Source organism: Oncorhynchus kisutch, linkage group LG12 (assembly GCF_002021735.2).
Source record: "Oncorhynchus kisutch isolate 150728-3 linkage group LG12, Okis_V2, whole genome shotgun sequence".
NCBI lineage: Eukaryota > Metazoa > Chordata > Actinopteri > Salmoniformes > Salmonidae > Oncorhynchus > Oncorhynchus kisutch.
The window spans coordinates 26700433-26844611 of record NC_034185.2 but is presented as its reverse complement, the minus strand read 5'-3'; the positions used below and the strand labels follow the sequence as shown (position 1 = coordinate 26844611).

General features: G+C 42.2%; 2 protein-coding genes and 1 long non-coding RNA gene across 6 annotated transcripts; 2 read left to right on the top strand and 1 right to left on the bottom strand.

The window, feature by feature from the left end:
• The first annotated feature begins 38832 nt into the window (after positions 1-38832).
• LOC116376452 (uncharacterized) lies at positions 38833-40406 on the top strand. The gene is made up of 4 exons (XR_004211811.1): positions 38833-39414; positions 39503-39541; positions 39636-39755; positions 39864-40406. It is a non-coding gene; the product is annotated as an uncharacterized LOC116376452 (long non-coding RNA).
• A 44902-nt stretch (positions 40407-85308) lies between these two features.
• On the bottom strand, positions 85309-91379 carry spats1 (spermatogenesis associated serine rich 1). Of its 3 annotated transcripts, none has more exons than XR_004211921.1 (7): positions 91037-91379; positions 90512-90847; positions 90145-90269; positions 87242-87409; positions 86355-86460; positions 85811-85870; positions 85309-85612 (listed from the first exon to the last, which is right to left on the bottom strand). XR_004211921.1 is itself a non-coding variant. In XM_020495962.2 (6 exons), exons 1-6 carry the CDS (start codon positions 91147-91149, stop codon positions 85495-85497), a joined length of 690 nt encoding a protein of 229 aa, XP_020351551.1. In that variant the 5' UTR covers positions 91150-91374; the 3' UTR covers positions 85309-85494. The 3 variants fall into 3 exon arrangements, 1 of the variants encoding a protein (XP_020351551.1); XR_002256568.2 differs by having other exon boundaries at positions 90762-90847; positions 91037-91375; XM_020495962.2 differs by lacking the exon at positions 90512-90847 and having other exon boundaries at positions 91037-91374.
• Positions 91380-94047: 2668 nt separating this feature from the next.
• Positions 94048-142325, top strand: LOC109900792 (protein cornichon homolog 3). Of its 2 annotated transcripts, XM_031837247.1 has the most exons (7): positions 94085-94648; positions 101564-101632; positions 109106-109153; positions 130961-131073; positions 137531-137674; positions 138246-138274; positions 140821-142325. In XM_031837247.1, the coding sequence occupies exons 1-7, from the start codon at positions 94571-94573 to the stop codon at positions 140838-140840; spliced, it is 501 nt and encodes a 166-aa protein (XP_031693107.1). In that variant the 5' UTR covers positions 94085-94570; the 3' UTR covers positions 140841-142325. The 2 variants fall into 2 exon arrangements, with proteins under 2 accessions (XP_020352203.1, XP_031693107.1); XM_020496614.2 differs by lacking the exon at positions 138246-138274 and having other exon boundaries at positions 94048-94648.
• The last annotated feature ends 1854 nt before the right edge of the window (positions 142326-144179 follow it).

Genomic DNA, 144179 nt, shown 5'->3' with positions numbered 1-144179 from the left:
ACCTTTATTTAAATAGGAAAGTCAGTTAAGAACAAATTCTTATTTTCAATGATTGCCTAGGACCAGTGGGTTAACTGCCTTGTTCTGGGGCAGAGCAACAGATTTTTACCTTGTCAGCTTGGGGATTTGATCTTGCAACCTTCCGGTTACTAGACAAATACTCTAACCGCTAGGCTACCTGCCACCCTGTTTGTGGGAGGTGGGGAAAAAGCTTTTTTTGGTCAACACTTTCTATTGCATAAGCATTATTTCAGGGATTATTTTTCAAGCATTAATTTAAGAAAAGGAAAGCATTGATTGACAGTTACATACACATAAAAAAAGACAAATTATTATGACAGGTTTATTAGTTAACTAAACCACAAAGTGAATGAATGTTCCTGTACAGTAGATCTGGCCAGTTTTCACCGAGGGACAGAGTGTGCAGACCTCTAAACCATCAGGGAACACTGACAGTAATGAGAGCACTGTTTCCATACATCTCCTGCCTGCACGCTGCACATGACCTTGACGTCACCAGAGGATTTAGTATGCCTTCATCAGCACAAACACACAGCCAAAAATGATGTCACGCATACTGATGAGGATGACTCAACATCTCTAGCCTTGCACTTGGGCCCCCATTTAAGATGCCCTGCCGTGACTGGTCCTCCCGGTGACCTCTCTCAGCTGTCAGCCCCTCCCACCCTGTGGTGCAGTGTGGCAGAGAATCAAATGCAACAAGGTAATGTCTAGATGGGATACAGCTTTAGTCAAATGTATGTCGAAAGTAGATCCTGTCCCTAACCCCTTTCCTAACCTGCTACGTTAATTATTCTAACCTGCTGCATAGGTTCTCCTAAATCTGCTATGAAAAGTCCATTTTAACAAAAGCTGTATCCCTTCTAGACAATACCAAAGAACATCTAATCACTGTCAATAGGGATCAGGCTCATTGGTAGGCAGAGTGGGATGCTGCTGGGTACTAGCCAATAAGGACAATTACTCAGGGTTCTGCTGTCTGAAATGACAATTGTCCAATACCCGTATATCTGAATGAACAAAGCCACCGATCACATGACACCATTCATTCTTATTTGAAGACTCAATAGTTCATTGAAGCCAAATGAAGTCGGTTAAGATGGCATCTCATGGAGACATAACATGTGCGGTTTGAGCTACTCCAGGAAGTGACACTGCAGTCTAGCTCAGTGCTAGCCTAACTCAAGTTGAAGGCTGACCGGGGTGCTGCAGGCTGTCATACATCTGGTGTATTAGAAGCAGTTATTGGTACCATGATTGTCTTACTTTTTTTTTTACACTTACATGAAGATTGCGAGCAGAAAAAAAATCCATTCCAGTCACTATAATGTGAAATAATGGCGGATCCTGTTTTCTGCGGCCTTGAACGTCCATGGCTTCAACAAGAGGGGGCAGTCATTCTTGTTTAAATGGCTAAATGATTTAACAGTTCACCAGGGGTACTTACTAATGTGATTCCTGAAATGCAGAGTTTGTTGGAGTATTCTTTAAATCCAAAATGATACTTGTCATGTCTTTGGCATCATTATGTATTTGGCAATTCTCTGGATAAACTTTATATGATAAACCATTTTATAATTTAGAAGGCTAAGATCACCTTTCATCTTCTCACAAATAGTTTCATATTTCATCATATAAGTTCCACAACAATTAGATGTAACTCTGATAACTGGGAAATAGACACATTCAGAGATACAGTTATGTTGTTCAACTGAAATATTGTTGCATTCTACACTTTTGGATGATGGAGTTTTGGCGGGAAGAAAGTATTTGTTCCCCAGAGGTTCTCTCCCACAATACTCCATGGCAGTGAAGAGAAAGTTTCTGCAAGGAATTGACAACCATCATAAAACGGCCAACTTCACCCCTTTTCCCCCTCCTCTCTGGTGGGAAAGAGGGGAGGCCTCTCTCTGATCCTCACCCAGGAGGGAAGTCATGACAACAGACAATTCATTTCTGTGGTATGAAAATTGCAATGTGAAAAAACACTAAACAAAAAAATCTAAAAAAGAATCAATACATACCCCCCTCTATCATAGTTGAATACTACATTTACACACTGTGGACTATAAATCTCACAGCTTTTCCAGGGATGGAATAGCATGCAGAGACAGTAATGAGAAATTATGATCATTTCATAAAACATAGCCACAGCCCATTTGCCCTGAAATTGTAAAAGTTTCAAAATAACAGCATGGTAAAAGAGATGACTCTATTTTCAAGGATAATTATATTTGTGACTGTATTTAGACACAGCTTATTTCACACCAAGATACACCGTATTTCAAGAAATCACATTCTCTCTTGCCCTTGAGATAGCAAATATATTTCATTAGTCTGGATATTATGTGACTGAGTGGATTCAGAGGAAGTGGATATCAAGGGCAAGTCAAGGTAATCACATATTTCTGTCTAACGCTTACCAGACATTAAATCAGCTGTACCTACTTAAATACTTTTGTATCCCTTCCACCAGCTAATGTATGGTCATTTGAGCCAGATTCCGCTCCTCTCAAAGTCATCTCAAGTGGCAGTGGCCCCCCTATTGATCAACTCTTACTTGTCTTTAGATTTGGATAAGCTGCTCATCAAATTCACTCTGCTTTTCAATGGATTTAATTAATGCCCCTGGACTAAAATGGTATCCTTAAGTAAAAGGTATGAACTGGATAAAAGTGTGGTGCTCTGTGAGCTAGCTCTCCTAGAGTTCACTTTGAAGTTAAACACTAGACCTTGAGGCAGAGTAGAAGTAGGGAACTAACCTATTTCTCCGTGAAGCACCGTTGGAAATTAAACTCTCCTTGATCTTTCAGTTTGACATGGTTCACAAAAAATTTGAAAATCAAAAAATGAATCTGATCTTATCAGTCTAACCCTATCATGACTTCAAAATGTCAACCAATAAGTGTCGTGTCTTTGGCATCATTAATTTGAAGACTGTTATTTTATAAAATCAATTCTCTGTAATTATTATTACGTGATTCAACTAATTATGTAAATGTAATTAACTAGGAAGTTGGGCACCAATTAATATCTGATCAATTAGTCTTCTAATTAATGAATTATTCTTTACCTCACGTTAGTCTCATTCCAAACGTCGTAAATTGTTGGTTATCTGCACGAATCCAGCCTTTACTCTGAATCATCCATACACCAATTGTCTTAATCATTTATTTACTAACTAACTAAATAATCACAGAGATGCGTAAACAAACAAACAGTAGATATTGTTACAAGGAAATGATAGGGGAGGTTCCCTAGCAGGCGTGGACTGATATGACGGCTTGGTGGACAAAGGGAAGTAGGTGTGGACTGAGAATTACAAGAGTCACTACACAGTTGATAATTATATTAATGGAAATGCTAATCCTTTGCACATGAACACTCACTCGTTCAGGAATAATTACAATCAATATATATTTCCCCTCAGTGTGTCGTCATGATCTCTGTTGGAATCGTCAGTCCTTCTGTTGGAAAGTTCATCCAAGCGTCTCTCTGCTTCCATGGAGTCTTTCGTGGTTAGAATGGATACTTCAGATGACCATTCAGAAATGTTCTTATAGAATAGATGTTTAGGCAGATGTCGGTCTTCACATTCCAGGTTGACATAATTTCTAGCTGCAGCCTAGTAATTAGTATTGAACATTTGCTCTTATTCTGTTGGGATCAATAGTCTCAGAGTTGAACCATTTCCACCCGTGTAGCCAATGCTCGACGTGGTATGGTTAGGAATTCAACAACCATTACAACTTTAGCTTATACTGAGGTTTTTATGGTCTCTACTCCAACCTTTGCCCCCTCTGTGATCGAGGTACGCACGTTCTGGGGAGGATTTCTTCAGGTGGGTTTTTTATTTGGAACAGTAGAAAAGGGCTGTCCCACGAGCCAGATCATGTCTGTGCTCATGGAGGCGGGCCAATGACTTAGTTAAACTTTAAAGGGAATACAATTCTCTCACATTAATATCATTACATAATTTCACAAATAGTTTCATCTTTACTCATTCATTTTATACAATAATTAGACGCAAACCTACAGGATGCTCCTGTATAAACAGAGTTATGGTAATGTGGCTGTATTGTCTTTCATGAGGTCACAAATATGAAATAGACCGGGTCGTAGCTGGCTTCTCCACCGACGGTTTACACATTCTCCAAAACATGGATATTGTTCAGTTCTCTAGTTCTGTGATGTAGAAGAAGTTCCTTTGTTTTACTGTGAAACTATCTCTATACTGCGTGGCCAGGAGGAGAGAGTCTCCTCCATGAATTTACTACCGGAGACAACAGAACCTGGGTGCAGGAGAGGAGAGAGGGGGATGCCACGCTCTATACCCAGAAAGGGCCACGTCATGACATAAGGAACCATCAATATGTCTGTCTCGCTTTGATTCTTCGAACCGTAGTCCCATCACATCAATGTGGGTGGAAATATGGAGCATTGGATACATTTTTGATGAGAGAGAGGATAGAATATTTTATTAATGTTGGGGCAGGTGGTGCAGTATACAGAATTAGAAAGGGCTAGTGGAAACATTGAGGGGGTGGAAGAGCCTCCTCATGCTTCCCCCAATCCCACAACTTTTACATTTAGAACACAAGTTCTCTAGTGTAAAAGGGCACTTTGAGGATGAGATGAAAGGGGATGCAGGGATCCCTATCTAACTTCAAAAACTTTTACATCAACTACCCTATGGTAAGAACAGTCCCAATGAAGTGGAAAACTGCATGTGTGGGGGACATAATCAATAGCGTAAGAATTCTTGTTAGTTGTTATGGACAAGTATATGAAAAAGGGAGACCATTTTACACAAACAGTTTCCAATGAGGAAACCATGAGGAGACAAAAAAGTGTATTAGTACTGAGAACACTAGTGAATACCATGTAATCTCTTTTTGATCCCTTTCCCCTCCAACGCATAAAATATGGACCACATTGAAGTGAGCCCTTTAGAAAGGTCAGAGAGTCTGGAAGTGAGGCAGTCAAAGGCCATCCTTGATATTATCCATGCTCACATCGATAAATGTTAATGTCCCCCAGTTACATAAAAAGGAGCTGATGTACCAACACAGAGGCATTACTCCAACCTAGTCTCAAAGCATTTCGTATTGTATTGTAGGTAAACTGTAGATCCATTTCTTATGGTAAGTATTCATTTGTGGTTGTCCATCACCCATTTCGAATGATATGTTACAAATTACAAATTATATTACATGTTACGATTGATCAAAACATTTGATATGTTATGAATTCTAGCTAGGTGGCTAGGTGGCTAACGTTAACTAGCTCGCTAATGTTAGCTAGGCTAAGGGTTAGTGGTTAGTCTTAAGGTTAGGGTTAAGTTAGATTAAAGGGTTAAGGCTAGGGTTAGGGGAAGGGTTAGCTAACATGCTAAGTAGTTGCAAAGTAGCTAAAAAGTAGTAGGTAGTTGAAAAGTAGCTCATATTCAAAAGTTGTACATCATGAGATTCAAACTCGCAACCTTTGGGTTCCTAGACATTTGTGTTGTACGCCTCCCCATCCACCTTGACCAACCACCCTCCTTTTGTTTTTACCCTAAGTAACGATCAGTGGAGATTGCTGGGGGGAGGACAGCTCATAATAATGGCTGGAACAACGTGAATGGAATGGCATCAAACACATGGAAACCATGTGTTTGATGTATTTGATAGCATTCCACTGATTCCACTCCAGCCATTACCACGAGCCCATTCTCTCCAATTAAGGTGCCACCAACCTCCTGTTGTAACCATCTGTCTTATGTAACCATACCAAACGCAACATATCATACAAAATGGAGTGTCTAGGATTTGCGTACAAGAATAATATGAAATACTCTGAGACCAGGTGCATTATTCAGACCTTAACACAAAGCACATAATGTAGTTTCCCCCTAAGATGTGTTTCTCTGTCTTGTATTGAATGCCTGGGTGTTCTCTTTATCTTTCTAAGCAGTGGGGATCTGTGGGATGCTGCTGAGAGGGAGATTTTAGGACTACCCCTCAGACTACTATCACAGCTTTGAGGCGCGAGCATCTGCTAGCACCCGATGGTGCATGGAAGCCTGGCTAAGCATAAACACTGTCATTGTCAGTGTGACTGCAGAACAATGTGTCTGTTGTTGCATGAAGAGAGAGCTCATCATGTTCAAAGCTGAAAAAACCGTTGACTAAAGTGAAACACATTACACTCTCAGAAAAAGGGGTTCCAAAAAGCTTACTTGACTGTTCCCATAGGAGAACAATTTTGGGTTCTATGTGGAAAACAAAAGGGTTCTACCTGGAACCAAATCATTCTACCAGGAAGCAAAGAGGGTTCCACAAAGGGTTCTCCTATGGGGACAGATGAATAACCCTTTTAGGTCCTAGATAGCACTTTTTCTTCTACGAATGTAAACTAGAATGTGGAGTATAAGGACAATAGCAACACAACAACATATGGTAAGAGATCCACAAAATAACACATTCTTTACATACAACTGTATACACCAAATACCATCCTAATATAGATTTTAAACTTATCTGATTTCCAAAGTTTTCCTGCTGATGAACATGTTCTCTGCTTGTGTTCTCATTTAGTGCTGATGAGATAAGAGGCTCTTTCCTGCAGTCTGCCACCGAGCACCATGGGAGTGTGTGACTGGGAAGGCAGGCAGGCCTCTGTCTGGGACAGATGATGCATACAGGTGGCAGCAGGTTAGAATGGCTAATGTACCTTGCAATATGCCAAATACATAGATGGGGTTTCTGCCGCTCCAGCAAGGCTGTACTGTCCAATGAGCTGTGCAAACGGTTCTTTAAGCCCTCTTGCCCTGTCTGATCTAAAAATAGACGGGCAGCGGGAACCGTTTATGCCAGGAACCCACTGGCTCAGTAGGTCAAGGGTGAACATCACGCCAGATTTCATGGTTTGTAAGCAAAAATAATTTCATGCTTTGTGAGCCAGGGAATGAATCAACCCTCATTCATGGGTTAGTGTAGAGCAGGGCGAGTCAAACTTGATTAGTATCAGGCCAGCAGTGAAAGGTCATTTGTAACCAATTCTGCTGACACAGGAGGTCAAACTCAGGAGGTCAAACTTAAGTCAGAGCTCAATTAAATCCATTGGTGCAGTGGACTGTAGACAGTGTTAAGGAATGACCCTCTAGCCAGACTGGAAAAAAGGGCATTGTTTAGCTGGTTGATTTGGCATGATTCTCAGTTGAATTCAATGGACAGAGTAAGGATCAAAGGTCAAGGAACTAGTGATCTCCTCTTGACCTCCATCTAGTGGGGTACCCTCTACCTGGCATTCACACTGATAGTCAGGAGTTTTCATCACTCATCTCTCCACATATCAAAGCATCGCAGGGTGTTGCAAGATGGCGCCGACAGAGATAGTCACCTCGCTTCAGGTCCTCAGGAAACTATGCAGTTATTTGTTTTTTTTTATGTATTATTTTATGTATTATTTCTTACATTGTTAGCCCAGGAAATCTCAAGTTTTATTACATACAGGCGGGAAGAACTATTGGATATAAAAGCGATGACAACTTTACGACCAGGAATACGTCTTTCCGAAGAAGATCCTTTGTTCAGACCTCCACCCTGGACATGGGATCTTATCCCAGAGGCCGACCCAAAACAACGTGGTCGCCGCAGGAGAGGCAGATGGAGCGGATTACTGGTCAGACTCAGAAGGCGAGCACACCATCCACCTTTTCCCGAGCATATTACTCACCAATGTTCAATCTCTAGATAACAAGGTGGACGAAATTAGGGCATGAGTTGCCTTCCAGAGAGACATCAGAGATTGCAACATTCTCTGTTTCACGGAAACATGGCTCACTCGGGATATGTTGTCAGAGTCGGTACAGCCACCCGGTTTCTTCATGCATTGCGCCGACAGAAACAAACATCTCTCTGGTAAGAAGAAGGGCAGGGGTGTATGCCTTATGATTAACGACTCATGGTGTAATCACAACAACATACAGGAATTGAAATCCTTATGTTCACCTGACCTATAATTCCTTACAATCAAATGCCGACATAATTGTCTTCCAAGATAATTCTCTTTGATTATAGTCATAGCCATGTACATCCCCACCAAGCAGATACCTCGTCGGCCCTGAAAGAACATCCCTGGACTCTATTTAAACTGGAAATCATACATCCTGAGGCTGCATTTATTGTAGCCGGGGATTTTAACAGAGCTAACCTGAGAACGAGGCTTCCTAAATTCTATCAGCATATCGAATGCGCGACACGGGCTGCAATCATTCTGGATCATTCTTACATGCATACAAAGCTCTCCCCCGCCCTGTCTTCGGCAATTTGACCATGACTCCATTTTGTTGCTCCAAGCCTACAGACAGAAACTATAACAGGAAACGCTTATACTCAGGTCTGCCCAACGCTGGTCTGACCAATCAGATTCCACGCTTCAGGACTGATTCGATCACGTGGACTGTGAAATGTTCCAGATAGCCTCAGACAACAACAGATGTCGTATCCACTGTGACTATTAAAACCTTTCTTAACCAGAAACCGTGGATTGATGGCAGCATTCGCGTAAAACTGAAAGCACGAACCACCGCTTTTAATCATGGCAAGGCGACTGGAAGCATGACCGAATACAAACAGTGCAGCTATTCACGCCACAAGACAATAAAGTGTGAGTATAGAGACAAAGTAGAGTTGCAATTCAACAGCTCAAACACGAGACGTATGTGGCAAGTCTACAGCCAATCACAGATTACAAAAAGAAAACCAGCCCCGTTGCGGACATCGACGTCTTGCTCCCAGACAAATTGTCATCGCTTTGAGGACAATACAGTGCCACTGACACGGCCCGCTACCAAAGCCTGCGGGCTTGCCTTCTTCGTGGCCAATGTGAGTAAAACATTTAAACGTGTCAACCCTCAGAAGGCTGGCGGCCCAGACAACATCCATAGCCGCGTTCTCTGAGCATGCGCAGACAATCTGGCTGGTGTGTTTACAAACATATTCAATCAATACCTATCCCAGTCTGTTGTCCCCACATGCTTCAAGACAGCTACCATTGTTCCTGTTCCCAAGAAAGCTAAGGTAACTGAACTAGATGACTATCGCTCTGTTGCACTCACTTCTGTCATCATGAAGTGCTTTGAGAGACTAGTCAAGGAGCATTTCACCTTCACCCTACCTGATACCCTAGACCCACTCCAATTTGCTTATCGCCCCAATAGGTCCACTGACGATGCAATCACCATCACACTGCACACTGCCCTATCCCATCTGGATAAGAGGAATACCTATGTAAGAATGCTGTTCATTGACTACAGATTAGCTTTTAATACCATAGTACCCTCAAAACTCGTCATTAAGCTCGAGACCCTGGGTCTCGACCCCGCCCTGTGCAACTGGGTCCTGGATTTTCTTAAGGGCCGCCACCAGGTGGTGAAGGTAGGAAACCACATCTCCACCCCGCTGGTCCTCAACACTGGGGCGTGTGCGTTCTCAGCCCTCTCCTATACTCCCTGTTCACCCATGACTGCGTGGCCATGCATGCTTCCAACTCAATCATCAAGTTTGCAGATGATACTACAGTGGTAGGCTTGATTACCAACAACAACGAGACGGCATACGGGGAGGAGGTGAGGTGCCTCAGAGTGTGGTGTAAGGAAAATAACCTCTCATTCCATGTCAACAAATCAAGGAGATGATAGTGGACTTCAGGAAGCAACAGAGGGAGCACCCCCCGCCCCTCCTTCCATCTGCATCGACGGGACAGTAGTGGAGAAGGTTGGAAGTTTTAAGTTCCTCTGCGTACACATCCCAGACAATCTGAAATGGTCCACCCACACAGACAGTGTGGTGAAGAGGCGCTGTCCTCAGGAGGCTGAAGAAATTTGGCTTGTCACCTAAAACGCTCACAAACTTTTGCAGATGCACAATCAATAGCATCCTATCGGGCTGTATCACCGCCTTGTATGGCAACTGCACCGCCCTCAACCGCAAGGCTCTCCAGAGGGTGGTGCGGTCTGCACAACGCATCACCGGGGGCAAACTACCTGCCCTCCAGGTCACCTACAACACCCAATGTCACAGTAAGGCCAAAAAGTTCACCAAGGACAACAACCACCCAAGCCACTGCCTGTTCACCCCGCTATCATCCAGAAGGCGAGGCCAGTACAGGTGCATCAAAGCTGGGACCGAGAGACTGAAAAACAGCTTCTATCTCAAGGTCATCAGACTGTTAAACAGCCATCACTAACATAGCAAGGCTGCTGTCATCATACAGACTCAATTCTCTGGCCGCTTTAATAAATTCACTTAATAAAGGTATCACTGGTCACCTTAAATAACACTACTTTAATAATGGTTACATATCCTACATCACTCATATCATATGTATTTACTGCTCTACACCATCTACTGCATCTTGTCTATGCCGCACGGCCATCGCTCATCCATATATTTACATGTACATATTCTTATGCATCCCTTACATTTGTGTGTAAAAGGTAGTTGTTGTGAATGTGTTAGATTACTTGTTAGATATTACTGCGTTGTTGGAACTAGAAGCACAAGTATTTCGCTCCACTCACATTAACATCTTCTAACCATGTGTATGTGACCAATGCCATTTGATTTGATTTGACATACTCATGCTGTCATCACCCATGAACCTTTGTTACATGAGAATAGGCTATAACATGGATAAAATAGGATTTGGGCTACACTATATTCAAAGGCTTTGTGATCCTTGAGTTTTGCTATGGTACAGTTGTCTAGACTGTGTCCTATATAGATGTCTGCTGGGGCAGTTTGGTGAGTGTTTTTCTATTTTAGATATCTAGGTTATACATTAATAGACACTCCCCTCTTTTTGAATTCTCAACAGGCTGCATGATTCCTAATCACAACCTTAAAAAGGCGCTAAATGTACTCTCTGACCCAAAATAGTAGTCATCCAAGGTGACTCCTCACACCTAAAAAGAGGGCTACCGAAGATTATCTATTATATTGACAAGATAGTCTAATGACCGCTCTAACAGTGGAAATACATGACCTCAAAGAAGGAAGGCAGGCGGGAAGAGGCGAGATCAGGTGTGACCATTCTAGCCAATGAGAGGGCAGATACGTGTGTGAACAACAGGCAAAACCAAGTTGTTTTTCTCAAAGTTGCAGTAACAGCCTAAACATTATGAAACATCTATTAGATTAAATAAACCTCACGTAATTCGACATGCTTTCATAGACCCCCCCCCCCCAAAAAAAATCCCCACTTGGTCTGCTTATCTCACACGGACATATATTGTGCGGAGTAAATCCTCTCGCTTAGCCTTTTCCTCTCTGCGGCCACTCAGAGGGTCAAAATAGTTCAACTTTGGTGTGTCACCTATTTGTCTAACGTGTTATCTGCTAATAGGAAGTCCAATTGGTCCCACCTGTTTGTCCTCTGCCTGGTCTCCTCCTCAGAACACTGCAAATCCATGGATAGATAATTCTCTCACCAAACAACCATTAGCCCAGCCCCATTAGTTAGCCTGATTAGCTAACCAACTTCTCAAAGCAGCATGTAAAACAATCTCAAACTGATTAGCCAGATGGTTTAATGCCAGATGTGGTCCTCTGTAACTCAGTTGGAAGTGAATGGCACTTGCAATGCCAAGATAGTAGATTCGATTAACAGGACCACCCGCATGTAAAATGTATTCACGCATGACTGTAAGTTGCTTTGGATAAAAGCATCTGCTAAATTATATACATTCTATTCATATACAATATGGCTATGATCAGATTACCTGCACCATTAGGTAAAAAAACTAATGTCATTTCCACCTTTCTAACTGGGCTGCTCCCTACAATGTACGTGTTATTTGTGTCTATTGATAGTTTAGCGTCCATTGGAGCAGCACGTGTGACAGTTAGCTGACTTTAGATGCAGATAGGATGTGAAAGAGTGAAGTAAAAACATTATATTAGCTCTCTGTATAAATAGGCGATTGGCTCTTTGTTATAGGAAGCGTTAAGTGTCGTTAGAGGCCCAAGTCATGCACCCATCCAGCCAGCACTCTCTCCCTCCGCCGGAATCAATTTGCACACTTGACATTTAAACTGTGGCTAAATACCGTCTAAAATATAATAGCCGTGCTTTCTGAAACAGCAGTGATCAATTCATGCCTTTTTTTAAATATTAAAATATAAAAAGCATTGTAACTTTTTCCCTCTGTTTTAGGACTATTTAAGAAGTTTAAAAAATGTATCTCCTCAATCTCAGCGCTACTTGAAAGCAGCACTATAAAACATCCCGCTGTTCTTTCAGAGACGCCTCCTCCCCCCTCTCTCCCTTCCTCTCTCTCCTTCCACTCCCCTCCTCTCTCCCTTCCCCTCCTTTTCTCACACCTCTCTCCCCTCCACCCCACTCAGGTTCTCATGTGAAACGACCGGCGTGGTCATTCCCACCCCAAATCTGTCATTAGTTGATCCAAAATAAAGGAAGCAATCACAATTATTAGATTAATCAAAAATTTTAATGAATCATTTTAATCCATCCCAACATAATCTACTCTCCTTGTCTCAAAGCACCAACACAATTAAAAAAGAAAACAGAAATAGTAGGATTATCAGACAACAAAGCCACATGAGTTGTTCCTACGTGGGGGAGTTCACATTGATTCCACAAGGCCTCCATGTCAATTATTCATAAGAAAGAAACAAGCAAAGCAATTCACTCTGCTGTTTACTGTGGTCTCCCAGGAAAGATACTCTATCTGGGAAAATAATATTGTAAAAATCTGCACACAATCTGCATATTCATTCAATCAGCATGATTGGTTATGATTGAATTATTCCCAACAACTTCTGGTGTAAACAAACATGTATGTAAATTATGTTAAGGCTTTGTATTAGTGTTTCTCCTGTGAGGGATGTAACCTTATTGTGACACTGTTGTCACGTCTACTCCCGCTCCTCTGCTCCGGCGCTTGACGTCACCCGTCTACTAACCACCAGTCCTGGCAACCCTCATTACGCACACCTGCGTCTCATCATCAGTCACACCTGGACTTCATTACTCCCTTGATTACTCACCCTTTATATAGTTCTGTTAGTATTTGTCAGGTAGTATTGTTTGTGTTTCCATGTCAGATGCGGCACTTGTTTTGTATCGTCCCATGTTCATTATTATTAAACTCACTAACTCCACTTGTTCCCTGACACCTTGTGCCTACGTTACAACTGTGTCTGTTTGGGACCACAGTTGTATCTGTTCAAAGGTGGTGGGTGTATGAGTTAGGCCGACTCAGCTTTCCTGAACTATTTTGGAAAATTATGGTTTGTGAAATTGCCCAAAAGCCCCTCACATCCTGTGTTTCAATTAACATGCCATTTGACAGTCAGCATGACCATGACTATGCGGCTGGGGGGCAAGTTGGGAGCAACCATTATGCTCCTGAGGAGAGTGGATCAACCAAGGCACCGTTCAGGTGTTCGCTAAGCTGTTTAGAATCTGTAGAGGTGCTACCTGCTGAGAAGCTCTGGGGCACTGTTTTTCCTCTCTTTCAATGTCTCTCCTCTCTTTTTTTTCTATGTTCTTCTACGAGGATTTCATAATACCCGACGGAAGGATAAAAACAATGCAGGAGGAGGAGAGAATCCCTCCTGTTGCGATGGAGGAAATTGAAGAGGAAAAAGAGAAGGGGGAAAGCTGCCCTTAGGAAGACCAGATAAAGGCTTGCCAATAGGAGTCCTTGAAGTCATTCACGGTAGCTGTCCATGGTGCTGAAACCACAGAATAAACCTACTGTACCTCACCAAAAATGTTTCCTTTACTCTCAAGAAACCACACTGTCCATTTCTTTCTAAAACCATTACAGAAGTATAGCCTGAAAATACCAGTATATTTTAACATTATCCAATGAAAAAGGGAAGCTTGTCCATCAGCATTTTGAGTGTAGTTAATCATGCATGTTTTAGAGATTTTTTTAATCATGTAGTGGAAATGAAAGATAACTTGAACGATGGAGTTCATGCATCCATTGACAAGTTACAGATCCATATGTTGACAGATAGTGAGGAGATGTTTTAGGTTGCAATAAAATCTGTCATGGTGGAGTTTATTTTCTTTTGCATATATGTTCCACCCCTTTGGATCTTCTCAAGTCGTGAAAATCTCAAGTGGAATGTGCTGCTTGAATTATGCAGCCCCAGCAGTCAGATTATTTGCATTTAGGCAGCATCTTAGCTGATACTCAAATTAGCCATAGCAAATAGGCCTGGATAGATAGCAGCTAATTGCATCACTGCAAGGGTGAGAGAAGCGAGAGAGAGAGAGAGGGAAAGAGAGAGAGGCTGGGAGAGAGAAAGGGGGAAACGGAGGGGGGAGAGAGAGAGAGACAGAGAGAGAGAGAGAGAGAGAGAGAGAGAGAGAGAGAGAGAGAGAGAGAGAGAGAGAGAGAGAGAAAGATAGAAAGAGAAAGAGAGAGAGAGAGAGAGAGAGAGAGAGAGGGAGAGAGAGAGAGAAAGATAGAGAGAGAGAAAGATAGAGAGAGGGAAAGAGAGAGAGAGAGAGAGAGAGAGAAAGAGAGAGAGAGAGAGAGAGAGAGAGAAAGAGAGAGAGAGAGAGAGAGAGAGAGAGAGAGAGAGAGAGAGAGAGAGAGAGAGGGGGGGGGGAGAGAGAGAGGGAGAGAGAGAGAGAGAGAGAGAGAGAGAGAGAGGGGGGGAGAGAGAGAGAGAGAGAGAGAGAGAGAGAGAGAGAGAGAGAGAGAGAGAGAGAGAGAGATTTTTTCACAGTAAACCTTCTCCTCCTTCAAAAGTCAGTCAGGCAATCAGTTAGCTTCAAGTCTCTCAACTGTGACATGGTTCAAAGGATCAGCTAACTTCCCTTATTATTGCTAGTTATGAATGTAATGTGTCAAGTCATGGGAGAGATGTAGGGAATATAAAGCCCAATTGAAAAGGCCCTATTATAGTATTTTAATGGACAAATCAATAGAATGAAACAGGAATTTCAGTGGAAGGTAAAGAGGCCTCATCAGGCCCCATCATACATAGAAATGACCTTTCCCTGTCTATCATCTGTGTGTATGTGTATGTGTGTGTGTGTGTGTCTTCCCTCCATCAGTGTGTATATGTGAGTGTGTGGCACCCGCTCTCTGCCTCCTCCCCGTAAAAGAAAACTGGGAGTTATTTTCCCCTCTTATTTTTTATAACTGCCCACATGTCAATGTGTCATGAGTCAGCAACCTTGGGGAAAGTAGGCAATCTTAACAGGTCTTGCTCCCTGCAGGGGCTTTCCACATCTGCCTGGTGCCCTTAGGGTCAGAGATTAAGGCTCACTCTAACACAATCTATGAGTGAAAAGCCTAACCATTTAAAGTTAAATCAAGTTGGATTGTTTTCCACATATAACATGTTGTCACGGCTGGCTGAAGGACTGGACCAAGGTGCAGCATGGTAAGTGTACATTTGAACTTTATTTAAAAATGACTCTGACAAAACGAAGAACAAAACACCAACCGTGAAGCTTTGGGCTATGTGCCCTGAACAACTACAAAGTTAACTTCCCACAAAACAGGTGGGGGAAAAGGGTACCTAAGTATGGTTCTCAATCAGAGACAACGATAGACAGGTGTCCCTGATTGAGAACCATACCAGGCCAAGACATAGAAATACAAAACATAGAAAAAAGGACATAGAATGCCCACCCTAGTCACACCCTGGCCTAACCAAAACATATATACAGTGTTGTAAATTGAGCAAGTTACGGGGTTTGGAAATGGAAGAAAGTATAAGGGCTTCATAACTATTAATGCTTCCCATAACTTAAGTGGTCTATTGTGATATTTGATGCTACTGTATATTGAGTTCCACAAGAATCTTCTACAATACAACACTGAAATAACCCATTTGTAGCAGTTGAATGCATATAACAAGACCAACATAATCCCCATGTTTTGATTGGCTTATCATTGTGGTGTCTACTTTTTGATGGCTTGTCATGAATGTTCTCATCCATCACTTTTTTAATGAGATTCGTGTTTAGAATGAAACCAACCAACAGAGTATCATTGGCACCCCAATCAGTGTACTTGTGCTGCATCTTCTTGAATACAAACAGGCACTTTGTTTGTCTAAATATAGACTCAGATCCTTTGGGGCAGAGACTATGTGAAGATGACTATCTTCAGAAAGAACTGATTCTGTTTTGTATATGATGTGTAACTGAAGACAAGTAAGAATGTACCTACAGTATAGGCCCTGGGACCAGTACAGTAGCTTGTCATTTTACATTTGAACTGTGTCCATCTCATCAGAGGCTAAGCATTTCTCAGAATATTCTAAAAAGACAAACTTTCAAAGCTCTCCTCTTATTCATAATCTACAATAGTGTCACTCTCCTGTGTTAGATGTCCACCAGCCTCGGAGACCTTGCGTTAAGCCATTCTCCCCGCAGGCCAAGACATCAAAAACATCCTGTTTTTTAAATGTGAGGAGCACCCACTGTCTCTCCCTCCATCTGATACGCAACATTGAAGAGATGGATTTGGGTAATGGCCCAGCAATAGTCTGGGTGTCAAGCTGCTTCACACTGCTGAGAGCTGAGAGCAGGGACAACACCCACCAGGCACCAAGCCTGGACCAAGACCAAGACCACATGTCCTCCCCTCCACTGCCCGAGAAGGCCCGCATCTCCCTGGGGATGGACCAGCACCACATCACGCCTCACTGGTGGAGGACCAGGGGTCAAAGTTGAAGGCAGAGAGGAACATGTAGAACTGATGATTAAAGATTTGATGGCCTCATTATCGAGCTGAAGACAAGTAAGAATGTACCTACAGTATAGGCCCTGGGACCAGTACAGTAGCTTGTCAGGGAGCATTCCCTGTATAGAATATACGTGTGTGTGTGTATTTGTGTATTTGTGTGCATTTGTAATTGTATTTGTCTATGAGTACTCCGTGTCTGCATCCCTGTGTAGAATATACAGGGAACTGCCCCAAAAAAATGAACCACCAACATAAAGTGTCTTAAATGGGCATTGGGCCACCACGATCCAGAACTGCTTCAATGCACCTTGGCATAGGTTCTACAAATGTCTGGGATACCATCCTTCCACGAGAAATTCCATCATTAGGTGTTTTGTTGATGGTGATGGAAAACGCTGGCTCAGGCGCCGATCCAGAATCTCCCATAAGTGTTCAATTGGGTTGAGATCTGGTGACTGAGACTGTCATGGCATATGGTTTATATCATTTTCATGGTTATCAAACCTTTCAGTGACCACTCGTGCCCTGTGGATGGGAGCATTGTTATCCTATATAGCCATGGTAGCCAAAATAATGTCCTGCCCAGCGTTTTTATAGATGACCCTAAACATGATAGGATGTTAAGTCAGGAACCACACCTGTGTGGAATTACTTAATTTCAATATACTTGGTATCCCCTCATTTACTCAAGTGTTTCCATTACTTCGGAAGTTTCTTATCTTGTTTGTTTTATCTGAAAAGGGTAGTTAGACTTTTTAGTTCAATATGGTACCACAAGTTAAGAGAATGAACGTTTGCCACATTCACAAAGACATTGTCCTGATGGATGAAAAATATCTGGGATTAGTCTGCCAAGCAAGGTTAAATTAATTCCTTCATGTCTGAGGGCTATCTCCTGAGATGTGTTCCACCACCTCATTGCAGATAGCCCATTCTGCTGTGTGTGTGTGTGTGTGTGTGTGTGTGTGTGTGTGTGTGTGTGTGTGTGTGTGTGTGTGTGTGTGTGTGTGTGTGTGTGTGTGTGTGTGTGTGTGTGTGTGTGTGTGTGTGTGTGAGTGTGTGAGTGTGTGTATTTGTGTATTTGTGTGCATTTGTAATTGTGTTTGTCTATGAGTACTCCATGTCTGCATGCTTGTCTGTATTATTGAGCTCTCTTTCTAAGCTCTCTATGAACTGACTAAAAGTGGCAGTAATAAAGCCTCTCCTGAAAAAGCTAAACCTTGACCCAGAAAAATATAAAAATACTATCGGCCAATATCGAATCTCCCATTCCTCTCAAAATATTTTGAAAAAGCTGTTGCTCAGTAACTCACTGCCTTCCTGAAGACAAACAATGTATATGAAATGCTTCAGTCTGGTTTTGGACCACATCATAGCACTGAAACTGCACTTGTGAAGGTGGTAAATGACCTTTAAATGGCGTCAGACCGAGGCTCTACATCTGTTCTCGTGCTCCTAGACCTTAGTGCTGCTTTTGATGCCATCGATCACCACATTCTTTTGGAGAGATTGGAAACACAAATTGGTCTACACGGACAAATTCTGACCTGGTTTAGATCTTATCTGTCGGAAAGATATCAGTTTGTCTCTGTGGATGGTTTGTCCTCTGACGAATGAACTGTAAATGTTGGTGTTCCTCAAGGCTCCGTTTTAGGACCACTATTGCTTTCACTATATATTTTACCTCTTGGTGATGTCATTCGGAAACATAATGTTAACTTTCACTGCTATGCGGATGACACACAGCTGTACATTTCGATGAAACACGGTGAAGTTTTACTGCTAACCTACAAAGCATTGGATGGGCTTGTTCCTACCTATCTTTCCGATTTGGTCCTGCCATACATACCTACACGTACGCTACGGTCACAAGACGCAGGCCTCCTTATTGTCCCTAGAATGTCGAAGCAAACAGCTGGAGGCAGGGGTTTCCCCTATAGAGCTCCATTTTTATGGAATGGTCTGCCTATCCATGTGAGAGACGCAGACTCGGTCTCAACCTTTAAGTCTTTATTGAAGACTCATCTCTTCAATAGGTCCTATGATTGAGTGTAGTCTGGCCCAGGAGTGTGTAGATGAACGGAAAGGCACTGGAGCAAAGAATCACCCTTGCTGTCTCTGCCTGGCCGGTTCCCCTTTCTCCACTAGGATTCTCTGCCTCAAACCCTATTACAGGGGCTGAGTCACTAGCTTACTGGTGCTCTTCCCTGCCATCCCTATGAGGGGTGCGTCACTTGAGTGGGTTCAGTCACTGACGTGATCTTTCTATCCGGGTTGGCACCCCCCCTTGGGTTGTGCTGTGGGGGAGATCTTTGTGGGCTATACTCGGCCTTGTCTCAGAATGGTAAGTTGGTGATTGAAGATATCCCTCTAGTGGTGTGGGGGCTGTGCTTTGGCAAAGTGGTGAGATTATATCCTGCCTGTTTGGCCCTGTCCGGGGGTATCATCGGGCGGGGCCACAGTGTCTCCTGACCCCTCCTTTCTCAGCCTCCAGTATTTATGCTGCAATAGTTTATGTTTCGGGGGCTAGGGTCAGTCTGTTACATCTGGAGTATTTCTCCTGTCTAATCCAGTGTCCTGTGTGAATTTAAATATGCTCTCTCTAATTCTCTCTCTCTTTTTCTCTCTTTCTCTCTTCCTGGGCCCTAGGGCCATGCCTCAGGACTACCTGGCCTGATGACTCCTTGCTGTCCCCAGTCCACCTGGTCGTGCTGCTGCTCCAGTTTCAACTGTTCTGCCTGTGGCTATGGAACCCTGACCTGTTCACCGGACGTGCTACCTGTCCCAGAGCCGCTGTTTTCAACTCTCTAGAGACAGCAGGAGCGGTAGAGATACTCTGAATGATCGGCTATGAAAAGCCAACTGACATTTACTCCTGAGGTGCTGACCTGTTGCACCCTCGACAACCACTGTGATTATTATTATTTGACCCTGCTCGTCATCTATGAACATGGCACAGCCAGAAGAGGACTGGCCACCCCTCATAGCCGGGTTCCTCTCTAGGTTTCTTCCTAGGTTCTGGCCTTTCTAGGGAGTTTTTCCAAGCCACCGTGCTTCTACACCTGCATCTTGCTGTTTGGGGTTTTAGGCTGGGTTTCTGTACAGCACTTTGTGACATCAGCTGATGTAAGAAGGGCTTTATAAATACATTTGATTGATCGATTGAACTCTGTAGGATATTTTTTTGAAGCCAATCCTCATTTTGGGAGAGAGTAAGCTCAATTACAGGATCTGTCCATCAGTTGGCCTTCCTGTTTTCTGGGGCCTGTGTTGTTGCAGCCAATCACAGTGACAGCCAGAATGGATTTGTCCATCCCAGTTGAGCGTGATTTATCAACCGGCTCGTGACCAGAGCATCTTCTGGCCACTGTGTGTGTGTGTGTGTGTGTGTGTGTGTGTGTGTGTGTGTGTGTGTGTGTGTGTGTGTGTGTGTGTGTGTGTGTGTGTGTGTGTGTGTGTGTGTGTGTGTGTGTGTGTGTGTGTGTGTGTGTGTGTGTGTGTGTGTGTATTGACAGCGAGAGTCACAACAAAAGCCGCAAGAAGTTTCCCTCGCACCAAAGGGCTGTTTCTCTCCATTGAACTGTGAAGTGCAGCAATTTATTTTCATTGTGTATTTATGGCTTGTGAATGGGAATTAGATAGGGTTATGTTATGATACATGGGGCAATCCCTGCTCACCTTGGGGTCTCCTTCTCCACTCTGCTCTAGCATTATGTGGGCTTTTTAAAATAATTACTTTTGTAAATGGAAAGTGCACTGTCATAATGTGGCTGGGGAATTCACAGACAGCTATTTGCCAAACCACTAAATATAATTTCAATATACTGTACTGTGATATAAGTAATTTATCACTGTGACCTTGTCTTTGAGGACTAGCTACCATGATTTGTTTAGTTTCCTTTTTATTTAGTTTTCCTCAGAGTTGAAAGCTTGAGTTTGTGATGTGGTTTTACTGCCGTGCTGAGACCCTGCATTGACAAATCAATAGCCTTTAAGAAAAACCATATCACCAGAGTCAACTGCATTCATCAAGTAGAGGCAGTCTTCTTCAGTGGCTCACACTGACCATTACTCTGCAAAGCTGCCAATGTGATCTGGTAATAAACGGGCCCAGAGAGAAAGAGGGAGGGGGGGGTGGAGATTTACAAAATCCCTCCCTTTCACAGAACTGAAAGCACTATCACCACTATCTGTGATATTTCAATATCAGACGATTTTCCATGTATCATTGTTATCAAGTATGCTCTTCTTCAGCATACTGCTTAAATTAACATGGTATACAGCAGTAATGCTGGCTTGCTGAGAGGAATCTCTCTCAGACATACATCAAAGACCCCCCACCCACCTCATTTCCATGACAGTTAGACATTTTGGACTGTCTGCTGAAGTTTCAGGGCTAGTCTGTGCATACGGCAGTAAGGATTGTGTTTTCTCAAGGCTTTGAGACTCTGTGATATGGGAGCAGTGAGCGCTCCTCGTGGGTAATCTTTTGTGTGCTGACCTTGCAGGAGTTCTGCTGGAGCTAGATCCAGCAGATTTGCAGTACCTGGTCCACCATGTATTGTTACTAGCTGTCCAGAGGAACAGAGAGGAATGTCATCATCCGGGAGACCCAGGAACTCATAGAGGCAGTAATTGTAGATGTAATCACATTATATCATTATATTTATGTCTATCTTAAAAGTTTGTGAATAAACAAATGATCCTGACACTGAACAAAATGCAATTGCTGATAGAAAATGTTATTCTTAAAGTTCATAACACATGGATATTGTATTCTTGAGTGTATTGTGTAAGAGTTGTCACATAGAATATTATTTCATCGTGGAGTCTGACTTAGTCCATGTTATTCATAAACAATGACATTTGATTGATACATTCCTCGCCGGAGGAAATGTTGAAATATTGGTGTGTTTAATTTATCAGAACAAAACTGCAGTTTAGATAATTCAGCCATCGTCCCAGGTTTAGATTGCCCCGGCTCAGAGAAAGTCTAATGAAATGTAATCTTTAAAAATAAAAATGTAAATACTGCAATTGGGTTGCTTTTATGTGATCACTCATTGCACACAAGTCACTGTAAATGAATTAGAAGTACATCAGGGGAGAAGGCAATATGCGGCTGTGTTCACTCTGATTGGGCCTGCAGCATAAAACCCATTGTGCCTGGGTGTCATTTGTAATGTGTTGTGTTGTTGAATGTGGAGCTGTACTGGTTGTCAAGGACAATCATAATAAGTGTTATGGTTGTAGTTCTGTAGTATGACACTGTAAAAATGGCAAAGCATTGTACAGTACAGTTCCTATTTGATTTAGCTACCGTATAACCTTCAGCCAAGGATTTCCAATGATTTATAAGTACTTGAGCCTTCAGGCCCCTCAAGTTGTCCTCCAAACCTTTTTTAAGTGTCCATTTGTGATGTGATTCAAGTGCTGGAAATGCTGAACGCTCTGGATTTAGTCCACTGATGAGTCCTAGTAAATAGGATGCTTATTGTGGAGATGGATAGTGTAAAAGCTCTTCACTCTGCCTTCATGGCTTTTCTATTTGTAACCATATAGCACTGACTAAACTAAACAATACACACTAAGTCACATCTATAAATGCCAAATGTTGCTATTGTTTTGTTGTTGCCCTTGTAATACAGTTGAATTGTTACAACATTTATAAACCATCAACAGTAGTTTATTGAGCAATGCCATTTTTGGCCATGGTCCTTATTCTACTGAGACTAGTACTAAGCTATCAACCAAAATGTTGGTTATTTTTCAGCTTTTAAACAACCAATTGACCAATGTCGGTTCAATTATTCAGCCTGGTCTCATAGACTACACATAACATAGTAAATGTAAATCCGGGACACTGAAATTAGTATGATATGTTACGTTTGGTAAGGTTACATAAAACGTAAGGTTATGTAACGCAAAAACAAAAGTAGGTTGGTTGGACGGGGTGGATGGGTGGACGTATAAGACGAACGTATAGCAACCCAAAGGTTGCTTGTTTGAATCTCATCACGGACAATTTTAGCATTTTAGCTAATTTGCTAATTTGCAATGACTTTTTATGTATTAGCAACTTTGCAACTACTTAGCATGTTAGCTAGTCCCTAACCCTATCCCTTTAACCTAACACCTAACCTTAATCCCTAACCACTAACCCCTAGTTTAGCTAACATTAGCCACCTAGCTAATGTTAGCGGTAGCCACTTAGCTACCTAGCTAACATTAGCCACTGGAATTCGTAACATATCATAAGTTTAGCAAATTTGCAAATTCATAACATATTGTACGAATTGCAATTCGTAACATATGATACAAATTGTAATTCGTAACATATCATACGAAATGGATGATGGCCAACCACAAATTAATACATATACAAAACTTAACATATCATACTAATTGGAATAGCCCAGATTTACGTTTACTATGTTACATCTACCACTGAGTCGAGGTTGAGTAATTTGAATTCCATTAAGTTTGTTCTTTTTTGTGACCTCAATGTGCACATTGCACAGTTTCTCAGGAGCTAAATCAGATCAAGCCTGAACTGTGCGATGTAGTAGGGAGTTGTATTTTCCAACTACAGAAAATGTGGTAATTAACTACAATGACCATAATCCACTGCGGGACCACTTGTCCGGTCTGTATGTGTTTTTTTAACGCACGCATTAGGTTACTGTGGAGCAGACAAGAAAAGAAGAGACTGAAGAATGAGCGATAGAGAGGGATAGAGAGAAGTTGCTTCAAGGATTCTACAAGTGATCTAAGTGATTGATAGTTGGTATTCAGCAGTCATAAAAGTATGCCTTATTTATAAAGAAGAACTACTAAAATAGTGATTGGTCATACAGCATAGGCAACGGCTCTATAGAGAGATGACTTGGAGGGAAAAAAGTCATAAAATACAACGTGTAATATTCCCAACAAATGAAATATTTTATTGAAGTAAAGTAATGTGAGTAAATTATTGTTAATATGCGGCAGGTACCCTAGCAGTTAAGAGCGTTGGGCCAGTAACCGGAAGGTCTCTGGTTCAAATCCCTGAGCCGACTAGAGGAAAAATCTGTCGATATGCCGACCTCAAAAATAAGTAATTTCTCAGCACTAATTAAGACTTGTTTTCAGATACTTCATAACATAGTTTGAAAAACAAAAATTCAGCACACCAAGTTTAGACCGCACACCTAAAGTAATGCACCCCCAATGCAGTGCATAATAGAATTTGATGCATAGCTAATTACCACTACCTCACCAATATGCATTAGTATCATCAACCACTCTATTACCCCCATTTATCCCCTCCAGAATTCCAAAATGTTCCCGCTCCACATCCTTGCTTCCCTGTGACATAGCATGTTGTATTGAATACACAGATGTGGGATCTTCATTTGATCACCCTTTTGCAGGAGAACTTTCCTGCATTCCAGGACATTTAAAACGTGCAGTGTATTTGAGGTTTAAAAAGGCTTCTGAAGTTTGTAGTTTACACTGTGAAATTTCAGACTTGATTTTTCCTTACGAACAAGAAAATGGCCATTAATTATAATCCACAGAATAATTCCCATTTCCTGATGCTGCAGGATTATTTTCCTGCTGAAGCAAACTGTCTCAAAGTAAGATCCTATGTCTGTGGTAGGTTTGTTGACTGCTAATGTTCTACCAAAAAGTACTAAGATTTATTGCCTGTGAATCAGTTGTGGCCTAATAATATTCAGTGAAGTGCAATAAAGGTTTTAACCAGATATATATTTGTTTGTGAAGTGGTTGTTTTGCATTTGGACTGTTTCCAGCAGTATGTTTGTTGTACATTGTAGGTCATTTGTTTTCTGTGTCTGAAACACTTATTTCCCTCTGTCAACAAAAAGGGGAAGAAGCAATTATGTTCCAGAGACAGTCCACCTGTGTGCAATGCGTGAATGATAAATCTTTCATAATGTTGAGATAAATTATTCCTACGGAGCAAATTGTCCAGTGTTAAGTCAACACTGACACTGTTCAATTTAACACTGCTCTGGTGGCTATGAGTCCACACTTTTCAGTGTTAACACACTTCTAAGTGTGAAGCCTTATTTACGTGTACCCCAGAGTGCCTTTGTCTTTTGAGTGAATTGTAGAGTTGTCATAAATTACTGTATTTGTTAGTGGCAGAGACAGTTGTAGCATTCATCCATTTTCAGTCCTGTGACATTCACAGTGGCGATTTTAGTATTCAATGCCCTTGACTTTTTCCACATTTTGTTACGTTACAGACTTATTAAAACATGTATTAAATTGCTGTTTTTCCTCATCAATCTACTCACAATAACACATAATGACAAAGGACAATATCACATTTACAAAAGTATTCAGACCATTTACTCAGTACTTTGTTGAAGCACCTTTGGCAGCGATTACAGCCTTGAGTCTTCATGGGTATGATGCTACAAGTTCGGTACACCAGTAATTGGGAAGTTTCTCCCATTCTTCTTTACAGACCCTCTCAAGCTCTGTCAGTTTGGATGGGCAGCATCGCTGGACAGCTATTTTCAGGTGTTTCGAGAGATGTTCGACCGTGTTCTAGTCCGGGCTCTAGCTGGGCCACTCCAGGACATTCAGAGACTTGTCACTCCGAGCATTGTCTTGGCTGTGTACTTAGATCATTGTCCTGTTGGAAGGTGAACCTTCACCGCAGTCTGAGGTCCTGAGCGCTCTGGAGCAGGTTTTCATCAAGGATCCTGACTAGTCCCTCGATCCTAACTAGTCTCCCAGTACCTGCCACTGAAAAACATCCCCACAGCATGATGCTGCCACCACCATGCTTCACCCTAGGGATGGTGCCAGGTTTCCTCCAGACGTGACACTTGGCATTCAGGCCAAAGAGTTCAATCTTGGTTTCACTAGACCAAAGAATGATGTTTCCCATGGTCTGAGAGTCCTTTAGATTCCTTTTGGCAAACTCCAAACGGGCTGTCTTGTGCCTTTTACTGAGTAGTGGCTTCTGTCTGTCCACCCTACCATAAAGGCCTGATTGGTGTAGTGCTGCAGAGATGTCCTTCTGGAAAATTCTCCCATCTCCAAAGAGGAACTCTGGAGCTCTGTCAGTGACCATTGGGTTCTTGGTCACTTCCTGACCAAGGCCCTTCTCCCCCATTTGCTCAGTTTGGCCGGGCAAACAGCTCTAGCTAGAGTCTTGACGGTTCCTAACTTCTTCCATTTAAGAATGATGGAGGTCACTGTGTTCTTGGGGACCTTCAATGCTGCAGACAATTTTTGGTACCCTTCCCCAGGTCTGTGCCTCGACACAATCCTGCCTCATAGTTCTATGGATAATTGCTTCAAACTCATATCTTGGTTTTTGCTCTGACATGCACTGTCAACTGTGGGACCTAGACAGGCTTTTGCATTTTAAAATAATTTCCAATCAATTGAATTTACCACAGGTGGACTTCAATCAAGTTGTAGAAACGTCTCTAGGATGAAAACAGGATGCCCCTGAGCTCAATTTCGAGTCTCATAGTAAAGGGTCTGAATAATTATGTAAATAAGGTATTTCTGTTTTTTTTATTTTTAATAAATGTGCAAAAATGCGGTGTATTGTGTGTAGATTGATGAGGAGCATTTTGTATTTAATCCATTTAAGAATAAGGCTGTAATGTAACAACATGTGTAAAAAGGGAAGGGGTCTGAATGCAATGTACATCTTGGTGGGGCAAACTCAACCAATTTTTAGTTGCATGCCAGCAAAGCCACTACACAACATTTGCTGGATTGACAGCAGGCCCAATCTATTCAACCTTATCTGGCCCATTGTGTTGCATGTGAATGTGCATCCATTTAAGCTTGGAATAGAAACCCTTTCAGACAGATGTTTTATATCCTTAAACCCAAACTTGGACCACACACCCAAACCACCGAATGGCAGGCAAAATAGTGATTGCTTTGCCAGGCTTGCTGTTAGCCATTGATTCCTTTCAAACCACCTATTGTTGAATGTGCGATTGTCAACTTGTTGTGTAAAGTTTATGTCCAATGATAGATGAGCACCGATATATTTCATCTATAATTTCTCTTCGTATGACAAGGATTGAAAACGATTTGCCAGCAGATTGTTGATGTGATTCATGATGATGACTGCTTGTCTAGCTGGCTAGCTAAGATTGTGAAAGTATGATGTTGACACGATCAGTCCAATCAAAGCAACAGTGGATATGTGATTTGAAGTCATATTATCTGTGGCCAATGACCTTGAGCATTCTTGGACGAGTAGTTTTAATGCGAATCTATGGCAGCACCCAAGGGGGCTTAAACTGCCTAGCTCTCTCAATAGATTGAACAGTGATGTAGTGTCTCCATGAGTGACAGAACACTGAGACAATCATGGCTCAACTAGAGAAGATTACTAACGCCTATGCTCTGTATTTTCACTGGCTGCCCCACCACCACAGAAAGCATTGAGCTAGGCTGAAACACCTGCATTTTGGAGCCGACTTACTCAAGAAAGAGACCCTGTTTGTACACAGCCTTATTAACTCAAGGACATTTTTTTGTGACATTGTTGGCAAACTGATATGCGACACAAATTAATGCTATAACATGCCAAACAGGGACCATTTTTTTGTTTTTTGCTAAACAGGTGGGGCTCAAAATCACCTTCCTTGAATGATGTTACAATGTTACACAATGTTACACTGAAACATCTACAGTAGGTAACACTAGCCAATTTGCTGTCTTGCCATCAACTTTCATTTTGTCTAGGTCTACCTTCCTCTCAGGCCAAATGTCCCCCTCAAAAAGCCTCAAGTCTTTTTGTTGTCAAAGCAGTCCCCTAAAGTATTTACTACTGCAGAATTCCAAATCAATCCGTGGCTACTAACCCCCAGGCACTTGTGGGCAATTCCATGGTAACGGAATTACGCTCGCTCGCTGGCTGGCTGGCTGTCTGTGTGTGTTTGTGTGTGTGTGTGTGTGTGTGTGTGTGCCTGCCCGCATGTGGGTGTATGCGTTTATGTCTGTGCCCACATGTGTGTATGTATAGTATGTGCCTGTGAGTTTACGAAGTTACTTCCACCCCCTGTGTTTGCCATATAAATAGATAAATGTAGATGTTTGCATCTCTCAGGGCTCAGTTGCCAGGTAGTGAATAGTGATGCCTTTGAGGATGGTTATCCTGTTGAAACTCCTCACATAAATATCAGGAAACTTTGACTTTGGCCAGATATTACCACTTATTCAGGAGTCCAGGATTTTAATTAACAGTGGCACAACCCATTCCAGGGTGACCCTGACGTGTGAAGTTGTCAATAAAACCTGGCTGTTTTTCCCTTCATTTCTCTAGTGTCTAACGGGGAGTAGCATCCTTACATGATAAAGTGCCTATCATAGCACCTTTTCAGCACTAGGCTTTAGTGTTTGGCAGCCGATGGTCCGGAGTTAGCGATCCGCCTCGTGGGTTGTCTCTCTTCAAGGATAGCCTAATTAATGGTGAACTCCCAGCTCAAAGACGAGTGCTTCGTTTCAAATGGATGGATTTCTTTTGCCCTCTACAAACAATACCCAAGTGGGGTACTGTGGGCCAGAGCTGTTATGCTACACAAACTTCTTTAATCTAAGGCCACTGCAGACACAGAAACCAGACTGCTACAGATGCTGCCAAGGTTAACAAAACTAAACATCTCTTATTATGTTGTTTCAACCAAGTTTTATGTGACATAGGCACTTTCCTCCATAACGTAATGCTAATGTGAAGATTGTAAAAAAAAAGCTAAGGATGTTTTGACCTTTTAATAGAGCAATAAGCAGCTAAGATTCACACATCTTTATTTTGCATGATTTTCAGAAGATATTCATGGGCGATACTCCGAGAAAAGGTGAGGATAAATCTGATGGTCTCATGCTCAGTTTGCGTGGGCCAATTCATTTTCTGCATTATAGCATGCATGACACCATAAGCAGTCCATTATACACGTAACTCACACACACACATTGCCCTCCCTGTTTGGGTATAAATCACGCAATTACTATATGCATGAAATATAACACCTAATGGTTTCCGCATCACACAACTCATTTGCAGGAGAAGTAATGGTAGGACATGGGAGAAATTTCAAAAAGCAATTTACTAATATCCCAATGATACCGCTAATGGTCTCTGTGAAATCGCCATGGAAACTATGTGTAGTTGTAGTATTTTGACTCTCCCTCCTCCACTCCAGACAGACACATCTGCTAGATGTAGATACTACATAAAGTGGAGTGTCGAGGCTGCAGCAGAACCAATCCAGTTAGCTCCACTACCAGTGGATGTGTGACTGTGCGCAGATCAAAAGGTTTGAGGAAGCTAGATAAATGAATTCCTCATGGCCAGACTCACTCTGGTATTCAGCTCTTGAATGTTTATGTGTCCTCAGAGAGGGCATGCCTATAACGCAGCAGCACAAGTATGTCTTTGCAAAAGTGTCCTTTCTCAAGCATCACTTCTTGTAAACAATTGGACGCAGGTTTAAAAGTGGTGCTTTCATTGGGCTGTGCCTATGGTAGCAGCCTGAAAATGAGAAAATGGTCACATCACTACCAATGACACTGAAACATGTCTTTCCCACAAAAACAAAAGAGCCAAGAGGTGTAATCTGCATGCGGACTAATGAAGGCCATTTAAATGCATGCCTTGAGCATTAACCACATGATACAGTGCCTTGCAAAGGTATTCATCCCCCTGGGCATTTTTCCTATTTTGTTGCATTACAACCTGTCATTTAAATAGAGTTTTATTTGGATTTCATGTAATGGACATACACAAAATAGCCACATTGGTGAAGTGAAATAAAAAATTAAAAAAACTGTTTCAAATAATGTGGTGTGTGCATATGTATTCACCCCCTTTGCTATGAAGCCCCTAAATAAGATCTGGTGCAACCAATTACCTTCAGAAGTCACATAATAAGTTAAATAAATTCCACCTGTGTGCAATCTAAGTGACACATGATCTCAGTATATATACACCTGTTCCGAAAGGCCCCAGAGTCTGCAACACTACTAAGTAAGGGGCACAACCAAGCAAGCGGCACCATGAAGACCAAGGAGCTCTCCAAACAGGTCAGGGACAATTGTGGAGAAGTACAGATCATGTTTGGGTTACAAAAAAGTATCCTAAACTTTTAACATCCCTCGGAGCACCATTAAATCTATTATTTAAAAATGGAAAGAATATGGCACTACATCAAACCAGCCGAGAGGGCTGCCCACCAAAACTCACGGACCAGGCAAGAAGGGCATTAATCAGAGAGGCAACAAAGAGACCAAAGATAACCCTGAAGGAGCTGCAAAGCTCCACAGCGGAGATTGGAGTATCTGTCCATAGGACTACTTTAAGTCGTACACTCCACAGATCTGGGCTTTACAGGAGACTGGCCAGAAAAAAACATTGCTTAAAGAAAAAAATAAGCTGTAACGGTTCTCTTTAGTTGAAGGAGAGGGAGACCAAAATGCGGCGTGATGATAATTCATGTTTGTTTAATGAAGAAAAAACTATACATGAATAAACTAACGAAAACAATAAACGTGAGAACTCAAAACAGCCCTATCTGGTGCAAACACAAAGACAGGAATAAGGACAATCACCCACCAACACACAGTGAAACCCAGGCTACCTAAATATGGTTCCCAATCAGTGACAATGACTAACACCTGCCTCTGATTGAGAACCATATCAGGCCAGACATAGAAATAGACAAACAAGACATCCAACATAGAATGCCCAACCAGATCACACCCTGACCAACCAAAACATAGAAACATACAAAGCAAACTATGGTCAGGGTGTGACATAAGCAAACACATTTGGTGTTCGCCAAAAGGCATGTGGGAGACTCCCCAAACATATAGAAGAAGGTATTCTGGTCGGATGAGACAAAAATATAGCTTTTTGGCCATCAAGGAAAACGCTATGTCTGGCGCAAACCCAACACCTCTCATCAGCCCGAGAACACCATCCCATCCCAACATCATGGCCTAGTCAAAGCCCAGGCCTCAATCCAATTGAGAATCTGTGGTATGACTTAAAGATTGCTGTATACCATCCAACTTGAAGGAGCTGGAGCAGTTTTGCCTTGAAGAATGGGCAAACATCCCAGTGGCTAGATGTGCCAAGCTTATAGAGACATACGAGACATACGCCAAGAGACTGCAAAAGGTGGCTCTACATTACATTAATCGTTTTTTTTTGTCTTATTTCTTGTTTGTTTCACAATAAAAAATATTTTGCATCTTCGAAGTGGTAGGCATGTTGTGTAAATCAAATGGTACAAACCCCCCAAAATCTATTTTAATTCCAAGTTGTAAGGCAACAAAATAGTAAAAATGCCAAGGAGGGTGAATACTTTCGCAAGCCACGGTATATGTTGTCATCATTAATGTGTTACCAAACACTTTGTCTACTTCCAGCAAAATCTACTGAAACTGTAATGAAACTGAGGCCTGATATATACTTTTTCATCACCACGCCATGCATCATTTAGCCTTAAAAAATGTAATCGATTAGGCTACACTCTGTATTGTTCCAGCTATGGTAAATCAAATCCAAATAAATTGTCTTGTTTGTCCGCTTTAACCCCGGAGTGTGTAGAACGTTTGATATTCATATTCTTGTGATAATCACAAGTATGAGCCTTCAACCACCACTGTAAAAGTGCAATAATAAGTATGCAATAACATGTTACAAGATACTAGATTTTATGTCAACTATTTATTTTACATATCAAGGTAGACCTACCGTGTAATGTTCAGTATTAGTCAAATGTCTTTGGGATCTTGAAAGTGTCTTTACCATGGTAATGAATCATTTTCATTGCTATCATTATGAAAATGGGAAGTGTAGTCTAAGAAAAGTAGTTGAAGAGGCTGGAGTCTGGTGGCACTCACTTATAGACTGAGACAGAGCTCTGAGTTGTGAGTCTCTCAGCCAGCCTGGCTCTGAGTACTACTTCATCCATTAGCTCTGTCATCAAACTCCTCTCAAGTGCCCCCCCCCCCTCCAGCCTCCCCTCGCCTCTACCCTCCCCATGCCTGCTTCCAGCTGTTAGCCCGGGGCCACATCCCTCACGCGTGCACACACCTCCTTTAGGACCTTTCCACTGATTTATCGACATGTCCAGGCAATGCTTCAAAAAGACTGAAATGTCCTTTGGAAAAATCTGTGCGCATCACTCTTCCCATCCTGGTGTTCCGAGTAGGAGGAGGAGTTAATGCCTCTCTGATGCATATTCCTTGTCTGCCAAATTACATTCAACCTTATGGGGAGACAGACAGACAGTTAGAGCATCACAACTTTCTCACAGACAGAGAATGACAGACAGGCTTCCGCTTAAGTGACCTATTTCCTGATGTAGACTCAAAGCACGATGCATTTGGTTTCTTTGTTGGATCAATGCAGAGACTCCCTGGATGGTACTTGTCATTTATCTTGTAGACTCAAAGCTGGACATGCTTCTGAACTTCCCTAATTCCACAGGGAAATATCATAACGAAACTATTGGAGCATTTATTTCCAGTTTGTTCAACCTAATTTGTCACACTTTGAATTCCTCTCATAGAGTGTTATCATTGTGCAGTTTAGCTGTGGGCAGACTAGTTGATCAAGTGACAGAGTGAGGAGATTGAAGAATATTACCCACTATTCAAATGTAATTACTATTTTTATCCAGTCAGACTAAGATAGTAGTTCCTTGTTGGTAATAACCACTATGGACGATCCATGAAGCATGAAATGGGGAAATATTTGTTTTGGACAGCCTGCACCCTAGGTCAGTTTGGATGACGTGCCCACTGATAACACTCAAATAAACAATTGTCTTCTTCTCCTGTTTTTTTAATCATATTTCTCTCTCACCATTGAGACACACAGGTGGACTGATGATGTTTCAGAGAGAGAGAGAGAGAGAGAGAGAGAGAGAGAAAGAGAGAGACTTTATTAATGACCAGGAGGACTAGTTCTAATTGTCCCACATTATGTGGTGGCAGGGCCGGCTCCAGGCATAAGCAACGTAAGTGGTCGTTTAGGGCCCCAGGCCGCTTGCCCCCCCCACCCTCCCCTTCAATCGGGGTTTCAGCTTACTGTTGAGAATTAGAATAGTTGAATATACAGGGTGCAAGTTCGACATTTGGTGTGATCAGCAATTTGATCTTATATCAGTCACTGACAGTCACTCAATTAGCCATGTAACCTAAACAAATGTTGATTGGTAAAATAGTCTAGCCAGCTATTTCAAATTGTAGTAATTATGTCCAAGTCAAGTACAGACCAGTCACATAGGGCCCGTTGATTTTGTTACCCACTCTCACTAACATATCAATAAAATGGCATAAGTCAATTCAAAATATGTAGAATTGCAAGAAATTAGCCATAAAGTTAAAAAATAATTGCCCTCCACCCCCAGATAAAATCCTTTTGCTTAGGGCCCCCAAAAGGATTGAGCTGGCCCTGCGTTGTGGAAGCATTACCTACTGCCATCCCCACACAATAAAGGTTATTGTGGGACTTATATTAATCGCTCTCCCACGAGAGAGAGAGAGGGGGGGGGGGGGGGTAATAAAAGACAGTCAAAGGTGGATTTTAAAAGGGAAATGCTGTATGAGAGATTTTATTGAATGATAAACAATTGGTGTATCATCCACATTGAGGATGAGACCAATGTAGGCCTTGTGTAGAAAAGCAATTAGCAATCTAAAGTGTTTGAAAATTAATTGGTTTTATCAAGAGTTAGTCATTTAACATTGATAGCTTGATTTAGTAGAGTAATATCAAATTAATTTCCAATGGGAGAGAAAATATTAAGGGAAAAGCTATTGGGTTTTGTAAACCAATAGGCTTTAGGCTAGCTAATGAAATGGAACAAACCACAGTTCCATCTTATTGCACTGGGGCCCCTGTGGCCATTTCAGATCCAGCTTCTGATATTATTTCCAAAGGGGTCCATGTAAGGCATCATTCATTTTAGGAAACTCAGTCCAGAGACCCCTATGGCACCAAACTAAGTTAAGCCTGTCTCCGAAAGAAACATTGATCCAGTTTTTAAAGTTACACACCACTCATTGAGGCAGAATTACATACCACTTTAGGCAGTGTTTGCCAAGTTCACCATGAACACAAGTTATTAAATCAAGCCAGGGGTTGGAACCAAAATTATTTTCCAATCGTTTCGTTGTGAACAGAACCACACATTTATTTTGTTACGTTCCACTGTTCCGAACAGCAAATTAAAGTTCTGAACCGGTTCGAACCCCAAAAAAGTACCGGTTTGTATCGTTCTTTCTGTTCCCGTTTTAACCCGTGAAATCAACAATATTTTTATATTTAGCTCATTAAAATACTTCACCAATGTGCAGATAGAGCAGTTGTTTACATGTGTGATGGACAGACAAATGTAGCCTATGGGGCAAGATGCAACAAATAGGGTTGAGGAGGAGGCTTGAAGTGCTGGGCATCTTGTTATGACATACTTATTTGAATTAGGTCTACAGAATTATACTTGGGAGGAGCAGCTTCTATGGTTATAACATTTACAGAAAATACAGAAATGCCAATGGGAGCGGTGTTGCAGTCTAGAACCACATTCCTGTAAAGCTTAGAGAGGATCTCATGCTAAATACTGTTGAAGTAATATGGTTACTGTCACGTTCTGACCTTTATTTCCTTTGTTTTGTCGTTATTTAGTATGGTCAGGGCATGAGTTGGGGTGGGCAGTCTATGTTTGTTTTTCTTTATTTTGGGATTTCTATGTTTCGGCCTAGTATGGTTCTCAATCAGAGGCAGGTGTCATTAGTTGTCTCTGATTGAGAATCATACTTAGATAGCCTGGGTTTCACTGTTTGTTTGTGGGTTATTGTCTATGTTAGTTGCTTGTGTCAGCACAGTTCTTATGATAGCTTCATGGTCGTTATTCGTTTATTGTTTTGTATAGTTTGTATTCAGTTGTTCAGTACTTTCTTTAATTAAAAAATCATCACGAACACATACCACGCTGCATTTCGGTCCGCTCCTTACGACGATCGTGACAGTTACAGGTCTGCCTCACCTAAAGCCCATTCTTATGGGAAGCTGCTATAGACCACCAAGTGCTAACAGCCAGTATCTGGATAATATGTGTGAAATCCTTGATAATGTATGTGATATAAACAGAGAGGTATATTTTCTGGTTCACCTAAATATTGACATGCTTTCATCAAGCTGCCCACTCAAGAAAAAGCTTCAAACTGTAACCAGTGTCTACAATCTGGTGCAGGTGATCAGTTACAGGTGTCTGTAATCATGGCCAAGAGTGGCCTAATATCATTGGTTAATAATCAGATATTAAAATGTCATACAAAGAACAGCATACAAACAGCAAATGGATAGCATACGATCATAGATTAATTTGACTACACAAGTTTACAAACAATTACAATGGCAAAGTCACAATAATCGGTCTCTACGTAGACTTTGATCTCAAGCCATTCTTGTGATTATTGTGAGACTTTGCCATTGTAATTGTTTGTAAACTTGTGTAGTCAAATGAATCTATGATCGTATGCTATCCATTTGTTGTTTGTATGCTGTTCTTTGTATGACATTTTAATATCTGATTATTAACCAATGATATTAGGCCACTCTTGGCCATGATTACAGACACCTGTGTCTTTTGACACTATATAAACGAGTCATCCCGCAGTGTTTGTGATTATACCCTGATGAAGACAGCTTGGCTGTCGAAACGTTGGTATTACATTTTTGCATCTGAGCTCCTAGTGTGCGGCTTTCTTTTATTTTCAAGTTTCTACTCTGCTAGCCAGCACCTCGTCTTAATAGGTGTGCGCTTCTTTTTCTTCTAGCAGGTTATCAGTTAACCTACCAGAGTATTTAAAAACAGCACATGAATTAAATCATCAACATGTATGGATCACATCTTTTCTAATGCTTCAAAGCAATATCCAAATCCATCGAATGTAGTGCTCATAATATAGTAGCCATTTCTAGGAGAATACGTTTTGTAGTGATTCTTATGTTGATGTAATTAATATTTGCTGGTCTGTGATGTGTAATGAGGAGCAGCCAGACGATGCACCTGACACATTTATGAAATTGCTTATTCCAGTTACTAATAAGCATGCACCCATTAAGAAAATGACAGTAAAAACTTAAATCCCCTTGGATTGATGAGGAATTGAAAAATGTTACGGTTGAGAGGGATGAGGCAAAAGGTATGGTAAATAAGTCTGGCAGCACAACCGATTGGCAAACGTACTGCAAATTGAGAAATCATGTTCAAGATAAATTATATAAAGAATCACCTTAAATTACATTTGCAAAAAGGCAAACTCAGCTCCATCACAAAACCCACTGATATTGCCAACAACTTTAATATTTTTTTTATCTGAAAACTTAGGCATGACGTGCCAGCAACAAATGCTGGCACTACACAGCCAAGTATATCTGATCAAATTATGAAAGACAAGCCCTGTAATTTTGAATTCCATACAGTAAGTGTGGAAGAGGTGAAAAAATTATTGTTGTCCGTCAACAATGATGAGCCACCAGGGTCTGACAACTTGGATGGAAAATTACTGAGGATAATAGCGGACTAGAAAGTGTGTGCCCTCAGGCCTGGAAGGAAGCAAAAGTCATTCCGCTACCTAAAAATAGTAAAGCCACCTTTAATGGCTCAAATATCTGACCAATCAGTCTGTTACCAACCCTTAGTAGACTTTTGGAAAAAATGGTGTCTAACCAGGTACAATGCAATTTTACAGTAAACAAATTGACAACAGACTTTCAGCACACTTATAGGGAAGGACATTAAACAAACACTGCCCTTACACAAATGGCTGATTATTGGCTGAGAAAAATATATGATAAAAAGATTGTGGGGGGTGTTTTGTTAGACTTCAGTGCGGCTTTTGATGTTATCAATAAAATGTCTCCTGCTGGAAAAACGTATGTGTTATGGCTTTACACCCCCTGAAATATTGTGGATTAAGATTTACCTGTCTAACAGAAAACAGAGGGTGTTCTTTAACGGAAGCTTCTCCAAAATAATATAGGTAGAAATCAGGAATTATCCAGGGCAGCTGTCTAGGCTCCTTACCTTTTTCAATCTTTACTAACGACAATGAGTAAAGCCAGTGTGTCTATGTATGTGGATGACTCAACACTATACACATCAGCTAGTACAGCAACTGAAATTACAGTAACACTTAACAAAGAGATGTAGTTAGCTTCAGAATTTATGTGAGTAATAAATCTTTCAAAAACTAAAAGCATTGTATTTGGGACAAATCATTCAATAAACCTCAACTAAATCTTGCAATGAATAATGTGGAAATTGAGCAAGAGGTGACTAAACTGCATGGAGTAACCCTAGATTGTAAACTATCACAATCAAAACATATTGATATGATTGGGAGAAGTCTGTTCATAATAAACAGCTCTGCCTTCTTAATAGCACTATCAACAAGTCAGGTCCTACAGGCCCTAGTTTTGTCGCTCCTGGACTAATGGTCAGGTGCCACAAAGAAAATTGCAATTGGCTCAGAAAAGGGCAGCACGGATGGCCCTTGAATGTACACAAAGAGCTAACATTAATAATAATATACATGTCAATCTCTCCTGGCTCAAAGTGGAGGAGAGATTGACTTAATCACTACTTGCATTTGTGAGAGGTATTGACATGTTTAATGCACCGAGCTGTCTGTTTGAACTACTGGCACTCAGCTCTGACACCCATACATACCCCACAAGACATTCCACCAGAGGTGTCTTCACAGTCCCCAAGTCCAGAACAGACTATGGGAGGCACACAGTACTACATAGAGCCTTGACTACATGGAACCCTACTCCACATCAAGTAACTGATGCAAGCAGTAGAATTAGATTTTTTTTTAAACAGATACAAATGCATCTCATGGAACAGCGGGGACTGTGAAGAGACACAAACCCAGGCACAGACACACACATACGCACTACACACACACCTACACATGGATTTTGTGTTGTAGAAATGTGGTAGTAGAATAGTAGCCTGAGGGCAAACACTTAATGTGTTGTGTAATCTGTTATGAGTGTATTGTAATGTTTTAAAAATTGTATAACTGCCTTAATTTTGCTTGACCCCAGGAAGAGTAGCTCCTGCCTTGGCAGCAGGTAATGGGGATCCATAATAATTACAGTGCTGTGAAAAAGTATTTGACCCCTTCCTGATTTCTTTTTTTTTTGCACATTTGTCACACTTAAATGTTTCAGATCAAACACATTTATTATTACACAAAGATAACCCAATTAAACACAAAATGCAGTTTTTAAGTGATAATTGTATTTATTAAGGGAAAAAAGCTATCCGAACCTTCATGGCCCTATGTGACAAAGTAATTACCCCCTAAACCTAATAACTGGTTGTTCCACCCTCAGCAGCAACAACTGCAATCAAGCGTTTGCGATAACTGACAATGAGTCTTTCACGTCGCTGTGGAGGAATTTTGGCTCACTCATCTTTGCAGAATTGTTTTAATTCAGCCACAATGGAGGGAAACATTTAAGTGTGACAAATGTGCAAAAAAATAAGAAATCAGGAAGGGGGCAAATACTTTTTCACAGCACTGTGAAAAACTAGGCCTACCTTCAAACTCAGTGCTTCTTTGCTTGACATCATGGCAAAATCAAAAGAAATCAGCCAAGACCTCAGAAAAAAAATGTGCACCTCCACAAGTCTGGTTCATCCTTGGGAGCAATTTCCAAATGCCAAATTTGTTGTGGTGCCATATTATTTAAATAATGGATTTAATGGTGCTCCATTTCAAATATTTTGATATTTTCTTCCCAGTAGCATACTTGGTGTGTGAGCTGCTGACTGCTCATAACTTGCAGATGATTGTTGACACATCAACCAGGATTAAGGAGCAGGGCAATCGGTGACTGTTGTTGTTTTGGTAATCAGTGGCTATATTGGAAAGGCAGTGGTTTCTCCTCTCCTAGGCAATCAGTAATTAGTACCGGGTGGTGTTGGCTTCACCTCTGCAAGGCAATTAGCTATTAGTGTTAATACTTCAGTCTCCCCTGTTTTCTCAGCAGCAGCTGTAACCTGTGGCCGTGTCAGTGGCGGTCTCGTAGGCGAAGCAAGTACAACACTACTAAGTTGTTTTGTGGCATTATGAGATCAAGGCTCCAAATTTACTCTCTCATTTGAGTATCTTACCTAGTTATTTTCCGATCTCATTTTGCTCTTTTGTAGCTTTGGCAACTATGTGTGTGTTTTCTATAACTGTATGTTTTAGAGATCCCGACAATTTGGCTGCAACCGTTCTAATTTAATGTACCCTGTGGAATTCATGGTCTCCGACACCATTTGACACGTTCGATCTGTGATCAAGAACGCTAGTTAATCTCAGCCTACACTCTAAAAATTAAGGGCTCAACGGTTCTTCTAAGATCCTCATAGTTCTTCGAATAACCTTAAGATTCTTGGCACTGAAAATGGCCCTCAAAAGGTTCTTCCAAGAACCCCATAGCAGGTAGGGTTCATTGAGGAACCACCTCAGTTGGTGGGGGTTCTTGCAGGAACCTAACTTCCAAACTGAAACATTTGGCTTTGAATTTGGAAGGACAGCAGGTGAAGGCACTTAACTAAAACATGTAAAGATTTCCTCAATTTAAGGTAAGGTTTGTCCCTTGTATGATTTAAATTGATATTGTTTTGTGATGACACATCTCTTTTCATATTTGTGCAAATCTTTCTAAAATAGAAAATGGACACAATACAATGGATATCAATCAACAAAGAGGTAAGAATATGTACTGTTGGCTATAATAATATGTTGAAGGCTGGCTGTATTGGGTGCAGATGACTGAACTACTCACTTTTGTGTCTGTCTACAGTTATACAGACGAGGAGGCATACAAAGGTATGTCATTTGGTATGTTATGCAGATCAGACTTACCATCCTCCTACCTTACCTCTTCAATTAATATCCCATAGGTCTCTACATTATGGAAACGGTATGTCCATAATAGTATTCTTTTCATTCACATTTAACACAAAAACCAAGGTATGAATACTGTCAACTGCATGTTTTGTTGATCATCTGTATAACTCTATTTTTTTAGGATTCACAGACATCACCCTTCCTACACCTCTGAATATAACAGGAAACCTGTTCTATCACCATGCTATGCAAACTCATTCTGGCTATAGATACGGAGAACATCTACACATTAACATCACCATGCCAGAAGACACTTTACACTTTAAAAGGGTTCTTCAAAGAATTTATATTGTTTCAATTTGAAGAACCCCTAAAGGATACTCCAGGAACCTTTTTCTTTTAGAGTGTATGCTGCCCTTCAGTCCCTAGACTTTTTGGCCCTGACGGGGACATGGATCACCCCAGAAAACACTACTTCAGCTGCTCTCCCTTCATCTGACTACGCGTTCTCTCATAGTCAGAGCATCTGATCGTCGGGTTGGATCCTGGGAGCTACTAATTTCTCCTCTGAGATTTTCTTCTCCCTCACTCAGTCAGCTGTACATCTCTTCATTTGAATTCCATGCCGTCACTGTCACTTGTCCACTCAAGCTTAAAATAGTTATTTATTTCCCACCAGGTGCCCTTAGAGTTAATCAATAAACTTGACACCTTGATAAGCAAATTTATTGACAATGGCTCACTGCTCTTCGTACTGGGTGACTTCAACCTCCCTATGTCTGCCTTCGATTAATTTCTTTAACTCTTTCTTGCCTCTTTTTTATTTTACCTTTATTTAACTAGGCAAGTCAGTTAAGAACAAATTCTTATTTTCAATGATGGCCTAGGAACAGTGGGTTAACTGCCTGTTCAGGGGCAGAACAACTGATTTGTACCTTGACAGCTCGGGGATTTGAACTTTCAACATTCCGGTTACTAGTCCAACGCTCTAACCACTAGGCTACCCTGCCGCCCCTCTTGACCTCTCTTTCCCAGTCCCGTTCCACTCACAAGGCAAGCAATATGCTTGACCTCATATTTACGAGTCCGCTCACCTACTAATCTCCCTGCAACCCCCCTCCAGCTCTCTGATCACTACCTTGTTTCTTTTTTTGTCTTCCTCTCCTCCAATCCTAGTCCCTCAACCCCTACACAAATGGTCATGCGCCTTCTTATGTGTCACGGAGGCTCTCTGCACTTCCAAAACGGTCTCCCTCTCCTCTGTTCTCATCCTCCTAGATCTATCTGTTGCCTTTGACACCGTGAACCATCAGATCCTCCTCTCCACCCTCTCAGGGCTGGGCATCTCAGACTCTGCACACTCTTGAAATGCATCCTACCTGGCAGGCTGCTCCTAACAAGTGACTTGGAGAGGATCTGTGTCTGCACCACGTACTCTCACTACTGGTGTCCCCTAGGGCCTGGTTCTAGTCCCTCTTCTCTTCTCTCTATTCAGTCACCAATATCCTCATATGATCTCTCTTATCATTGCTATGCGGATAACACTTATTTTTTTACTTAAGTTTATTTAGTACAGTTCCTTTCAAAAATATTCACCCCTTGGTGTTTTTCCTATTTTGTTGCATTACAACCTGTAAGGGGTGCGTGCTGGCGGCAGAGAAGTCAGGCGCAGGAGAGCAAAAACTGTGTTACAAAGGCGCAGTTTAGTAATAAAATCACCGTAAACAATCAAATACAATGGGTACAAAACCAGTCGCACACCAGACATAACGTGCACAAGCACTTACAATAAACAATTCTGGACAAGGACATGGGGGGAACAGAGGGTTAAATACACAACATGTAATGATGGAATTGAAACCAGGTGTGTGGGAAGACAAGACAAGTGGATCAATGATTGCTAGAAGCCCGCCGAACGTCACCCGAAAAAGGAGAGGAACCAACTTCGGCGGAAGTCGTGACACAACCTGTAATTTAAATGGATTTTATCTCCATTTCATGTAATGGACATACACAAAATAGTCACTGTGAAATTTTAAAAAACATTTTTTTTATGGAAATGTGGTGCGTGCATATGTATTCACCCTCTTTGCTGTGAAGCCCCTAAAGAAGATCTAGTGCAACCAATTACCTTCAGAAGTCACATGAGTTAAATAAGTCCACCTGTGTGCAGTCTAAGTGTCTCATGATCTCAGTATATATACACCTGTTCTTAAAGGCCCCAGAGTCTGCAACAACACTAACCAAGGGGCACCACCAAGCAAGCGGCGCTGTGAAGACCAAGGAGCTCTCCAAACAGGTCAGGGACAATTGTGGAGAAGTACAGATCAGGGTTGGGTTATAAAAAACATCAGAAACTTTGAACATCCCACGGAGCACCATTAAATCCATTGATAAAAAATGGAAAGAATATGGCACTACAACAAAACTGCCAAGAGATGGCCGCCCACCAAAACGCATGGACCAGGCAAGGAGGGAAATAAAGACACCAAAGATAACCCTGAAGGAGCTGCAAAGCTCCACAGCGGAGATTGGAGTATCTGTCCATAGTACAACTTTAAGTCGTACTGTCACACCCTGACCATAGTTTGCTTTGTATGTTTCTATGTTTTGGTTGGTTAGGGTGTGATCTGAGTGGGCATTCTATGTTGGATGTCTTGTTTGTCTATTTCTATGTCTGGCCTGATATGGTTCTCAGAGGCAGGTGTTAGTCATTGTCTCTGATTGGGAACCATATTTAGGAAGCCTGGGTTTCACTGTGTGTTGGTGGGTGATTGTTCCTGTCTCTGTGTTTTACACCAGATAGGGCTGTTTTTGGTTTTCCACGTTTATTGTTTTTGTTAGTTTATTCATGTCTAGTGTCTTTATTAAAAAACATGAATAACCACCACGCTGCGTTTTGGTCCGCTTCTCCTTCACCACAGGAAAACCCTTACACGTACACTCCACAGAGCTGGGCTTTATGGAAGAGTGACCAGAAAAAAGACATTGCTTATAGAAAAAAATAAGCAAACACATTTGGTGTTTGCCAAAAGGCATGTGGGAGACTCCCCAAACATATAGAAGAAGGTACTTTGGATAGATGGGATTAAAAATTGAGCTTTTTGACCATCAAGGAAAATGCTATGTCTGGTGCAAACCCAACACCTCTCATCAGCCCGAGAATACCATCCCATCCCCACAGTGAATCATGGTGCTGGCAGCATCATGCTGTGGGGATGTTTTCATCGGCAGGGACTGGGAAACTGGTCAGAATCGAAGGAAAGATGGATGGCACTAAATACAGGGAAATTCTTGAGGGAAACCTGTTTCAGTCTTCCAGAGATTTGAGACTGGGATGGCGGTTCACCTACCAGCAGGACAATGACCCTAAGCATACTGCTAAATCAACGCGAGTCGTTTAACGGGAAACATTTAAATGTATTGGAATGGCCTAGTCAAAGCCCAGACCTTATTTAAATTGAGAATCTGTGGTATGACTTGATTGCTGTACACCAGCGGAACCCATCCAACTTGAAGGAGCTGGAGCAGTTTTGCCTTGAAGAATCGGCAAAAATCCCAGTGGCTAGATGTGCCAAGCTTATAGAGACATACCACAAGAGACTTGCAGCTGTAATTGCTACAAAAGGTGGCTCTACAAAGTATTGACTTTGGGGGGTGAATAGTTATGCACGCTCAAGTTCTGTTTTTTGTCTTATTTGTTTGTTTCACTAAAGAAAAGATTTTGCATCTTCAAAGTGGTAGGCACGTTGTGTAAATCAAATGATACAACCCCCAAAAAATCATTTTTAATTCCAGGTTGAAAGGCAACAAAATAGGAACAATTCTAGGGGGGTGAATACTTTCGCAAGCCACTGTAAATATTATCTTAACTCTGTTTCTTGACCTGCATTGTTGGTTAAGGGCTTGTAAGTAAGCATTTCAAGGTATTCGGCGCAAGTGACAAATAAAATTTGATTTGACACTCAACTACTTTTCTCCTTCCACCCTTCTGACACCCAGGTGGCAACACACATCTCTGCGTGCCTTGCAGATATCTCAGCTTGGATGTCGATCCACCACCACAAGAAGACGGGGCAGATCTTCCTCCTGGGTAAGCCCTGCCCGCTCCAAGACCTCTCCATCACTGTTGGCAACTCCATGGTGTCCACCTCCCAGACTGCAAACATCAAAGCAGACACGCTCCAGCAGTTTGATTCTCTACAACATCTGTAGAGTATGACGCTACCTCACACCGGAAGCGGCACAGATCCTATTCCAGGCACTTGTCATCTCCCGTCTGGACTACAGCAACTCGCTGTTGGCTGGGCTCTCCGCTTGTGCGATCAAACCCCTGCAACTTATCCAGAATGCTGCAGCACACCTGAGGTTCGACCTTCCTGAGTTCTCCCATATGGGAGAACGTCAGAGTTCAAGGGCTAGTATTTGTATTACCTTCCTTTCAGTATGTCTATCCATTATTGATATTTCTGATTCTTTCTGTGTGTTCTTGTTCCTATCTACACTGTTGACCCGTTAGCAATACGGATCTGAGTTATACTGCACTAAACCAAGAAGAAAAATCATGTGGAGAGAAAAGAGTTGCAGGACGGGTCGATATGTTAATGGATTTCAGCTCTACACTTAAATGTAAGTAATTCATCACAGAAGCCCGACTGTAGTTATTATATTGTATAGATAAATAAACTAAACCCATTAAGATTAGAATTTCTAATAAATGGATATGGCTACTCTTGTTCAAACACAGCCAAAACTTAGTTTTATGAGAAAGAGAACTCCATTGATGCACTTAGGCACTATAGCAGCACGTTAACATATTCCTCTAAATAGGCTACATTAAGTAGTGCAGACATATGTAACTCACAAATGTCATGTATGTTCAGCTTTTGGTTTGCTATTTGGCATGATTCTGGCTTTTTATTAACACTTTATAAGTATCGGTTCACAATTAAGCGTACTGCTAATTGAGAGTGCCTGATGACACACAAGTGGCTTTGACCGAAAGAAACTACTCTCATAGCTGTGTAGTAACACTGTTATTACAGCAATAACATTGCTATTCTTACAGATGTATATGTTGCTTTGGAAGTTATTCTCTCATTAAGTAGAAACTGCAACACCTCTCAGTGGATGGTGATGGCTTGAAGTGGATGTCCACTATGGTCTTTGAGAACAGGATCGGCTCATGTATGGGAACTGGGATAATTAAGTTGAGTGTGTTTCAGACTCGGCAGCAGAAAGCCTGCTCCTCTCCTTAATACCATAACTTGACTGTTAGTTAGCCTCTCTCACACACTTTGATCAGCCTTGACAAACACAAACTGTCTGCAACTTAGGGATGCATTTTCTCTTTTTTCCAGGTCATCCGTCCTGAGCTAAATACTTTTTCCAATTTCTAAATATCCCTCTTGGTCTCTGGTCTCACCACCACAATAACCCTGTCAGAGACAAGTGTCGGTGACGCATCACTAGTGAAATGCATAGCTACGTCAAAAAAATGCTAAATGAAAACGCATAGACATTGAGTAAGTGATGTCTGATAGCAGCAGAAACAGAAACCTCCTCAAAACACATGGTGGTCTGTGATTATGCTGAAGAAGGCTGCTACAGTAAGGGCCTCTTGGGAATGGAGGGGAGAACAACATTAATAACAGAAGAGGGGGGAAAGCAGAGGGAAAAAACACACTGTGACATTGTTTGACAGATGCCTCCAGCATGAGTCTGGCAGTGTCTGTGGAGACAGCTGGGAATATAAGGTCACTTTAAATGTCATTACTCTTCCTGATAATTAGGAGGAATGGAGCATTCAGTTATAGCCCATTATGGCCTGTTACTTTTTTGGTCATTACTGGATTTCAAAATTTCTCCAGTTAGCTGTAGCTAATTATCATGGCTTGTGCTCTACATCTGTTGGTCCTTGCATCAAAAAAAGATGCATGAAACGCATTGGTAACATTCTACCTCCAAAACCAGCGCACTTCATGCCCACATGTCAAAACACATGCAAGATGTTCTTATCGGCAAGAAGAGCTGTAAAAAAAAAAAGACTATTTAATGAGTGGCAGTGAATCTCCCCTACCCACGTTAGCATGTTCCAGTGTCATGTGGGGAGTCGCTGGGCAGATCTCCAGGGTCATGTTTTTTTTAGAGGTTTCACGCTGATGGAATGACAGTGGGGCAGTGGCGGCCATCTTGGATTGGCTAAACGCTTAATCCCTGTGATCTCACCTCCACTCAGACAAGAGAGAGAGAGACAGACTGATAAGGGGGTTGCCTACACTGGGAAAACCCTTTTACAGAGCGAGATTTCATAGTATATAGTGTTCCTTTTCAATTAAATGTATATTCTTTTGTTGGAAGATTTCAGTGAGCAAATTTTGCCATTCTATAAGATTATGGACACTATGTCCTTATTAGCTAATGCTTCACATGGAGTACTTTCTCATTACTGCATTGTAATGTGTTGATGTTGTACTATAGCTATAGTACATAGCTGATAGCAAACAGACTTCGTAAGATACTAAAACAAAGATGACCATGACCATTACGGAACAACTACCACCTGTCAGGAGATATATTACAGGCTAATTTCAGGTCAAAGACACTGGGGTGCTGCTATGTACTGGACAACTTTTCAGTAAACAGTGGGTAGGTGTATCACACCATAGGGGGACATGCGTTAACGATGCCTGGAGAAATAAATCAAATGACATTTTATTGGTTGCATACACATATTTAGAAAATGCTAGGGGTGTAGCAAAATGCTAGGGGTGAAGCGAATGCTTGTTGTGTAGCGAAATGCTTGTGAGAGGTATTAGTGGAGAGCTGCCTCCTGTGGAATGCTTAGCTATATATGCCTTAGATTCTGAGTTACTCTATGCCGTGTTTGGGTATAAAGGATAGGCTATAAAGTACAGATGCAAACGGATAGGATGGATACTATTTACTGTCAATATTTTGGCTGCAATGCCTTTTAAAAGAAAAGTCATGAGCAACATCAAAACAAACATGGATTAGAGTGTTTAGGCCTGCTGAAATGACTTACGGTTATGCAACGTTGTCGTATTATTATCATTGTGGATTGACAGCACACAAAATTTAGCTAAAGCTCAGAACCCTTCTATTTTAAAACCTCATACAAGAGGCCCAAGTTGCTCCTCAAAGCAATAAGCCCTAATTTTCAAATGCTGTGCGGGGCGGTTGATGTTAGCAGCCACTGAGCCACCACAGCAGATGACTGGCTGAGTGAGTAACATGTCAAAATAAGCCTCTGATCGTTATTCCCTTTCTTCTATTCCAGGAGCTGCAGGATTCTTGCTCTTCATTTTGTCCTGACATCCACTCCTCTCATCTTCATGCTACTATTTTTACATCCCCCTCCTAACCAGCTCCTAACAACGGTGGGGAATTATGGGCTGCCGCAAACATAACAGGAGGGTAGGATGGAACACTGACAGAGAGGATCTTGTCTGTATGGTAATGACATACAGTACATTGGTGGGATTAGTTTGTATGATATTGCATGTTAGTGACAGTGTCATTACATTTTCATGGGTAAAGAGGAAACGGAAATATTTTGACCATAAGTCCAAATGAAAATCCATTCTGGCTGTATTTGTTATTTAACCTTTATTTAACTAGGCAAGTCAGTTAAGAACAAATTCTTATTTTCAATGATGGCCTAGGAACAGTGGGTTAACTGCCTGTTCAGGGGCAGAATGAGAGATTTGTACCTTGTCAGCTCGGGGATTTGAACTTGCAACCTTCCGGTTACTAGCCCAAAGCTCTAACCACTAGGCTACCCTGCCATATAGCCTATAGCAATTATGATCAAGGCTCTAATATGGAGAGCCTTGATCAATGCACATCTAAGTTAACCAGTTGGATGCTTGCCTAATACAGTAAGGCTCTTTGACAGCCCAGTATTATATATTGAAATATAGTTCCATTCATCCACGGGGTTTATAAATTCCTGTGTTTTCCTATTCCGTTCTATCATACATCACTGTCAGTTGTGTTCTCAATCAGAACCCTATGACACTATGTCATCTGGGCAGAATCCCTGGGTATACTGTACTGCATGGGGGAGGCAGTATATTGTCTTCTCAGCCTGAGAAGATTCCATTAAGTGTATTCCTTCCTAGTGATTCCAATATGCCCCAGATGGAACACTGGAATGTTTGAAAACCATAGAGTCAGAGTGGAATTTTCCATCGGGTCCCCAGCAGGGTAGGGTGGTGGGTAGTGACTGTGGGCTACAGTACATCCCTGAGTTGGACAACCCCTTGCATCTGTATGGCAGGAGGTACGGCTTGTGAAAAATGCATGGTAAATAATTGATAATGTACACAAAGCATTGGAGGGGGAGAGAGGCTGGGAAAGAGGCAGAGGCCCCCCCCCCATAAATAAACCCACAATTATCTCCGCTGTGCCATGACTCCTGGATTCACTTGCTGTTTTTTTTCCTAATATACAAAATGTCTAAGAGTGACTGAGGCTTCCTGATCTTTTTATAACACTGTCAGTCGGCAATAATTGTGAATGTAAAAAAATGTATTGGCTGTGGCAGAATAGTTTCATGTGAGATCCATCAGATTTCTCGAGGGACTTTGTTAATGCGCCACAGATTGTGCAGAGAACCTCGGCATTGCATTCTACATAAATTATGAAATATGTTTTCTCAAATTGGGATCTGGATGCAGTGAGATTCGGGTGAACCCAGTGGAGACTGGGAGGCCATTACACACAGAGAACAGGATGGAGACAAACATTTTACCTCATTTGTTTTTGTGTCAAAGGATGGGATGTGTTTGTGTGTCTGTACATTTACCTGAGTGCATTGTGGAAATAAAAATGTCAACAATTCCTCTGAGGACTATTTGTTATGTATTTTGTATGTATTCCGTGCCAGGGTATAGCCCCACAAGCAGATAACGTCAGGGGTAATCCATCATCTCAAATGAGAAATCTTATAGGAACAACACCATGCTATTGTATAATATTGCACAAATACAAAATACAAACCCCAGAGTAAATCTGAATGGTTAATACCATAAAGCTTGCCAGCCAGTTGAACTAAATGGCAGCGCATGCATGTTGTTTTCACAATCAGTCTTTTCAGACCACTATCGTAGCAGAGCCAAACAATCAGAGTTTAATTTCCTTGAAAGCTTCCATTTGTGTGTGCTAAAGGAAATGTCACATAAAACTACACTCATCGATTGAGTGTAAACATAAAACTACACTCATCGATTGAGTGTACACATAAAACAAGTCTCTGCCATATATTACGGCCATTAGGGCTAGTTGGTTTGTGGCAGGCAAGCAGGAAGAAGGGTGGCTGGTGAGAGGTTTAACCACAAGAGGTCCCATGGGTAAAACAGGGAGCACCCTGTTATGTGACTTCTGAAGGTAATTGGTTGCACCAGATCTTATTTAGGGGCTTCATAGCAAAGGGGTGAATACATACCCACGCACCACTTTTCCATTTTTATTTTTTGAATTTTTTGAGACAAGTATTTTTTTTCATTTCGCTTCACCAATTTGGACTCTTTTGTGTGTCCATTACATGAAATCCAAATAAAAATCTATTTAAATTACAGGTTGTTTTGCAACAAAATAGGAAAAACGCCAAGGGGGTGAATACTTTTGCAAGGCACTGTAAGACTCAATCTAGTCAAAATGCAAAGAGTATTAGAGCACCACTCTCTCTGTTAAAAGTAATTATTTTATGGATGCAAATATCTTCATGGCTACTCAGTCACTGACTGAATTCAGCATCATCGTGCTTGGTACTTCAATATTTGATTGGGGGTCAATCCTGAATGTACCAGACAAAATGTGCCAGTTCTGAATGTATTTTAGCCAGAGACTTCCATTCATTTCGCTAACTCTAGACAGCATTGCCTTGCTAAACTACCTCAAACTTCCTTCATACTGGACACAAAGACATAAAAATGGTATCCATGAGTTCATCTGACTCTGGGTAAGTAGATAAAGGGCTTCATTGCCAAGATCCTGAAGTATCCCTTCAATACAATGAAGGTCTTGATGACAGCACTCTGGATTCTATGGACAAATTACTGTTGCTAGAGGTTTCAAAATGCTTTCTCCTATTCTATGCCAAATGAAAGCGAACCGGTCAGGTTAAAGGTTGACTTGATGGTGAAGGGCAACATTCAGCAAGGGGAATTGTGCCCAAAGCATAAACCTGCAACAAGGTCAAATGAAAGGGTTGTTTACAACCCAGTGAGGCAGCACCACCGTGGTGGGCCTTTATGAGCAATGGCATGTCATCTCTTCCATCTGAAGCAATCTCATGATAGATTTTATGAGAGTGCTCTGCTCCAAAATGGTAAGGGGTAGGAAACGACTGTGGGATGTGCTGTACCTGTGCATCACATCCTGTGTTATTGTGATTTCATATTTCAGGCCCTGGAAAGACCATTTACATCCAGTCAGTGGAAATGATATTTGACAGAGGCAGATCCCAATATAGCACGTATTGTGTATGGTGGGATGGATATCTTCACAGTAGAGGTAAAAGAAGCAGCCTACTCCCTCCTACAGTGTAGTAATCTTATTACTTGCCAAACCTCTTCCTTGAATTTGGCCTCAGGATATGTCATGTATTCTTGGGTTTGTTTGTCTGTGTCCGTGCGTGCATGTGTTTTCCGCGTGGAGAGTGATGTGTCTGCAACGCTAATAGTGTCATTCAACAGCAGGCCACACAGTAGTTCACACAGAGAGCTCCTGAACTAGAAAACATCTATTGTGAATATGAATCTGCAGCTTAGACCCACTGCAAGGCTGCTTTACAGACGTGTTACTGTGATAAACATCTTAAGTCTGTTCCTATCATCCTATCAGACCCTGCATCCCCCATCCGGATATTGAATTATCAGCCATTCCAAACACACCAGGAGGACAGTAACTACAGCATTCTGTCATGAAAATTTCCCAAGGGCACTATATAAGGTTTCTTTGTAGGATGGAAGTTATTCTGGGCCTGTTTATTGCCTGTTTACAGGCTGTCTGTAGATAACAGTATATTACCTAAATTACCGTTCCTGCAAGAGCTACTGCAACAATAGCTCTGGTTAGTTGTCACAAAAACGATTATATACTAATTATCAAAAATTTTACACTCACGTGCATGGTCACATTTCTCTAATTGCATATCTAAGGACCCTACAATGGCTCAAAAGTAGAAGAGCTGACATATAATTTGACGATCTTTTCCAGTAGACTTTGTCAACCACTTTGAATAGAAGGTTGATGACATCCGCTCCTCATTCACTCAGCCTATTGAGTCCGCTGGTCCACTCACACAGAACTACCCTATGCTTTGACATCTTTCTGCACTCTCTCTCCAGATGAAATCCTGTGACTAGTGAGGTCCAGCTGCCAGGACAACCTGCTCGCTCAACCCCATCCTCTCCTCCCTTCTCCAGACCATCTCTGTAGACCTTCTCCCATTCCTCACTTCCCTCATCAACTCATCCTGACCACTGACTGCATCCCCTCTGACTTCAAAATGGCCAGAGTCGCTCCCCTCCTCAAGAAACCAACACTCGACCCCTCTGATGTCAAAAACTACAGACCGGTATACCTTCTTTCTTTTCTTTCCAAAACACTTGAGCGTGCTGTCTCTGACCAACTCTTTCGCTATCTCTCTCAGAACAATGTTCTTGACCCTAACTATCAGACGGGTCACTCAACCAAGACTGCTCTTCTCTGTGTCACGGAGGCTCTCCACACTGCCAAAGCATACTGTCTCTCCTCTGTTCTCATCCTCCTAGATATATCCTCTGCCTTCGACACCGTGAACCATCAGATCCTCCTCTCCACCCTCTCAGGGTTGGGCGTCTCAGACTGCACATTCTTGGATTGCACCCGCGCGGCTACCAGGTGATGTGGAGAGGATCTGTGTCTGCACCATGTACACTCACTACTGGTGTCCCCCAGGGCTCAGTTCTAAACCTATTCTCTCTATACAGCAAGTCACTCCGCTCGGTCTCTCCTATCACTGCTACGCGGTTGACACTCAACTACTTTTTTCCTTCTCTCCTTCTGACACATCTCTGCGTGCCTGGCAGGTATCTCAGCTTCGATGTTGGCCCACCACCTCAAGCTCAACCTCAACAAGATGGAGCTGCTTTTCCTCCCGGGGAAGGATTGCCCGCTACAAGACCTCCCCATCACAGTTGACAACTCCATGGTGTCCCCCTCCCAGAATGCAAAGACAACCTGTGTGTGAAGCAGTGATCTTGTCATCTCCCGTCTGGACTACTACAATTCGCTGTTGCCTGGGTTTCCCAAACCCCTACAACTTATCCAGAACGTTGCAGCCAACCTGGTGTTCAACCTTCCCATGTTCTTCCATGTCATCCCGCTCCTCCGTACACTCCACTGGCTTCAAGTCGGAGCTCCCATCCACTACAAGACCATGGTACTTGCCTACAGAGCAGTAAGAGGAACTGCCCCTCACTATATTCAGGTTATGCTCAAACCCTACATCCCAACCTGAGTTCTCCGATCTGCCACCTCTGGTCTCTTGGCCCTTTCACCCCGACCCAATGGTGGAATCAGTTTCCCTCTAAAGCTAGGACAGCAGAGTCCCTGCCCATCATCCAAAAAGATCTGACCCCCCCCCCCACACACACACTTTATTGAGAGGAAATGTTGTAGATAAGAGCGTCTACTGATTGACTAAAATGTCAAATGTAAATGTTTCCTTGTGCTGCAAACAACAGCTACGTCGAACTGAGAAACGGTTACCAGCTTCATGAGTGCTTGAGCCAACTTACAACATGAAGAAACAGAACATCATCAAGATGCAGATACCCTGATCTATTCAGCCAAAACACTGGCTCCAACTATCTGTGATGCTACGTGGCCAACATATCAATCATATTTGAATTGAATTTGACAAAATAATATCCTAAAATTGAAAGGAAATTAACGGTAGAGCAATCTTGGACAGCTGCAGGTTAACAAACTAATAAGGACTACTGAGGGAGGGGATACGCTATTATAGTACATCAAATATAAGACAAATAAATAGAGAGGATTAAATGAGGTGTGAGGAAAGGGAAATGAGGAGTTACAGGGGGCAGAAAGTAATGGACGTTGTTGTTTAAAAAACACAAGATATAATAAATCTCCCCTGAAGAATAATTTATTATTCTGGTAACTTCTTACATAAGAGAATACCAGAGACTTTGCTGTCTGTGGTGATGGGATGGTTAAGGACCCTAGTAACACCTACACAACAACAGTAGGTTGTTCCTCTTCCATACTGGTCTGTATCATAAACAAACCAGAGCATATAACTGATTTAATATTATGATCCAGGTCAAAATCAGCCCATTTTATGTTTCTTGGTTTAATTACATTGATATGTTTTTTTCAGCCAATCCACATCCTGTGATCTTTCCTCAGGTCACGTTGTGGTCAAGCAGAAGTAGCCCCCATAGCAACTGCCGGACAGAACACTCCTCTGGAGACTCCCATCGGTTCTGGAGCTGTTTCTAACTTCCCTATGGCTCATTTCATCACACAATCTGAAGAGAGACAATTTAGAGAATTTGGGAGGATTAAGTTAATATATTAACTTTGGGAAATATGGTTATGGGAGGATATCCAAGCTCCAACCCGCACTGGGGGGGGGCGTTATTTACAGGAGCAAGCAGTGAGATGCGAAGTGGTTTGGGTACCTTGAAGCAATATTTCTTTCTATCAAAACTTCATTAACATTTGCTGCATAGCCATTTGTAAGGTCCATCATGAAGACACAACTTTGTCAGTTTTTTTTGGTTTAATGATAAACATGATATCGATTTTGTTGCCATGGGTCCCCAGAAAGGAATTACACATTAAATCTGAGGAAATGTTTCTGCTGCTGCCAGAGAGCAGGAACCTACAGAAAGGTTAAGTCTCAAAGATGTTTTAATTAGGAGCACTAATGAGGGAGCAGAATGATATGGGTAAACTTTAAGTACGGATATACAGTGCAGCCCAAATTCTACCCACCAGTGACAAGACCAGAGGGCCTATTGGTTTCTGCTCTATTTTCCTAATGGTACTGTGTATTTGCAACTTCCATTAATTCATATTGCCAATACAATCTATTCCAAATACTTGACCTCTTTCTTTCTAACTTGTCTGTCCTACCAGAGCTGTTGCTCTCATTTTCTCTGTCTCCTAACTGCCTAGACGTTTCACCAGAATGTTCCATAAGGAGAGGACAGAGTTACTAAAAATTACTCGTCTGCATCCATTTCTGTCAGCCAAGCATGTCATACATAATAAATTACACTTAGCATGTATGGATTGGCTTTCCGGATAGGAGAGTCTCTCACGGCCCAGTGAAAGTCTATGCAGACTGCAGCAGACAGCCAGTGTTGTTATCAGGAATGAGTAATTCCCTGGTGGTAATAGTATTCCTCCATTCCTCCATCTCAGCCCATTCTCCTCCAGTCACATCTAGTCATATACATCACATCACCATGGATCCATCTGCTCCGTCTGCTGCCTGCATGGCTGGAGGGGCCTGCCTGCCTGGCAGTGTGAATGAAACAAAGAGAGGAAAAAAGTGAGATTCAATGTTGATGGTGGTGAGAATATCATTGTGTAGAGTTGAATAGATGGTAAACTGTGGTGGGTTTAGGGGCGGAAGTGTTGTGAATCCTAAATGAAAAGTGTGCAGTGTGCAGTATGGCAGAGTGGCCAGTGTTCAACGAGGCATGGGTGTCATGCTACGTTGACGAAGTTGGGTCCCTGGGCGCCCTGTGTCACGACCTGTTTACACCTCTACAAAATCTATGCCTTTCCTCTCAGTTGAACAGGTGACAGCTGAGATATACAGTAGTGAAGAAACTGAGGTAAGCTATACTGTACAGTACATGATGATGTTTATGCTATAAGATATAGAGTTGAAAGAAAGAGTCTGTTTATGCTTGTTTTGTTTGAAGCTACCGGTCAAAAGTTTGGACACACCTACTCATTCAAGGGTTTTTCTTTCTTTTTACTATGTTCTACATTGTAGAATAATAGTGAAGACATCAAAACTATGAAATAACACATGGATTCATCTAGTAAGCAAAAAAGTGTTAAACAAATCAAAATATAAAATATATTTGAGATTCTTCAAATAGCCACCCTTTGCCTTGATAACAGCTTTGCACACTCTTGGCATTCTCTCAACCAGCTTCATGAGGTAGTCACCTGGAATGCATTTCAATTAACAGGTGTGCCTTCTTAAAAGTTAATTTGTGGAATTTCTTTCCTTCCTAATGTGTTTGAGCCAATCAGTTGTGACAAGATAGGGGGAGGGGGTATACAGAAGATAGCCCTATTTGGTAAAAGACCAAGTCCATATTATGGCAAGAACAACTCAAATAAGCAAAGAAAAATTACAGTCCATCATTACTTTACGACATGAAGGTCAGTCAATGCTGCAAATGTCAAGAACTGAAAGTTTCTTCAAGTGCAATTGCAAAAACTATCAAGCGCTATGATGAAACTGTCTCTCATGAGGACCGCCACAGGAATGGGAGACCCAGAGTTACCTCCGCTGCAGAGGATAAGTTCACAAGAGTTACCAGCCTCAGAAATAGCAGCTCAAATAAATGCTTCAAAGAGTTGAGGAGTGTCTGTTACTTGAACATGAACCTTTCAAAGGAGACTGTGTGAATCAGGCCTTCATGGTCGAATTGCTGCAAAGAAACCACTACTAAAGGACACCAATAATAAGAAGAGACTTGCTGGGGCCAAGATACAAGAGCAATGATCATTAGACCAGTGGAAATGTGTCCTTTGGTCTGGAATCCAAATTTGACATTTTTATTTCCAACCGCCGTGTCTTTGTGAGATGCGGTGTAGGTGAATGGATGATCTCCGTATGTGTATTTCCTACCATAAAGCATGGAGGAGGAGGTGTGACGGTGTGGGGGTGCTTTGCTGGTGACACTGACTGTGATTTATTTAGAATTAAAGGCACACTTATCCAGCATGGCTACCACAGCATTGTGCAACGATTAGCCATCCCATCTGGTTTGTGCTAAGTGGGACTATCATTTGTTTTTCAACAGGACAATGACCCAACACATTTCCAGGCTGTGTAAGGGCTATTTTACAAAGAAGGAGAGTGATGAAGGGCTGCATCAGATGACCTGGCCTCCACAATCACCCGACCTCAACCAAATTGAGATGGTTTGGGATGAGTCGGACCACAGAGTGAAGGAAAAGTAGCCAACAAGTACTCAGGATATGTGGAAACTCCATCAAGATTGTTGGAAAAGCATTCCAGGTAAATATGGTTGAGAGAATGCCAAGAGTGTGCAAAGCTGTCATCAAGGCAAATAGTGGCTATTTGAAGAATCTGAAGAATAGAATTTGAAGAATAAAATATATTTTGATTTGTTTTAACACTTTTGGTTACTACATGACTCCATATGTGTATTTTCATAGTTTTGATGTCTTTACTAGTATTCTACAATGTAGAAAATAGTCAAAATAAAGAAACACCCTTGAGTGGGTAGGTGTTCTAATGTATGTTTCAACAAAGCAATAGAAATGTGCATGGCTCTCTTCATTTAAATCCAGCTCTCATTTCCTGGTTCTGCTGCTATCTAGCATCCCTGGATGTTTCTGTATAACCTGGTTAGAAATAAGTCTATTTTTTGGATTAACACGTTTCATAGCGTTAGATGGTTGCCTGATAATGAGGTCAGTGAAAGAAAGGGAGTGGAAGAGAGGGATCTGGTTTGTATAATGCCACAACAACACTGTGATAAAAGACACTCAACAGTTGGGTACTCTTTCATTATCTCGCTTTTCCAACAAGGCAGAATTATTTAGGGAATTAGAATCACAGAAACTGTGTCACTGAGTCATTTTTCAGGGGAAGGTTTGGTTGGTAGTCATTTCATAAAGTGCCTTTTTCTATTTGAATTTGTACAGGAGAGCTGAGGTTTGATAATGACCCATAAAGATTAGCCACCAGTGAGGGCTGACCATCTGGACAGTGTTGGCATCACTTATGACATCATAGAGGTTAATAGTTAATCATCCAGGAGAAACACCTCCGATTCAAGCACATTGATTCAAACCTGAGTAGGGTTTCAACTGGGAATTCTGGAATTTGGGCAAAGTTACCAGAATTTTGCAACCCTAAATGTGAGCAGATATCATGATATTTGTTGTGGCAAAACTACAGTTAGAGGTGTAGAGGAAGATACCTGCAGGGCATTAGTGTCTGGTACCCATGATTGGGGTTAACCTTGATGACATAGCTAGGGGCCCTAAGTTCTTCCTGATCCTGACTGTGTAATCTGATCAAAGGAACTCATGCCCCTACAATAGCCCACCAGGTTCTGTGTATCTGACCACGTCCCCGTAGCAGTCTGATTGTGTCCACGTCAGTGACCACAGACTCGCCACACACCTGGCAGGGTGTAACGGCAGTGGATTTAACTGCAGTGTTTATTGAGTGGCCCAGAGGTACCCAGAGCATTCAGTTACACATGAAGGTCAGAATTGATGACCCAGCTCAATGTGGGTCCTGGAGAAAAGAGGGAGGGATCTGGGAGCCACTGCAGGGCATGTTGATCTTGTCAATATGATCTCACAAATTATTTGAAACATTTTCACATTGTGTTGTGTTCAAGATATGGCCTAAGAGTGTGTATTCAGAAATAGAGGTCTGAACACTGACAACCTCAATTCTACTTCACTAATAAGACTTCACAGTCTCTAAAATGAAACACTCCTTTGAGTCCAGTTTTTTAAAAAGAATTTTAAAAAAGGTAACTCAATGTCTTTTAAAACCAGCCTATAACAACCTCTGCGGCGGTGAAGAAAGCCAAGGCCCCAAAAAATCAATCCAATTGCGCCACAGAGCACACTCTGTAATGAGAACGGGGTTGAGGAACTGGCAACAATGGGACCCTTAATAAACTCAATCCCTGGCCTGCATCTAAAGCGGCAATCTTTTGGATCCTATTGTTGTGTGTATAATGTACAGTATTGATTAGCTGTGCATTTACATCAAGGTGAACTCTAGGGACATTGCTATGTGGACACCAGTTTAGTTTGTCTGGCTGGCTAACAATCACATCCTTCCTGGAGATATTTTCCAGGCTGATTTAAAGGATGCTGACTTCACTGCCTACTAAAGTTCAATTAAAAAGCAGGGCCCTTCTGATTGAATGGCAGGCAAAACTCTTACTGAAATGATAAAAGAGATAGACAGTGGAAGAGAGAATAAGAGAGGAGAGGAGAAAAGAGGAGGTGCTAGGCACAGAGAATAGACTGGGTTAGAACAAAGCGCTGATCCAGCACACCGTGTCCTACACAAATAGGCTGATGCTCCCTGGCAAATTTAGAAAGGCATGCAGGCAGGCATTGTTACTCAGTCCTCAGTGTGCAGAATCACTCTCAGTCAGACCGCTTTGACTTTGCAGTATTTTGCACATTGAGTCAGTGCAGCATGACGGGCAGCTCTCTCTCGCTCTTTCATCTCTTCATCAGTTAAGCTTGATAGAGTTCCCTAGATTGACACACGGTGGCTATTCACAATCAACATCACGGAGAAAAAGAGAGGAAGTTGAACCTTTACTGAGGAACATTGAGAATCATCTGTACTGTATGTCGTTCAGAAGAAACACTATGTCCGTTGCAGCAAGAACTCATGCGCTGTATATTACTTTGAAAGTGGTCCAAAAAAATATAGTTTTTTTGTTGTTGAATTTTTACCCCTTTTTCTCCCCAATTTTGTGGTATCCAATTGTTAGTAGCTACTATCTTGTCTCATCGCTACAACTCCCGTACAGGCTCGGGAGAGACGAAGGTTGAAAGTCATGCGTCCTCCGATATACAACCCTACCAAGCCGCACTGCTTCTTAACACAGCACGCATCCAACCCAGAAGTCAGCCGCACCAATGTGTCAGAGGAAACACTGTGCACCTGGCAAACTTGGTTAGCGTGCACTGCGCCTGGCCCGCCACAGGAGTCGCTGGTGCGCGATGAGACAAGGATATCCCTACCGGCCAAACCCTCCCTAACCCAGACGACGCTAGGCCAATTGTGCGTCGCCCCATGGTCGCGCCACCCGGGACCACTGCGCCACCCGGGAGGCCCTGTAAAGTGGTCAATTTTTTGTGTAAAATAATTACATTTATTCAAGTTTCAAAAAGCCTATAATTTATACTGGACTGGAGGCATGATAAGATAACATTCCAGAAAGGCAGATGGAGAGGAAAGAGGAAAGCAATGAAACACTGTCCTCTAGTTGTTTGTCTCTATAACACAGTGTCAATAACATACTGTACATTACCAGTAGGCTACAGTACATTTTCACACAGGTTTGTACGGTGGTTTATTCATTCCTTAATGACTGTAAAAATCTAATCCGTTTTTGTGTGGATGGAGGGACAAAGCACAACTTGGTGCAACAGGGATGACTAATCAGCAACTTGTCAGGGACGTTCACGTCCCAAGGTCGCTGAGGTTTTACAGTAACTCTCTGTCACCCAACTGGCTAGACTGAAATATGTTGTGTGCTATAGCACATATAAAATGGTGCCCACACATTGACTCGTTTTGCAGTAAAACTTCCTGTACATAATCTGCTCTGGTTCCTATGCGTAGTTACCCGCAAAATGCTCAGTAGTGCGTATTCACAAGACTTGAAGAAGCTCAGAGAATGATAACCGATTGAATCATATATCATGTCGTATTGGGGTGATATCTCACTATCAATCAAAATGTTATTCATCACATGCTTCGTAGACAACAGGTGTGGAGTAACAGTGAAATGCTTAATTACGGGCCCTTCCCAACAATGGAGAGAGAAAGAAAATAGAGAAGTAATAGAAAAGTAATAACACGTAATAATAAAAGTAATAATAAATAAACAATGAGTAACGATAACTTGGCTATAAACATAGGGTACTATTACCGTGTAACTAGGTATAAAGTGACAGATAATAAACAGTAACAATTCCAGTACCTGTGGGTAAATGTCTGGAATGCATCAAACTCATCCATACAAAATACCTCAGAGTGTGTTGGGTCATGTAGATAACACCTAGAGATGAGGCCTCACCACAGGGCAGACTCTCCTCTGAAATGGAAAATGGCAAGAGATTACCATGGATAGTGAGTGTGCAGAATAGATCTAATCTTTAAACCATGCCTCCCTGGCTGTGTACAAAACTGCCCTTGGATATTGCCTGAGAACACCATTGTGAGTAAAGAAGCATCTTAAAAGGATGGTTGTGTATGGAGACTCTCTTTGCTCAAGAACCCTATACAAATACTTGGAGGTTGCCCAAGAGAATTACATCAAAATACTTAAAAGGCCCAGTTCAGCGACACTGTCCCCCAAATGTATTTCTCTTATTGGAATGTATAAACCACCTTCCACCAAAAGTGTGTTTTTTGATCAGTTTAATAACATGCTTAGGGAATGTGATTTTGGGAAAGAGGTCATCTTAATGGGAGATTTTAACATTAATTATGAAGACAAGTCTTGTAGAAAAACCATCAAATGGATCACTAATACCTTTGACCTTACACAACCAGGGTGACTTGTTGCTCTAAAACACAGATTGATCTGGTGTTCAGTAATAAACCAGAGAGAGTGACTAAATCATTCAATATGGTTACTGGGCTGTCTGATCATAATCTGACACTTAAAGCCAGAAATCTTTCCAAAGAACAGGTTTAACCTCTCTACTGTTAGAAAGCCTGTTCTGGTCAGAATACCTAAGAATTAAATTATTAAGAAAACGCAATTGAGGGAATTAACTGGAATGATATTTTGTCCTATACGGAGAGGGTAGCTGATAGTCAGGTGTTTCTATCCACAATCCAGACTACAATAAATGGCTTCCTAAAGAAAATCAAATCCAAACCTGGCCAAAAGAATACTCTTCCTTAGCTAAATTGAGAAATCTGGAAACTGATGAAAGAACGAGATCATGCTCTAAAAACAGCCCTGAAGTCCAAATTAGAGCATGACAGACGTAGGTTTACCATGGTGAGACATAATGTGATGAAAGAAATCAGACAGGCCAAGGATAACTTTTTTATCAACATAATTGCTGAAGCAAAGGGAAATTCTAAATTGATCTTGGAGAATCTAAAAAAGTTAACAGGGAAAGACCATAGTAACACTGCAAAAAGACTAGAAATCAATGTGAATGACAGTCTAACAGAGGATGCAGTCGAAATAGGAGCAGCCTTCAATTCCTACTTTGTTAACTCTGTCAAGATACTGACACAGAACCCCTCCACTGGTTTCTTGGGCTCAGTGCTAGTGACTGACACTCAACCTGACTTCATCATAAGGGAGGTTTCTGAGTCAGAGGTAAAAAAGGTTAATTAGCTCACTAAAGAACTCTAAAGCCAAAGATGTGTTTGAGCTGGACTCTACCTTTCTTAAAAACTACAAAGAGTCACTTATTGGCCCCATTACTAAGGTCACCAACACATCTATTGGTCTCGGGGTGTTTCCAACATTCTGGAAGTCGGCCATAATAACGGCCATCTTTAAATCAGGTGACCCTGCTGACGTGAGTAACTACAGGCCCATCAGTATACTACCTGGGGTTTTGAGGGTTGCTGAAAAGTGTGTAGCAGAGCAACTGATTGCCCACCTTAACAACAGCCCCTTTACATTACACTCCATGGAGTTTAGTTTCAGAGCAAAACACTCCACAGAAACGGCCAACTGCTTTCTTCTGGAAAATGTGAAGTCCAAGATTGACAAAGTGGGCATTGTTGGGGCTGTATTTCTAGACCTAATGAAAGCTTTTTGTCACAGGTTCCATTTATTTTATTGTTGTTCCCTGGAGGGCACCCTTGCCTTGTGTTCTAGTTTCCAGGTTACCCTAATTATTACTTATTGGTTTCACCTGGTTTTGATGACCATCGCTGTTCACCTGGTTGCCTTGCTATTTAGGTTCCTCTGTTGCTTGTATCTGTGCTTAGGTATTATGTTTTGTTTTAGTGCACTCTTGCGCTGTTGCCTTGTTTTTGTCAAGACTTTAAGTAAAGAGCTGAATTTACCTTTACCTCTGCTTGCTGTGTTTCTCGGCGACTGAGTTCACGTTTGTACAAGCATCATTCTAACACTTTTAATACTGTTAACCATGCCATTCTCATCACAAAACTGTCCAAGTTCAACTTTTCCCCCGATGCTTTGAGATGGAAGAAATCATACCTTGAAGGCAGAACCCAGTGTGTCAAAGAGAGCAATGAGCTGTTGCCCACTCTCAGCTATGATGTGGGCGTGCCCCAAAGGTCAGTACTGGACCCCCTCCTGTTCAGCCTGTACATTAATGATCTGCCTTCTGTCTGTACTGGGTCTGAAGTTCAAATGTACGCAGATGATACAGTGATATATGTGCATGAAAAGAGCAAACAACAAGATGCACAAGAACTCACTACTGTAATGGCCCAGGTTACAAAGTGTCTCAGTGACTCATGTTTACATCTCAATGTGAAAAAAACAGTCTACATGTTCTTCACAAAGAGGGCAGCTGATGCTACTGAGCCAGATGTCTACAGTACGTGTCAGGGGAGAAGCTCCAGGTGGTATCTGATTTGAAGTACCTTGGCATCATACTTCCAACCTCTCTTTTAAAAAGTATGTGAAAATGGTAACTCAAATAGCCAAAATCAACCTAGCTAATTTCCGATTCATAGGCAATTGTTTGACTACAGAGGTAGCAAAACTGTCATTCAAATCTATGATACTCTCCCACATAACATACTGCTTGACTAGTTGGGCCCAAGCTTGCTGTACAACATTAAAACCCATGCAGTGTGTCTACAAACAGGCTCTCAAAATGCTTGATAGAAAGCCCAATAGCCATCATCACTGTTACATCCTCAGAAAGCATGAGCTCCTGAGTTGGGAAAATCTTGTGCAATACACTGACCCATGTCTTGTATTCAAGATCCTAAATGGCCTGGCTCCCCCACCAAGTACTTTTTGTTAAACAGAAAACCCAAACCCATGGCAGCAGATCCACAAGGTCTGCCATGAGAGGGGACTGTATAGTTCCCTTAAGAAAAAGCACCTTTAGTCAATCTGCTTTCTCTGTGAGAGATTACCATGTCTGGAACAAACTGCCATCAGAAACACATAACTGCACCACCTATCACACAAAAAACATAAAGACATGGCTAAAGGCCAATCAGACTTGTGAACATAATCCCTAGCTGTGTATTGCTGCTTTTAATGTTGTCTGTAGCTTGTGAGGTGTGGAAACACTGTTGCTTTTATGCATTTTGTTTTGTTGCTTTTTGTGGTATTGCTCTGTCTGCCTGCTACGTGTTGCTTGTTCTAAGTTGCTCTGCATGTGCTCACTGCTCATTGTTTGTCTGTATTGTTATTGTAATTGTTCTTAATAACCTGCCCAGGGACTGTGGTTAAAAATTAGCTGGTTGGCTAAAAAACCTCACTTTTACTGAAACGTTGAATGATGTGTACTGTCCCTGTAAAAATAAAAAATGTACTCAAAAATGTGATTTTCCTGTGTTTTATATGCATTTCTACACTATGAAATTGGAATTATACCAAGAAATTGTGAAAATTCCGATAATGCCTTTTAGTGTAAGAGCTGTTTGAAAACACCGCCTGAAATTTCAGCCTGTTTTGGTGGGATGAAAATTTGTTGGGATTAAAAGTAATTAGCTAATAGACCAATAAGAAAGAGAGTTCAAAACCTCTCAGCCAATAACAGCTAGTTTTCCCCTTCCCACTCAGATCACTCCAATACAGTCCTAGCAAACATTTTGCTTGAGAAATTGCTAAGAAGCCATTTTTGTTTATTTTTGACCATTTTAATTGAAAACAATCATACTAAGGTACCTAATTGTTACCCATAAATGATTTGATATTGAGAAATGGCTGTGTTGGAACTTTAAGGCCTAGTTTATCTTTGTGGCATATTGACACAAGCCGTAAAATGGATTGCAAACAAAATTGAAGTTGAGGGCTGAGAGGGGACATAATGGATACGGTCAAGAAATCATCTGGTAAAAGCATGCCTCTTAAGGATCCGCCCCTTTTGTTCAATTTTCCCCTAAAATGACATACCCAAATCTAACTGCCTGTAGCTCAGGCCCTGAAGCAAGGATATGCATATTCTTGGTACCATTTGAAAGGAAACACTTTGAAGTTTGTGGAAATGTAAAAGGAATGTAGGAGAATATAACTAATTAGATCTGGTAAAAGATAATACGAAGAAAAAAACAACTGTTCTTTTGTATTTTTTTTGTGTACCATCATCGTTGAAATGTAAGAGAAAGGCCATAATCTATTATTCCAGCCCAGGTGAAAATTAGATTTTGGCCACTACATGGCAGCAGAATATGTGCAAAGTGTTAGACTGATCCAATGAACCATTGCATTTCTGTTCAAAATGTTCTATCAAGACTGCCCAAATGTGCCTGATTTCTTTATTAATAACTTGTTCAAAATTGTGCACTCTCCTCAAACAATAGTATGGTATTCTTTCACTGTAATAGCTACTGTAAATTGGACAGTGTAGTTAGATTAACAAGAATTTAAGCTTTTTGCCAATATCAGATGTGTCTATGTCCTGGGAAATGTTCTTGTTACTTACAACCCCATGCTAATCGCATTAGCCTACGTTAGCTCAACCGTCCCGTGGATGGGACACCAATCCCGAAGAAGATGTATAACTCTCTGCACTTAAACTTGTACATGAGCCCTGTATGTCAGTGTCAGTGGATACATACGGTACAGAAAGGTCCCCTTCTATTTGTCTGTGATGGGGTGTATACCGCAAGACTAAAGGCCAGTTGAAGAAAAAGGCAGTCCAATTAATAATATGAGGGTACAGCCGTCCCCCATGCAGTCTGAAACAAATCCATACAGAGTGCTGTGTAGGGTGTTTCTCTGATCAATTTGTGATAATGTGTTAGTCAATATGCCCTGAGGACAAGCGTACCAGTGCAATAAAAGTAAAACCAAGCCTGAGAACTGGAATTGTACTGTACCAGTCACATCACTGTGTCAGTAGAAATCAGGCCTTGCTAAAATGTGCATACTATAAGGGACATTCTGTATCTCAAGGAATGTTAATGAGAGCAAAAAACAACAACTTCACTCGGACTCTTGAGTGATGCAGTGGTCTAAGGCATTGCATCTCAGTGCTAGAGGTGTCCCTACAGACCGTGGTTCAATCCCTGGCTGTATCGTAAACGGCTGAGATTGGGAGTCCCATAGGGCGGTGCACAATTGGCCCAGTGTCGTCTGGGTTAGGGAAGGGTTTGGCTGGGGTAGGCCGACTTGCCTAATAAAATAAGATGTACTGTACACTAAATGTGGGTTGTAGTGCATTCCATTAATGTATCATAATCACCCACCCTTTGAAAGGGGAGCTGTACATGTTATCTTCTGTTAAGAACAAAGCTGTGTCCTACAGTACACCAGCCAATTACCCACTTGCCATTTCTTTCCATGAGAGGTCAATGGAAAGATACCTTTGGTGATCTGCTCTTCTCCAGCCTATTGCGTGCCAAGGATTTGTCATTGCAGCAGTGACACAAATGTTTTAAAGGTAATCCTCAAAGCTTTGTAATTCTTGACTGAGCATGGCATTCTTCTTAATGAATGTCAGGGGTGTTAAATGTTCCATCATGAACAAGGCCGCTGCTTTACATTTCAACAGGCACTTTCCCTATCAAAGAATACCCGGTGTTTCTTCAGTTGTAGGATACACCTCCATACAGAGACTACACAGGCAACATGCAATACAGGTCAAAATAATTCATATTAACAAAGGAAATAGAGACTAACAGTAGGTTAGAAAACTATGTGAACCCCTAGGCTAACTTCAGTCTGATCCGCAACTACAGAAAACTTTGTTTGAGGTTATTGCTGCCAAAGGAGGGTCAACCACTTATTAAATCCAAGGGTTCACATAGTTTTCCCTCCCTGCACTGTGAATGTTTACACGGTGTGTTCAGAGACATGAAAAGGTAGAATTGTTTGTGTGTTATTAGTTTAAGCAGACTGTGTTTGTCTATTGTTGTGACCTAGATGAAGATCAGATAAAATTGTGTTTGCAATTTATGCAGAAATCCATACTTTTCCTTGCCACTGTAGAAATGCTACCAAATATATTTGTTGAACCTTGATACAAATGACGGAGTCTCCCATGATTCATCAGACCTACAGAAAGACTAAAGTGAAGAATAAATCACAGAGGAACTTCTTGATGCAATTAAAGCCTTTAAGTCTGGAAAAACTCCAGGGCTGGATGGCAAGGCCAGGGAAAACTCCAGGGCTGGATGGCAAGGCCAGGGAAAACTCCAGGGCTGGATGGCAAGGCCAGGGAAAACTCCAGGGCTGGATGGCATACCAGTTGAGGTATACCAAACCTTGTTTGATGTACTCAGAGGACAGTTATAATAATGTTTTAACCACTCCTGTATAAATGGTTGACTATCAGATACTCAACAAGAAGGTCTGATTTCATTATTACTGAAACAGGACCCAAGTGGTAAATATAAAGATACAATCCATTTAAACCATTCGAGGCCTCTTACACTTCAATGTTGTGATCATTGACGTCACCAGACCCAGGCTTTTGGGGCTTCATCACCGAGTCTTTACACTGCAATGGATACTCCAAACATGAGCCCTGTCCTGCCTTTTTAGTGCTGCCGAAAAACAGCATTTCTGTGTACAGTGGCACTTTAGGAGGCGGAGTCAAAGTGGTTTCCCAAAGTCATTTTTGATTCATCCAAAACAATTGTATTTTGGCACGCTTGTTCATTCTCTGAGGGAGAGAGCGCAAACGTAAGAAGAAGAAAACTTTTGTTAGCTTGCTATTGCTATAGAACATTTGGTTAGCCCATGATGAGGTTATTCAGAGTTATTGGCCTCACAGTCATCCAGACTCCAGTAACATACATTTCAACATGTTGACTCAAAAGCTGCAATGACAGATACCGTTAAGCTAACTAACTAACATGAGGGACAACACAGTCTCGCTAGCAGTGCTGCTTCATTAGCAGCCTTGCAAAATGAGCAGGGTTTTGGCAGTATAGTTATTGATTAGCTACCACCAGACAAAGTATCACTAACTAACAAAGTACTGTCTAATCAAGTACTGTCCAAATTATGCTAAAAGTTACTAATAAAGATAGCTAGCTAACTTAAGGGTAACATGACGTTAGCTACTTTTGGTAACGTCAGCTCAATAAGCTAGCTATCTATTGAAAAAACTAAGCTGGATAGCTGAGTTTAAAAAAGATCGTATGTATAGAAGATGGACGTATAGAATTGAAGATGCAGCTCAGCAAACATAGAGATGGTTGTTGCATTTGCAGGAGTAAGTTATGTGTCTGTAATACAGGGATTTAGTATCTACAGTTGAAGTCAGAAGTTTGCATACACCTTAGCCAAATACATTTAAACTCAGTTTTTCACAATTCCTGACATTAAATTTTTTATTAAGATAACCAGGAAAGTCAGTTAAGAACAAGTTCTTATTTTCAATGACTGCCTAGGAACAGTGGGTTAACTGCCTGCTCAGGGGCAGAACGACAGATTTGTACCTTGTCAGCTCGGGGGTTTGAACTTGCAACCTTCCGGTTACAAGTCCACTGCTCTAACCACTTGGCTACCCTGCCGAACCTGTCTTAGGTCACTTAGGAACACCACTTTATTTTAAGAATGTCAAATGTCAGAATAATAGTAGAGGCAATGATTTAGTTCAGCTTTTATTTCTTTCATGACATTTCCATTGGGTCAGAAGTTTACATACACTCAATTAGTATTTGGTAGCATTGCATTTAAATTGTTTAACTTGGGTCAAACGTTTTGGGTAGCCTTCCACAAGCTTCCCACAATAAGTTGGGTGAATTTTGGCCCATTCCTCCTGACAGAGCTGGTGTAACTGAGTCAGGTTTTTAGGCCTCCTTGCTCGCACATGCTTTTTCAGTTCTGCCCACAAATGTTCTATAGGATTCAGGTCAGGGCTTTGTGATGGCCACTCCAATACCTTGACTTTGTGTCCTTAAGCCATTTTGACACAACTTTGGAAGTATGCTTGGGGTCATTGTCCATTTGGAAGACCCATTTGCGACCAAGCTTTAACTTCCTGACTGACGTCTTGAGATGTTGCTGCAATATATCCACATAATTTTCATCTCTCATGATGCCATCTATTTTGTGAAGTGCACCAGTCCCTCCTGCAGCAAAGCACCCCCACAACATGATGCTGCCACCCCTGTGCTTCACGGTTAGGATGGTGTTCCTCAGCTTGCAAACCTCCCCCTTTCTCCCCCTTTCTCCTCCAAAGATAGCAATGGTTATTATGGCCAAACAGTTATATTTTTGTTTCATCAGACCAGAGGACATTTTGTAGCTAAAACTAGAACGCCCACCCTAGTCACACCCTGGCCTAACCAAAAATAGAGAATAAAAACCTCATGGGCATGACAGTACCCCCCCAAAGGTGCAGACTCCGGCCGCAAAACCTGACTCTAAATGGGAGGGTCCGGGTGGGCATCCATTCACTGCGGCGGCTCTGGTGCGGGACGTAGACCCCCCTCCGCCCGCAGATCCCTCCGCTTTGGTGGCGGCCCTGGTGCATGGACCTTCACTGGAGGAACCGGGCCGCAGATCATCTCTGGAGGAACCAGACCAACGATCCTCGCCGGAGACGCCGGACCGGGGACCGTCGCTGGAGGCCCCGGACTGGGGACCATCGCTGGAGGCTCCGGACTGGGGACCATCGCTGGAGGCTCCGGACTGGGGACCATCGCTGGAGGCTCCGGACTGGGGACCATCGCTGGAGGCTCCGGACTGGGGACCGTCACTGGAGGCTCCGGAATGGAGACCATCACTGGAGGCTCCGGACTGGGGACCGTCGCTGGAGGCTCCGGACTGGGGACCGTCGTTGGAGGTTCCTGAGTGTGGCCCGTCGTTGGAGGTTCCGGACTGTGAAACGTCACCCGAAGCTCTGAACTGGGAACTGTCGCCGGAAGCTCTGGCCTGTGGTAGCGCACTGGAGGCCTGATGTGGGGGACCGGTACAGGTGGCACCGGGCTGAAGACACGCACCTCAGGGCGAGTGCGGGGAGGAGGCACAGGACGTACTGGAGTGTTGAGGCGCACTGGAGGCCTGATGCATGGGACCGGTACAGGTGGCACCGGGCTGATGACACGCACCTCAGGGCGAGTGCGGGGAGGAGGCACAGGACGTACTGGACTGTTGAGGCGCACTGGAGGTATGGAGCGTAGAGCTGGCACAACCCGTCCTGGCTGGATGTTTATTTTTGCCCTGAAAATGCGGGGCGCTGGCACAGGACGCAATGGGCTGTGCAGACGCACCGGAGACACAGTGAGCAGAGCCGGCGCAGGATATCCTGGTCCGAGGAGGTGTACTGGAGACCAGGAGCGCTGAGCCGGCACCATCATAACACAGTGACTGACCAGTCACACGCTACCCACGGTAAGCACGAGGAGTTGGCTCAGGTCTGAACCCTGACTCTGCCACTCTCCTCGTGTGCCACCCCCTCAAAAAAAAAAATTGGGGGGGAGCTGCCTCTCAGGTTTCCGTGCTAGCTGTGTCCCCTCGTATCGTCCAGGATCCCTGCTCCTCTTGAACTCGCTGCTTGGTCATTTTTAGGTGGGTAGTTCTGTAACGATCATCGTATGAAGGAGTGGGCCAAAACGCAGCGTGGTAAGTGTTCATGATAAATGTAATACTCAAAACACTCAAACAAAATAATAAAGAGGGAAAAATTAAACAGTCCTGTCAGGTGCAGACACTGAACAGAAAACAACTACCCACAAAACACAAACGAAAAATAACAACTTATATATGATCCCCAATCAGAGACAACGATAGACAGCTGCCTCTGATTGGGAACCACACCATCAAAGAAATAGAAACATAGATTTGCCCACCCAAGTCACACCCTGACCTAACCAAATAGAGAATAAACAAGGCTTTCTAAGGTCAGGGCGTGACACCTACTGCTAATACATTTATGCTGTTCAAACATAGTCCAAAACAATGGCAGCCTAAAATCCCAATCCAGCTATATTGCACATAACTAGATTTTTTTAAATGCAAAACATTAATTAATTTGTGGTTTAGGCTGCCACCATATGGAATATTTTGGAACTGCACAGTGTGCGCAGCATGACTAGCTCACATTAGTTATAGTAATGTGACTAACATCAACATGAGGCTTTTTTATTGCCAATCAAATATTGGACGTGGTTTATGAAAACATTGCAACAAAATTATAAATACTATTTCCCCCCAAAAAATTATTCATGGAAAATGACGATGTAGTTATGCAGTTGTAATTAGTACTTGCTAATAGATTAAAAAAATATATTATTGACACAATATTCTATGGGTTTACTTACCACAATCCATTGAATTACTATTAAGTGTTAATTATTTTGCATCAGGAGAACACAGAGCATGGAAGAAAGCAGTGAGATATGCAACATTAAGTTATGTTTCTGAAAAACTGCTAGGGTGAGGGGCACGTTATCCCCCCCTCCCCCCTCGGAATCTAGGTCTTCAGGGCTGAGCCCTGGATGTTCTGAATGTCTAGTGACGTCCCATGGTGTTTATACTTGCATACTATTGTTTGTACAGATGAACGTGGTACCTTCAGGCATTTGGAAATTGCTCCCAAGGATGAACCAGACTTGTGGAGGTCTACAATTTGTTTTCCGAGGTCTTGGCTGATGTCTTTTGATTTTCCCATGATGTCAAGCAGAGGCACTGAGATTGAAGGTAGGCATTGAAATACATCCACAGCTACACCTCCAATTGACTCAAATGATGTCAGTTAGCTTAACAGAAGCTTCTAAAGCCAGGACAATTTTCTGGAATTTTCCAAGCTGTTTAAAGGCACAGTCAACTTAGTGTATGTAAACTATTGACCAACTGGAATTGTGATACATTGAATTATAAGTTAAATAATCTGTCTGTAAACAATTGTTGAAAAAATGACTTGTGTCATGCACAAAGTAGATGTCCTAACCGACTTGCCAAAGCTATTGTTTCGTAACAAGACATTTGTGCAGTGGTTGAAAAATTTGTTTTAATGACTCCTACCTAAGCGTATGTACATTTCCGACTTCAACTGTATATGGGGGATTGGAAATGATGTAGACAATTACACTGATGTAAGCCATAACCTATCTGCAATATTAAAACTGATCTACCCCCTAATAATTAAAACAATTATGATAATAAAATAAAATGAACATTCAATACAAGAACTAAGAGCCCATCCTTAATCAAAAGAATGGTGTTTTATGTGGATACAATGTGTTTTTCCAACCTGGTCTCAAAGTATTTGGTATTATCCTGTATGTAAATCCGCAACACTCCATTTAGTATGATATCTTACAAATTAGAATTCACATTATATGTTACAAATTGACAAAACGTACAATGTGTCAATAATTTGCATAACTATTATATGCTATGAATTCTAGCTAGGTTGCTAGGTGGCTAACATTAGCTAGCTGGTTAACGTTAGCTAGGCTAAGGGTTAGGCTTAGGGGTTATGGTTAAAGTTAGGGTTAAGTTTAGGAGTTAGGTTAACGGGTTAAGTTTAGAGTTAGGGCAGGTGTAGGGTTAGCTAAGAGGGTTAGGGTTAGGGGAAGAGTTAGCTAAAAGGGTTAAGGTTAGTTAAAGAGTTGCTAATTTTGCTAAAATGCTAAAGTTGTTTGTGATTAGATTTGAACTTGCAACTTTTGGGTTGTTAGACCTTCGCATTATACACCCACCCATCTACCCCGACCAATCATACCAAACATAACTTATCATACTAATTTAAGTATAACGGATTTACATTTACTATGTTACGTCTAGTCTAGACCATGCTGGTTATTCATATTACAATATTTGCCATTAGCTAGAATATCATACAGTAGGAAACAAAAGCTTTAGAATTTAAATTTCCAGAATCTTTCAAACCTTGATTTACTGAGTAAAGCTCCTTTTAAACGAAACATGACAATATTGCTATTGTTCTCAGACAGTTAATTGTTCTCCAATTATAAAATAAAAAAGCAACACAAGAAATATTCTTGTGTTCAGTTCACCCAAAACAACTGCAGATTTCCATGCATTTTGAGTCAGTGTGAAAGGTCAGCGGTCAAGAGCAGGGTCTGTTCCACCCAGATAAGGTCATATTAAGCATGGGGGAACCACGAGTTAGAAAAACAGTGGTTAATGTTGTAAACAGATGCTCAGCCTATTGCGCAGCAGGGAGAGCCTGTCAGCCAGTGCTTCTTATCTCCCCCTCATCAGGGACAACAGGCATGCTCTGTGAGCTGTGGGTGGTCAAGCAAGGCTGCAGGTACATGACAATGACAAAATACAAGCTGGGGAGAGTCGATAGAACCCGTAAGTGACTCTCCTCTACTCTCCTGGAACGAGGGAGAACGAGGGAGGACCGGACAGTCAGTCCCTAATACACTGAGGCACACACAGGGAAGCAATGGCAGGTGTATGTTTTTACATGTACTGTAAGTTTACATTTCAAATGTTAATGGTCACATGCACCAAATACAACAGGTGTAGACTTTACCATGAAACGCTTACTTACGAGACCGTTCCCAACAATGCAGAGTTAAGATATTTGCAAAGAGTATATACAGTACCTTCAGAAAGTACACACCCCTGGACTTATTCCACATTTAGATTTTTTACAGCCTGAATTTACACCTGCACATTGACTCTGTACTGGTACTCCTTGTACCGTGCCTTCAGAAAGTATTCATACCCCTTGACTTATTAGCCATTATGTTGCATAACTACCTAAATAATAAATGCATAAAGGGTTAGTGTGTATGCTGCAGGGGTATTCAAATGGCAATTTATCCAACATGCCCAGGGCCATTGTTCAACCCAAAGTCATTCCCACAAATACAAATTGTATCTACCTCGTCATTTCTACACTACCAAAACAGAGCAAATATCAGAAAATGACCTGCAGTTTGCATAATAGTGCAGTTGTAAAGCAGACATTTGTATCCACATTACAAATGATGTGCTGACAACCCAGAGTTTCAGTCAGTTACCCGAAATGGGAGGCTTTTGCATTCAGCCCATTGAAAACAGTCAAAGATGGATCTGTTTTTAGGAGCCATGAATGGCAGCCTTTCTTTCTGTGATTAAATCCTAATCAATACAACAACAAACTCTAGAGAGAAACCTTGGGAATTAGGCCTACGTTGTTGTTACATGACGTTCTTGCCTTCTTTTATATACAGTAGTTGTGTAGGGTACTTATTAGCAAATTCTCTAAAAGAAACTGTCTGGCAAACCGATTTCCAGAGGTGTTGTTGTTTGTGAAAAGGTCAACGTGCCCTACTGTCTTCTTCTTATGGGCATTTTTGGTTTTCTAAAAAAAATAACTGTAGGTAGCAGGGCTAGCGTTATGGGCGGGCCCTAGGGTGCCTGCCCTACCTTACCAGTCCCCCCCAAAATATTGATAATTTTGTTGACCGAGACGCGCGCTGACATAAAGACGCATCAATCTCAGATAAAGCATCCGAGCGAGCCAAACAGTCTGGACAAAAAGTACGGCATGTCATACTTTTTCTGGCGAGATGGCATCAGAAACATGGTCGCTCGCTAGTTTCAGCTGAGAGGAAGTGGCAATGCGCGGAGGGCTCACTCTCACAAAAATCTGCCCTGAATAAGCCCAATGTGTTTCTATGGGCATAATATGCAGACCTAAGCTTTTCGCCTGCATTCCCGCCTTTGGGACAATGACTCGCATTGTTAGGGTGGAGACATGAGCATCTTGTCATTATATACAAATCTCTAATTCCAGCCACTTGCAAATTAAAGGAACATTGGCGGGTGCACAGTTTGGATGCTTGCTTCCTGCTAAAGTAAATTGATGTTTTGACAAAATTATATAATTACTCCTGTCTAAATTAAATCATTCAAAATATTTTACCAGAGAGCTTGGCTTAGCCACAGAGGATCATTAGGTTATTTAAAAAAGAATGTAAATACAGTAGCTGTGGATTGTTTCTAATCACAAGTGCGTAGGCCTATGCATATTTGAGAAGCCAACAATTTGGGCAGCGCACGTGGCAATTGGCCTAGCTGATTATTGAGTTGCGGCTGTCTGTGAAAACAAATCTTAAATGTGTGAAGATAATGTGTCTCGAGTATAATTTAAAATACTGAGACATGAAGAAGGGAGGGGAATGTGGAGAATATGGGCGTCTCTCTTCATAATGCATGCACTCAGCTCTCCAGAATGTGCTCTGCTGTCTCCCACCAATTCTTGCACATTCATTGTATCATTGTGTGAATTGTTTGCCCTTTGATTGTTTAATTTATCAGTTCCTTGTTACATATGTCACCAGCAGGCCTAGTAAATGTACTGTTAATCCCCATAATTTGGTTACATTAACTTTCCTTAAATACATGATTGAAAGAACCTGCATTTTCATCAGCATATTTTAGATTGTTTTTATTTGTCGGCTTTAGGCCTATGTATTTTACTTAGTTGACAATGTAGACAATGTAGACCTACTGCTGCATTGGCCTTTTGGCCATCTCTGAGTACCATGCATAGCCGCAGGAAGTAGTTTGGGGGTAGGGGTGCTGCAGAAGAAAAAGACTTCACCTGCGCTGAAGACATCTATATTCAATTCAGTTCAAGGGGCTTTATTGGCATAGGAAATATATGTTTACATTGCCAAAGCAAGTGAAATAGATAAACAAACAAAAATGTAACGTTAACAAAAGCTCCAAAAGAATAAAGACATTTCAAATGTCATATTATGTCTGTATACAGTGTTGTAATGATGTGCAAATAGTTCAAGTAGAAAAGGGAAAATAACTAAACATAAATATGGGTTGTATATTAGGCCCAGTGCACTACATTTGTGAAAAAATATAAACTAAATGTGCTGTACTTAAGTGTAACTTGAGTCTGATAATTATCTGTACAAAACAGTTAAATCTGATAATGTTTTTATTTTTACATTTTTTTTACATTGTAGTAACCAAAAAAGTGATAAACAAATCCAAAATGTATTTTATATTTAAGATTCTTCAAAGTAGCCACCCTTTGCCTTGATGACAGCTTTGCATACTCTTGGCATTCTCTCAACCCACTTCACCTGGAATGCTTTTCCAACAGTCTTGAAGGAGTTCCCACATATGCTGAGCACTTGTTAGCTGCTTTTCCTTCACTCTGCGGTTCAACTCATCCCAAACCATTTCAATTGGGTTGAGGTCCGGTGATCGTGGAGGCCAGGTCATCTGATGCAGCTCTCCATCACTCTCCTTTTTGATCAAATAGCCCTTACACAGCATGGAGGTGTCCTGTTGATAAACAAATGATAGTCCCACTAAACGCAAACTAGATGGGATGGTGTATCGCAGCAGAATGCTGTGGTAGCCATGCTGGTTAAGTGTGCATTGATTTCTAACTAAATCTCTGACAGTGTCACCAGCAAAGCACCCCCACACCATCTCCTCCATGCTTCACAGTGGGAACCAAACATGTGTAGATCATCCGTTCACCTACTCTGCGTCTCACAAAGACACGGCGGTTGGAACTAAAATCTCAAATTTGGACTCATCAGACCAAAGGACAGATTTCCACTGGTCTAATGCCTATTGCTCGTTTCTTATTGGTGTACTTTAGGAGTGGTTTCTTTGCAGCAATTAGAACATAATCTCATCTGAATAGTTGATGTTGAGATGTGTCTGTTACTTGAACTCTGTGAAGCATTTATTCGGTCTGGTAACTCTAATGAACTTGTCCTCTGCAGCAGAGGTAACTCTGGGTCTTCCTGTCCTGTGGTGGAGAGAGCTAGTTTCTCATAGCACTTGATGGTTTTGCGACTGCACTTGAAGAAACTTTCAAAGTTCTTGAAATGTTCCGTATTGACTGACCTTTGTGTCTTAAAGTAATGATGGACTGTTGTTTCTCTTTACTTATTTGAGCTGTTCTTGCCATAATTTGGACTTGGTCTTTTACCAAATAGGGCTATCTTCTGTATACCACCCCTACCTTGTTACAACACAACATATTGTCTCAAATGCATTAGGAAGGAAAGAAATTTCACAAATGAACTTAACAATGCACACCAGTTAATTGAAATGTATTCCAGGTGACTAACTCATTAAGCTGGTTGAGAAAATGCCAAGAGTGTGCAAAGCTGTCATCAAGGCAACGGGTGGCTACTTTGAAGAATCTCAAATATATTTTGATGTGTTTACTACATGACTCCATACGTGTTATTTGTTGTCATCACTATTATTCTACAATGTAAAAAAAATGTACAAATAAAGAAAAACCAAACTGTGTGTCCAAACTTTTGACTGGTACTGTACATTTTCCCGTTTTTTTAATACTTTGCAAATGCGATTTAGTTGTATGTTAAAACTGAAATTACCTGTTTATTCCGTTGCTATTTTAGTCAATGCTCTTATCCAGAGAAACCTACAGTTGTATATTTTCATACTTCTTTTGTACTGGTCCCCCATGGGAATCGAACCCCCAACCAACCAAGTTCAATCAGGTATGCTAGCTCTGGAATAGTTAAAATACATGGAACAGCTGGAGGTCTCCAAGGCCTAAAGGAGGTTTCAAGCAGGAGTGTGCACCCCTGCTTGTTGAGGCAATGGTTTTGCCCAGGTAGTGGCTCAAGGTATAGGTACCTAGCTTTGCCAGTGTTCAGTAAGCTCCACATACGGATTATGTCCTCTTAATACGAGAGATCTTAGTAAACAAAATAATAAATTGACAAAATGACAGAATCCCACGGGAAAACAGGAGTCTGTACCTCTCGAACATCCGATGGTGTAAAGGCACACTAGGTACAGTGTGTAGCGTGCAGAACTGCATAAGCAGAGCCTTGAGAAGCCAAGTACTCCTCACTGAGAAGAGGGCCTCAGTGACGTTTTCATTGGTTAATTCTACCACGCTCAACACAACGTAGCCTGCGTGGTGATATGTCAAGAATTACATGTAATAGATCGGATAGTTAGCTGGCTAACATAAGTCTACAGAGTCACATCTAACAAAACAAATATTTGTTTTCTAATCGATTTTTGGGTTCATTTTGGTTTCCTTTCACCTTTTTCACACTTCGAAAATGTTTGTTTACACCTTTGCTATGGTCACTGGCAGCTGTCATCTTCCATGTGTGATGATACACAAGATGGAGCTGACAGACGTGGCAGCTCTGCTTCTAGCTCCTAAGCAACTTTGCAATATTTCATTTTTTTGCGTGTTATTTCTTACATTATTAACACAGAAAAAATTTTCTGTTTTACATGCAGCCGTAAATAACTTTTGGATATCAGAGCAGCGGTAACTCACCAGCATCACAACCGAGAATACGACTTTCCCGAATTGAATCCTTTGTTCGTACCCCCCAGGGCAATTTAACTTATCCTAGAGGTTGCTCCAAGTGGCTGCCGGTGGAGAAAAGGTATTCAGAGGGGACTTCTAGTCCGACTCAGAAGGCTGGCACACCATACACCACTTCAGAGTATATGACTTGCTAATGTTCAGTCTCTGGACAGTAAAGTAGACGAGCTCAGGGCGAGGATCTCCTTCCAGAGAGACATCAGGGACTGTAACATACTCTGTTTCACAGAATCAAGGCTCTCTCGGGATATACTGTCCCCGTTCATACAGCCAGCTGGGTTCTCAGTTCATTGCGCAGACAAGGAATAAAGAACTCTCCGGTAAGAGGAGAAGCAGGGGTGTATGCTTCATGATTAACTACTCATACTGTGATTGTTATAACATTTACAAACATTTAAAAGTCCTTATGTTCACCCCACCTAGAATCTGCTAACTGCTAGCTTGTTTAGCCCCGGCCTACTAACTGTTAGCTTGATAGCACAGGCCTGCTCACTGTCTGAATCGCCGTGTCCCCAGCCAGCCCAACCACTCACTGGACCCATATTTATTTTCAATCTCTTTTTGATTTTTAATTTGATTATACCTTCCGGTAACCTGCCTCACCCAATGTGATACGGAATCGCTATTATTCTTAATTTTAGAATACATGCAAGAACCTCCAGAATCTAACCAGCTAATTAGCTACAAGCTGTTTAGTCACTGTTAGCGGCTTTTACCTGCTGCACAGCCAGCCCTGTTTTTAGCCTGGATAATACTCGCCAGTCTACTAGTATCGAACGGTCTCTCCACAACAACGCTGGATTCCTACCGTAATCCCTGGACCACTACTTCTGATCTTCACAGCTAGCTTGCACCCAGTACCGAAGCTATCCCTGAGGCCCACCTCCCGGCCTAATCAGCTGTTCACCCGAACCCCACTCATTCACGGCTAGAGCCCAATACTCCACCGGATCCTTGCTGTAAAATCTGGACTTGGCTAACGCCACTGCCACGAAGCTAGCACCAGCTAGCCGTGAGCCAGGCACATCTCCCTGCTAGCAAACAAAATTCTACAATACCTCTTTCGCCATCTGGCTTGGATTCTGGCGACACAGCCCCCCGCCTCACCACCACGACTGGTCTGCCGACGAATACCCCATCCGCTGAGCCTTCAACCGGCCTCCGTCTGAGCAGACCCCCCCCTACCTCCCCTGGGCTACTAACTTTAAACGCTGTGTCGCCCGTGTGCTAGCGTAGTGGTGGCTTCCCTGTTCCATCTACTGCTGACCCCTGGACACTATGATCACTTGGCTACATAGCTGATGTCTGCTGGACTGTCTATTAATCACGGTACTCCATTCTGTTTATTTATGTTTTATCTGTCGGCCCCAGCCGCAAACTCAGGCTCTGTGTGTAGTTAATCCGACCCTCTCTGCCTAGTCATCGCCATCATACCTGCTGTTGTTGTGTTAGGTGACTAGCTGTTGTTGTCTCACCTGTTGTTTTAGCAAGCTCTCCCAATCAAGACCTGTAATTACTTTATGCCTTGCTGTATGTCTCCCTCAAATGTCAATATGCCTTGTATACTGTTGTTCAGGTTAGTTATCATTGTTTTAGTTTACAATGGAGACCCTAGTTCCACTCCTCACACCTCTGATACCTCCTTTGTCCCACCTCCCACACATGCGGTGACCTCACCCATTATAACCAGCATGTCCAGAGATACAACCTCTCTTATCATCACCCAGTGCCTGGGCTTACCTCCGCTGTACCCGCACCCCACCATACCCCTGTCTGCACATTATGCCCTGAATATATTCTACCACACCCATAAATCTGCTCCTTTTATTCCTTGTCCTCAACGCTCTAGAGGACCAGTTTTGATAGCCTTTAGCCGCACCCTCATCCTACTCCTTCTCTGTTCCTCGGGTGATGTGGAGGTAAACCCAGGCCCTGCATGTCCCCAGACACCCTCATTTGTTGACTTCTGTGATCGAAAAAGCCTTGGTTTCATGCATGTCAACATCAGAAGCCTCTTCCCTAAGTTTGTTTTACTCACTGCTTTAGCACACTCTGCCAACCCTGATGTCCTTGCCGTGTCTGAATCCTGGCTTAGGAAGGCCACCAAAAATTCTGAGATTTCCATACCCAACTATAACACTTTCCATCAAGATAGAACTGCCAAAGGGGGAGGAGTTGCAATCTACTGCAGAGATAACCTGCAAAGTTCTGTCATACTTTCCAGGTCTATGCCCAAACAGTTCGAACTTCTAATTTAAAAAATGTATCTCTCCAGAAATAAGTCTCTCACTGTTGCCGCCTGCTACCGACCCCCTTCAGCTCCCAGCTGTGCCCTGGACACCATCTGTGAATTGATCGCCCCCCATCTAGCTTCAGAGTTTGTTCTGTTAGGTGACCTAAACTGGGATATACTTAACACCCCGGCAGTCCTACAATCTAAGCTAGATGCCCTCAATCTCACACAAATCATCAAGGAACCCACCAGGTACAACCCTAAATCTGTAAACATGGGCACCCTAATTGACATTATCCTGACCAACTTGCCCCCCAAATACACCTCTGCTGTCTTCAATCAGGATCTCAGCGATCACTGCCTCATTGGCTGTATCCGCTACGGGTCCGTGGTCAAACGATTACCCCTCATCACTGTGAAACGCTCCCTAAAACACTTCTGCGAGCAGGCCTTTCTAATCGACCTGGCCCGGGTATCCTGGAAGGATATTGACCTCCTCCCGTCAGTTGAGGATGCCTGGTCATTCTTTAAAAGTAACTTCCTCACCATCTTAGACAAGCACGCTCCGTTCAAAAAATGCAGAACTAAGAACAGATATAGCCCCTGGTTCACTCCAGACCTGACTGCACTCGACCAGCACAAAAACATCCTGTGGCGGACTGCAATAGCATAGAATAGTCCCCGCGATATGCAACTGTTCAGGGAAGTCAGGAACCAATACACTCAGTCAGTCAGGAAAGCAAAGGCTAGCTTTTTCAAGCAGAAATTTGCATCCTGTAGCTCTAACTCCAAAAAGTTCTGGGACACTGTAAAGTCCATGGAGAACAAGAGCACCTCCTCCCAGCTGCCCACTGCACTGAGGCTAGGTAACACAGTCACCACCGATAAATCCGTGATAATCGAAAACTTCAACAAGCATTCCTCAACGGCTGGCCATGCCTTCCTCCTGGCTACTCCTACCTCGGCCAACAGCTCACCCCCACCCCCCCCTAGCAGCTACTCGCCCAAGCCTCCCCAGCTTGTCCCTTACCCAAATCCAGATAGCAGATGTTCTGAAAGAGCTGCAAAACCTGGACCCATACAAATCTGGGCTTGACAATCTGGACCCTCTATTTCTGAAACTGTCCGCCGCCATTGTCGCAACCCCTATTACCAGCATGTTCAACCTCTCCTTCGTATCATCTGAGATCCCCAAGGATTGGAATTGCTGCCGCGGTCATCCCCCTCTTCAAAGGGGGAGACGCCCTGGACCCAAACTGTTACAGACCTATATCCATCCTGCCCTTCCTATCTAAGGTCTTCGAAAGCCAAGTTAACAAACAGATCACTGACCATCTCGAATCCCACCGTACCTTCTCCGCTGTGAAATCCGGTTTCCGAGCCGGTCACGAGTGCACCTCAGCCACGCTCAAGGTACTAAATGATATCATAACCGCCATCGATAAAAGACAGTACTGTGCAGCCGTCTTCATCGACCTGGCCAAGGCTTTCGACTCTGTCAATCACCATATTCTTATCGGCAGACTCAGTAGCCTCGGTTTTTCTAATGACTGTCTTGCCTGGTTCACCAACTACTTTGCAGACAGAGTTCAGTGTGTCAAATCGGAGGGCATGTTGTCCGGTCCTCTGGCAGTCTCTATGGGGGTGCCACAGGGTTCAATTCTCGGGCCGACACTTTTCTCTCTATATATCAATGATGTTGCTCTTGCTGCGGGCGATTCCCTGATCCACCTCTACGCAGACGACACCATTCTGTATACTTCTGTTCCTTCCTTGGACACTGTGCTATCTAACCTCCAAACAAGCTTCAATGCCATACAACACTCCTTCCGTGGCCTCCAACTGCTCTTAAACACTAGTAAAACCAAATGCATGCTTTTCAACTGTTCGCTGCCTGCACCCGCACGTCCGACTAGCATCACCACCCTGGATGGTTCCGACCTAGAATATGTGGACATCTATAAGTACCTAGGTGTCTGGCTAGACTGCAAACTCTCCTTCCAGACTCATATCAAACATCTCCAATCCAAAATCAAATCTAGAGTCGGCTTTCTATTTCGCAACAAAGCCTCCTTCACTCACGCCGCAAAACTTACCCTAGTAAAACTGACTCTCCTACCGATCCTCGACTTTTGCGATGTCATCTACAAAATAGCTTCCAATACTCTACTCAGCAAACTGGATGCAGTTTATCACAGTGCCATCCGTTTTGTTACTAAAGCACCTTATACCACCCACCACTGCGACCTGTATGCTCTAGTCGGCTGGCCCTCGCTACATGTTCGTTACCAGACCCACAGGCTCCAGGTCATCTACAAGTCTATGCTAGGTAAAGCTCCGCCTTATCTCAGTTCACTGGTCACGATGGCAACACCCACGCGTAGCACGCGCTCCAGCAGGTGTATCTCACTGATCATCCCTAAAACCAAAACCTAATTTGGCCGCCTTTCCTTCCAGTTCTCTGTTGCCTGCGACTGGAACGAATTGCAAAAAGCTCTGAAGTTGGAGACTTTTATCTCCCTCACCAACTTTAAACATCTGCTATCTGAGCAGCTAACCGATCGCTGCAGCTGTACATAGTCCATCGGTATATAGCCCACCCAATTTATTTTATTTACTTTTCTGCTCTTTTTTTATCTCTACCTGCACATGTTCATCTGATCATTTATCACTCCAGTGTTAATCTGCTAAATTGTCATTATTCACTCCTATGGCCTATTTATTGCCTACCTCATGTCTTTTGCACACAATGTATATAGATGATTTCAGCAAATCAGATTACGACTCCATTCTGCTCCTCCCTTCCTATAGGCAGAAACTCAGGAAGTACCCGTAATAAGGTCTATTCAACGCTGGTCTGACCAATCGGAATCCATGCTTCAACATTGTTTTGATCACGCGGGCTGGGATATGTTCCGGGTAGCCTCTTAGAATAGAATTGACGCTTACACAGACACAATGACTGAGTTCATCAGGAAGTGTATAGGGGATGTTGATACCAAGTTGACTATTTAAAATTACCCAACCCAGAAACCATGGACAGTTGGCAGCATTTGTGCAAAACCACCACATTTAACCATGACAAGGTGACTGGGAATATGGTCGAATACAAACAGTGTAGTTATTCCCTCTAAGGCAATCAAACAGGATAAACGTCAGTACAGAGACAAAGTGGAGTTGCAATTCAACGGCTCAGACACAAGACGCTGATCGTGGACTTCAGGAAACAGCAGAGTGAGCACACCCCTATCCACATCGACGGACTGCAGTGGAGAAGGTGGAAAGCTTTAACTTCCTCGGCGTACACATTACTGACAATCTGAATTGGACCACCCACACATAGAGTGTGGTGAAGGTGGTGCAACAGCGCCTCTTCAACCACAGGAGGCTGAAGAAATATGGCTTGGCCCCTAAGACCCTCAGAAACATTTACAGATGCACAATTGAGAGCATCGTGTCGGGCTGTATCACCGCCTGGTACGGCAACTGCACTCCCCGCAACCCAGGGCACTCCAGAGGGTGATACGTTCTGCCCAACGCATCACCGGGGGCACACTGCCTGCCCTCCAGGACACCTACAGCACCCGATGTCACAGGAAGGCCAAAAAGATCATCAAGGACATCAACCAACCGAGCCATGGCCTGTTCACCCCGCAAAGTCAGTACATGTACATCAAAGCTGGGACCGAGCTGAAAACAGCTTCTATCTCAAGGCCATCAGACTGTTAAATAGCCATCACCAGCCGGCTACTCAACCCTGCATCTTAGAGGCTGCTGCCCTATATACATAGACATAGAATCACTGGACACTTTAATAATGAAACAGTAGTCACTTTAATAATGTTCACATTCTGCTTTACTGATCTCAAATGTATATACTGTATTCCATTCTACTGTATTTAGTCAATGCCACTCCGACATTGCTTGTCCTAATATTTATATATTTCTTAATTCCATTCTTTTACTTTTAGATTTGTGTAGTGATGTGAATTGTTAGATACTACTCCACAAGTTGGAGCTAGGAACACAAGCATTTCGCTACACCCGCAATAACATCTGCTAAATATGTGTATGTGACCAATATATTTGATTTGATTTAGAGCTCTGCTACCTGACCCGAGCCTGACGGCCCCAACATTATACTGTACATCGGGTTAGGGCCATGTAGGGCCTGTTTTTTCATCAATAACCAGGGTACAGGCAGGGCTCGGGTGTCACTAAATTGATCAGAGCCGCTATGAGGCAATGGTTTTGCTAGTCCTGTGTGGCTCACTTGGTAGAGCATGGCACTTGCAATGCCAGGGTTGTGGCTTTGATTCCCACAGGGGACCGGTCTGAAAATGTATGAACTCGCTCTGGATAAGAGGGTCTGATAAATTACTCAAATGTAAAAATGTAAACACGTGCAGGGAGTGAGTGACAGACAGAGAGTGACAGACAGAGAGCAGCAACTAATGGAGCCCAAGCTCGGCCCTTACATTTGGCAGAAGCAAATCGGGCCTGAGGTAGGCTAGGGTCTGAACGGCATGGCTAGGGCTCGGACTTAAAATGAATGCCCGTGCAGGGCTATAATGTGTGGAATTTGTGGTTTGCTTTCAAAATTAAAGTCCCTCGCTGAAAAGGAAGCAATGGTTACCAATAGTGGAATCATGACATATTTGGACTAGATAATGCTAAAGGTTGGAATGTTGTTGCCTAATTTTAAATGAACATATAATTAAATGATTAATTATAAAATAATTAATTAGTTTGACAACAGAGAGACACAAACTGTTGAAATCCCATTGTGGATGTATTAGACTGCATAATTGCATTGGGGCATACTTATATGCACTGAACAGCCTTACCTATGGATTGTGAACCCATCGTGTCAACAAATATGTAATAACATTCCAACCTTGTTTAGTATTATCTAGTCCAAATATGGCATGAATCCACTATTTGTATCCGTTTGCAGCACTTTCAATGAGGGACTTCGATCTTGCAGACGAAACACAAATTCCACTATTGTGGCTAGTGTCACATACGTAGAGAGAAGTGGGTAACAACGATGTATATAAACTCTGGATTGCTGATGTTATTTATTGGCCATTGAGAGGCTTTGAAGGCACCGGTTGGCCGTATTGGCACTCCCCAGTAGGAGCAGTCCTCCATAAGAATGAATGGAATTCTACAGTATTTCAATTCAATTTAGTTTTTTTGTAGTGGGACAGTAACATTAGTAATCTCAAAAAAGTACACTTAAAGGAAACATTCAAAAACTTTTTGTACTGAACATGCCCAGGCAAACCCACTGAGCTATACGATTCCTGCTCTACCCTTTGCTTGTCGATCTGGAAAGCCTCCGCAAATGAAAACGTACCTTAACACAGATGCTGCATTCATCACATGTCGGAACCTCCAAACCTCAGAAATAAGTTATTTGCGTGTAGCTTTCTATTGGTTGATTCTGATACTTTCCAATTGGAAAACTCTGAACGGCCTACCGCCTATCATCTTTCTACAATGTCGTAAAAATTCAGAGTTTCCTTGATCCGACATGTCATGAATGCAGAGATACATGGGACCATTATTAAAAACCTGTACACACCCCCTCCCTAACCTTGAGGCATGCTGAAGTGACTAAGCAGCTAATAGTGGCAGCCCTAGTTGTCCCTGTCTATCCTGAACGGGATCAGCAGTGTTGTTTTGCTGAATGAGGGATTGAGCCCACCACTTATCTTCCCCTGGGAATTAAGGAAATCTATGTGATGCACCTCTGCCAGACTATAAGGCAAAACAGAGGTCAGGTTATCAACTGTTGCTGACCTAATTGCTTTTGGAACTCAGCAAAGTCAGGCCACCTGGGAACTTTTTTTCCCTGCTTGGCTTATTGTTGCTTATCTCCCCTCAGCAAATTGCATAACCCAATTGTTCAAAAGTGAATAGTGATGTCAAAAGCTCCAAATGATGTCATGACAATTAGTCACTATTTATTACATCATTGATCCCCTACTCCCACCAAACTTCCTTATCAAACTACAGTAGAATCAAAACCATGTGGCTGTAATCATGCTGAATGATCATAATATACAGTTTGGAATCGTTATCCATTTCTCCTCATTCATCCAAAAAACATTTTGACATGTCAGTTGTCCAGCACAGTTTTGAATATGACTGGTGCAGGCCTCCATTTACTCAGCTTCTTCACTTCCAGTATGTCTGCCTCCCTGTCCTCCATCCTCTTCCTCCCTACATATGGAATACTGCAGAAAGACATCACACACACCAGCCACAAATAAATGGCAAAACATACTATACATCTGGAATGCCTCTTCATCTAAACCTTGCATCAATCATGTACATTTGCATAAATAATATCACTTGTTAAATACAATTCTTCTTCCCCAGGTCTCCAGAAGTGCACAAGTTTAAACGTTATCTTAATTGGTTATATGTCTCACCATGTCTTTTTTGGAGGTGGCTGAAGAGGAACGAATGTATCTGCACTGAAGGTCAGTGACCTACAGAGGACAATTCCACTGTGAGTATGAAACCACCATCACACGTCACTGAGCATGCTGATACCCATCTTTTCACAAATGTGAAACTGTGGTTATGTCTCAATTATCTCTCTTTCCTTCCAAATTGTGCATTTGTCCACTCCCCTTCACTGATTAGAAAGGAAATATGATGGAAGCTCCCACTGCCCTATGACTCCAGCAATCTACTACCTTTAGATTGGTTGGAAGTAGTGAACAAGTGTACACTTCAGGTGAAAGGAGAGATTATTGGGATGCTCCCTGTGTGCTAAATTGTTGTACACTTGCTGTTTGTCCCTTGAAACTGGGCAATATAAAGACCAATAGCACCATCTTTCAGCCATCTGTAGTAATTCATGTATGAAAACAAGACAGAGCTACAGTATATCTACAGCACCGTAGCCTACTGTATCCTATTTCAATCAAATATACTATCAACACAACTGAAGGAAAACAAAAACCTTACCCAAAATGTGTTGTTGGTAATGTTGATCCAAACTTGTGAAAGTCAGGACTGTACTCAGGTGTTAGATAGGGTCTAGAACCAGGTGCAGAATGGCAGGTAAACCTGGCTGGAATGGAGGAACAAGCGGCTACATTATGATACATATATTCTCTTGTCTACAGACTACGTAAACATAATCGAGCATCTGACCAAATAATGCAAGATTTTAGTTCTGGGTTAACTGAGATTATAATACATCTAACACTGAGCATAACCTTGTTTAACCCAGAAATAAAATGTAATTGTATGTTTACTTAGTCTGTCCAGGAGAAATTACACAGAGCTGTCACGCCCCGGCCATAGAGAGGCTTTTATTCTCTATTTTGGTTAGGCCAGGGTGTGACTAGGGTGGGCATTCTATGTTCAGTTTCTATGTTTTGTTTTTCTTTGTTGTTTTGGCCGGGTGTGGTTCTCAATCAGAGGCAGCTGTCTATCGTTGTCTCTGATTGAGAACCATACATAGGTAGCTTTTTCCCACATGGGTTTTGTGGGTAGTTGATTTCTGTTTAGTGTTTTTCACCTTTCAGGACTGTTTTGTTTATTCCCTTTTGTATTTAGTGTTCAGTGTCAATAAACAAACATGAACAGGTACCACGCTACGCTTTGGTCCTCACCTTCTTCAAACAGCCGTTACAAGAGCATAGCCAATCTAGAATGTATTCTTCTATTAGCCTAAGTCATGCATTCCAATGTACCATCAGAAAGCCTAACCATAAACGCAGATAATCCTAAACTACTTATCAACTTTAACACAATAGCCTTCATCGGATCATTTTGTGGAAATAATACTTTGAACATTCTGCAAAACGTATGCGTTTTCACTGCTACTAAATATTTGCAGTACATACCTTGTTTTTTCCTCCCGATGGTGACCTCCAGAGTTCTCTCTGAAGAACACCGTATGGTCCTATACTGGTGACCTCCCTCCAGCAAACAGCGTTTGCCAACATGGAAGGTTCTGGGCTGACCAAAGTTGGGATAAAACGTCCACTCAGTCTGGGACACCATGTTGGCCTCTACAGAAATAAATGGGAGTAATAGACGTAAATAGAGGTTTGATAAATAGTATGCAAAACATCAGCGTTAGTGATCGAATAAAGAATGACGTCACACAGTCCTATTTATGATGTAGTACTGTACATTCAATAGGGGTTACTGACGAGGTACTGTTTGTCAGATTATTGGCACTTTATACACAGTGTACAAAACATGAAGAACCCCTTTTTGCCCTCAGAACAGCCTCGATTTGTCAGGGCATGGACTCTACAAGGTGTTTGTATTTTGTATTTATTAAGGATTCCCATTAGCTGCTGCCTCTTCCTGGGGTCCAGCAACATTAAGGCAGTTATATACTAAAATATTAAATTTCTTAACACAACACATTAAGTGTGTTCCCTCAGGCCACTACTCTACTATTACATATCTACAATACAAAATCCATGTGTACATCCATGTAGAGGGCATGTCTTATCATGTGCGTCTGTGCCTGTGTGTGTCTCTTCACAGTCCCCGCTGTTCTAGAAGGTGTATTTTTATATTTTTTAAATCTGATTCTACTGCTTGCATCAGTTACCTGATGTGGAAGTGTTCCATGTAGCCATGGCTCTATGTTGTACTATGCCCCTCCCATAGTCTGTTCTGGACTTGGGGGTTGTGAAGAGACTTTTGTTGGCATTTTATTTTTATTTAACTAGGCAAGTCAGTAAAGAACAAATTCTTATTTACAATGACGGCCTACCTCGGCCAAACCCGGGCCAATTGTGAGCCGCCCTATGGGACAATCACGGCTGGATACAGCTCGGAATCGAACCAGGGTCTGTAGTGATGCCTCTAGCACTGAGATGTAGTGCCTTAGACCGCTGCAGCACTCGGGAGCACCTCATATCTTGTGGGGTATGCATGGGTGTCCGAGCTGTGTGGTAGTAGTTTAAACAGACAACTCGGTGCATTCAGCATGTCAACGCTTCTTACAAAAACAAGTAGGGATGAAGTCTATCGCTCCTCCATTTTGAACCATGAGAGATTTACTGCATATTATTAACATTAGCTTTCTGTGTACATTTAAGGCCCAGCTGTGCTGCCCTGTTCTGAGCCAATTGTAAATTTCCAAGGTCCCTTTGTGGCACCTGACCACACAACTGTAGTCCAGGCGTGACAAAACTAGAGCCTGTAGGGCCTGCCTTTTTGATAGTGTTGTTAAAAATGCAGAGCAGCGCTTTATTATGGACAGACTTCTCCCCATCTCAGCTACTGTTGTATCAACATGTGTTGACCATGACCGTTTACAATCCAGGGTTACTCCAAGCAGTTTAGTCATCTCAACTTGCTCAATTTCCACATTTTTCATTACAGTATTTAGTTGAGGTTTAGGGTTTAGTGAATGATTTGTCCCAAATACAATGCTTTTAGTTTTTTAAATATTTTGGACTAACTGATTACTTTCCACTCACTCTGAAACTAACTGCCCTTTGTTAAGTCCTACAGTGATTTCACTCGCTGTAGTAGCTGACGTAAATAGTGTTGACTCATCCGCATACATGACACACTGGCTTTACTCAAGGCCAGTGGCATGTCATTAATAATGATTGAAAATAGTAAGGGGCCTAGACAGCTGCCCTGGGGAATTCCTGATTCTACCTGGATTGTATTGGAGAGGCTTCCATTAAAGAACACCCTCTGTGTTCTGTTGGATAGGTAACTCTTTATCCACAATATAGAAGGGGGTGTAAAGCCATAACACAAGTTTTCTATTAGCAGACTATGATCGATAATGCCAAAAGCCGCTCTTAAGTCTAACAAAACAGCTCCCACAATTGTTTTATCATCAATTTCTCTCAGCCAATCATCAGTCATTTGTGTAAGTGCCGTGCTTGAATGTCCTTCCCTATAAGTGTGCTGAAAGTCTGTAAAATAGCATTGTATCTGAACAAAAACATTTTTTTCCAAAAGTTTACTAAGTGTTGGTAACAGGCTGATTGGTCGGCTATTTGAACCAGTAAAGGGGGCTTTACTATTCTTAGGTAGCGGAATAACTTTTGCTTTCCTCCAAGAATGAGGTTACACACTTTCTAGTAGGCCGAGATTAAAGATATGGCAAATGGGAGTGGCAATATTGTCCACTATTATCCTCAGTAACTTTCCATCCAAGTTGTCAGACCCTGATGGCTTGTCATTGTTGATAGACAACAGTTTTTTCACCTCTTCCACACTCACTTTACAGAATTCCAAAGGGAGCATTCCACATGGATGCTGGCCCATGTTGACTCCAATGCTTCCCACAGTTGTGTCAAGTTGGCTGGATGTCCTTTGGGTGGTGGACCATTCTTGATACCCACGGGAAACTGATGAGCGTGAAATACCCAACAGCAAAATACCAGTGCCCCTGGCAACTACTACCATACCACGTTCAAAGGCACTTACATGTTTTGTCTTGCCCCATCACCCTCTGAAAGGTACACATACACAATCCATGTCTCAATTGTCTCAAGGCTTTAAATCCTTCTTTAACCTGTCTCCTCCCCTTCATTTACACTGATTGAAGTGGATTTAACAAGTGACATCAATAAGGGATCTTAGCTTTCACCTCAATTCACCTGGTCAGTCTATGTCATGGAAAGAGAAAGAGTTCTTAATGTTTTGTACATTGTGAAATCATTGCCTCTTATATATTGGTAAATTAAATGGGGAGGGGGGGGGGGGTATTGTCAAACAATCAATCATTTGTAGACATGATCTAAGCCCAGTGACTCACGTGGGAAGGACCTGAGCAGTCTGGTCTCTTCAGGGAACTTGATCAATTTGATGTGAGGGAGTGGAGCATCACTGTAACGAGGTGCAGGCAGCCACCGCAGACCAGAGCTCCAGTCAAGGTCACACCTGGAGAAGTACAGTACCCAGTCACCAATCCGTGTGCTGGACAGCTACTTGGTGTGCAGGCTTTTATTCCAGCCCAGCACTTACACACCTGACAGAGCTAATCATCAACTAACAATCAATAGCTTGATTAGCAGTCTTAAGTTAAGGGTAAGGTGCCATAATGATGAGGCATCATGAAATTGGTAAAAAAAAAATATATATATATATATATTGCAGATAAGGAGAGAGGTAGGCTGAGCTACCTTCTAGAAGCACTGCAGGATTACTGGTTGCTGCAGCTTCCTCTGCTTTGACATTGTGACATAGCTAATGATGAGACAGACAGCCCTGTCAGAATGCCATTGTGTCAAGCCAGTTCCAGAGACATGAGAGTGGTGTGAGTAAACACTTTCTCAGTTAGTCTTTTGTGTTCATCTTACATTAACTCTGACAATGACGTATCTTGGTATGTCAATGAATGAAGTGAAATTATAAAGGAATGCTATTGCCTACAGTCTGGTGTTCTTAGATCCTCTCAACGCGCTGGACTTGGATTTAGCTTGCAAAGGTCACTGTGCCTGTTCTGTATCTTAGCTACCCTACAAACAAACCGTGTAGAAAAAGAGAAAGCACACAAAATAATGTGATTGGTAGGTTACAAAACTTTAACCTCTAGACTATAGATTGTTGTTTGTAACGTAACCCTTTATCCCTGTACATTGAATCCCTTTTAACAACTTTGTTTATGTTCATACAGTGTATACAATAGTCTAGAGACGATCACTTACTCTGTTAGGTTGGGCTCTATGTGCTGAATGTGCGGTCTGTAATTTATCTCTCCTCCATGTGAATAGTGTCTGCCGTGGGATCCGAGCTTGTCCAACGCGCCAAAGGTACACATGCTGAATGGGAACCACCTTTTGCACGAGTTTATTACTTTATATTTCAAGGAAGCGTATCCTGATAGCTATTTTACTATCTAGATTAAGTTTAATGCGTCTCGCCCAAAAAGGTTGTTGGAAACAATAGGCCTGTATGACACGTTTGTAGCCTATAGAACGACCAAGCTGTTGCTAGGAGAGAATGACAAACTTCTCTGAGAGGGGTGGGTCGTTCCACCAATTAGGTGCCTTTTGAGGAGTGTAACTTCGTGAGAGAAGAGAACGTGTTATTTCTCCCAATTGTAACATTCTGTCATAAAGAGCAAATGTTCAACTTATTAAAAAAACATGTTTCCCCATCTCAAGAGGTCAAATAAAATATCCTCTTACATTTACATTTAAGTCATTTAGCAGATGCTCTTAACCCTAATTGCTCCTGTAAATCGTTCTGGATAAGTGCCTTGCTCAAGGGCTCATCGACAGATAACAGGTTTGAACGTGAAGGTGCCCACATACATAGGGTTGGTTTGCTTCTAGCAGAACACAGCTAGGCGAAATAAACATCTGTGCTTGCATTCTCCCTAAAGACCGTCAATATTGCTGTTGTTTGTCGCTCTTGAGCCACTGTAGCAACAACATTGTGAGAAACACTTCCTCAAAATAGTCAGAATTAACCTAAAATAAATCAATAAATCTGTCATTAATTTCAACGTTTTTGCCAAGGAAGACTTAGTCACAATTTTAAATCTAACTACGATGTTTGGTGCAGTATTTCTCAAGTGAAAACATTTGCATGAAAACTAATCTCTCATTGAATGACAACAAACACTTCATGTTCCCACTCCTACTACTAGTGTTTTTGACCAGTCACCGACAAAAGAGGCGTAGATTTCGGCTACGAACTTTGACTTGCTTTAAGAAGAAAATGTGTGCTCAAACAGCCGAAAACAAACGTGCCGAATACCAAAACCAACAAAAACATCATAGAACTTCTTCGTAATATATGTGCCGTTTTACAAGCATTCGGTAAGCTTTACAGTGTTGATGATTTCACCTTAAATAAATAGAAAAATAGAGTCTGTCTATGTACAGTATGGGTAACGAGTGTTGATGTGTGAAGAGTAGAACCAGCTCACCCACATTACACTATGATTTGACTATTCAATGTATCTTTTAAAGGAATAGTTTCACTATATTAAAACAATTCAGTTCACGTAACAGGGATTACCTTAAAATAAGGGAATAAATTGTTGTTTTGTACCTTAATATGAATCACTAATCACATGAAATGAAGAATAATCTTGAGAAATTAGGGCTTTACAATGATGGTGAAAGCTTGGAGAAATGTTGGTGTTAAGTGGGTTAAAATCTTGCTTGAAGTCACAGAGGATACACGAGGAACACACAATTTTGGACACTTGGGAAGTCTCTATTTGTTTTAAAAATCAGATTGGTTGAGTTTTCAGTGCGTCAATCTAATTACATAATTTACAAAACCCCTTATTTAACCAGGGGGGGGGGGGGGGGGGGGGGGTTCAAGGAACATTATTATTTTCTTTGAAATGTATCCTGTCTTATATTTAACAACGTGGAAGCAAATAGTGCAAATGGCTCAGCTTCAAAATGTTAGTGTTCAATTTACAGTAGTGAAATTCAAGCCTTGCCCGTACCCTAGTTATTGATGAAAAACCCCGACCCGCCCCGACCCGGCCCTAAACCAATGTATAAGGCCAGACCTGTCTGGCTAGGGTCTGGTACCAGAGTCTCTAACCCCAGAGATGATGGGAGGGTTACTTGTGCAAAGCATGGAAGGTTCAGGCCTATACCACATTGACAAAGTGTCAGATGCCTGACCTGTTATAACAACACATTTTAGTATGAATTTGATTATAGATCATTTGTGAAGGATCTATATAGGCATTGTAAAGGTTTTATGAAGGCAAATTTCGAAATTTGGTAGTGCATCAGCAGTTTTCTACTTATTATGTCAGTCACTGACAGTCACTCAATTAGCCCATGTCAGCTAAAAACACATGTTGCAAAGTAAGGTAGTCTAGCCAGCCATCCAATAGTACTGTTGACCAAGTGCTGTTTACAAATGTAGACCTTTTCTTGTAGGCTACTATTTAAAAACAGCATCATTTGCTTTTTGTCATCATTATGGTCAGAAACGAGATATGGTTGTTAGCTGACATGGGCTACAAATCTTAGGTGACATGGGTTAATTGAGTGACTATCAGTGACTGAAATAACAAGTGGAAAACCGCTGATGCACTACCAAATTTAGAAATTGCACCTTGTGTATTCTAATTTACTAACTCTCAACAGTAAATTGAGTCCCCGACTGAGTTCCTAAGTTTAAAAAAATAAGATTAACCGCCAGATTATGGTGTCATTATCTGTCACAACAATTTATCAGTGTCTTGTTTTTTTGTATGTTCCGACAAGTAGGCTATACTATGTAACCATAGTCACTAGATGGCGCCAACAGATAATTTACTAAGCATTTTCCTGGCTACTACCTAGTCAAGACATAAATTTGACTGTCTCATAATGGTGCCCTGGTGTGCCCTAGTCTAGATACATATGTCAAAGGCTTTGTCAGAGTAAATTGCTATTCGTATTGCTATCCCAATACATTTCTCGGAGCCACACTCAAAATGTAAATAATCTGTGGCATCTTTTTACTTAGCTGTACTTAGATTTTTAAGCCCTATCTATGTAGCCTAAATGTTGGATGTGTTTTATTATTTGAGATAATCTGTCGACTCTTCACTTGCTTGAAAACAATAGATTACAGTAATTTATATTTGCTAAAACTTCAAAATCCTAAAAAGCATATGCTTTTGAATGGGAAATTGGAAGATAAATTAGATAAACACTACTGCCTGAACACTGGCCCTTTAAATCCACCTGTTGGGGCGCAAGACTGCGCCTTCGGAATCGTGGAGCTATAGGTTAACTGTGGTTTGAAGACACCGTTTATTGCGAGTGCCAGGAGTGTTGCGGAGCTCCTATTTTAATACCGCCACATTGTAGCCAACCAGATTATCTTTAGTAATTTGCCTGTCCAAAGCATTCTTCCTATCCGGGATGTTTTTGAGCATAATTTGAATCTCTTGATATCCATTTCAAGACATCGCTTGGATTTATATGATTTGTATTCTTGTTGTGTAATCTCTGCATTGAAATGTCTGTCGTTTTCATCAAGTCTAGGCCACTGGTCTAATTTCCAATTAAGAAATTGCGCCGCAAAACGTTTCGACTTCAAAGTGAGACCTTGGATGCGCGTTTCGTTGGAGACGTTCTGCAACAATTTGTTGCAAACATTAAAAGCAAAGTGATGGATGGAGTCGTTATCCCCTCGGTTTGCCATGGCACTTTAATCATTTCATTTTTTTAATGTGATTCATCTGAGTCCTCTTTTCGTGTTATTCAATTATGTTCACTTTCGCTGCCTTTTGCTATATGCTGTCACTGGTCCTCTGTGCTTCCCTGATCTTCTTTGCGATATGGCATGTAAGTGGGTGATTTATTACTTGTTTTTGTTGCTGTTATACGTTTTTTAAGATGTGAAAATACATTTTAATATGATTATGAATGATTTTGGCTATGGACAATATTCCATAATGGTGCGTAATAGCCCAGTGTATTTATACCTGCTCACAACCCCTTGGCCTTTTGCGCAAGATAATTAATACATTATTTGATGTATGCAAAGGTGCTGTTTCAATGCCCAACCTTTAACTTGAATTATAATTTTATTAAGATCCCCATTTGCTGATGCCACGCGCTCTAATGGGTAGGAAAATGCAATACATCCCCAAATTGACACGTGCGAACCTGTATCTCAGACGTTTAGCATAAAACACCACTCATTTCCACTTAATTGACTAAATGGTCATATCAGTTTTATTTTATTTTTGCAGATTTGTTAGCTATGGTTTCATCAAAGGGTTTTACAATTCACTTGACTCAGTCATCATGCACCTCTGTAATCGATTAGGAAATCTGTTAGAGACGCTGGACACACTGAGACGAATTCTCCCCCGCACACAGTTTTATCTGTGTGTTATTGTCTTTGTTCAAACCAGCCGGGAGACCCTGCAACACAGAAATGCCAATAAGAACGTATTACAATATTTGGATAATATAATTATTTACTCTGAAAGCCCTTGCGCCCTCCTGCGGAACTTTATATAAAGACAGATTTCGGTCCACACAGTCCTTCGACCGGCGTACCTTTGCATAGCAATAGACCTGAGACTGAAGGAGAGCTTCAGGTTTACTTCTGAGCCCAGGCAATTACTGGATGCATGGCATGTGTCAGGCCCATAATGGTGTTGAAAGCAGTGGACAGATCTTATCTAGTCTACCTGCTACTTAAGAACATACAGCTTATGCCAAGAGCAGAATTATCAACATGGATATTTTCATTCTGTTTATATTACTGTAATATACTGTAAAGTGGTCATTTCACACACACACACACACACACACACACACACACACACACACACACACACACACACACACACACACACACACACACACACACACACACACACACACACACACACACACACACACAGGCACAAACTTACACACTCAGTTATCCAAAACAACTAACAGCTCATACATACAGTACATTCAATATATCTGGCCCAACTGTGGTCTTGTAAAACACCATATTCCAACCAACTGAGACTTATGGGAAACACAATGCTTCTGATGGCAGGGTGGCAATTTCAATTCACAAACACAGGCATAAGCTACAGACAAATCAGTATAGTATGTTATGCAGGCTACATGGCGTGATGTCACATGCATAGTCAAATAAATGGGTTTTAATTACCAGCCCTTTTTCACATTACAGCATGCCTGTCATCCAGACATCATCTGGGTAATTGTAATACATGATCCCATACACTCTGACAGTGCAATGTACCCATACATCCTACAGTAAATATCCATCCCACTGGGAAAAAACTGGTTAAATCAACAGCAAAGTAATTTCAACCAAAAATATAAATCTGATGACATTGAATCAACATAGAAAATCTCATTGGATTTGCAAAAAGTAATCAGTAATCAATGTATTTTCTTCACCCAGCTTTTAACCTAAATCCAATGACTTGGTGACATTTGATATTGATTTCACATTGAATTCACAGTAAGTTGACAACTCAACCAAATGTAAATCAAAACTATGTTGAACTGATGTCTGTGCCCAGTGGGACTTTATTCATTCTCTTTCATCTAATTGTCCTGCCAAATATTGCATCCCTCTACTTGACAGGTTTATTACAGTTCTGCCTGTTTTTCAGTGGACCTGTCAGGTGTAGCATGACCTACGTCTCCTCCTCTTTACTCTCCTGACACGTTTAGAATATCAGGACATGTCTTGTCATTAATCACTGCCTGTTAACAGGCGGTCTCATCTCTCACAGGGCATGTACTGTACTGCACTGAGGCTGACTGATGAGAACCTTATCAGACACTACGTTGACTGACGGATATGATTTGTTGAGCTTCCATGTCCACAGCACTCCCCATTCTGGGCTTCGGGGGACTCTGAAATGTTCTATCTATAGCAGTGAAATGTATTTTTTATGGTAGTGACAAAGACAAGCTGACGTTCAGTCGTCAAGTTCATTGACTAAGCTGAAACCCTCGACTCTATCTAGCTTAACACATGTTCAAGGTTGATCAATAACAAGATAATCTCATTCAATACCCTTAAAAGTCATTCAGTCTGTGGAAGGAAAATCACACCTCGCTGGTTAGCTATCTAGCTTCTGTCCAGATTGAATGATCAGTAATCAATCATGTAATCCCGGTTACACCATCACTCCTGGGACTGCTTGTAACAGATTAGGGGGAATTTTAATTAACATACCCAATGAACTGTGTTCTCTTGCACTCCGCTCAGCTCCACACTCGCCGACAGAAAATGGTTGAGTGATTTCCCTCCATGTAGCAAAGCCCCTAATGTATTATGAGTGTCATTATCACCATGTGAACTGCTCCTCTGGATCCAGTGACTTATGGGAAAACCCCTGTGCCCATATGATGTGTAGAGAAAGTCCATTGGCTAAGAGAGCATATGTTAAGTTACCATCATTCACTTTCATTGTGGCCATAAAATTCCCCCTATTGTTGTTTTAGTTTTTCTGACGTTTTTAGTGGATGCCGGTTAGATTACCATAATCGTAGGAGGAAACTATGAAGGAGTCATTTGTATACGTGGTTTCTGTCCTGCTGCTTGAATGTGTGCCTCATGCTGGTTCCTTAGGCAAGTACAGGACATTCACAGGTCTAATGATCCTCAGAGCATGCTATTATTTGGAAAGGACATCTTGCTTCAAATTTCAATCTATGTGCAGTACAATAACATGTATCTTCATCTTTGAGGATGTAGGTAACGTAAGTGGCTCTATAAGAGTCTGCTTGGGTTTAGTTCAGTAGGGCTGCGCTTATAAAGGAAGCCCAATTCTGATCTTTTTTTCACGAACTAGGCTTGACTAATCAGGTGAGCTCTGAGAAATCTCTGATGTGATTGGTCAAAAGACCAATTAGTGGAAAAAAAGATCAGATTTGGGGCTGCCTGTATAAACACAGCCTTTGTGGTTGGTTTTGCACGTAGTCCCACACATTCATTAATTCCTCATAGGTTGTTCATCCATCAATGTGACATCAATTACATTAAGTTACATTGTTTCTCACTGTATGTTATATTGCCTTGTATAAATGAAATTGCATTTTCCTGGCAAGAGAAGATAGAATTTTATTATTCTGAGCCAGGGGGGGAAACAAAAATGTTACTTGCCATGCTGGTCTTTGGAGATATACTGTAGGCCTATACAGATGTGAGCATGTTTTTAAGGCCAGTCAACCATGACGTAGCAGAAACGTCCAGTCCCAGATATGGAACCAATGCCATAAAAAAAAGAAGTATTGATCGAAAGCTTCAGGAAATGTAATAAAATAAATAAAACACACAGTATAAAGTCCATTCCCTTCATGTAGATCTGCTGCCTGCAGCCACATCAAAAAGAGCAGCAATCCCCAAATGGGCAGTCTCCACTCACAGAGGAACCCCCAAATGGGCAGTCTCCACTCACAGAGGAATCCCCAAATGGGCAGTCTCCACTCACAGGGGAATCCCCAAATGGGCAGTCTCCACTCACAGAGGAACCCCCAAATGGGCAGTCTCCACTCACAGAGGAATCCCCAAATGGGCAGTCTCCACTCACAGAGGAATCCCCAAATGGGCAGTCTCCACTCACAGAGGAACCCCCAAATGGGCAGTCTCCACTCACAGAGGAATCCCCAAATGGGCAGTCTCCACTCACAGAGGAATCCCCAAATGGGCAGTCTCCACTCACAGAGGAATCCCCAAATGGGCAGTCTCCACTCACAGAGGAATCCCCAAATGGGCAGTCTCCACTCACAGAGGAATCCCCAAATGGGCAGTCTCCACTCACAGAGGAATCCCCAAATGGGCAATCTCCACTCAAAGAGGAATCCCCAAATGGGCAGTCTCCACTCACAGAGGAACCATTTCTGAAGCTTCCAAGCGGTTGCACTGGGCGCATCAGACATTTTATTGGTATTCAGTTTAGTGAGTTGATTTGGGGCGTCATCCTGCAATTACTGTGACTGTGAGCAGACCAGACCTGTCAGTCCATGATTGCCTTTCCAGTCATAGAAAAGTCCTGCACCCAATGATGACAAAATTAACCAATTTCAGGCGTTTTAAAATACTCCTGAATAATTAACCATAGCTGGTCAATTATTAACATTGAACTTGTCGTCTTTTTCATCAGAATTTATGTTCTCCGCATCGCGGTTGTACTGTTATTTTTTATGTAATTATTTCTATATGAATGCCTAAAGTAGAATGGCAGTGACGTATGGTAGGGAATGTGTTCAAAGAGAGTCAGGGTCTTTCACAAACAAAGATAACAGTTGACTTGCCAGTCGACCATAGAGTCTGTGGACCAAGGGCGGCCAGCCATCTCCATGTATGGATGTACACAACCATTCAAAAGTTTGGGGTCACTTAGATATTTCCTTGTTTTTGAAAGAAAAGCAAATTTTTTGTCCATTTAAAATAACATCAAATTGATCAGAAACATGGTGTAGACATTGTTAATGTTCTAATTGACTATTGTAGCTGGAAATGGCAGATTCTTAATGGAATATCTACATAGGCGTACAGAGGCCCATTATCAGCAACCATCACTCCTGTGTTCCAATGGCACGTTGTGTTAGCTAATCCAAGTTTATCATTTTAAAAGGCTAATTGAGCATTAGAAAACCCTTTTGCAATTATGTTAACAAAGCTGAAAATGGTTGTGCTAATTAAAGAAGCAATAAAAATGGCCTATTTGAGTATCTGGAGAATCAGCATTTGTGGGGTCGATTACAGGCTCAAAATGGCTAGAAACGAAGAACCTTCATCGGAAACTCATCAGTCTATCATTGTTCTGAGAAATGAAGGCTATTCCATGTGAGAAATTGCCAAGAAACTGAAGATCTCGTACAACGCTGTGTACTACTCCCTTCACAGAACAGTTTAAACAGTCTCTAACCAGAATAGAAAGAGTGGGAGGCCCCGGTGCAGCAAGAGGACAAGCACATTAGAGTGTCTCATTTGAGAAACAGATGCATGACAAGTCCTCAACTGGCAGCTTCACTAAATAGTACCCGCAAAACACCAGTCTCAACGTCACTAGTGAAGAGGTGACTCCGGGATGCTGGCCTTCTAGGCAGAGAAAAGGCCATATCTCAGACTGGCCAATAAAAATAAAATATTAAGATGGGCAAAATAACATAGACACTGGACAGAGGTACTCTGCCTAGAAGGCCAGCATCCCGGAGTCGCCTCTTCACTGTTGACGTTGAGACTGGTGTTTTGCGGGTACTATTTAATACAGCTGCCAGTTGTGGACTTGTAAGGTGTCTGTTTCTCAAACTAGACACTCTAATGTACTTGTCCTCTTAATCAGTTGTGCACCGGGGCCTACCACTCGTCTTTCTATTCTGGTTAAAGACAGTTTGCGCTGTTCTGTGAAGGGAGTAGTACACAGCGTTGTACGAGATCTTCAGTTTCTTGGCAATTTCTCACCTTCATTTCTCAGAACAAGAATAGACTGATGAGTTTCACAAGAAAGTTCTTTGTTTCTGGCCATTTTGAGCCTGTAATCGAACCCACAAATGCTGATGCTCAAGATACTCAACTAGTCTGAAGAAGGCCAGTGTTATTGCTTCTTTAATCAGAACAACCGTTTTCAGCTGTGCTAACATAATTGCAAAATGTTTTTCTAATGATCAATTAGCCTTTTAAAATGATACACTTGGATTAGTTAACACAACGTGCTATTGGAACACAGGAGTGATGTTGCTGATAATGGGCCTCTATACGCCTATGTAGCTGGAAACAGCTGATTTTTATTGGAATATCTACAATAGTCATTTACAACATTAACCATGTCTACACTGTTTTTCTGATCAATTTCATGTTATTTCTATTCTATTTAAAAAACAAGGACATTTCTAAGTGACCCCAAACTTTTGAACGGTAGTGTATGTTTTCACCTGGTGAGCAGGAGGTGTCACTGTGTCAGTTTAGGCAACATTGAATTCAAAGACTTCTATTGAAGACCACCTCATATGGTGAGGATGATAAGCATGAATATATAGCGTGTATTTGCTGAACATTCCATCTCCTCATCACACCCCACTGCCCCAGGTGTTTACAAACAGTCCATCCATGTTGTTTGCCATTGGCCCGTGATGAATTAAGGGAGCATCAACACAGAGAGCCCGCCAGCCAGCCGCCAGAATCACACCACAGGGAAATATGGCTGGCTGGCTGGCTGGCTGGCTGTGTGTGTGTGTGTGTGTGTGTGTGTGTGTGTGTGTGTGTGTGTGTGTGTGTGTGTGTGTGTGTGTGTGTGTGTGTGTGTGTGTGTGTGTGTGTGTGTGTGTGTGTGTGTGTGTGTGTGTGTGTGTGTGTGTGCGTGTGTGTAACACAGAACAAATTAATAAAATACACACACGGACACACATGACCCTAAGGACTTACATACATGCAAACACATCCACTCTCTGCCTCTGCTGTGCCGCTGAATGGCCACAGGGAATAGACATGCAATGTCAGCTGTCTCTATAAAAGACGATACCCCCCCTATGCAATTACTAGCACTGCTTCTAGTCCTATTCCTAATGCAGCTCTGTCTGTCTGATTGATCCTGTTTGTCATGCAGTGTTGTAATCGCTGTGCTAGCTCCCAGACAGCCCATAGAACCACTGACACAGCTACAGCCACTGACACAGCCACTGTGAGTGATTAACACTGATGCAGCAGAGAACTAAAACACATTGTTCTTTTTCCTCACTTTGTCACTCTCTCTCACTCTTTCTCAGATAACAGCCTTTGATGAACTGCAGGCAGACTTTAAGGTCCCCATCGATCAGGGCAATCCACTCCATGCGGTATGTGTGTTTCTCTGCTGTGCTAGTACACTTACATGTTACTCATGTACTACTGTCAAACATGCTCTCTGACTCCAGGAGTGAGTTTATTTTGGCGAACGTGGCTGGAATATGTGAGCGTGTGGAAAGTGTGGTGACTGTAGGATGTGCTCGTGGTGAATTAGTGTATGATGTGTCATGTGTGGTATCTGGAATATGCATGTGTAACCAGCGTGTTTAGAGCATGTGAGTGCGTCTGCTGATTGTTTTGGGCAAATATGTGGTGCGTGTGTTAGTGTATGCGTGCGTGTGTGTCTGCGTGCCTGATGCTTGCGTGCGTGTCTTTGTGTGTGTGTGTGTGTGTGGGGGGGGGGGGGGGGGGGGGGGGGGGGGGGGGGGGGGGGCTTGGAAGAGGTGTGTAATCAGCACCAGGGGCCGCGGCCAGGTGTAGTGCCACCCTGCTGCTCCAGAAGATCTCCCTCCGTCATCTGCAGCTCTGCATTAATACAACAGGAACCAGATGGCTGCATGCTGTTCAATTCCTCCTCCTCTGGACTGGGACTGAGTGGCTGACAGGCACCTCACATCACAGATTTAAAGGCCACAACACCCTGGCTGTGTCTGAAATATCGTGCAATACTTTTGACCTGGGCCCACGTACCATGTAGTGCCATTTCAGGTGCACGCTCTGTATAAATTATATTCCCTTCATTAGAGAAGAGATGGGACACTGAGGTTGATAAAGGACAGGTTCCGCTCCATGAATCCCCTCTGGGGTTTCTGGGTTATTATTCCCTCTGGCTCCTTAATAGAGGAGAATGACTTGAGCAGTTTAGGTATGATGTCCCTGGGACAACACAGTTTAGGTATGATGTCCCTGGGACAACACAGTTTAGGTATGACGTCCCTGGGACAACACAGTTTAGGTATGATGTCCCTGGGACAACACAGTTTAGGTATGATGTCCCTGGGACAACACAGTTTAGGTATGATGTCCCTGGGACAACACAGTTTAGAGGTGACATTGACTGTACTGCCGCAGCACTTGAATGTTGACAGCTGTGTGTCCTTTGGGATAACTAGAGAGAAAAGGTGGATGGAGAGACAGCGTATTCGAGGAACAGGATTGCTGAGCAGTTTCAAATGCAAATGTATGAGTTACTTTTTTCAAAGTCATTGTAGCTTTGAAAATGATCTCAAAGTACAGCGACACTTATTTTTTGTAGCATTTGCTTTGCATGTAATTATGAACAGCACCAGGATACTTAACTTGATTCTAATACTTGTGATCTCAGAGAGAGAGAGAGAGAGAAAGAAAGAGCCTGAGTGTTCAGTCTTTGCCACTTAAAGAAATTGTGTCGTTTATCACTGTGCAGATTTATTTTCAAAGCCATTTTAGCTGTCGCACTAGCTGTTTGGTCAAAACAGATTCCCAAATGAAAATTTGTCAGGCTATGCAGAAGTTGCCTCCCACTGAGGCACACGTTGCTAGGCAACCCCTTGGACCTGCCCAGACAGGCTCTGGCTCAAGCCAGTTTAAAAGACTTGCTAGCAAACATTTGTGCTATGGAACTAAATAAGTACTGCACTCTGACCACAAAACGTATTTGCTAGATTAGTTCATCGTGTTTTTATTCAAGCAATGAAAGTGAACTTCAAAATGTGGTGTAGTTTTATTGGAGATGCAGCTGTTGTTGGTAAGAAGTGAAACTGCTAGCTTCTGATATGACTTACTCAACCTTTAAAACCTTTAAATGACATAAAAATGTATTTAGTCAAATCCATTGCACAACTTCATAGTCTCTCACTCCCCATGGCCTCCATGCTCTTTCCTTCCACTGTGACATGGATACCACCTTCCCTTTTTCTCTCCCTCATCTCTCTTCTTCCACACCATTTCTCCCTCCATCTCCTACCTCCCTCGACCACCTCATGAGTCCTGATTGGAGATTGATGGCCCTGGGCACCACCCTGCTCCCCTGCCACCCTTGCCACCTCTGCCACCAGCGGTGTCATTCCCATAGGGAGCACAGGGGCATGTGCCCCCTCAGATTTGTTTTTAAAGATAATTGTTTCTCTTTAAAACGACTTGCCGTCTAGCAATTTTATGAAGTTGGCTTTAGCTAGCCCAGCTACTGTAGATTCCCAATCTCCCAACCTCATAACTAGCCACCAAGAAGCCATTTCAGGCTAACAATCAAGTTAGAGTAGCTATCATAGCTAGTATGCCTGCTGCCAAGGTTGGTAGAATTTTGAAAAGCAAGCAATAACTAAATGTACTGAATAAGACTCCCATTCCTCTCAATCTTTTACCCATATTTTAGTAGAGATGCAGAGAAAAATACATAGTTTATTTAATAAAGAACCACCAGTCAGGAGGATACAGACAGCTCAAGAGGTATGCTTGGATACATTATTTTTTTTACATAGAATTAAGCCTAATGATTATGGCTATAGATTGCAGGAACAAGCTGTTTCAGGTGTTTGAAATATGCACAATTCTCCACCACCAGCCATTCTTACATACTTTGTGCCCCCTCAGATTTTTGGGGTAAATGATGCCCCTGTCTGCTACATCAGCCTCACACCCAGGCAGCAGGCTAATTAGTGGCTGACTGTCATCTGCCCTTCCCCCAGGGGGCCTTCTGGGAGTCAGGGCTCACACTAGACCTAGAGCAACCATAGTAGGGATCCACAGACACACAAACACACACACAGAGTCAAACACACACACACACACATATAGAATCAAACCTCACACACAAACATACACACACAGCTGTGAGACTCTGGTTCTGGGGCTTCAGGCACATATATAAAGACAGGGCCTATTATCACAGGGAGGAGTGCCAACACAGAGAACAGTGGGCTGAAAAAAAGTAGGTTTATTCCTAGAGAGTTTGTGTTCGAGAAGGAGGTGGACGTGTGTGTGTCTGTGTGTGTGTGCGAGCCCTTGTGTGTAGTGTATAAGTCATCTGGGTCTATGGGGACGTACATTCAGGCCCAGATGTATTTCAGCACTGCCAATGTTGTTTACTTTGAGGAGGCCAGTGCCTATCTGCCTATCTCTTCTGAGACTCTCAGATGACACACCAGTGCAGAGCCTGATGAGAATACATTATGCTTTAATACTTTATTCCCCACAGCGCTCCGGGCCCTTCTTGTGATGGGGCCCTGCTTTGTGATGCTGATGGCATCTGTTGCTTCTCCGACTCTGAACTCACGTTCTATCAGCCAGGGATTAGCCTGAAGCAAATAATATAATCTAAGTCTTGCATTAAAATCAGACTGATAAAACGGTGAATAAATTAATGCAAGGAAAGGGAAGCAGTTACCATAGTTGCATTATCACGCAGAGAAAGGAGTATTACTTATGTTCTGATTTTATTTCCCAAGACTGATCATGGAATTGCGTACTACTCATGTGTAACCTATAGGTTACGTTTGAATTAGATCTCTAGTAAATTAGTACTATAAGTTATATGTCAGTGTGACTCCAAAGGGTGAAGGGTGGATTGGCATAATACTGGGTCCTGTCTAAAAACATTGTTGTTGTTGTTACAAGAAAAGCTTTACAGTAGGCCCATGTTATCGGCCAGATATCAAACCTGGGATGACGGCTCACTGGGTAAACTCTAGGTGTTAGCTCTGGGAGCCGACACAAGTCCTGAGATCTCAGGCAAGGTAAGTCATAATATAAAGCCAGCTTGGAGAACCACCTGCACTATACTGACAGTACATCAGCCTCCACTACTGGATCGTCACATTTCTCCTCTCCTTATGAATATTATTGAGGTCAAACGGGAGAGCCAAGGACACGGGTAGTTCCTAATGTTGTAAGATTCTGGTTAGTGTTTACAGAACAACTGGTTCTGAGAGATTAGGATCCGGACTTGCAATTGTAACAGTAAGCAGCTGTAACAAAAATGGATGACTGCAGTGTGGCCGTTATTATGAGTACATGTTCCAAATCAAATCACATGTTATTATGAGTACATGTTCCAAATCAAATCACATGTTATTATGAGTACATGTTCCAAATCACATGTTATTATGAGTACATGTTCCAAATCAAATCACATGTTATTATGAGTACATGTTCCAAATCAAATCACATGTTATTATGAGTACATGTTCCAAATCACATGTTATTATGAGTACATGTTCCAAATCAAATCACATGTTATTATGAGTACATGTTCCAAATCAAATCACATGTTATTATGAGTACATGTTCCGAATCACATGTTATTATGAGTACATGTTCCAAATCACATGTTATTATGAGTACATGTTCCAAATCACATGTTATTATGAGTACATGTTCCAAATCAAATCACATGTTATTATGAGTACATGTTCCAAATCAAATCACATGTTATTATGAGTACATGTTCCAAATCACATGTTATTATGAGTACATGTTCCAAATCACATGTTATTATGAGTACATGTTCCAAATCAAATCACATGTTATTATGAGTACATGTTCCAAATCACATGTTATTATGAGTACATGTTCCAAATCACATGTTATTATGAGTACATGTTCCAAATCACATGTTATTATGAGTACTTGTTCCATATCAAATCACATGTTATTATGAGTACATGTTCCAAATCAAATCACATGTTATTATGAGTACATGTTCCAAATCAAATCACATGTTATTATGAGTACATGTTCCAAATCAAATCACATGTTATTTGTCACATGCCACGAATTCCACAGGCGTAAACTTTACCATAAAATGCTTACTTACAGGCCCTTTCTCAACAAAACAGTTAAAAATGAAGAAAAATGTGCAATAAAAAGAAGGAAATAGTAACACATTAAAATAACAATAACGAGACTATATACAAGGAGTACCGGAACCGAATCAATGTGCAGGGGTATGAGGTAGTTGAGGTAATTATGTACATGTAGATAGGGGTAACTGTGACTAGGCAATCGGGATAGATAATAAATAGAGTATTCAACAGCGTACGTGAGGAGTGTGAAAGTGTGTCTGTGTGTGCGTGTGTGTGCGTGTGTGTGCGTGTGTGTGCGTGTGTGTGCGTGTGTGTGTGTGTGTGGGGGGGGGATTTGGCGTCTATGCATGTATGTGTGTGATTTGTGTGCGTGTGAGCGTAGGTAGTCTATGTGTGTGTTGGAATGTCCGTGCCTTCAGAAAGTATTCACACCCCTTGACTTTTCCCACATTTTGTTGTGTTAAAGCCATCATTTAAAATGTGTAATATTGAGATATTATATTGACATTGAATGTTCCTGAGTGGCCTACTTACAGTTTTGACTTAAATCGGCTTGGAAATCTATAGCAAGACATGAAAATGTCTGTTTAGCAATGATCAGCAACCAACTTGACAGAGCTTGAAGAATTGTTTGTCTATTCATGTTTTTGTATTGTGTCATGTTTTGTGTGGACCTCCAGGAAGAGTAGCTGCAGCTTTGGCTGTAGCTAATGGGGATCCGAATAAAATATGAAATACTCATCTCCAGAAAGTGAACCAGTAATTAGCCCATATTCATTCACTCCTCCGACAGAGCACTGTGTGTACTCTAGACAGTGAAGGTACACACTCCAGAGACGGATTTCTCAACTGTCAAACACTCCTCTTCTTCTCTCAACAGCTCCTTGACCTCTCTAGCGCTCCTCTCTATTCTCACCCTGAGCCTCAGTTGACTTTTGTGCGTCTTATTTACAGTACCCCAGCACACTTGCTTGTCAAGCAAATTCTCGCTGAGTAGCATTTCAAAGCGAGCCCTGTCTAATTGCTTGCTAATGAGAAGTGTTGATACCTCGGCAGTTATCTGGCGTCTCCATGGCTACCACTGGAATATATTAGCATGGCCTCGTTCATACTCCTCGAGATGGGAGAGGAGAGGAAAACATGTGTTGAGGCAAATTCAGGTTCGCCCAAATGAGGTGCTGCAGTCCCGAAATAGGGCTAATTTACGGTAACTTCTCATAGATGTTGTGGTTTCATATGCTGAACTACTGCAGTGGGTCGTGAGAGGACATGGGGAGGAGGAAGCAATGCAAAATGTGCTTGGAGAACATCAAAGTATTCTGCAGATTTGACTTCACGTATGCATATGAGACTACCCGCAGCTCAATTTGACGTCTCCTCAACCCCATCCTCTTTCCTACCTCTACTCTTAATATAATAGCACATTTCTCTCCGTGGAAGGGGACTTCCTTAAAGTCAAACTTTAAAGTGCATTTAAAACATCTCAATACACTTGGCACTTTTAAAATAGAAAAACAGTCCAGTAAAAGGAGGCAATTGAAGACATTTTCCACCGTCTTAACCCAGAACAATTCCAAGAGGACTGACGTGTAGATTATGTGTCGTATCAGATTTTGAGATGAGAGATAAAAAAACGGCTGATGCTCAAATGGAGATTAGCCACCAGACTGCACATTTTCCCCACAGAGCCTGTAGAACCGTTGCAATGGTCTTAGTTCCAATGTACGCTAGACTGGCTTTCTACAGTAGTGTTACCTCAGATTACATTATTTAGAGGCGTACAGGCGACTCCATGATGAATTATACATCCCATCAGAGGAAGTTCTTCTGTAGTGTTTTTTTCTCTCCAAAAATACTAATCAAATATGTATGTTTAGTCTTGATTAATGTAGCTTTTGGGAAATAACATTCAACCCCCCCCCCCCCCTTTTCACCAGCACTCTGCGGAGGAAGATAAGGCTGTTTGGGTGTCATTCATATATAATTTCTCCTCAAGATAACACATCATCCCAAGTATGACAATTTTGCACATCAACCAAGTCAATTTGGTCTGATAGAGACATGTAGACATGTAGAGACTGGGACTCTCAGGGCGAGGTATCCATCCACAACAGGCATAGGAACAAGCACTACCCAAAATAGGGAACGTTTCTATGTAATCGCCATATGCCATGCTGCTCACATGCGCCATTCAAGAAATGGTGTCGCCTGGCATTGGTTTTCTAAATATGGCCCTTGATGTCCTCGCCAGTTTCTGGTTGCACTGTAGTTCTGCAGAGAGAGGAGCGCTGGGCCAAGAAGTGGGGGGTAGACAAGTGCTTTAGGCAGTGCTGGGTTGACTCCACAAAGCCCCAGCACCACACACAGACAGACACAGGCAGAGGAAGATGCAGAGTCTGCTTATAGCTCAGCAGAAGTGGCAAGGTAGGAACCAGCATCATCCATGTCTCACTGTGGGCCAACACAATGCAAATCCAGCTTCACAGGCCAGCGGCATCATGCTACCCAAAACACTCCTGTATACCTAACACACTCCTGAAACATTCCTGATTCTCCCCAGCTTGTAACACGTATGCTACAGGCCTTAGTGACTAGACAGTTGGACTTACTACATTATCTTGTCACTAAGGTCTGTAAAATAACCCTATTTTTGGACTGCTGAACCTCATCAGAACAACTGTTGTGTTTCGTTATGTATATTTAATGCAGGTGATGTAACTGTTTCCTGTTTGGCTCCAACAGAGAGAGCGACTCCGGAACATTGAGAGGATTTGCTGCCTGCTGAGAAAGGTAAATAGCCACTGAACACTGTCCTATTTAAAACATTTCCTTTATTACTTCATGTGCATATGTCATTTAGCCTACATTTTAACACCAGCAAATGATCACGGTCTTCTATATCTAGACTGCCCGCTAGTTTGTGAGAGTTAAAATAGTAGAATACACAAGGTGCAATTTCTAAATTTGGTTGTGTATCAGCAGTTTCTCTCTTGTTATGTCAGTCACTGACAGTCACTCAATTAGCCCATGTCAGTTAACATTACTCTAGCTAGCTATTTAAACCTGTAGTTATCATGGCTGAATTACCGACCAGGGGGCCCCCCATTGATTTTGTCACTCTAACTCAGATATCATATTAAAAAAACACGTCTCTCCGCCCCATGGCAAAATGTGTAGAATTGAAGGAAATTAGCTGTAAAACTGCAACATTTTCTCTCCGCCACATGGCAAAATTAGTAGAATGAATTACATTTGTTATACATTGCAAAAAGAATTCTCTGCCCATGCCAAAATGTGTAAAATTACCGCAAATTAGCTTCAAAACTGCAATATTTTATCTATGCCTCATAACAAAAGAGGGGGGCCACTAAAATGTTTTGCTAGCAAGGTATATTTAATATTTGTATTTTATTAGGATCCGCTGCCAGGGCAGCAGCTACTCTTAATGGGGTGCAAACAGAAAACAAAACACAACAAATAGAATACATAATATACATATACAATATATAATACAATGCATAATACAATACATAATACAATACATAATACAATACATAATACAATACATAATACAATACATAATACAATACATAATACAATACATAATACAATGCAAAATACAATACATAATATATAAAGAGACCTCTGGTTGCATGTCTTGTGTGGTACCGATGAGTGTCCGAACTGTGGGCCAACTGCTTGAACAGACAGTTCGGTACCTTCATCACCTTGCACAAAGACCAATAGTGATGCAGTCAATCTCACCTCAACCTTGAGCCAGGAGAGATTGACATGAATGCCATTGGCATTTGCCCTCCATGTATATCTAGTTGCAATATGTGCTGCCCTGTTTTGGACCAACTACAACCATGCCTATGTCCTTATTTGCACATGACCACACAACTGGGCAGTAGTCCAGGTGCGACAAAACTAGGGCCTCTAGGACCTGTCTAGTTGATTGAGATGTCAAGAAAGCAGCACAGCGCCTTATCTTGGACTGACCTCTTCCCCATGTTAGCAACCATTAAGTCTATATGTTTTGACCATCACAGCTTGCTATCTAGGGTTACACCTAGCAGTTCAGTCTCCTCAACTTGCTTAAACGCCACATTATTCAATAATAGATCAGAGGTTTAGGGTTGAGCGAGTGATATGTCCCAAAAACGATGCTTTTAGTTTTTGCAATATTTAGCAGCAGCCTATTGCTAGTTACCCATTCTAAAAGTGACTGTAGCTCTATGTTAAGGGTGCCAGTTGTTCATTTTACTGTCATAGCCGACGTGTATACTGTTGACTCGTCAGACACACAGGCTTTATTCAAGGTCAGTGGAAGGTCATTGGTAAAAACATAAAACAATAATGGCCCAAGCCGACTGCCCTGATTTTGGAATGAGATGTTCGACAAACAGGTGTCCACATACTTTTAGACGAGGTCATTTCGTCAAACTTGTGAGGCTCTCCATGCTCATTAGTTTCTCATTCAACATCATTTGCTGCTGCTTCACTCAGTCTCAATCCCGCTTGAAAAGTCTCCCTTCCTAGGTGTTTTACATTCCCTAAAACCAAATATTGGCCAAACATTCCCAGATTTTCATTAAACGGCCATACCTGGTCTCTCGTTTCTGCATCACCAAATTTTGCGGTAGGCAACCATTAGTTTGCTAGTTGCGCCGAGTGCTGTGTAGTGCTGCACTTCTCACAATGGTGCTCATTCAGTAAAGTTAAATCAAAGCTGAACCAATGTCTTGGAAGATCACATAATGATTCATTAGTATTCCACATAACATAACCAAGTATAATAGCATAGTATATTGTTGCTGTTACATCAAAAACACCATCTCATTTCATGAGATTTTAGGATGGTTAGCTGAATAGTCCTAAACAAATCTCACACCACCAAAACTCAAAACAGTGCACCACTAGGTTGAATGTGCTCCAACTGAAACAAAACACAGGAGGGCTCTGTAGTTTAACATCAAGTGCTCTAGTTGGCTCACAAAACACTTAAAGAAGATCGAAATGCACATTCCCATGAAACTGATTGAGATCAAATGATTGGCAGGCAGATGCAGTTTGGACATTTTCACTGGTAAAACGTGCAGAATTATCATTCATAATTTACAGTGATGATGCCATGGCCTATTTTCAAATGGTGTTTGAGGGTATTAAAAATATATATTTATTTTGAGACAATATGTGTGGGCATGGGCAGATGTTGCAATTGGAAGATGCATTTTATGCATATTCTATCATGATATTCAATAGTGTACATCTGTCAGTAAATGTTTTTATTTATTATGACATCATTTACATTTTGATTGCTCTCCGGCACTTAAAAAATGAGCGAGAGCCAATCATCAGTCATTTGTGTTAGTGCTGAGCGTGTTGCGTGTTCTTCCCTATAAGTATGTTGAAAGTCCATTGCCAATTTCTTTTCTGTAAAATAACATTATATTTGGTCAAACACTGTTTTTTCCGAAAGTTTGCTAAGCGCAGGTAACAGGCTGATTGGTCGCCTGTTTATACCATTAAAGGCTGCTTTGCTATTCTTGGGCAGCGGAATGACCTTTGTCTCCCTCCTGGCCTGAGGGCACACACCAACTTCTAGGATTAAATTGAAGCTGTGGCAAACAGGAGTCACAATGTATTCTGCTTCCAACCTCAGCAATTTACCACCCAGACTGTCGGTACCAGGTGGCTTGTCCTTATTTTTAAAAATCATCTTTCTCACCATTTTTGCGGAACTCAAAACTACAGCGTTTGTCTTTCATTATTTGGTTCCATATGCATGAATATGAAGGCTCAGCATTTGTTGTTTGCATGTAATGCTTACAAGTTTGCTAATCTTATCAACAAAAAAGTTATTCAAGTGGTTGGCAATATCAAAGGGTTTCGATAAGAACAAGCCATCTGCCTCAATGAAAGAGGGAGCTGAGTTTGCTTTTTTGCCCAGAATTTCTTTTAAGGTACTCCAGAGCATTTTTACTATCATTCATTATATAATTTATCTTTGTTCCATAGTATAGTTTCTTCTTCTTTTTGTTTAGTTTAGTTACGTGATTTTGTTGGCCAATCTGCTGTGTTGTCTTATTTGCGATTCCCTTTGCCTCATCCTTCTCAGCCATACAGTTTTTCAATTCATCAACTATCCATGGGGATTTGGCAGTTCTAACAGTCAGTTTCTTGATGGGCGCATGCCTATCAGTAACCGGAAGAAGCCCTTTCATAAATGCTGCAAGTGCTGCTGTTCCTCATTACATACATCAGACCAACAAATATTTTTCACATATTTGACATCGGAATCATTGCAAAACCTCTTGTATGTTGTATATTCGCTTATACACAATGTCGTTTTTTCTAGATATGGCTATTATATTGTGATCACTACATCCGATGTAGTGCGGGGGGGGGGCTCTGACTGCATATGTGGGTATAGATGTGTGTACGCAGACCCACGAGCCACTGCGTCCCCTCGTGATATTTATGTGTTATATATATATATATATATATATATTTTATCCCAGCCATTTTCCCCGCAGGAGGTCTTTTGCCTTTTGGTAGGCTGTCACTGTAAATAAGAATTTGTTCTTAACTGACTTGCCTAGTTAAGTTAAGGTTAAATAAATAAAAAATGTGTGGCCCCCACCCCCATCAAAGTTGCCCATCCCTGATCAAGACTTTGCACAGGGGTGAGTACAGTACTTCAGTCACTGTATCTCAAAATATTAAAGGGATAGTGCGAGATGTATCGATTTACCAAGGGTCAGATGAACTCATGGATACCATTTTCATGTCTCTGCATCCAGTATGAAGGAAGTTTGAGGTAGTTTTGAATGCTAGCTGTTCCAGTAGACTTCCAGTCATTGCACTTCCAGTCATGCTAACGCTAGTTAGCATTGGCTCGCGAAACTACCTCTAACTTCCTTCATACTGGGGCTGCTGGAATGGAGGCCGTTTTTGTTCTTTATCTCTGTTGTCAACACTGCCTTAGGCTCATCTGTCACTCCTGGGGACTGTTGCAGTACTGACCCAGTGAGAGTGTTGAGCTGCACCATCAACACCACATCAGAAGTTCATTTCCTACCCTGCCTGGAGTCATAAAGCTTATTCATTAGATTTCATCGTTCCTAGAGGATCTTCAGCACTACATGGACTATGTGTATGTTACTGTAGACATGTTTATTGCTTGTTCCTTGTCTGTTACAAGTGCATTCTCTCAGCATTTGCGAATATGAGTCACCCCACACAATATTACATAGAAAATGATCTTGGATAGATTGTGGGGTTTGTCTTATGGCAGCAGGTGCTGTACTTTGCAAGCCAGTCACAGAGGAGCACTAGCTGGTGGTTTTATTTCTCCCGCCCCGTTCGGTTTGTGACTGTAAAACAGCGGTGTTGTCACAGCAACAGAACCAACCATAGAGTGCTGCTCATCTATCTTTCTTTATTTTTTTGTCTCATTCTCCCACCCCATTCCCCACACACCTCTGTGAGTACCGAAGCAGAAGCACAGAGGTGGTTAGGCCAGCGTGTTCATTTGCAAGGAGGCTGCAACCCTGCTCAATTCCTGCTCCTAAAATACATAGAAGTTCCATTTTCTCCCTCCCCTATAATTTGAAGGGAGATGAAATGTCGGTACAGTAGATGAGAGGAAGATAGAGAGGGGGAAAGATAGGAAGAGATGGAGAGGGGGAAAGATAGGAAGAGATGGAGAGCGATAGAGAGGGGGAAAGATAGGAAGAGATGGAGAGCGATAGAGAGGGGGAAAGATAGGAAGAGATGGAGAGTGATAGAGAGGGGGAAAGATAGGAAGAGATGGAGAGCGATAGAGAGGGGGAAAGATAGGAAGAGATGGAGAGTGATAGAGGGGGAAAGATAGGAAGAGATGGAGAGCGATAGAGAGGGGGAAAGATAGGAAGAGATGGAGAGCGATAGAGGGGGAAAGATAGGAAGAGATGGAGAGTGATAGAGAGGGGGAAAGATAGGAAGAGATGGAGAGTGATAGAGAGGGGAAAAGATAGGAAGAGATGGAGAGTGATAGAGAGGGGGAAAGATAGGAAGAGATGGAGAGTGATAGAGAGGGGGAAAGATAGGAAGAGATGGAGAGCGATAGAGGGGGAAAGATAGGAAGAGATGGAGAGTGATAGAGAGGGGGAAAGATAGGAAGAGATGGAGAGCGATAGAGAGGGGGAAAGATAGGAAGAGATGGAGAGCGATAGAGAGGGGGAAAGATAGGAAGAGATGGAGAGCGATAGAGAGGGGGAAAGATAGGAAGAGATGGAGAGCGATAGAGATGAGGGAGGGCTGCTGCTGTGCTCCGGTGATTCCAAGCCAATCAGAGCATTTCTGTCTGCTGTTGAGTCATGGAGGATTCCACACCCCCCCATGGTGCCTGGCTGGACCCACGCCATGCCACCATGTCTGGATTTACAGACAACCTCCAGTCATTCAGGCTGCACTACCACAGACTGAACAGACAGCCTCCAGTCCCGACTCTCCAGGCTGTACTACCACGCATAGTTTTTAGCTCAGCAAACTAGACTTCTCACAACACTTGAGCATGTTGTTTGGCAATGGATGGGGAGTGTCATCCTGACCTACTGTATTACACTCAGGCACAGTTCAGCTCATGGAGAGTTAACAGAACCCCTTGTATGCTGTTTCCCAATGTGTGGGGTTATGAAGCCATAAGGAGTGTACACCTTCTGACCTTCTGTCCTACTGTATTACCACCAGGCACAGTTTAGCTCATCAAGCTATACACTGAGTGTACAAAACATTAGGAACACCTGCTCTTTCCATGACATAGACTGACTAGGTGAATCCAGGTGCAAGCTATGGTTCCTTATTGATGTCACCTGTTAAAGTGAATCACTGTAGATGAGGGGGAGGAAACAGGTTAAAAAACTATTTTTAAGCCTTGAGACAATTGAGACGTGGCTTGAGACATGTGTGCCATTCAGAGGGTGAATAGGCAAGACAAAATATTTGTGCCTTTGAACAGGGTAGTAGGTGCCAGGAATACCGGATTGTGTCAAGAACTGCAACGCAGTGTTTTTCACGCACAACAGTTTCCTGTGGTATCAAAAATGGCCCACCACTCGAAGGACATCCAGCCAACTTGACACAACTGTGGGAAGCATTGGAGTCAACATGGGCCAGCATGCCTGTGGAATGCTTTCGACACCTTGTAGAGTCCATACCCCGACGAATTGAGGCTGTTCTGAGGACAAAAGGGGGTGCAACTCAATATTAGGAAGGTGTTCTTAATGTTTTGAACACTGTGTCATTTGCACTCCTCCTGTTATGCTGTTTCCCAATCAAAGGCAAAGCATACATCCTCTTTCAGTGTGCACTATTAATGGAGCACAGTTTTGTTTTTGTTTTTTACCTTTATTTACTAGGCAAGTCAGTTAAGAACAAATTCTTATTTTCAGGAACAGGAAAAGTGGGTTAACTGCCTTGTTCAGAGGCAGAGCAACACATTTTTACATTGTCAGCTCAGGGGATTCGATCTTGCAACCTTCTGGTTACTAGGCCAACACTCTAACCACTAGGCTACCCTGCAGCGACATACAGTTATACTGTTATAACTATACAGTTATAGTATAACTGTACAGTTATACTGTATGTCGCACACAGAAATGATGATGAAATATGAATGTAAATGATGACACAACCAAGGAAGAGAGGATTACCATGGATTATTAACGTTAGAGAGTCTTAGTAGATGTGTGTGTCTTCACAGGATATTGAAGATACATTTTTACCTGATATTCTTAGATCTCTCATACTTGACTGTACTATCCTCTTGTCTTTCTAACAGCTCATCCCAGTTCCCAGCCCCACATTATTACACTACAGAAGGAGATATAAAAAATAAGTCAATAAAAAAAAACTCTTCCTCAAATCCTGCATGTGGCTTTGCATCATCCTGACAGAAAAACAACAAATCCTTGTGAGCTCAACAGTGATAAGGAATAGGACTGAGTGTTTCCTCAACACCCTCCCTCGCCCAGGTGCGTGAAATTGCCAACTTCTCTCTCCAGAATATTTTGAGTTTATGCAAAAGAACTGGAGCTCTGATCCCAGGCAGTGGGAGAGAGGGAAATAACACCCAACTGGTGATTGACAGCCTCCGCTAAGCAATTGAAATGAATATGAATAATGTCAGTGCACTGTGTTTGGCATTGGAAATGGAACTGGTATATGAGTAGTGGGAACATAGTGTTATTTGACTGTTGTTGGTGTTGTATGCTTGCAATGAAGGGATTGTACATTATAACAGTAGAATTCCATTTATCTAATAATTCATTTAAACTCATTTTGTAAATTTAATCTCGGATCGATTCATTCATGTTTGCATTTATTATTTCTGTAAGTCATCGATTGATTTGGGTAACTCATGCAGGAGTTGCCCCTGTAGCCTCCAGTATTTTGATTAGAGCGCTGCTTAAGAGCTACTCTACTCCTCTGCTTTGATACTCGGGCTGTCGAATAATAAAAAGGTCCCCAGCAGGAAGACTTGGATACCAGCCTTGACCTCCCCAGCGCTTAACACATCCATCTGCATCTACTTTTCATCCCTTGTTCATCCCTTTCCTCCCTAATCGAGTAGGGTTAAATGTCCCGGTTGCAGAAAACCTCCTGGATGAAGAAGCCTTGTTTTTTTTTCTTCTTCTCCAATGTGAGTGTCAAGGTGAATCTCCCTCACATCCAATCAGTGCTCAGCGAGCGGTTGAGCACAGAACAGTCCCCGGTGGTTTCCGTAGCGCCTCATGTTTATTCTTCAAACGAGGAGCTACTTTTGATGTTTCAGTACAGAGTTTCATTCCTCTCCGTCACATTCATCTCTCCAAAAACCCATTTGCATAGGATTGTCAGTTTGCAGAGAAGCGGGGAGGGAGGTAGGGTGGGTTGGGCTTGACAGATAAGATGTGTGCTTCACGTGGAGAAAGTAGATGTTACCAGGGTACAGACACAAGCGACTGGTGATGTAGTCAAATGATGTAGCTACAGTGTCAAATGTGGGCCATAGATGACTTGGTGGTTTGAGGAAGCTCTTGTAAGGACTGTTGATGTGGACCAGGAAGTACGACAATGCTAGGTACACTGCACTGAAGACCTGGGGCTATACTATACTGTGGTTATGGGTTTGTTTGTCGTTATGTTGATGTGTGGGTTATTTCAAGTGTATGATGTCCGAACTGTTGCTGCTTAGATTTTATGGTTGGATAGTGAGATTCACTCTCACGGTAATGCATATACATTAAGATATTTGCCCGATTTAGTTACTATTAAAAAAAGACATACTTTCTTTTCACTGCTCTGATGGAGAAAACACATATTTTGTAGAAGACCTGAAGCTGTATATATATATATATATATATAGTACATTAGGCTACTTCATTTACAATGTACTGATAGAGACAGGCACATAGACATCGTTAGACAGAGCGAGATAGTCTTTCTGGAAATCCCCCAAATCATTGGTTCAGACTGTTGAGCCCGTTAACTTACTTTGGTGGATATTGTGAACTCTGCATAAAATCAATGTTCATCTCTCTCTCAACATCAGTACAGTATAATGAAGGAATTCCCTTCAAGACTGGAACGAGATTTGTTTGTTTGAAATCCTGCACTGATTCATTAAAGTTTCCCATTTGATTTGTCACATGCACAGTGAAGTGAAGTACAGTGAAATGCTTAACTTGCAAGCCCTACCCAACAATGCACTATTCAATATCAAAATATTATAACAAAAAACACAATACATCGGAAATAATAATGAAAGAATAAAAATAACAGGAGAGTGTAAGCAGGGTCAGTGCCAGTACCAAATGTACAGTGTGCGGGAATATTGGAGTAGTTGAGGTAGGTAGATAGTAGATATGTACATATAGGAAGGGATTAGGAGAAAGAGACTGGTAGCAGGATAAATAATAATAATAATATTAATAGTAAACAATATAACTGTGTAAACAGGACTGAAAAGTGACTGGTAGCAGGAATATGTAAATATTTATGGTAATATAAATTATAATATATACATGCAAACAAGTAATATTGACCAGTAGCAGGATAAATAAATGGATACTAATGGTAAATGCAATCAATAATAAATTAACAGCAGCCTAATGATAGTAATACATCTAGTCAATAATCATTTTAGTAGCAGTGTAGGTGTGAGGGAGTCTGTGCCTGTATGTGGCTTCAGTAATGACTGCGTGAGTGAGGGTGTGTGTGAGTGTGTGCGTGTGAGTAAGAGTGACAGTGAAGGTGTGTATGTCTCAGTGTGTAGAGACCTGTGGATGGGCATCGAGTCATTGAGGCTAAATAGTCTGTGAGAGAGGGAGAGCAGTAGTTGTTAGCCATTTAACAGTCTTATGACCAGGGGATAGAAGCTGTTTAGGAGTCCGTTGGTCTGAGCCTTGATGCACCGGGACCGCCTGCCGGATGGTACTCATCCCCTTTGATGCGCTGGGCCGTCTGTACCAGCCTCTGTAGGGCCTTCCGGTCGAGGGCGGTGCAGTTGCTATACCAGAGGGTGATACAATCACTCAGGATGCTCTCAAAGGTGCAGCTGTAAAAGTCCTCCCCTGCTCCCTGTTTCCTGTAGTCCATGGTCAGCTCCTTAGTCTTACTGACGTTGAGGAATATGTTGCAATTCCGTCCAGTTGTAATGGTGCTGTGCAGGCACTGATGTACTGTAGAGAGATGAGTGAATCAAGTTGAGTTTGTTTGCACAATACAAAGTACCTGTATTGCCTTACTACCGTACTACAAGGCCACAGAGAGGCCTTTCCTCAGGCACTGTGTCACAGCAGCAGTGAGCTGCTTGTGTTGTCTCAGACAAACCTGATCTACACCCTCTGTGCTGTAATGCACTCTGAAGAAACAACCAGTACTGCCTCGAGCCTTTTGCCTTTAATGTGCTGTGGCCAGGGAAAAGTGGAAGAGAGGAGAGGATCCACAGGGGAAACACTCTCTCTCTCTCTATGTCTCTCTCTCTATGTCTATCTCTCTCTATGTCTGCAGTGGCTTGCGAAAGTATTCACTCCTTGGCATTTTTCCTATTTTGTTGCCTTACACCCTGGAATTAAAATTGATTTTGGGGGGCTTTGTATCATTTGATTAACACAACATGCGGAGACCCCGGGCTGGGGACCGTCGCTGGAGACCCCGGGCTGGGGACCGTCGTTGGAGGTTCAGGACTGTGGCCCGTCGTTGGAGGTTCCGGACTGTGGCCCGTCGTTGGAGGTTCCGGACTGTGGCCCGTCGTTGGAGGTTGGGGACATGCACCTCAGGGTGAGTGCGAGGAGCAGGAACAGGGCGCACTGGACTGCAGAGGCGCACTGTAGGCCTGGTGCGTGGTGCCTACACTGGTGGTACCGGGCTGGGGACACGCACCTCAGGGTGAGTGCGGGGAGGAGGAACAGAGAGTACTGGACTGCTGAGATGCACTGTAGACCTGGTGCGTGGTGCCGGCACTGGTGGTACCGGACTGGGGACACGCACCTCAGGGCCAGTGCGAGGAGCCGAAACAGGGCGTATTGGACCCTGGAGGCGCACTGGAGTCCTGGTGCATGGTGCCGGTACTGTTGGTACCGGGCTGGGGACACGCACGTCAGGGCGAGTGCGAGGAGCAGGAACAGGGCATACTGGACCCTGGAGGCGCACTGGAGGCCTGGTGCGTGGTGCCGGCACTGGTGGTACCGGGCTGGTGACACGCACCTCAGGGCGAGTGCGGGGAGGAGGAACAGGACGTACTGGACTGTGGAGGCGCACTGGATGTCTGGAGTGTAGAGCTGACACAACCCGACCCGGATGGATGTTTATTCTTGCCCTGCAAATGCAGGGTGCTGGCACAGGACGCACTGGGCTGTGCAGACTCACTGGAGACACAGTACACAGAGCCGGAGCAGGATATCCTGGTCCAAAGAGGTATACTGGAGACCAGGAGCGCTGAGCCGGCACCCTCCTTCCTGGCTGGATGCCCATTTTAGCCCAGCCAATGTGAGGAGCTGGAATAGAACGCAAGAATAGCGTACTGGAGACACTGTGCGTTCCACCGCATAACACAGTGCCTGACCAGTAACATGCTCCCCACAGTAAGCACGAGGAGTTGGCTCAGTGCCATCTCCTCGTGTGACCCCCCCAAAACATTTCTTGGGGCTGCCTTTCGGGCTTCCGTGCTAGCCATGTACCCTCATATCGTCGCCGTTCCTCCCATGCTATCTCCACCTGCCTCCATGGTAGGCGATCCTCTCCTGCCAGTATTTCCTCCCACATCCAGGATACTTTACTGTCCAGTATTTCGTCCCATGTCCATGCTGTCCATCAAACGCTGCTCCTCCTTTTCACGCTGCTTGGTCCTTTTATGGTGGGTTATTCTGTCACGGACGTCATAAAGAGGAGATCAAGGTGCAGCGTGGAAAGCGTACATAACCCTTTTAATGAAAGAACGAACACTGAACAAAACTATACAAAACAACAAAATGAACCGTGAAGGTATCTGGCAACTAAACATAGAATAACAACCCACTAAATACCCAAGGAATATGGCTACCTAAATATGGTCTCCAATCAGAGACAACGATAAACAGCTGCCTCTGATTGAGAACTAATCTCGGCAACCATAGACACATAAACACCTAAACTACAAAACCCCCCTAGACATACAAAAAACCCTAGACAATACAAAAACTAAACAAACCACCCTCGTCACACCCTGACCTAACCAAAATAATAAAGAAAACAAAGATAACTAAGGTCAGGGCGTGACAGCTGTGGAGCTTTGCAGCTCCTTCAGGGTTATCTTTGGTCTTTTTGTTGCCTCTCTGATTAGTGCCCTCCTTGCCTGGTTTAGGAGTTTTGGTGGGCGGCCCTCTCTTGGCAGGTTTGTTGTGGTGCCATATTCTTTCCATTTTTTAATAATGGATATAATGGTTCTCCGTGGGATGTTCAAAGTCTCTGATATTTTTTATAACCCAACCCTGATCTGTACTTCTCCACAACTTTGTCCCTGACCTGTTTGGAGAGCTCCTTGGTCTTCATAGTGCCGCTTGCTTGGTAGTACCCCTTGCTTAGTGGTGTTGCAGACTCTGAGGCCTTTCAAAACAGGTGTATATATACTGAGATCATGTGACAGATCATGTGACACTTCTGAAGGTAATTGGTTGCACCAGATCTTATTTAGGGGTTTCATAGCAAAGGGGTGAATACATATGCACACACCACTTTTCCCTTTTTATTTTTTAGAATTTTTTGAAACAAGTTATTTTTTTCATTTCACTTCACCAATTTGGACTCTTTTGGGTGTCCATTACATGGAAATCCAAATAAAAATCAATTTGAATTACAGGATGTAATGCAAAAAAAATTGGAAAAACGCCAAGGGGGCTGAATACTTTTCCAAGGCACTGTATCTCTCTCTCTCTGTCAATCAATGAGAAACAGCTTGTTAGTCCAACATTAGTGGCTTTTAAGCTGGACATGTAAATGCTAAACTGGCTTTACCCAAATATGAGACAGAAAAAATGAATCAACTCTTACGCCTTGGGGTTTAAAGTCCCCTTCTAGCTCTCTTTCATTGAAAAATACATTTTCAAATCTCTACGATTTTAAAAATCGTACTGCATGCAGGATGTACTCAGCAGATGTGTCTTGCCGAGGCCTGATGCGGCTGAGTTACTGTTGGGTGCGTGGCGGGGGCTGGGGGCTGGACGGAGCCATTAGTGTGTCACGCGTCGAGATGCGCAGCCAGTGGAGGTGTGAGATCGCCTTGCAGAACTACTGCATGTTATCATTAGTTGAAACACACTGAAACACACTGTTCTACATCTAGCCTGTGTCTTGATCAATACGGTCCTCTAGTATACAGTAGTCTACCCATTATCTCCTCACTTTGCCCCTCCTTTCTCTGTCATTGTATCTTGTTCTACCTCTCTTAGTAGGCTGTAAGGGTGAGTAAGGCATGTCTGAGCTCTGTGTTCATGATGCGTTGACTCTTCCAAAAGGGGTGTGTGGAGCAGAGCAGCTCCCTGCAGATTTCTGCTATGTCACTGGACACTAGATCAAAGGGGGCTAGCAGCAGCACTCTGCAGCAGCACTCTGCAGCAGCACACTGCCTAGATACCTGCACTTCATTAACAAGGGTGTTGATGTGTCCCTAGAGACTGAGGATCAAAGGTCTAGTAGCAAAATACTGCAGAGGTAACAGTCGCCTACTTTATTGTCAAGTGTCATCTGAAGTCACTCTAGCTCCTCTTTATATGGAGACTTGTGGATTGTTTTATTCCTGTAACCATGGGGTAGTGACCATGGCTTTCATTGGAATGGATTGGAGTGGAATTCAAACCATTTGTTCCTTTCATGTGTAAAAAACAAGAATGGTCCGCAGATTCTTGTGTTCAGAACATGAACCATGTTTCACCTGATTAGTAATAGGTTTTCCTGCTCAAACTCTATCTTCAAGCATGTCAAATATCAGAGGTGCTGAGTGGGAAATTGTCGGTAGAAATGTTTTGGAGCTACTGTATGACTATCAAAGCAGTAGCAACTCTGTATGCTTCTAATGCAATTATACCGTTCGGTGAAGTCCGTTGGAAATCAATGTATGCGGAGTGAAGAAATAGAGCCTGTGTACACGTGTCGCCTAATATTCTACAGAGGCCTTCCAGTCCAGCCTTTCGGGACAACTTTTCATCTATCCACAAAGTTTGACAAACTAAATGTACTTTGGACTCATGTGCTATTGGGTCTCAGAGGAACAAGTCTATTTTAAAGAGAAAATATGTATAATTATTTGCTACATTTAATTATTGTTGCTGTTGTAACGAGAGAGAGAGTAATTGGAGAGTAGGAACTCTTTTGATCAGCAGAGGAAATTTGCTGCTGCTAAAATGAGAGTGATATCCAGATTAGTCACAAACACAAATGATTGAGGCGGAGAACAATATTGCATACATGATTGCGTTACATGACAGGCGTTTCATATGATGGATGCCTGGAGAGGCCACTGGATTTGCTCAACCAGATAAACTTCAGTTAGTTTCAACCCCTTTTCTGCTTCATATTAATTCAAGTAAGTGAATGTATTCCTTTTTATAATGGACAAACTGCTACTGTATAATTATGAACGTACTGTACCGTAGCTATTGATGGCAGCAACACTTGGCGGATTTTCTGGGTTGGTGCTATGGTTTCAGACAGTTAGTAAACCTTGTTAACTTTTTATAACATTTGATCCTCTGGTTCCATTGTATTGTGAGTGTACTGAAGGCTACATGCACTCCCCTCCATGTATTTGGACAGTGAAGCAATTATTTTACATTTGGCTCTACTCCAGCAATTTGGATTTGGAATACAATGTGTCACATGAGCCGACAGTACAGAATGTCCCCCCATTTGAAGAAGTCAATAGATATTTGGACAAATGCACTTATAGTTTATTAAAGTTGTCAAAAAGTGTTATATTTGGTTCCCATATTCATAGCATGCAATGATTACATCAAGCTTGTGACTCTACAAACTCATTGGATGCATTTTTTTTGTGATGTTTCTGAACCCATCTAAATGAATCCTGATTATACCATTATTAAGACAAATCATGAATGAATCATGAATAATGATGAGTGAGAAAGTCTACAACATAACATGCTAACCTCTCACCATTACCAATAACAGGGGAGGTTAGCATTTTTGGGAGGGTATGATCTTTGTGCCTCTGTAAATTTCCACTCATCTCATCGATGAGTCCATGTACCGTGGAGAGGTCGACCGGCTGGTGGCCTAGTGCAGTCACGATAACCTGAAACTCGACACAGAAAAAATCATGGATATGGAGGTTGACTTCCGGAAACACCCTGCACCATCTCTCCCCCTTGAGATTGATGGCTCTGCTGTTGGCACGGCTGAATCATTCAAATTCCTGGGGACCATCATTTCCCACAGTATCAAGTGGGAGGACAACATCACATTGGTCACCAAGAAGGCACACCAGAATATACTACTTTGTAGAGTCACAAGTTTGATTTTGTCATTGAGTGCTGGGAATATGGGAACAAATACTAAACGTTTGACTACTTTAATAGACTGTAACTGAATTTTTCCAAATACTTCTGACTTTCTAAAATGGGCCGACTAGATACATAAAGTGCCTTCATTTCTAAACGGTAGAACATATATGTATGAAAACAACCTTCTGTACTGTTGCCTCATATGAAACATTTGATCTCCAAACCAAAATGCTGGAGTATAAATTTTAGCTTCACTGTCCATATCCATATGGAGGGGAGTGCATGTCATAAGGAGCCTTTGTAGTGTTGAGGGCTGTATAATCACTGTTAAGTGGGGTTAATTGGCCGTTGCAAGCAACCCGACATCGAGCAGGAGAGGAGGAGTGAAGGACTGTCGATCAGAGAGAGAGAGGGGAAGAATGGAGGGAGTGGAGTAGAGGAGAGTGGGTTATAGCTCTGTAGATCACCAGAGTGGAGTAGAGGAGAGTGGGCTATAGCTCTGTATATCACTAGAGTGGAGTAGAGGAGAGTGAGTTATAGCTCTGTAGATCACCAGAGTGGAGTAGAGGAGAGTGGGCTATAGCTCTGTATATCACCAGAGTGGAGTAGAGGAGAGTGGGTTATAGCTCTGTAGATCACCAGTGTGGAGTAGAGGAGAGTGGGCTATAGCTCTGTATATCACCAGAGTGGAGTAGAGGAGAGTGGGTTATAGCTCTGTATATCACCAGAGTGGAGTAGAGGAGAGTGGGCTATAGCTCTGTAGATCACCAGAGTGGAGTAGAGGAGAGTGGGCTATAGCTCTGTATGTCACCAGAGTGGAGTAGAGGAGAGTGGGCTATTTCTCTGTAGATCACCAGAGTGGAGTAGAGGAGAGTGGGCTGTAGCTCTGTAGATCACCAGAGTGGAGTAGAGGAGAGTGGGCTATAGCTCTGTAGATCACCAGAGTGGAGTAGAGGAGAGTGGGCTATAGCTCTGTATGTCACCAGAGTGGAGTAGATGAGAGTGGGCTATAGCTCTGTAGATCCCCAGAGTGGAGTAGAGGAGAGTGGGCTATAGCTCTGTAGATCACCAGAGTGCAGAAGAGGACAGTGGGCTATAGCTCTGTAGATCACCAGAGTGGAGTAGAGGAGAGTGGGCTATAGCTCTGTATATCACCAGAGTGGAGTAGAGGAGAGTGGGCTATAGCTCTGTAGATCACCAGAGTGGAGTAGAGGACAGTGGGCTGTAGCTCTGTAGATCACCAGAGTGGAGTAGAGGAGAGTGGGCTATAGCTCTGTAGATCACCAGTGTGGAGTAGAGTAGTGGCAGTCGCTCTGCAGCAGCAGCCCTCTGTCATTAGCTCTGTGTGCTGTAGAGAGCCTGCCTCCAAGTGTTGCTCTGCTCTCCCTCCCAGGGAGCTGCCTCAAATCACACTTGAAAAGCACTTTGGCACTCCGGCCTCTTGAACTGTGGCTGGGTTGGGCCCTCACAGGAGTCCGCTCTAATTGGCCGACAGGTTGAGCCCTGCCTCGCCACTGGCTAGTGTGTGTGTATGTGTGCCCTGGGGTGGTCAGATGTGGAAGACAGAGAGGGAGGAACCCTTCAGGGCTCAGGGCTCAGAGCCCAGAGACAGATCGCTGATCCTAGCCTCGCTCGGCCCAGATGAGCCCCAAGCTCCACACAGCTGGATCAATCCTATACATTCAAATGGGGCGGCAGGGTAGCCTAGTGGTTAGAGCATTGGACTAGTAACCGAAAGGTTCCAAGTTCAAACCCCCGAGCTGACATGGTACAAATCTGTCGTTCTTTCCCTGAACAGGCAGTTAACCCACTGTTCCTAGACTGTCATTGAAAATAAGAATTTGTTCTTAACTGATTTGCTAGTTAAATAAAGGTTAACATTTGTTTTTTTTAAATCAACACAGAGCATCAGGGCTGTTACTCTCCCCTCGTCGTTAGACTTACAGTATCATGTAGCTGTGTTGCTCCGTGTGCCTCGCAACCAAACCCTTTGTCTTCCATCATGTCACTGTTTTAGTCACGGTTGGTGTGATGACTGCTACTGATGTATGTGCTCACAGTGTATTTTAGGTTGTAGGTTGAATTTAGTTACATTAGCATGGGAGTGGTTCATAATGTTTGTCTGCATTCAGCAGGAGTTTAGCAAGCGACAGCGAGGGTAGGATTTGGACTTGATGGATGGGGGCTGAGAATAAGTGGGGGTAATAAAAAGTTTAGCGTGACTATTTGTATTTTAATGAGCATGGCGAAGTGTCGTGTTTATATATAGATCTGTTTGAGCAGCAGTTTCTCCATCACCTGCTGTTACGGAGCTCTCCACTGTGCTCCAATGTGTTTTTATGTTATTAGGGAGTATGCAGCACTGTGAATAATGTATAATAGAGCCAATGCACATCATGTACAAGTCCAGGTGTTTCAGACAAGGCTCCAGTTGTACCTTTAGCTTGTTAAATATACATGAACGTGTGGAGGGCTTCACATCAAATCAAATCAAATCACATTTTATTTGTCACATGCACAGAATACAACAGGTGTAGACCAACAATGCAGTTTAAAACATTTCAAAAAGAATACCTATAAAACTAAATAAGAATAAGAAATAAAAGAGTGGTCTATATAATTAAAGAGCAGCAGTAAAATAGCATTAGGGAATAGCATTAATCCTACGTACAGTAGCTCTCGGCCGGTGCTTCTCTCCTTCTCCTTCTCTGAAAGCTTTTTTTATTTTGAAATCGTTACATATTTTAGAGTTTTCAACAGTGCACATCTGTGGCGCTAAGGAGCACAAATCCTGGTATTGTTGGTATTGCCTAGGATAAAACCTTCTGTATGAGTCAAACATAATAACCTTAAACCCCTTTCCGTGTGTTTACACAAACACAGAGCTGGAAACAGGGCTTACACCGTGAGCATTCAGGACTCAAGACATTGTATTTATCTGCACTGTGGTGGCAATCACATTGAATTTCAGGTTGACTACGCACATGAATACAACTACTAATCCTGTTGTATTACCGTATTGATATCCTTAGTCTTCCACCACTATGTGCCAAAATAATCAATGGGATACGCTTATGACTAACACACCTGACTCGTACCATAATCATATCCACAAAGTTCTATAAAAACTATTCAGAGCAGACGCAATTTAAACTAAGGCTTTCATTTTTGACTTGACGCATTAACGTTTATTGGGTAGGCTCCTAGCGTCCTCCAAATGTTTTATTTCACACAGCGTTCTTTTCACCAGATGAAAGATGGCGCTGACTTTTTGGGGGGAGAGACACTGTATGTGGCCCAGCTAGTGCTAATGACTACTCTGTAATCTCGGTACTCACTCTTTGTCAGACTCTAACCATGTTTGGAGCTCCACTCTGATGACTAATAGCTGCTGAAGCTGGATTCATTAAAGTGACCGATGGCAGTTTGCCACCATGTGTTTGACACCACTCACTCAATATGGAAAGCTTATGTACAGTAATGCTATCAAACACATGACATGGCACAAGATCAGTGAGTAACGTTTATGATAATTGCCCATGTATATTTTCTCCCTGGTGGCGCAGCGGTCTAAGGCACTGCATCTCAGGGATAGAGGCATCACTACATACCCTGGTTTGATTCCAGACTGTATCACAACCGGACGTGATTGGGAGTCCCATAGGGCAGCATACAAATTGGCCCAGCGGTTAAGGGGTTGGCCGGGGTAGGCCATCATTGTAAATAATAATTTGTTCCTAGTTAAATAAAGGTTAAAAAAAACTACAACATTTACAGGCTAGCCAGTTGCTCAATGACATTGTGAAGCCCTGTGGGTAATTGTTTGGAGCTGTCTATGATTGCCATATTTTACTGAGTTACAGTTCATATAAGGATATCATATGACTGTGAATACAGATATGCATATGTTGGTCACAGATACCTATAAAAGTAGGGGTGTGGAAAACCAGTCAGTATCTGATGTGAACACCATTTGCCTCAAGCAGCGCAACACATTTATTTCGCAAAGAGTTGATCAGGCTGTTTATTGTGGCCTGTGGAATGTTGTCCCACTCATCTTCAATGACTGTGCGAAGTAGTTGCATATTGGCGGGAACTGGAACACACTGTCGTACACGTCGATCCAGAGCATTCCAAAATTCTTCAATGAGTGACATGTCTGGTGAGTATGCAGGTCATGGACGAACTGGGGACATTTTCAGCTTCCAGGAATTGTGTACAGATCCTTGAAACATGGGGCTTTGCATTATCATGCTGAAACATGAGGTGATGGCGGCAGATGAATGGCATGACAATGGGCCTCAGGATCTCATCACAGTATCTCTGTGCATTCAAATTGCCATTGATAAAATGGAATTGTGTTCGTTTTCCATAGCTTATGCCTGCCCATACCATAACACCACCGCCACCATGGGGCACTCTGTTCACAACATTGACATCAGCAAACCATTCGCCCACACAAAGCCATACACGCTGTCTGCCATCTGCCCGGTACAGTTGAAGCCAGGATTCATCTGTGAAGTGCACACTTCTCCAGAGTGCCAGTGGCCAACAAAAGGGAGCATTTGCCCACTGAAATTGGCTATGATGCCAAACTACAGTCAGGTCAAGACCCTAGTGAGGAAGACGAGCATGCAGATGAGCTTCCCTGAGACGGTTTCTGACAGTTTGTGCAGAAATTGTTTGGTTGTGCAAACCCACAGTTTCATCAGCTGTCCGGGTGGCTGGTCTCAGACAATTCCACAAGTGAAGAAGCCAGATGTGGAGGTCCTGGGCTGGCGTGGTTACACGTGGTCTAAAACGATGTTGGAGGTGGCTTATGGTAGAGAGATTAACATTCAATTATCTGGCAACAGCTCTGGTGGACATTCCTGCAGTCAGCATGCCAATTGCATGCTCCCTCAAAACTTGAGAGATCTTTGGCATTGTGTTGTGTGACAAAACTGCACATTTCAGTATGGCCTTTTATTGTACCCAGCACAAGGTGCACCTGTGTAATGATCATGTTTAATCAGCCTCTTGATATGCCACACCTGTCAGGTGGATGGATTATCTTGACAAAGAAGAAATGCTCACTAACAGAGATGTAAATAAATGTATGCACAACACTTGCGAGAAATAAGATTTTTGTGTGTATGGAACATTTCTGGGATCTTTAATTTCAGCTCATGAAACATGGGACCAACATTTTACATATTGCATTTATATTTTTGTTCAGTGTATATTTAGAGCTCTATTTTAACTAACCTAACACAATGGTAAATCTAAACGCAGGCGGTAGCACTATAGGTTCAGGGGTGTGTCAGAAATATTTGTAATATTTTCACTATTATTGGCGCGAAAGGGCTGGGTTTTGATGAATTAACAAGTTGTGGGTGTGTCGAGGCTTGGTCCATGGCGAAATATATGGTTGCTTTAGGTTGTGTATTTACTGTCTTTTATGCATGGCCTTTGATTCAATTCCAATTTCAATGTTAGTCCGTAATAGTTTATCAAATGGCTTACAGAAACAAAATAACAAAATTTAGACCTATCCCATCTTTGCTAAATTTGCAGTTCACATTGTTCTAAGTAATTGCATGACTTCAATAGCATTCACACTGATACAGGGGCTAGGCCTACTGTAAATTGCATTATGGTTGAGCATGGACATGCCAAACATTGTCAATAAGCAAGATTAAATTCATTATTGATAAGGCCTAAAAAGAGAATAAATAATTCTAATCAAATTTGAAATAAAACTAAACAACAACTTGTTTTAAATAGGCTATGCCACACTTACAGGCATATTATTTTCTCCCCGTGGGCATATAATATTAAAACAACTCAGACTATGGAGGATTTAATGGACCTCCAAAACGGTACCTGCATGGCTAAAATAATGTGGGCCTGCCTACAATTCATAGATAAAAAGGGAATGTTAGCTCACTGTTTCACTCCTCTCAAACTTGATATTTTAATAAAGTTTTGGGGATTAAGATTTATTTCCAAGAAGCTTCTGGAGCCAAACTCTTTATTGACAGTCTTTTTGATTACTTCCAGATTGCATTGGGTCAACAAAAAAGCCGCCATTGAGATGAGGGGAGGCTATGCTTGGTTGTATGTTTCTAAATACGAAGTATGCAGGCTTCAAGTCACATTAGGCTACTCTTTTTGTAAATGTTTTGTTTTATTTGTTTGTCTTTTTATTTCTATTTTCATTTAATTTTACATTTTTATTAACAACAAATCAATACAAAAAGTACATGGGGACATTAGGCTACTCTTGTTCCATAGGCTGTGTTTCCGCTGTCAAAATTCATGCCATAAAACCAGCTTTTAGCACTTCGGGTCATGTTTTTAAGACAGGTAAAATAGCCGAACCTGGCGTTAGGGCTGGAAAATGCAAGTGCGCCAGTTTTTGCATGACAAACTGTGTTAGACACAAGCACGGCCTTAACGTCATGTCAAATGGTGATGAATAATCTGTGAATGAGAAGATTTGATGTGAAATGACCTCTCTCAAGAGCATTTCACTTTCCCTCTTACCCCCCCCTTCCGTTCTCTCTCCTTCCCTCCCTCCTTCTCTCCCTGCCAGTTGGTGCTTCCAGAGTATTCTATCCATGGGCTGTTCTGTATCATGTTCCTGTGTGCCCAGGAGTGGCTGACAGTAGGCCTCAACATCCCTCTGTTCTTCTACAACACATGGAGGTAACTATCGAAGCTAGACTAGTCTTTTCTTGTCTTTCTTTCATTTTGTATGATGCCATTAATTCAGTATGGTTCCCAGAAGATAAGCACTTATTTATGTATGTAGGTATTATATTATGTATGTATTATATTATGTATTATATATGTATGTATTATATTATGCGTGTATTATATTATGCATGTATTATATTATGTATGTATTATATTATGTATGTATTATATTATGCGTGTATTATATTATGCATGTATTATATTATGTATGTATTATATTATATTATGTATGTATTATATTATGTATGTATTATATTATATGATGTATGTATTTAACGACTTGAGCATTTGTCATTTGACAGACAGGCTGTTAGTGACTTTGGTTATGATGCACTGAAATCTCACCTTGAAAATTGGTCACTTGTCAAGGCTTCCTCCCATGAATATGTTGTTTTCTCCCTTCTTTGGGCTTGTTGTTGTTTCGTTATTTGATTGAATCACTTGCAGAACTCTGTGATTGTTTTGCTCAGCCAGTTAAAGTTACGCAGCAGCACTCACTGTTTCATTAATTGCAGACTCTGCCAGATGCCCAGTGGCTACAGATGCTGTTTTCTCTACACATCTGAGGGGAGACAGGGAGAGGGGGGGGTGAGAGAGAAAGAGAGGCACAGAGACAAAGATAGAGGGATGAAGAAATAAAGAGAGTGATACAGAGATATGGGGGAGGGTGACCCACAGCAGCTACAGATCTGTCCATTTCTGTTTTCCTTCCCAGTGAGCACAGCTGATGCCTGATGTCTTCAGCGCGTCCCCCTCCTCTCCTCACCATCAGCCCCCACTGGCTCTGCCTCTCTGCCAGCCTCTCCTCCCCACCTCCACATGCAGCAGGGGCTCAGTGACACACAGGATAGTAGAGAGGTTTAGATGTAGGTTTAGCAGCAGCAACACAGTGGAATGGAGCACCACTACCTGAGTAGCGGAGATAATGTATATACTGTACATGCCGATTTAAAGCAGTGGCTACATTTCTGAGAAAGACGTCTCAGTTTAAGGCCAATTCCAAAGCTTCGTCAAAAGAGGAGGCTCGTGGTTCTCACCCACTTCCATAGACTTACACAGTAATTATGAATACTTCCGGAGGACGTACTCCAACCTATCAGAGCTCTTGCAGCATGAACTGACATGTTGTCCACCCAATCAGAGAATGTATCTTGTACCGAAAGCATAACCTACAGCTAGCTAGAACTGCAGTGCATAAAATGTGGTGAGTAGCTGACTCAAGAGAGAGAAAAGAGAGAAAATCGTTACAGTTTTGTACAAATTAATTTATTCCTAAATGAAGGGAGAGAAGTACAGAGAGAAATACAGAGAGATTTTGTCATTTTTTTTCAGTTTCACTTACAGTACTCAGCTAGCAAATGCAGCTAGCTAGTTTAGCCTACTGAAACACCCTGCTCAAACAGCTATGACTATCCAACACAACACTGGAACTCTTCCAAGTCAAGGCAAGCGTTTGGTTTGACTAATTTATTGCCACCGGGGCCCGCCGGTGTAACTGCTTACAGTACACTGTAACGTTACTGCACAATTGTAGTGGGTTTACTAACGCGTTAGTTCTCTTAGCTATGCTGACTATTACGTTACTTTAGCTAATATGGTGACAACGATGTAGGCTGTGTGTAGCGGTTTGGCTTGGAAAGGTTTTGTCACCTGGTCACATACAGCTGATGTGTTGTGCATTGAAGTCCACAAGTGAAGGGAAGAAGTGAAAGAAGGAGAGCGCATAACGTAGATGCAAGAAGGAATAAAACATGGCTGTGAAAGAATTCAACGGGGTGTATTCAATCTTTCCGATTCTGTTGAAAAACGTTTCACAAACAGAAGCAAACGGAACAAAACGGGGATAAACATACCTGAATTTATCCAATAGAAACTCTCGTTTGCAACTGTTGGACTAATGATTACACCCACTATCAGCTAGATGCAGGCAACAATGTGCAAGGTGGTATTGATTTCACTGTCTATCCATGTGTCACTGTCACATCAAATTTGTCTCTCGACCTGTGTGCACCTACGTTGTAAGCTTTCATTCATAGGCATGATGGGTATAGGCAAAATTTGAGTATCATGTAGTAGCCTAAACCTATGACTGTTACATTGAGCTGGGTCATTGGAATATGAATGACAGTCATCCAATATGATGTAATAGAAATAAGGCCATGCTCATTAAAACATTTTTTGTCATCCCTAATCTGAAACGGCACTGACCGCCACTGTTCTAAATGGTACCAGATAGGGGTTATTAAGCTTGTAACCATAGCGTAACCCTTTTTTGGTGCTATTGAAGGTTCAATAAAAAACCACGCTCATAAGGTTCTAAATGGAACCTGTATGTTGCTATAAAGAACCCTTTCTTAAGGTTCTATAAAGAACCATACCATTTATTTTCTATATAGCACCAAAAACATTTCCGCTATGTTTACAACCCTATTTGGGGCTATATAGAACAATTATTTATGGTTCTTTATAAAACCTTTATGGAGAAGGGTTCAATAAATAACCTTTCAAAATCTTAAAGGTTCTTTGTAGATTATTTTGAAGAACCACACAGGTTTTTTTAAAATTCTGGTCAGCCATATTATATTGTTAACATTAAATTCTTATTATTGTGTTCACTGACAAGTTGAATCAAGTGAGCTATCTCTGGAACAGCTGGGGGTCCCTGAGGAGAGAACCACAGACTGATTTAGTCAACTGTTCTCAATTGACACAAGGCCATACATGAGTCTTTCACAAGACACCGTCACTGGCCATAGTCATATATCATTATCACTTGTAGACTTCGGTGCACAACACAACAGCTGTCTGTGACCAGGTGAAAAAAAAACAACTTCATACCATAACCGCTACACACAACCTACATCATTGTCACCATATTAGCTAACATCATAGTCAACATAGCTACAAGAACTAACGCGTTAGTACACCCACAATCCAACCCATGTGTACAATCACACAGTAGTGTACAGCAAGCAGTTTAGCAGTTACACCCGAGGCCCCCGGTGGCAATACATTTCTAAAACCGAAAGCTTACCTTGAATTGGAGGTGTTGGATAGCCTTAGCCAGCTAGCTAACATACGTATCTTTTTGAGTCAGGATGTTGACCAGGCACAATTAGCTAGCATAAGTGAAAGTTTGAAAAAACCTTTTTGAGTCAGCTACTCACCATATTTTATTCACGGCAGTAATAGCTAGCTGTAGTTTATGATTTCAGTACTAGATTGATTTTCTAATCCTTTGATTGGATGGACAGCATGTCAGTTCATGCTGCAAGGAAGATGTCCCCCGGAAGTCATCATAATTACTGTGTAAGTCTAAGGAAGGGGGGTGAGAACCATGGTTTTGTATAGGTTTTGTATTGAAGTCAATGTACCCAGATGAGGACAAAAGCTAGTTGTCCTCCGGGGTACACCATGGTGCTACCCTACAGAGTGCTGTTGAGACTACTGTAGATCTTTAGTGCAAAACAGTGTTTTAATCATTAATTTGGTGATGCAAATATATTTGGTATAGTTCTATCTAAGAAGGATAACTTTCTAATGTTTCACAATTTTTATTTTATTCAATTCACTGAGTAGGATGGTCCTCACCTTTCTCCTCTGAGGAGCCTGACATGTAATATAGTATAATAAGTAACAAGATAACACAACACATTAGTGGAATGACACATTCACTCACTTTTGCGCAAAAAGAGCTATATGCAAACCATACCCCAAAATATTGTAATGAGCTGCCTCCCCTACATTTTAAAAGAGCAAATAAACATTTTGTGAACTGTAAAGAACCATTGAAGAGCTCAAAGGTTTCTTTGGGTTATTATGGATCCCCATAGAACTATCACCCTTCCAAAAGAACCTTGAGGAATCTTCTTTTTGTGTGTGTGTGTACAGTAGAAGGGATCCCGCTCTCTCTGTGTTTTGAGCTGAACACATCCTTTAGCACACATACGGTACAGACAGCTGCTCCCTATCCCCCACCATGGCCCCCTCACTGTCACAGAGAGGGATGTCTTTCTCTACAAACCTCCATGTGGGTCCCTCTGTCTGTGCCTGTAGCTCACGCTACCGCAGGTGCTGTGGAGCCCCACAATCAGGTAGAGTCAGTCAGTGTGTTGTAGAAATATAGGCCACCCCACAGCAATGAGTTATGGTGTGCTGTGAAATAGGGCACTACTGTCTCAGGTGGTGCTTGTCCTAACAGTAGAGGTACTATATGACGCAAATGTGTTAGTGGAGTGACTTACCAGATGGTAGTAGTAAGAGTAGTAGTAGTGGGTTGAGATTCAGGTTCAGCTGGGTTTTTCAGGTGTTACTAGGTGCATGAGTAGAAATGGAATGGGCAGAATGGTTCTGATTTTGTATTATTTATTTTTGACTAACCTTTATTTTATCAGGTACATTAAACTGTCTGGCAAGACATTCTCTCACACATTCTCATTTACAGCAATCTTGTTCTACATGAATTTCAAAAGCCCTGTCACAATTTATTTAATAGTCTGTCTAGTACAAACGACTTATAAATCATTACTGAATAGTTTGTTAGTCATTAGCAAACTATTGGTAAATCATTATAAACCATGTGTTCATGTATCTATTAACATAATTAAATACATGTACAGTGCCTTGCAAAAGTATTCACCCCCTTGGTGTTTTTCCTATTTTTTTGCATTACAATCTGTAATTGAAATAGATTTTTATTTGAATTTCATGTACTGGACATACACAAAATAGTCCAAATTGGTGAAGTGAAATGTAAAAAATTACTTGTTTAAAAAAAAGGGAAAAGTGGTGGGTGGGTATGTATTCACCCCCTTTGCTATAAAGCCCCTAAATAAGATCTGGTGCAACCAATTACCTAGAAGAAACACAATTAGTTAAATAAAGTCCACCTGTGTGCAATCTAAGTGTCACATGATCTGTCACATGATCTCAGCATATATACATCTGTTCTGAAAGGCCCCAGAGTCTGCAACGCCACTAAGCAAGGGGCACCACCAAGCAAGTGGCACCATGAAGACCAAGGCGCTCTCCAAACAGGTCAGGGACAAAGTTGTGGAGAAGTACGGATCAGAAACTTTGAACATCTCACCGAGAACCATTAAATCCATTATTAAAAAATTGAAAGAATATGGCACCACAACAAACCTGCCACGGGAGGGCCGCCCACCAAAACTCACAAACCAGGCAAGGAGGGTATTAATCAGAGAGGCAACAAAGAGACCAAAGATAACCCTGAAGGAACTGCAAAGCTCCACAGCGGAGATTGGAGTATATGTCCATAGGACCACTTTAAGCCGCACACTCCACAGAGCTGGGCTTTACAGAAAATAAATAAGCAAACATGTTTGGTGTTTGCCCAAAGGCATGTGGGAGACTCCCCAAACATATGGAAGAAGGTACTCTGGTCAGATGAGACTAAAATTGAGCTTTTTGGCCATCAAGGAAAACACTATGTCTGGCACAAACCCAATACCTCTCATCATCCCGTGAACAACATCCCCACAGTGAAGCATGGTGATGCCAGCATCATGCTGTGGGAATGTTTTTCATCAGCAGGGACTGGGAAACGGGTCAGAATTGAAGGAATGATGGATGGCACTAAATACAGGGAAATTCTTGAGGGAAACCTGTTTCAGTCTTCCAGAGATTTGAGACTGGGACGGAGGATCACCTTCCAGCAGGACAATGACCCTAAGCATACTACTAAAGCAACAGTTGAGTGGTTTAAGGGGAAACATTTAAATGTCTTGAAATGTTCTAGTCAAAGCCCAGACCTCAATCCAATTGAGAATCTGTGGTATGACTTGATTGCTGTACACCAGTGGAACCCATCCAACTTGAAGGAGCTGGAGCAGTTTTGCCTTGGAGAATGGGCCAAAATCCCAGTGGCTACTGTGCCAAGCTTATAGAGCCATACCCCAAGATACTTGCAGCTGCAAAAGGTGGCTCTACAAAGTATTGACTTTGGGGGGGGGTGAATAGTTACGCAGTAGTTATGTGAATAGTAACGCTCAAGTTTTCATTTTTTTTGTCTTATTTGTTCTTTGTTTCACAATAGAAAATATTTAGGATCTTTCTTACATACAACATGTGGTATAAATCAAATGATACAACCCCTCCCCAAAATCCCTTTTTTCCCCAGTTTGTAAGGTAACAAAATAGGAAAAATGCCAAGTGGGGTGAATACTTTCGCAAGCCACTGTACCTACGTATATGCATAACCATGCATTACAATTCCTACAACCTTTAATCATGTACAACGTAATCATACGAATCATGAACAGTCAGATGTTTCATGTGTCCCCCTACTCATCCCCCATCTCTCCATTCTTCCTTTCATCTTCCCCTCCGTCCCTCCGTCTCTACGGGTCAACTACCCCTCGTGTGTCGTGTCCCTATTCGGTAGGTACTTCCACAGCCCCACAGACACTAAGGAGCTCCTCTACGACCCAGCCTCGGTCATGAACGGGGACACACTCAAGTTCTGCCAAAAAGAGGCCTGGTGCAAGATGTCCTTCTTTGTCCTGTCTTTCTTCTACTATCTCTACTGGTGAGTGACGAAGGGCACTTTCCACTGTGTTGTTTGGTAATGTGTTAGGATTTCAGACAATGATCATCGTTCACCTCAGTGACTATCAACTATACACAGTACATCTAGCCTAAGTAGAGTATAGTTGTTATTCCTCTTGTACATTTTTCCGATGTTTAGTACAGGCTTTTACATGCTTTTACAAGCATGTTATGTGCATATTGTTTTGTATTGCTAGGTATTATTACTGCACTGTTGGAGCTAGAAGCACAAGTATTTCGCTGCACCTGCGATAACATCTGCAAATCTGTGTACGCAACCAATAAAGATTTATTTGATTTGATTTGACCAGGGATGGGGTCAATTCCATTTCGGTTTAGCCAATTCAGGTAGTGATTGGATAATTTTCAATTCCCGAACTAAAATGCTTTAATAAAACGTTTTCATAAACCCATTAATTTCATTGACTAAGTTGAAATGGAATGGACCCCACAGTCCCTGGAGTACTCGCGACCTCTCACCAGAAGCACAGGTTTTTTTTCAATTGACCAATCAGAAGTGTTGAATGTGACTCTCCTCTTCTCGCCTGTAGCGTGTACTGGACCGGACCTTCCCCTAGTAGTGAGTCTCTTCAGTGGGTTTGTCACCTCGTGATACTGACCCCCTCACTGCCCCACAGTGCCCTGCCCCCTGCATACACCACCATACCACCCTGTGAATCTTTCTCTCTCTCTCTCTCTCTCTCTCTCTCTCTCTCTCTCTCTCTCTCTCTCTCTCTCTCTCTCTCTCTCTCTCTCTCTCTCTCTCTCTCTCTCTCTCTCTCTCTCTCTCTCTCTCTCTCTCTCTCCCCTCCTTTCTCATTCTCTGTTTCTCCTCACTCAGCGATACTGTAACACTAATGGACACAGCCTTTTCTGGAGAATGGGCCTCCTCAGGGAGAAACCTTTAACCCCTAACCTCTGACCTCCATTACTTCAGTCACCCCTGACCTACTGGTGCTTGTTACAGTGGAGGTGGTCACTCTGGTGTAGTCCAATATGGAGTCCAATATAACAACTGACCTCCATTGTTTAACCTTGATGAGATGTGCATTTTCTCCTGATGTTTAACCCCTGCAATGGATGTTATGTAACGTAACTGTATATGAATGCTTCCCTCTTTGTCTAATAAGTACCACTCCTAACTTGTTCTCACCCACTTCCCCACTTGTCTTTGGCATGATCTCTAACCCTTCCTTGCACGCGCACACACACACACACACACACACACACACACACACACACACACACACACACACACACACACACACACACACACACACACACACACACACACACACACACACACACACACACACACACACACACACACACACACACACACACACACACACTATTGAAGCTATTGAAGCTATTGAGCATCAGCTGAATAATGCTCTCCCACTCACAGATTGATGGGAAATCAAAGATTGACTCTGGAGGCCTAATCCTCCCAATTACAATGGCCAGGTTTGCTTCGGGTTCATTAGCCCAAAAGCCGTTTAAATATAATGGAACAGGAAATTACTACGTGGCTCTGATAAGGAAGCAGAGCTCCATATAAATGTTTATGACAAGCCCTCAGTGAGGAATATGTTATATTTGCCTGTGGAAGCCAAGCTACTGGGTGAATTGAAACAACCTCAATGACAGAGAGATGACAAGCTGACAGCAAGGACATATGTAGCATCTCTGTCTACCATGAATAGCAGTCTAAAGACGAAATGTGATGTCATTCACATCGTATGCCGTAATGTGATGTAATGATATAATGTTATGTTAATGCAGTGTCAAACTGAATGTAGATTCCAAGTACAGGGCTTGAAGTTTTCTTTTTACAGTACCAGTAAGTGGGAGATCCAGTAGCTAGAGAGTGTCTGTTCCACACATCTCCTCAGCTGTTGTTCAGTTTATTGTCTTACTGTTTGGTGCAGTGTTGAAGACCAGACTTGGTCTTCATCAAGTGACCAGGTGATTAAACCAGTCTTTTTTCACCTAACAGCTGAGTAATAATGGAAATGTTTGTACGGTAGAATAGGCCCAGTGATCATGTGATGAGCTACGATTTGTAGATACAGGCTACTAATTAATCTAGCTACAGCTCTGAGGGGTGATGGAGCCTGGGCATGATGGAGGTCATGATCTGTCTAAGCTGCCTCTGGGTCCCCTGCGTATGACACCTCCAGGCCACCATACGTATTGTGCGTCCATTATATTAGGAAACATGGATATTGATAACCCAGAACGACAGGTGAACTCAGGCTTCACCACAGCAGCAGGGATTAGTGTCTCACTGGCCAGAGGATACCAGAATGAATGCAAATTTCTCAATTTGGGAGAAGCTAAGTGATCATGATTAGTTAAAGCAGTAAATAAGCTACAGTTAGCTAGGAAGCTGAATTATTTTAGAAGATGTTTATTTACCTAAGGCTAAGAACAAATGTTAAGTATTGGCATCTGGGATATCTAGGCTTGTCTGAGCAGCTCACAAAATGTTATTAGGCTAACATGACTAATAGTTTGTAAAGAACAAAACTCTAGGACTGTCCTTACTTTATTAAACCATCAAATCGTATATTTCATGAGCAGTGTTGTCCCCGCTAAGACATAGACATACCTCTTAGTTCGAGCCCAGATCACCAAATTAATATTCAATATTTAAATTTGGTTTATTGACAAGCTTAATCAAGCATAACTGCAGCGGCCTCACATCAATTTCTTGCGCTTATTTATTTGCTCGTGTTTTGAATAGGCAAAATGTTTATCCTTTGTAGTTGAGAAGGCTATATGCAGAACATTAAAGGGCTCTTTTAATTGCAACTTCAAATAAAGAAACACAAACAAATATCAGTGAATCTGGCAGGCACCCAGGCATGGGTCATAAAAAAGACTGAACACACTACTATACCACACATGGATTAATCAGTTGTTTCTGAAACACTTTTAACATACACTTGAATGCTCCTTTCTTGAATGCTTATTAATTCCAGTGGATCAGTTTTAAATGGGATCATTTTTGGTACTGTTGATAGTTATTGTTTTTTGTTTTTACGGTTTGGTCCAATCATGTACTGTTGTCTCAGTCATTGATTTGTTATCTTGTGTTTTTCCTCCTCTCTTGTCTTCCAGTATGGTCTACTCCTTGGTAACCTCATAACAGCAGAACTCTCAGTATTTGAGCCATCCTCCGGATATCAGAGACTGTTTTCTGGAATTCAAACTAGCTAGCACAAAAACCAACTTTGCAGCAAAAAATAGCACTTTGGGTCACAACTTTTCTGTTTCGTCAGAAGGACAGTCGGTGGGTCTGGTCTGGGGGGAAGGGAAGGGAAGAATTTCAGCTCCAGTCCCCATTGTCTCCTCAATGTATGTAAAGGGACATTACTGTTTACAGTTCTCTATAGGTCAAAAGTCCTTTATGAGTCACAGTGACCACCATATCTACCTTTGTCCGTCACTGCCCGGCTAATGTCTGTACTTACAGCCTGTCCTGTCCTGGAGAAGTACAGTAGCATCACCACTACCGTAGTAGGTTACACAGTAGTGTTTGCACAGTTTGTCTCAGGCACAGCACATAGAAACACAGCACAGCACATTCGTGTTTGTCATCGGGACAAACAGGTCTTCTTCTTCACCCATCTGCCCTTAGAGTCTTACTGATAGTAGCTTCTTCTTCACTGGTGGGAAGGGGAGATGACACATCCTGTACAGAGACATGGTGAACCTTCTGTTCAGGGACAAGGAAACTGGGTCCGCGAATGTTGCATTTTTACCTGCTGCAATACAATACATGGCCTGTGTGTTCATATACATTACATACCTGTATGTGAATGGCTTTTGTGATGTGTGCATTTTCTGTATTCTTAACAAAATAATTTCTAATGGAAATATGATCTACGAAGAATCATATACAAATGGAATATTGTGTGATTCTCTGTGGTTGTAGTGTTGTTATTTGGTAGAGAAATTAAAGCTTGTTTTTTTAGAACTAGAAAAGCAGTAATTCTTTGCACAGTAGTGTAGGCCTATATCATTTTCTTGCCAAATATTTGCTATGTTTGATTGTGTTTCAATACTCTATAGTCTACCCAAATGAGCAAAGGTATCACTGTTTCCATAATGGACCGAATGTCATACTTATTCATTCACTTAAATTATTCATAGTCATTTAAAATGAATTGTTTCCCTTCACACTTTGTCCAAAATACTTTTCAGCAAATATAAGTGAATGGCATATCAGCCTCCACTGTAAGATGACTAATATATCAACTGAACGACACTGTTAATGTTCGAACTACCCCCTCTGTCATTACCATTAGCTAGCAGATGCTGCCAATAATGAAACGGTGTCTGAAAACAGCTATGGACTTCAGAGCTTTTGGCAATGCTGTTTCATTTGATTGTCTTTCAGAGAATTCATTGAGAATTCAATGCTGTCGGTTTGCCGCATAGTTCGTAATCATGCATCTTTGCGCAGAAGTTTTGCATTAACCTTTCCTCAAGGACAAGACAGGAATGCCCATATGGTTGTTTTCTTATTTAAGAGCATTTTGTATGTTTGCTGTGTATGTGTCAACCTAAGATGAATTTCAATAATTGTTTATGAAATAAAGTATGACTATTTTAAAATGTGACATCAGAGGCTTTCTCTTTTTGACATTTAATGTTAAAAAAATAAAGAAAATCCTGTCATGGTGTAGGTTTTTGAAATGGATAAAGGACTATAACCTATATCTACACACATGCATTTGTTGTTTCCTAATCTCAGCACCTAGAACTAAATATATCACCAGAGACTAGTTGTTTCCTGATAACAATATTTGATGCAATGACACTGTCAGAGTCCTACAGTCCCACATCTCTTGTCATCTCCTGCTGTATCCTGTCCACCTGTCTGGCATCTGTATCAGTTCCTTAATGTGGTTATGAAAAGGTAGGATTCTTTGTTCTTCTGATTTGTGTGAAGAGCAAAAGAAGCTGTGATTCCTGCTGTTGTCATTTGCAGTCCTTACCTGTGTGATTATACAACTGTGTGTGTGTGTGCGTGTGCGTGTGTTTTCATGCATGCTTTCTGAACTGTGCCCATGTCGCCAATGCGACGTGAGGGCGGCAACAGATAGGTGACAGCCTGTCCTCCCACAATACACCTGGGCACTCTCCAGATCACTACCACATGCCTCATAATTAAACTGCACTCAGACTGCCGTTACCCTCGACGTTCCTCTCCTCTCCCTCCCCCTGCATTCCCCCCTCGCTTCCTCTCTGCTCCCCTTGGCAGCATCTGACGCTCCTCACTTATAGCCGTGAAATGGCATTCAGCTCATGTTGAACGCCTCTGGCACTCAATCTCAAACTCACTTAACTGATTCTGTGCTCCCACTCCAAAGACGCCCCTTACCCAACTACAGACGGCTGTGTTGTACAGTAGATGTGCTGTACTGCATGTGCTAAGAGGCTCTGTACAGGACATCTCTTTTTGATCTTTTCATTTTAGAGAGTAATCAGGTGACTGAGATGTTAATATGTCATGTCTTGCTACACTGTAACGTCTCACCTCCTCCCTAAAAGTGAGTGACAGATTCCCGATCCCAGCTTTCTACCTACAGAGCCAGTCTGACCTGAAAATACAAAAGCCACCTGCCTGTTCCTGCCTGTTCCTTCCACTCCCTCTAACCCTGGATCTGAACACATATGACACCCTGTGCTGTATCTCCCGTCGTAACTCACCCCCGGTCCAGATCAGAGTCTGTCTCGTACTGTCCACTCCACTGGCTTTGGTTTACATGGGATACCAGACACAGTAGATGGGAGTCTGAAACAGTGTTATAAGTTATAACACTATGTATTTTTCAGAAGGAGTTTAAATAGATAAATAATTGAAATGCTAAAATAACTCTTGGCCTCAGCTGTAGATCAAAACGCAAATCTGAATGTGACATTAAAAGGGCATATAGAGTGCATTCGGAAAGTATTCAGACCCTTGACTTTTTCAATTTTGTTACATTACAGCCTCATTACAGACCCTTTTTTCCTCATCAATCTACACACAATAACCCATAATGACGAAGCACGAATGACGAAGCAAAAACAGATTTTTTGAAAATGTTCCAGGTTTATTACAACAACAACAAAAAAGAAATATCACAAAAATATTCAGACCCTTTACTTTAGCATCTATTACAGCCTTGAGTCTTCTTGGGTATGACGCTACAAACTTGGCACACCTCTGTCAGGTTCGATGGGGAGCGTCGCTGCACAGCTATTTTCAGGTCTCTTGCTTTGTGTTGGTTGTTTGCTTCAGGTCGTTGTCCTGTTGGAAGGTGAACCTTCACCCCAGTCTGAGGTCTTGAGAGCTCTGGAGCAGGTTTTCACCTTTACTCAGTACTTTGTTGAAGAACCTTTTGGCAGCGATTACAGCCTCAAGTCTTCTTGGGTATGACACTACAAGCTTGGCACACATGTATTTGGGGAGTTTCTCCAATTATTTT

Excerpts from the sequence above, each read along its gene's own strand:
- spats1 (XM_020495962.2), bottom strand. The coding sequence starts at position 91,149 with ATGTGTACCTTTGGCGCGTTGGACAAGCTCGGATCCCACGGCAGACAC. Across the intron at positions 85,871-86,354 it reads TTACCAACAACACATTTTGG|GTCACTGACCTTCAGTGCAG; the intron begins GTAAGGTTTTTG and ends TGTCCTCTGTAG. Across the intron at positions 85,613-85,810 it reads CCACCTCCAAAAAAGACATG|TATTCCATATGTAGGGAGGA; the intron begins GTGAGACATATA and ends GTCTTTCTGCAG.
- LOC109900792 (XM_031837247.1), top strand. The coding sequence starts at position 94,571 with ATGTTCACTTTCGCTGCCTTTTGCTATATGCTGTCACTGGTCCTCTGT. Across the intron at positions 94,649-101,563 it reads TCTTCTTTGCGATATGGCAT|ATAACAGCCTTTGATGAACT; the intron begins GTAAGTGGGTGA and ends ACTCTTTCTCAG. Across the intron at positions 131,074-137,530 it reads TTCTTCTACAACACATGGAG|GTACTTCCACAGCCCCACAG; the intron begins GTAACTATCGAA and ends CCTATTCGGTAG.